Here is a 144,179-nt window from a genome sequence, read left to right as displayed (position 1 = left end):
GTCCAAAACATGATCGAGCATTTTATTGTCAGTCGGTGTTCAGAGGAAATTTTCGATGTTGCTAGTGGATTAGATATTTTCAATCTACACGTTATTCTTTCCTGCCACCTTGAGGAAATTTTTAGTGAATTCTCGCTCGGAGAGAAATCAAAACCTTCCTCAGAGGATGTCATCAGGATGTTTGCAGATGTCGATTATTGCCAAGAATCAAAAGAGATCAAAACCCTGCAAGGTGACATATTCTATAACTTGACAAATTATGCACAAGAGGCTGAGGACAAGCCGTTTATTTTAACAGTTTTACAGATCGACGGAGAAGTAGAAACCACCAAGCAACGAAAAGTAACTCTCTCTGACTTTGTGAAATTTATTTCTGGCTCTCGATTCGTTTTGCCTTCTATGATTGGTAAATGTAGGATCAAATTCAAGATGCCCAAGGATTGTGATAGTGGCGAGCACATCTCTGTAAGCACCTGCCAACTTTTAATTGAAATACCATTGAATAAAAGGTATTGTGTCAACACAGAACAATTCAACAAAGCTATGTCTGAGGACATTTGTGAATCACCTGGTTTTGGTAAGCAATAATTTCTGGTGATTGAATTTTTTAGGTCTAGATTATGCAGGATTATGATGTTAATTTCTGTTATTCAGTTGTTATTTTGTTAAATAGTTAAATGTTCACTTTGCTATTTGGCTGAAAAATTTTGATCATTACTTCTCTTAGGAATACGCTAAAGAAGGTCAAATTAATAGAAAACTGATGTAGAATGTTTTTATATTTTGTAGACTTCTGGTTGACAACTCTGACAATCCTTTTTGTTGCTTCATTCTTCTTGTTATTTGGAGATTTTAGTTTATCAAGGACAAATTGTTTTTGCATTTTTTGGGTGCTGATTCCGAAAATCATATCCCTATGCACCAAGTTGGCTGGAATCAGCAACCACGAAATGTCCAAAAACAACTTGTTATTAAGCTACTGTATATATACATATATATTTTATTAATTATACCCCCTCCTATAATGGAACTAAGTTGATATTTTTTTCCCTTAATATTGCTAGAGTATGTTTTCTTTCGTTATTTTATGGTTGGGATTATTTGTCATCTCTGTCAGGGTTGGTATTTTGAAGTTTTTAAACATCACAAGTTTACTTTATAGTCTAACTTGTTTTTTTTAGTCTTTTGAGGGCTGTTGAGGGGCTTTTTAAGTGAACATTTTCATTATAAAATATAAACTGTTTGAAGCGGAATACATAGTTAAGCATTTTTAAGATGTCTTTTTATTGAGATTAGAAATATATCACTTTTTTCAAAGCATTTATAAAGTACTGGTATGAACTGTTAACACCTGTTAAAACTTTATTTTAGATATATCATTGAGATCACTTAGATTTTATCCGATTTTATCCAAGGATCAATTTGTAGCTTTTTTCTTCTATGACATAGATTTAACCACTGCTGATATTTTACGATGCATGTACATCCTCTCATACGTTAAAATCACGTTATAAATATACACTATAAATACATACTTTAACTGTATACTTTCACATTTTCCACTCCTAACAAAATCTCAAAAAATTTAGGCCCATAATCACTGACCTTTATATACCCTGGACCAAGCTTCTCAATCCAGGCCAAGCAAAATCATTGATCGGAGTTTTTTGAAAAGTGGTACCCTAATGGCGGCACTACTCAGTAGCGGTGTAAATGCATCGAGATCGCTAGATTTACTTTTCCCCGCAAACTTTTGATGATGTAGCACCGTTAGACGTTAATTTTTAACACTGCAATGGCTTCTTTACGGGTACCAATCACAGATATCTTATATAATATAGAGCGTATTTCCCAAGCAATGGGAGTTGAAGCAAAATATGCGCTATCTTTACTTAGCGGTAGATCACTTTACGGTGCTGGCAATTTGTTCAATCAACCAGACAACTCACAAAGCGCGGGAAACAATAAGGCGAGAAGATGGATTGATTGAAAAAATTGCCGGTACCGAAAAGTGGTCTTATGCATTGAGTTTAAAGCCCGAAGGGCTAGAGAAGAATCTCTAACCTTTCCCAGGCAAGAAAAAGTGAAGCCACTTATTTCCCATCCAGAACGCGCCTGGAACGCGCCGTAATCATGACGACGGAATGTATCTAGTGTTTCTTTTGTTTTTAAGGACTACAATTTTTGAAATCTAGCGGTAGATTTAACTTTTAATCGGGCGTTTGTGTAAAAACCACGCGCGGGCGTTCTGGATGGGAAATAAGTAGCTTCATTTCCCATCCAGAAGTTTCTCCTCTAGCCCCTTTCGGGGCTTTAAACTCAATGGTCTCATGTGGTCTTTTTCTTCAAAGATGGCGCATAATCTTGCTTTAGTTCCAGTTCAACCGAAGAGAGCTTTAAAAGTATCCTTAGTTCGACAAAAGCCTTTTTTCCAATGATTCCTTATTTTCCGCTAGGGATAAAATTTTTAGCGAATGCACAGTGTGCATTTTCGACGTCACCTAGGATGAAAATTTGTAATTGCGTTTTCAACCGTTTCGGTAGAATGGACCAAATGCGTTTCTTGGAAAGAGGCGATCGCATACAGCGCGCGCAAAGGGTGGAGTCTACCTCTACTTTTGTGTGTTCGATACCGTGACTGAAAGGAAATGTCCTAGTAATCTCTTTACCAGTCCCCTCGCATGCATAAAGTGTCGCTAAGAGGATTGATAGGTGTATTATGTGATTAATTTAAGGGCAGAACTTTCGCGAATTCTTTCGCGATTCTTGCCCTTTTCGCAAAATGTTCTGCCAAGTACACGAAAAGTTTGCCCAAGTTTTTTTTTCGGGAAAAGTGAACCTTTTTGGTATTTTATAGTTATACTCAGTTTTTAGTTTTAGTGCATTTTTATCGCTTTTTTGCCTGCGAAATGAAATACATTCTAAAATTCGCAAAAGTTATATCCGATAAATTCGTCCCAAAGCAAAAGTAAGATTCGCGAAATTTAGCGATTTTGCAACCTCGTGAAAGTATCTGTGCGAAAGTATCTGTTCTTAAAGTCATAGCAATAATCTAAGATGAGTTTCAAACTGGATGGGGAGCAAACGCGAAGACGGGAGTTTCGGGGGTTTCGAATTTCACTAGCTGTTCATGTAACTCAGTTCGAAAATTTATGATATATTTAAACTTAATAAAGAAATAATAAATCTTGTGTATCATGGATAAAACTTATTTTAAAGGTCATCAGACACATCTGTTGATAATTTGCAAAAATAACTCTCTTGCCGCTGCCCAGTTGATTGGTGGAAATATAAGATTTTCTGATTCTATAACATATTGAAAAAAGTCATTTAACTCTTCATCTGTGTTAGCCTCAACCGCAAAGGTCGCTTCTTGGGGAATGTTTCTTTCGTTTAAAAGGTTAGCTATCAAATTATCGTCTAGGTTTACTTTTCGGTCTTCGAAATCGACTGACTCTGGAGCGTAAAATAGTACATCCGGAATGCCTCCTATGGTATCATGTCGTGACTTTCTTATATAATGAGAGTTCCATTCATGTTTTACATCATCAAGTTGATTTTGTAAAAATCTCGAAAAGACGAACCACACACATTTTAAATGAACGTGATGTCCTGGGATGAGACTTCCGTCACTAACAAGTTCTTTAAAGAAATCAATTATCCATCCAGTAAAGGATCTCTTTAAAAAAGACCACCAGTTCTCGATCCTTTGATTCGCAACTGAAGTGCCATAAAAATGTGCATCCTCATTTTGGACAAAAAAACAATGAACATCAGCCATGATTCCATTTTCAGTTCCAAGATCTGTTCTCATTATAGTTGGGCAAAATTTAAACTCCCTCACAACCTCTAAGTACTTAGATGCAATTATTATAGGATTGTTATTTGATTCAACTACCTTAAGCCAGAGGATCTTCCGCGAAAATCCATCTATGCAACCATGAATTGCTAAACCATAAGGTTTTAGCTTATCATACCCATCTACATGCCAGCAATGGTTTGCACCAGGGGAGGAATAAGCTCGTCTATCTAATCGTCGATTTCGTCTGATCAAAACACCATGAGGATCAAGCTCCCTCATCAACTGCATCACCAAATCCCGCTTTACGCGAATACCAAAAGAATGTCTAAGATGATTACACATAGCTCGATATCCCATACTGAGTCCAGGTCCTTCCATTTCACGTAAAATTAAAGCAGATAAAGCAGGTATTGTGATATCTGTAAAACTTCGTGATAGATGATAAGTCTTTAAACGACGTTTCAATGTCCTTTCACTCATATCAATACCATGGTAAATCCTCAACATGAGGACGATTTGCTTATATTTCAACAAGCCCTCTTTAAAATAATGCTCGATTATTTCACGTTCATCAGTTACATCTTGCGTTAATCTCCTCTGACGACAATAGGTTTTGGTTCCACAATGAGAACAAAATACTGCCCCATCGTCATTTAACACCCGTCCACATTCAGTACAATAAACCATTTTGTATGTTTAAAACCTTCCTACTTTATGCTGCACTCAAAACCTAAATAATGAAAGCAAAAAAACATGGGAAAGAAAAACGCGCTGACATAAAAAAAACGCGCTGTTGAAAAAAAAACGCGCTATTGAAAAAAAAACGCGCTGTTGATATGAAAAAAAAAACGCGCTGTTGAAAAAAAAACGCGCTGTCCTCTCTCGGCCACCGTAGGATTTGCTAAGTATTAATCTGTTAATAACTACAGGCAATGTATAAGTATATTTTCTCTTTTGACACATTGAAAGGCGTTTCAGCACTATTTTTTCATCTTTGTGTTTAGGTTATTGTAAATATACTGTACTAGCCGGTACCCGGCGTCGCACGCCGGTCAAGCTGTAGCTGAACGCACTAAAAGTTCTTTGGATGTTGAAGCTGGCTCAAAAAAGTGATCAAACAAAAAAAAAGAAATCTCTACAACTTTTAACTCTAACCTTCACGGGTGTCTTATGTTTTAACCATATTTGGATCGTGTACTGTCCCCCGTGACATAATTTTTTGTTTAAGTCAAAAGTTATCAGAAAGAGCATCGTTTGAAACGACTCTGCGCAGGTAGTTAATTTTTTTGCTTCGCTCGCGTTAAATACACCGTCCAGTTTAAATGACAATTTTTCAGGAAAAAGTTGGAAGGTCACAAAAAATAGTGTAACTCTTTGTTTTTTATCAGATCGAAAAAAAATAAGACAATTCTAAGTTGCTTCCCCGGGGGGGGGGGTACTAGGGCAAGATGGGTTACGGGGATGCTCCGCTGGTCAGGGTACCTTTTTGACCTCCACGAGTCCCAGGTAGGGTCGCAAAAACACCATAATACAAAAATCAGTCCCTCGTAGGGTGCCTATTTTTGGAATTTTTTGGGGGAAAGTAGAAAATTTGAGAAAATTTTGGAATTTCAGTCCCATTCAGGGTCACTTTTTTTGCAAATTTCGAGTCCCACGTAGGGTCCATTTTTCGAACCTCAGCGGAGCACCCCCGTCGGCCGACAAGAGTAGTACCCCCCCCGGGGTTGCTTCTTTACCCTTGGCATAACTTTTCGAATTTAAACATAAAAAATGACGTACACACTTTTTAACATAACGACGACTTGAATATTTTTATAAGGAGAAAGAAGTGAACTCATTTTTTCTTATGCTTTATATGGTCCTTTGAATGCTGTTGTTGTCCACAAACTTTTTGATTTTTATGTTGATTTACTTTTGAAATATTCTTTTCTATGAGCCTGAACCTTTTATGTCTTTAAAAACACATTGCTTACAATCAGGGTCATAATATATTGGCACTTTTGGCTAATTTACAATTTTTCGAAAATTGAAGTTCGAGCGAGAATGTCAATTTTTAGGCCTTCAACTTGATTTCATCAAGTATTTCGATCTGGGAGGGATTTATGGGTTTCTAGGCTATATTTCAAGCCCTACTAGACCATTTTTGAACTTTTGGATCCTCAGATCCTAAGGTCCTAAGTCTTAAGTCTAGCGTTAAAACTCAGAGTTAAAACTCTACCCTTCGAACCTACTTTAGAGCACTTACAAATCGATTGTGGTTTCAAAACACCCCGGTGAATTTCCCTTTTGTGCCAAATATTTTGTCCCTGATTGTCTTTGAAAATTAAAAATGCCGATTTCTGCTCTGCTGGGGGTCTAAATTTAGGAGAAAACCAAAAAATGTGAAAAATAACCCTTTTCCGACCATTTTGAGGCATTTTCATTAGGTCAAAATCAATTTTTTGTGAAATATTTAACTTTTTGAAAAGGTCCAATTTACGAAAAGTCAAAAACGTGAAAATTTCAGAAAATTTTGACTTTTTTTCAAGTTTTAGCCCCTAAAATTGACAAAAGGCGGATTTTGAGCCCGAAAAATTGCTTGAAACTTGAAATTAGACCCCCCGCTGAGCAGAATTTGGCATTTTCAGTTTCTTAGACAATCAGGGTCATAATATATTGGCACTTTTGGCTAATTTACAATTTTTCGAAAATTGAAGTTCGAGCGAGAATGTCAATTTTTAGGCCTTCAACTTGATTTCATCAAGTATTTCGATCTGGGAGGGATTTATGGGTTTCTAGGCTATATTTCAAGCCCTACTAGACCATTTTTGAACTTTTGGATCCTCAGATCCTAAGGTCCTAAGTCTTAAGTCTAGCGTTAAAACTCAGAGTTAAAACTCTACCCTTCGAACCTACTTTAGAGCACTTACAAATCGATTGTGGTTTCAAAACACCCCGGTGAATTTCCCTTTTGTGCCAAATATTTTGTCCCTGATTGTCTTTGAAAATTAAAAATGCCGATTTCTGCTCTGCTGGGGGTCTAAATTTAGGAGAAAACCCAAAAAATGTGAAAAATAACCCTTTTCCGACCATTTTGAGGCATTTTCATTAGGTCAAAATCAATTTTTTGTGAAATATTTAACTTTTTGAAAAGGTCCAATTTACGAAAAGTCAAAAACGTGAAAATTTCAGAAAATTTTGACTTTTTTTTCAAGTTTTAGCCCCTAAAATTGACAAAAGGCGGATTTTGAGCCCGAAAAATTGCTTGAAACTTGAAATTAGACCCCCCGCTGAGCAGAATTTGGCATTTTCAGTTTCTTAGACAATCAGGGTCATAATATATTGGCACTTTTGGCTAATTTACAATTTTTCGAAAATTGAAGTTCGAGCGAGAATGTCAATTTTTAGGCCTTCAACTTGATTTCATCAAGTATTTCGATCTGGGAGGGATTTATGGGTTTCTAGGCTATATTTCAAGCCCTACTAGACCATTTTTGAACTTTTGGATCCTCAGATCCTAAGGTCCTAAGTCTTAAGTCTAGCGTTAAAACTCAGAGTTAAAACTCTACCCTTCGAACCTACTTTAGAGCACTTACAAATCGATTGTGGTTTCAAAACACCCCGGTGAATTTCCCTTTTGTGCCAAATATTTTGTCCCTGATTGTCTTTGAAAATTAAAAATGCCGATTTCTGCTCTGCTGGGGGTCTAAATTTAGGAGAAAACCCAAAAAATGTGAAAAATAACCCTTTTCCGACCATTTTGAGGCATTTTCATTAGGTCAAAATCAATTTTTTGTGAAATATTTAACTTTTTGAAAAGGTCCAATTTACGAAAAGTCAAAAACGTGAAAATTTCAGAAAATTTTGACTTTTTTTCAAGTTTTAGCCCCTAAAATTGACAAAAGGCGGATTTTGAGCCCGAAAAATTGCTTGAAACTTGAAATTAGACCCCCCGCTGAGCAGAATTTGGCATTTTCAGTTTCTTAGACAATCAGGGTCATAATATATTGGCACTTTTGGCTAATTTACAATTTTTCGAAAATTGAAGTTCGAGCGAGAATGTCAATTTTTAGGCCTTCAACTTGATTTCATCAAGTATTTCGATCTGGGAGGGATTTATGGGTTTCTAGGCTATATTTCAAGCCCTACTAGACCATTTTTGAACTTTTGGATCCTCAGATCCTAAGGTCCTAAGTCTTAAGTCTAGCGTTAAAACTCAGAGTTAAAACTCTACCCTTCGAACCTACTTTAGAGCACTTACAAATCGATTGTGGTTTCAAAACACCCCGGTGAATTTCCCTTTTGTGCCAAATATTTTGTCCCTGATTGTCTTTGAAAATTAAAAATGCCGATTTCTGCTCTGCTGGGGGTCTAAAATTAGGAGAAAACCCAAAAAATGTGAAAAATAACCCTTTTCCGACCATTTTGAGGCATTTTCATTAGGTCAAAATCAATTTTTTGTGAAATATTTAACTTTTTGAAAAGGTCCAATTTACGAAAAGTCAAAAACGTGAAAATTTCAGAAAATTTTGACTTTTTTCAAGTTTTAGCCCCTAAAATTGACAAAAGGCGGATTTTGAGCCCGAAAAATTGCTTGAAACTTGAAATTAGACCCCCCGCTGAGCAGAATTTGGCATTTTCAGTTTCTTAGACAATCAGGGTCATAATATATTGGCACTTTTGGCTAATTTACAATTTTTCGAAAATTGAAGTTCGAGCGAGAATGTCAATTTTTAGGCCTTCAACTTGATTTCATCAAGTATTTCGATCTGGGAGGGATTTATGGGTTTCTAGGCTATATTTCAAGCCCTACTAGACCATTTTTGAACTTTTGGATCCTCAGATCCTAAGGTCCTAAGTCTTAAGTCTAGCGTTAAAACTCAGAGTTAAAACTCTACCCTTCGAACCTACTTTAGAGCACTTACAAATCGATTGTGGTTTCAAAACACCCCGGTGAATTTCCCTTTTGTGCCAATATTTTGTCCCTGATTGTCTTTGAAAATTAAAAATGCCGATTTCTGCTCTGCTGGGGGGTCTAAATTAGGAGAAAACCCAAAAAATGTGAAAAATAACCCTTTTCCGACCATTTTGAGGCATTTTCATTAGGTCAAAATCAATTTTTTGTGAAATATTTAACTTTTTGAAAAGGTCCAATTTACGAAAAGTCAAAAACGTGAAAATTTCAGAAAATTTTGACTTTTTTTCAAGTTTTAGCCCCTAAAATTGACAAAAGGCGGATTTTGAGCCCGAAAAATTGCTTGAAACTTGAAATTAGACCCCCCGCTGAGCAGAATTTGGCATTTTTCAGTTTCTTAGACAATCAGGGTCATAATATATTGGCACTTTTGGCTAATTTACAATTTTTCGAAAATTGAAGTTCGAGCGAGAATGTCAATTTTTAGGCCTTCAACTTGATTTCATCAAGTATTTCGATCTGGGAGGGATTTATGGGTTTCTAGGCTATATTTCAAGCCCTACTAGACCATTTTTGAACTTTTGGATCCTCAGATCCTAAGGTCCTAAGTCTTAAGTCTAGCGTTAAAACTCAGAGTTAAAACTCTACCCTTCGAACCTACTTTAGAGCACTTACAAATCGATTGTGGTTTCAAAACACCCCGGTGAATTTCCTTTTGTGCCAAATATTTTGTCCCTGATTGTCTTTGAAAATTAAAAATGCCGATTTCTGCTCTGCTGGGGGTCTAAATTTAGGAGAAAACCCAAAAAATGTGAAAAATAACCCTTTTCCGACCATTTTGAGGCATTTTCATTAGGTCAAAATCAATTTTTTGTGAAATATTTAACTTTTTGAAAAGGTCCAATTTACGAAAAGTCAAAAACGTGAAAATTTCAGAAAATTTTGACTTTTTTTCAAGTTTTAGCCCCTAAAATTGACAAAAGGCGGATTTTGAGCCCGAAAAATTGCTTGAAACTTGAAATTAGACCCCCCGCTGAGCAGAATTTGGCATTTTTCAGTTTCTTAGACAATCAGGGTCATAATATATTGGCACTTTTGGCTAATTTACAATTTTTCGAAAATTGAAGTTCGAGCGAGAATGTCAATTTTTAGGCCTTCAACTTGATTTCATCAAGTATTTCGATCTGGAGGGATTTATGGGTTTCTAGGCTATATTTCAAGCCCTACTAGACCATTTTTGAACTTTTGGATCCTCAGATCCTAAGGTCCTAAGTCTTAAGTCTAGCGTTAAAACTCAGAGTTAAAACTCTACCCTTCGAACCTACTTTAGAGCACTTACAAATCGATTGTGGTTTCAAACACCCCGGTGAATTTCCCTTTTGTGCCAAATATTTTGTCCCTGATTGTCTTTGAAAATTAAAAATGCCGATTTCTGCTCTGCTGGGGGGTCTAAAATTAGGAGAAAACCCAAAAAATGTGAAAAATAACCTTTTCCGACCATTTTGAGGCATTTTCATTAGGTCAAAATCAATTTTTTGTGAAATATTTAACTTTTTGAAAAGGTCCAATTTACGAAAAGTCAAAAACGTGAAAATTTCAGAAAATTTTGACTTTTTTTCAAGTTTTAGCCCCTAAAATTGACAAAAGGCGGATTTTGAGCCCGAGAAATTGCTTGAAACTTGAAATTAGACCCCCCGCTGAGCAGAATTTGGCATTTTTCAGTTTCTTAGACAATCAGGGTCATAATATATTGGCACTTTTGGCTAATTTACAATTTTTCGAAAATTGAAGTTCGAGCGAGAATGTCACCTTCAACTTGATTTCATCAAGTATTTCGATCTGGGAGGGATTTATGGGTTTCTAGGCTATATTTCAAGCCCTACTAGACCATTTTTGAACTTTTGGATCCTCAGATCCTAAGGTCCTAAGTCTTAAGTCTAGCGTTAAAACTCAGAGTTAAAACTCTACCCTTCGAACCTACTTTAGAGCACTTACAAATCGATTGTGGTTTCAAAACACCCCGGTGAATTTCCCTTTTGTGCCAAATATTTTGTCCCTGATTGTCTTTGAAAATTAAAAATGCCGATTTCTGCTCTGCGGGGGGTCTAAAATTAGGAGAAAACCCAAAAAATGTGAAAAATAACCCTTTTCCGACCATTTTGAGGCATTTTCATTAGGTCAAAATCAATTTTTTGTGAAATATTTAGCTTTTTGAAAAGGTCCAATTTACGAAAAGTCAAAAACGTGAAAATTTCAGAAGATTTTGACTTTTTTTCAAGTTTTAGCCCCTAAAATTGACAAAAGGCGGATTTTGAGCCCGAGAAATTGCTTGAAACTTGAAATTAGACCCCCCGCTGAGCAGAATTTGGCATTTTTCAGTTTCTTAGACAATCAGGGTCATAATATATTGGCACTTTTGGCTAATTTACAATTTTTCGAAAATTGAAGTTCGAGCGAGAATGTCAATTTTTAGGCCTTCAACTTGATTTCATCAAGTATTTCGATCTGGGAGGGATTTATGGGTTTCTAGGCTATATTTCAAGCCCTACTAGACCATTTTTGAACTTTTGGATCCTCAGATCCTAAGGTCCTAAGTCTTAAGTCTAGCGTTAAAACTCAGAGTTAAAACTCTACCCTTCGAACCTACTTTAGAGCACTTACAAATCGATTGTGGTTTCAAAACACCCCGGTGAATTTCCCTTTTGTGCCAAATATTTTGTCCCTGATTGTCTTTGAAAATAAAAATGCCGATTTCTGCTCTGCTGGGGGTCTAAAATTAGGAGAAACCCAAAAAATGTGAAAAATAACCCTTTTCCGACCATTTGAGGCATTTTCATTAGGTCAAAATCAATTTTTGTGAAATATTTAACTTTTTGAAAAGGTCCAATTTACGAAAGTCAAAAACGGTGAAAATTTCAGAAAATTTTGACTTTTTTTCAAGTTTTAGCCCCTAAAATTGACAAAAGGCGGATTTTGAGCCCGAAAAATTGCTTGAAACTTGAAATTAGACCCCCCGCTGAGCAGAATTTGGCATTTTTCAGTTTCTTAGACAATCAGGGTCATAATATATTGGCACTTTTGGCTAATTTACAATTTTTCGAAAATTGAAGTTCGAGCGAGAATGTCAATTTTTAGGCCTTCAACTTGATTTCATCAAGTATTTCGATCTGGGAGGGATTTATGGGTTTCTAGGCTATATTTCAAGCCCTACTGGACCATTTTTGAACTTTTGGATCCTCAGATCCTAAGGTCCTAAGTCTTAAGTCTAGCGTTAAAACTCAGAGTTAAAACTCTACCCTTCGAACCTACTTTAGAGCACTTACAAATCGATTGTGGTTTCAAAACACCCCGGTGAATTTCCCTTTTGTGCCAAATATTTTGTCCCTGATTGTCTTTGAAATTAAAAATGACGATTTCTGCTCTGCGGGGGGTCTAAAATTAGGAGAAAACCCCAAAAATGTGAAAAATAACCCTTTTCCGACCATTTTGAGGCATTTTCATTAGGTCAAAATCAATTTTTTGTGAAATATTTAACTTTTTGAAAGGTCCAATTTACGAAAAGTCAAAAACGTGAAAATTTCAGAAAATTTTGACTTTTTTTCAAGTTTTAGCCCCTAAAATTGACAAAAGGCGGATTTTGAGCCCGAAAAATTGCTTGAAACTTGAAATTAGACCCCCCGCTGAGCAGAATTTGGCATTTTCAGTTTCTTAGACAATCAGGGTCATAATATATTGGCACTTTTGGCTAATTTACAATTTTTCGAAAATTGAAGTTCGAGCGAGAATGTCAATTTTTAGGCCTTCAACTTGATTTCATCAAGTATTTCGATCTGGGAGGGATTTATGGGTTTCTAGGCTATATTTCAAGCCCTACTAGACCATTTTTGAACTTTTGGATCCTCAGATCCTAAGGTCCTAAGTCTTAAGTCTAGCGTTAAAACTCAGAGTTAAAACTCTACCCTTCGAACCTACTTTAGAGCACTTACAAATCGATTGTGGTTTCAAAACACCCCGGTGAATTTCCCTTTTGTGCCAAATATTTTGTCCCTGATTGTCTTTGAAAATAAAAATGCCGATTTCTGCTCTGCGGGGGTCTAAAATTAGGAGAAAACCCCAAAATGTGAAAATACCCTTTTCCGACCATTTTGAGGCATTTTCATTAGGTCAAAATCAATTTTTTGTGAAATATTTAACTTTTTGAAAAGGTCCAATTTACGAAAAGTCAAAAACGTGAAAATTTCAGAAAATTTTGACTTTTTTTTTCAAGTTTTAGCCCCTAAATTAGACCCTAAAATGGCAAAGGCGGATTTTGAGCCCGAAAAATTGCTTGAAACTTGAAATTAGACCCCCCGCTGAGCAGAATTTGGCATTTTTCAGTTTCTTAGACAATCAGGGTCATAATATATTGGCACTTTTGGCTAATTTACAATTTTTCGAAAATTGAAGTTCGAGCGAGAATGTCAATTTTTAGGCCTTCAACTTGATTTCATCAGTATTTCGATCTGGGAGGGATTTATGGGTTTCTAGGCTATATTTCAAGCCCTACTAGACCATTTTTGAACTTTTGGATCCTCAGATCCTAAGGTCCTAAGTCTTAAGTCTAGCGTTAAAACTCAGAGTTAAAACTCTACCCTTCGAACCTACTTTAGAGCACTTACAAATCGATTGTGGTTTCAAAACACCCCGGTGAATTTCCCTTTTGTGCCAAATATTTTGTCCCTGATTGTCTTTGAAAATTAAAAATGTGCCGATTTCTGCTCTGCGGGGGGTCTAAAATTAGGAGAAAACCCAAAAATGTGAAAAATAACCCTTTTCCGACCATTTTGAGGCATTTTCATTAGGTCAAAATCAATTTTTTGTGAAATATTTAACTTTTTGAAAAGGTCCAAATTACGAAAAGTCAAAACGTGAAAATTTCAGAAAATTTTGACTTTTTTTCAAGTTTTAGCCCCTAAAATTGACAAAAGGCGGATTTTGAGCCCAAAAAATTGCTTGAAACTTGAAATTAGACCCCCCGCTGAGCAGAATTTGGCATTTTTCAGTTTCTTAGACAATCAGGGTCATAATATATTGGCACTTTTGGCTAATTTACAATTTTTCGAAAATTGAAGTTCGAGCGAGAATGTCAATTTTTAGGCCTTCAACTTGATTTCATCAAGTATTTCGATCTGGGAGGGATTTATGGGTTTCTAGGCTATATTTCAAGCCCTACTAGACCATTTTTGAACTTTTGGATCCTCAGATCCTAAGGTCCTAAGTCTTAAGTCTAGCGTTAAAACTCAGAGTTAAAACTCTACCCTTCGAACCTACTTTAGAGCACTTACAAATCGATTGTGGTTTCAAAACACCCCGGTGAATTTCCCTTTTGTGCCAAATATTTTGTCCCTGATTGTCTTTGAAAATTAAAAATGCCGATTTCTGCTCTGCGGGGGGTCTAAAATTAGGAGAAAACCCAAAAAATGTGAAAAAACCCTTTTCCGACCATTTTGAGGCATTTTCATTAGGTCAAAATCAATTTTTTGTGAAATATTTAACTTTTTGAAAAGGTCCAATTTACGAAAAGTCAAAACGTGAAATTTCAGAAAATTTTGACTTTTTTTCAAGTTTTAGCCCCTAAAATTGACAAAAGGCGGATTTTGAGCCCGAAAAATGCTTGAAATGAAACTTGAAATTAGACCCCCCGCTGAGCAGAATTTGGCATTTTTCAGTTTCTTAGACAATCAGGGTCATAATATATTGGCACTTTTGGCTAATTTACAATTTTTCGAAAATTGAAGTTCGAGCGAGAATGTCAATTTTTAGGCCTTCAACTTGATTTCATCAAGTATTTCGATCTGGGAGGGATTTATGGGTTTCTAGGCTATATTTCAAGCCCTACTAGACCATTTTTGAACTTTTGGATCCTCAGATCCTAAGGTCCTAAGTCTTAAGTCTAGCGTTAAAACTCAGAGTTAAAACTCTACCCTTCGAACCTACTTTAGAGCACTTACAAATCGATTGTGGTTTCAAAACACCCCGGTGAATTTCCCTTTTGTGCCAAATATTTTGTCCCTGATTGTCTTTGAAAATTAAAAATGCCGATTTCTGCTCTGCTGGGGGTCTAAAATTAGGAGAAAACCCAAAAAATGTGAAAAATAACCCTTTTCCGACCATTTTGAGGCATTTTCATTAGGTCAAAATCAATTTTTTGTGAAATATTTAACTTTTGAAAAGGTCCAATTTACGAAAAGTCAAAAACGTGAAAATTTCAGAAAATTTTGACTTTTTTTCAAGTTTTAGCCCCTAAAATTGACAAAAGGGGATTTTGAGCCCGAAAAATGCTTGAAACTTGAAATTAGACCCCCCGCTGAGCAGATTTGGCATTTTTCAGTTTCTTAGACAATCAGGGTCATAATATATTGGCACTTTTGGCTAATTTACAATTTTTCGAAAATTGAAGTTCGAGCGAGAATGTCAATTTTTAGGCCTCAACTTGATTTCATCAAGTATTTCGATCTGGGAGGGATTTATGGGTTTCTAGGCTATATTTCAAGCCCTACTAGACCATTTTTGAACTTTTGGATCCTCAGATCCTAAGGTCCTAAGTCTTAAGTCTAGCGTTAAAACTCAGAGTTAAAACTCTACCCTTCGAACCTACTTTAGAGCACTTACAAATCGATTGTGGTTTCAAAACACCCCGGTGAATTTCCCTTTTGTGCCAAATATTTTGTCCCTGATTGTCTTTGAAAATTAAAAATGCCGATTTCTGCTCTGCGGGGGGTCTAAAATTAGGAGAAAACCCAAAAAATGTGAAAAATAACCCTTTTCCGACCATTTTGAGGCATTTTCATTAGGTCAAAATCAATTTTTTGTGAAATATTTAACTTTTTGAAAAGGTCCAATTTACGAAAAGTCAAAAACGTGAAAATTTCAGAAAATTTTGACTTTTTTTTCAAGTTTTAGCCCCTAAAATTGACAAAGGCGGATTTTGAGCCCGAAAAATGCTTGAAACTTGAAATTAGACCCCCCGCTGAGCAGAATTTGGCATTTTTCAGTTTCTTAGACAATCAGGGTCATAATATATTGGCACTTTTGGCTAATTTACAATTTTTCGAAAATTGAAGTTCGAGCGAGAATGTCAATTTTAGGCCTTCAACTTGATTTCATCAAGTATTTCGATCTGGGAGGGATTTATGGGTTTCTAGGCTATATTTCAAGCCCTACTAGACCATTTTTGAACTTTTGGATCCTCAGATCCTAAGGTCCTAAGTCTTAAGTCTAGCGTTAAAACTCAGAGTTAAAACTCTACCCTTCGAACCTACTTTAGAGCACTTACAAATCGATTGTGGTTTCAAAACACCCCGGTGAATTTCCTTTTTGTGCCAAATATTTTGTCCCTGATTGTCTTTGAAAATAAAAAATGCCGATTTCTGCTCTGCTGGGGGTCTAAAATTAGGAGAAAACCCCAAAAATGTGAAAAATAGCCCTTTTCCGACCATTTTGAGGCATTTTCATCATTAGGTCAAAATCAATTTTTTGTGAAATATTTAACTTTTTGAAAAGGTCCAATTTACGAAAAGTCAAAAACGTGAAAATTTCAGAAAATTTTGACTTTTTTTCAAGTTTTAGCCCCTAAAATTGACAAAAGGCGGATTTTGAGCCCGAAAAATTGCTTGAAACTTGAAATTAGACCCCCCGCTGAGCAGAATTTGGCATTTTTCAGTTTCTTAGACAATCAGGGTCATAATATATTGGCACTTTTGGCTAATTTACAATTTTTCGAAAATTGAAGTTCGAGCGAGAATGTCAATTTTTAGGCCTTCAACTTGATTTCATCAAGTATTTCGATCTGGGAGGGATTTATGGGTTTCTAGGCTATATTTCAAGCCCTACTAGACCATTTTTGAACTTTTGGATCCTCAGATCCTAAGGTCCTAAGTCTTAAGTCTAGCGTTAAAACTCAGAGTTAAAACTCTACCCTTCGAACCTACTTTAGAGCACTTACAAATCGATTGTGGTTTGAAAACACCCCGGTGAATTTCCCTTTTGTGTCAAGTATTCTGTCCCTGATTGTCTTTGAAAATTAAAAATACCGATTTCTGCTCTGCGGGGGGTCTAAAATTAGGAGAAAACTCCAAAAATGTGAAAAATAACCTTTTTCCGACCATTTTGAGGCATTTTCATAAGGTCAAAATCAATTTTTTGTGAAATATTTAACTTTTTGAAAAGGTCCAATTTACGAAAAGTCAAAAACGTGAAAATTTCAGAAAATTTTGACTTTTTTTCAAGTTTTAGCCCCTAAAATTGACAAAAGGCGGATTTTGAGCCCGAAAAATTGCTTGAAACTTGAAATTAGACCCCCCGCTGAGCAGAATTTGGCATTTTTCAGTTTCTTAGACAATCAGGGTCATAATATATTGGCACTTTTGGCTAATTTACAATTTTTCGAAAATTGAAGTTCGAGCGAGAATGTCAATTTTTAGGCCTTCAACTTGATTTCATCAAGTATTTCGATCTGGGAGGGATTTATGGGTTTCTAGGCTATATTTCAAGCCCTACTAGACCATTTTTGAACTTTTGGATCCTCAGATCCTAAGGTCCTAAGTCTTAAGTCTAGCGTTAAAACTCAGAGTTAAAACTCTACCCTTCGAACCTACTTTAGAGCACTTACAAATCGATTGTGGTTTCAAAACACCCCGGTGAATTTCCTTTTTGTGCCAAATATTTTGTCCCTGATTGTCTTTGAAAATTAAAAAATGCCGATTTCTGCTCTGCGGGGGGTCTAAAATTAGGAGAAAACCCAAAAATGTGAAAAATAACCCTTTTCCGACCATTTTGAGGCATTTTCATTAGGTCAAAATCAATTTTTTGTGAAATATTTAACTTTTGAAAAGGTCCAATTTACGAAAAGTCAAAACGTGAAAATTTCAGAAATTTTGACTTTTTTTCAAGTTTTAGCCCCTAAAATTGACAAAAGGCGGATTTTGAGCCCGAAAAATTGCTTGAAACTTGAAATTAGACCCCCCGGGAGAGAATTTTTGGCATTTTTCAGTTTCTTAGACAATCAGGGTCATAATATATTGGCACTTTTGGCTAATTTACAATTTTTCGAAAATTGAAGTTCGAGCGAGAATGTCAATTTTTTAGGCCTTCAACTTGATTTCATCAAGTATTTCGATCTGGGAGGGATTTATGGGTTTCTAGGCTATATTTCAAGCCCTACTAGACCATTTTTGAACTTTTGGATCCTCAGATCCTAAGGTCCTAAGTCTTAAGTCTAGCGTTAAAACTCAGAGTTAAAACTCTACCCTTCGAACCTACTTTAGAGCACTTACAAATCGATTGTGGTTTCAAAACACCCCGGTGAATTTCCCTTTTGTGCCAAATATTTTGTCCCTGATTGTCTTTGAAAATTAAAAATGCCGATTTCTGCTCTGCGGGGGTCTAAAATTAGGAGAAAACCCCAAAAATGTGAAAAATAACCCTTTTCCGACCATTTTGAGGCATTTTCATTAGGTCAAAATCAATTTTTTGTGAAATATTTAACTTTTTGAAAAGGTCCAATTTACGAAAAGTCAAAAACGTGAAAATTTCAGAAAATTTTGACTTTTTTTCAAGTTTTAGCCCCTAAAATTGACAAAAAGGCGGATTTTGAGCCCGAAAAATTGCTTGAAACTTGAAATTAGACCCCCCGCTGAGCAGAATTTGGCATTTTTCAGTTTCTCAGACAATCAGTGTCATAATATATTGGCACTTTTGGCTAATTTACAATTTTTCGAAAATTGAAGTTCGAGCGAGAATGTCAATTTTTAGGCCTTCAACTTGATTTCATCAAGTATTTCGATCTGGGAGGGATTTATGGGTTTCTAGGCTATATTTCAAGCCCTACTAGACCATTTTTGAACTTTTGGATCCTCAGATCCTAAGGTCCTAAGTCTTAAGTCTAGCGTTAAAACTCAGAGTTAAAACTCTACCCTTCGAACCTACTTTAGAGCACTTACAAATCGATTGTGGTTTCAAAACACCCCGGTGAATTTCCCTTTTGTGCCAAGTATTTTGTCCCTGATTGTCTTTGAAAATTAAAAATGCCGATTTCTGCTCTGCGGGGGGTCTAAAATTAGGAGAAAACCCCAAAAATGTGAAAAATAACCCTTTTCCGACCATTTTGAGGCATTTTCATTAGGTCAAAATCAATTTTTTGTGAAATATTTAACTTTTTGAAAAGGTCCAATTTACGAAAAGTCAAAAACGTGAAATTTCAGAAAATTTTGACTTTTTTTCAAGTTTTAGCCCCTAAAATTGACAAAAGGCGGATTTTGAGCCCGAAAAATTGCTTGAAACTTGAAATTAGACCCCCCGCTGAGCAGAATTTGGCATTTTTCAGTTTCTTAGACAATCAGGTCATAATATATTGCACTTTTGGCTAATTTACATTTTTCGAAAATTGAAGTTCGAGCGAGAATGTCAATTTTTAGGCCTTCAACTTGATTTCATCAAGTATTTCGATCTGGGAGGGATTTATGGGTTTCTAGGCTATATTTCAAGCCCTACTAGACCATTTTTGAACTTTTGGATCCTCAGATCCTAAGGTCCTAAGTCTTAAGTCTAGCGTTAAAACTCAGAGTTAAAACTCTACCCTTCGAACCTACTTTAGAGCACTTACAAATCGATTGTGGTTTCAAAACACCCCGGTGAATTTCCCTTTTGTGCCAATATTTTGTCCCTGATTGTCTTTGAAATTAAAAAATGCCGATTTCTGCTCTGCGGGGGGTCTAAAATTAGGAGAAAACCCAAAAAATGTGAAAATAACCCTTTTCCGACCATTTTGAGGCATTTTCATTAGGTCAAAATCAATTTTTTGTGAAATATTTAACTTTTTGAAAAGGTCCAATTTACGAAAAGTCAAAAACGTGAAAATTTCAGAAAATTTGACTTTTTTTCAAGTTTTAGCCCCTAAAATTGACAAAAGGCGGATTTTGAGCCCGAAAAATTGCTTGAAACTTGAAATTAGACCCCCCGCTGAGCAGAATTTGGCATTTTTCAGTTTCTTAGACAATCAGGGTCATAATATATTGGCACTTTTGGCTAATTTACAATTTTTCGAAAATTGAAGTTCGAGCGAGAATGTCAATTTTTAGGCCTTCAACTTGATTTCATCAAGTATTTCGATCTGGGAGGGATTTATGGGTTTCTAGGCTATATTTCAAGCCCTACTAGACCATTTTTGAACTTTGGATCCTCAGATCCTAAGGTCCTAAGTCTTAAGTCTAGCGTTAAAACTCAGAGTTAAAACTCTACCCTTCGAACCTACTTTAGAGCACTTACAAATCGATTGTGGTTTCAAAACACCCCGGTGAATTTCCTTTTGTGCCAAATATTTTGTCCCTGATGTCTTTGAAAATTAAAAATGCCGATTTCTGCTCTGCTGGGGGTCTAAAATTAGGAGAAAACACCCCAAAAATGTGAAAAATAGCCCTTTTCCGACCATTTTGAGGCATTTTCATTAGGTCAAAATCAATTTTTTGTGAAATATTTAACTTTTTGAAAAGGTCCAATTTACGAAAAGTCAAAAACGTGAAAATTTCAGAAAATTTTGACTTTTTTTCAAGTTTTAGCCCCTAAAATTGACAAAAGGCGGATTTTGAGCCCGAAAAATTGCTTGAAACTTGAAATTAGACCCCCCGCTGAGCAGAATTTGGCATTTTTCAGTTTCTTAGACAATCAGGGTCATAATATATTGGCACTTTTGGCTAATTTACAATTTTTCGAAAATTGAAGTTCGAGCGAGAATGTCAATTTTTAGGCCTTCAACTTGATTTCATCAAGTATTTCGATCTGGGAGGGATTTATGGTTTCTAGGCTATATTCAAGCCCTACTAGACCATTTTTGAACTTTTGGATCCTCAGATCTAAGGGCCTAAGTCTTAAGTCTAGCGTAAAACTCAGAGTTAAAACTCTCCTTGAACCTACTAGAGCACTTACAAATCGATTGGTTTCAAAACCCCCCGGGAATTCCCTTTTGTGCCAATATTTTGTCCCTGATTGTCTTTGAAAATTAAAAATGCCGATTTCTGCTCTGCTGGGTCTAAATTAGGAGAAAACCAAAAAAATGTGAAAAATAACCCTTTTCCGACCATTTTGAGGCATTTCATTAGGTCAAAATCAATTTTTTGTGAAATATTTAACTTTTTGAAAGGTCCATTTACGAAAAGTCAAAACGTGAAAATTTCAGAAATTTTTGACTTTTTTTCAAGTTTAGCCCCTAAATTGACAAAAGCGGATTTGAGCCAGAAATTGCTTGAAACTTGAAATTAGACCCCCCTGAGCAAATGTTGGCATTTTTCAGTTTCTTAGACAATCAGGGTCATAAATATTGGCACTTTTGGCTAATTTACAATTTTTCGAAAATTGAAGTTCGAGCGAGAATGTCAATTTTTAGGCCTTCAACTTGATTTCATCAAGTATTTCGATCTGGGAGGGATTTATGGGTTTCTAGGCTATATTTCAAGCCCTACTAGACCATTTTTGAACTTTTGGATCCTCAGATCCTAAGGTCCTAAGTCTTAAGTCTAGCGTTAAAACTCAGAGTTAAAACTCTACCCTTCGAACCTACTTTAGAGCACTTACAAATCGATTGTGGTTTCAAAACACCCCGGTGAATTTCCCTTTTGTGCCAAATATTTTGTCCCTGATTGTACCTGGTTTGCAGAAAACTGTGAATGACTTAGAAATCCTCATATAGGATATTTTTATTCCCAGACTTGTATTTATATTTAACGTTCGTACTATCATAAAGATAAACAAATTGAATTGAAATTGAATTGAATTGAAACACTTTTGAACACGAATGGCTCAGTTTTAAAATTTTTTAGAAACACCGAATGTCCTGTTGAAGCCGACTGTTAAAAAAAGTCCCGACTGGCTAATTTTCCCGATTTTTTCCCGATTCTCTAACCCGATTTTAAACCCGATTTTTATCTGATTGGTTCCGACAGGACACTGCAAGAGCTTCAAAATCGTCTTGAAAAACACCTTGAACACCAGAGAAACACTGAATGGTTCAGAAACTTGCCGGTGTTTCAGTAGTGTTTCAGGTAATGCATTTTGGCTTGGATTTTATGGAGAAAATTGAGAGTTGATTTATGAAAATCCCAGGAACACAGGAAATGCAGAAAACACACCACCTCGAGAGGTAAGGTGTTTCTGGGAAATCATTTTTGCCAAAAACACCCCCAAAAAGCATGAAAGGTTCAGAAAAAGTGTTTCGGACAAAGTGTTTTCAGTGTTTTCGGGACTTTTTTGACATGAAAGGTTCAGGCTCTATGAAATGAGAGGCCCAGAATTCCCGAGTTATTTTTTCCGAGTTAAAAAACCGAGTTATCCCGAGTTATGACGTCATTTTTGGAATTTAGTGACGTCATTTTTCATTTTATAACTCGGTCTTTTTTGCTTCCTTTAACTTCCGAGAGTTATTTAACTCGGGAATTTTTAACTTTTGGCTTCCTTTAACTTCCGAGTAACTTTTTTTCCATTTTTTTTTTTCGGAATTTTTTCTTCCTTTAGCTTTCCGAGTTATTTTTCATAAAAAAAAACAGCTTAATCTATGATCGAAACAAGCACACCGCAAATTTACTATTTGCTTGAATAGAAGAAGAATTTTGTGAATGAGTTCTATGGGGGTACTAAGGCAAGCTCGGGTATTTTTTGGACCTTCGAAGGGTCGTAAAAATCACAAAATCTAATTCCAGTCCCCCTAAGGCTTGTAAAACAGCCGAAAGTTCCAATAAGGGTCACGAAAAATCAGTTTTTTCCTCGATTTTTGCGGCACATACCCGTCAGCTCGCAACCCTAGTGACCCCGGATAGTCTGTGAAATGATTGATTCAAGAATCGTTTGGTGATTCATTCAAAATTTTTACAGCGAAGGGGGGAGGACTCTTGTCATGTCACTTACAGTATTCTTTAATTAATGAAATAGGGAGGAAATATTAATTTTGAAATAGCTTTATCTCATCACTTACCTACTGTATTTTTTGAGATTTACTACACAGCATTTATACTGTAAGATTTTTTTATTCACTTGTTTGTTGATTATTCATTTTATTCAAAGCAGGTTAAAGTTTTTCTGTTGGTTATGTCTTTGATTTTGTTTGGTATGGGATCAATAGATTAAAGCTGGTGTTTTTTTATGAAGAAAAACAACTTGGAAAGCTAAAGGAAGCAAAAATTCTCGAATTAAAAATTCAAAAATAACTCGGAAAGCTAAAGGAAGAAAAAATTCCCGAGTTAAGAAATGAAAAATAACTCGGAAAGTTAAAGAAAGAAAAAATTCCCGAGTTAAAAAATGGAAAATAACTAGGAAAGTTAAAGGAAGCAAAAATTCCCGAGTTAAAAAATGGAAAATAACTCGCAAATTTAAAGGAAGCAAAAATTCCCGAGTTAAAAAATGGAAAATAACGTCACTAAATTCCAAAAATGACGTCATAACTCGGGATAACTTGGTTTTTTCTTAACTCGGTTTTTTTAACTCGGGAAAAATAACTCGGGAATTCCAGGCCTCATGAAATGAAATTGTTTTGTTTTGAAAAGAATTCGAATGTCATTAATAAATACGATCGCTAAATACATTCGAAAAACATTTACAACAAAAGAAAGAGAGAAAAAGGCAACTCTGGGCAGAAATTAAAATTACTAAAATGTAGATGGGCCATAAATTTCAAAACAAAGGCTGAATAAAGTCTAAGCCAAGCTCTATCCGATATTTTGCAAATGGCGCGAATCCAATAGAACAAGCTTGTGGAGCAAGAGACTAAAAGTCATAATTTTAAAACACAAACAAAGCGAAAACGAAAGTGGTGACCACAGATATCTAAGCCCGAAGGGCTAGATAGGCAACTTTAAGCTTTCTCTTAGCAAAAATTTGACTTTTTAAATTTCGTGCCGATGGATAGGATCTAGCAATTTAATTGTTTTCGGAGCGCGAGATCAAAAAAATTAGGCGGCAAACGCTATTTCACATCTCTCAAACCGGTGAAATTGCATATTTTAGTCACGTGACTTTGGTAGGAAATCCTTCCAAACCTAGGCTTCACTTTTCGATAAAAGCCGCAAATCTATCCCTTCGGGCTTTACAGATATCTGTGGTGGTGACACACAGACACACAAAGCACCGCTATTAATATTTTATTTAATGTTTTCCATCTTTTTGATATGTTGTGTGCAAGTTCAAGTTCAAGTTAACTTATACTGTTCCTTATTAACTTGTTTTTTTATACTTAGCTTAAGAAGTTCCTTAACAATTCCTTATTTTTCGGACCATTTTCAGCCCCAAGTATAAAAGAAATACGTGTAACCAGAAACCAATATTTCATATGCGCGATTTGCTCAAAATGCCAAAAATGAACTATTGGCTTTGTTAATCTACATTGACGATATCATCATATACTAATCATCTTGTCAAATCATCATACTACCATCGTATCATATTTTCAGTAAATAAATAGATAGATGAATGGGTGGACGGATGGAGGATCGAATTATTCATAGGCATTTTCTTGAAATTTGGCTGAAACAGAAAGTTTTGAATCCGATCGATCCAGTTACAGATCACTGAGTCAAAAGTTATTTAACCAGAGGTAGATTCGACCCCCCTCCCGTTCTTAGGCAAAAATAGGTGCTGGGTATGTGCGGACGGTAAGGGTCGGGTTTTTCACCTTTCAAAGTCTCTCTAAGGGTTACAAAAATCACGATTTTTAGAAAGAAATTTTGATTTATGAGAGAAAAAATTACAAAAAAGTCTCACTAAGGGTAGGAAATTTTTGAAAATCAGAGAAAATTATTCGAAAAAGTCTCTCTAAGGGTTAATTTTTGCACTAAAATTTGGTCTCTCTAAGGGTCGGTTTTCGGAGGTCCCGTCCGCACATACCCCTCATTCACCAACCCTAGTACCCCCCGGACCCCCCTCCTTCCTGTTACTACACTTAATAGAAAAGCTTGACATGAATACGGTTAAATAGTGTGGTCGTGTTACAAAAATACAGGCTGTTTGTAGGCAAAACCCTAAGGGCGAAATTTTTTGAAAATTTCAAACTCATTTTCAGACATTATTAAGTATACCATTCGAAAGCTCTCGAAAAACTATATAGAAGACTTTTACACGGTTATAGCCGATTTCCTTACCTAACTCGAGATATTTCATGCGCGCAAGATCCACTTTTAGCCACATTTTGGTCTAAATTGACCATAAATAGCATCTTCTGCGTGTATTATCTTGAGTTAGGTAATGAAATCGGCTACACCCGTTTAAAAGTCTTCTATATAGTTTTTCGAGAGCTTTCAAATGGTATACTTGATAATGTCTGAAAATGAGTTTGAAATTTTCAAAAAAATTCGCCCTTTGGGTTTTGCCTGGGAAAAAAAGAAATGTCCCAAAAAATGGATGTTCCACCAGTGGGAATTTAGGGGAATTTTTCCTGAGTTATAAGCATCCTATAGAGAAGGTCTGGAGAAAGTTTCAGCTAGATCTTATTGTTTTCCCGTAAATTATGCTAAACGACCCCACTAAAAATTCATGTTATCCCAGCCGAATAAATGAACGTGGTGACCTGGTGAATAACTCGGCACTACGCCCTTTTATAAGCAACCTCAATTTTTGGCTCAGGCTAGGCTTTAGGATTTCAGCCTTAAAGTTGCTAGCGGAATTTGAGCCGAAATTGCTCCACAATCCCTAAAACTTTGACTTCTCACCTCATTTTATATCCAAAATACCTCAAGTTGGGTACTGAATGAAATGGAATAACGTACTCTCGGGTGCCTAATAAACGTACATGTACGTTTATTTTTTTCGTGTCAAATTTCCCGCCTGTACGCACCTTATTAGGAACTGTACGTTTATTTATTCTGAAGAATTTTCGAGCCTATACGTTTATTCCCTCCTGTACGTTTATTTATTTTCACCCAATATCACTCAATTCATACTGCAAAAATTTGTTATTTTTTGTTTAAGTAAGATATGTTGAAAGGCCGTTAATTACATTTGAAAGTATTGTGGGAGATTTCGAGTGTTACATGAGTAAATTCGAACGTTTTGCTTATTTAGTACTTGTCATTGATCTATACCTGTACCTGTACTTAAGTCAGTCGTTTCGACCTGGATGTTCTACTTTTGAAAAATTGGTAGATTATTCCCTGTACGTTTATTTTAGCCTGTACGTTTATTAATTCCAATTTTATTCTCTCCCCTGTACGTTTATTTTGGTCTGTACGTTTATTAGGCACCCGAGAGTACAAAGTTTATGAAAGTAAAAAGAGTTCAATCTTCTTTTTCTTGAAAAATGTAAAAATGTAAGAACGTACAAAGTTTATGCAGAGGAATGTAAAGAGATGGAAAAACAGCTTCTTGAAAACAATGGAAAAACGGCTCGTCATATACCAGGTCTCTTGCCCTTAAGGGAGTTTATGTCGAGTAAATAGATTTCTTTTGTTGTCGCTATAAAAAATCTGCATAATTAGCGTGTTGTGACAAAATTCTTTTGTTTCAAGCCTGATTATGCGCACACTTTTAGGGCTTATATTTTGGGTACACCTCTCCTATACGTAAAGGTACCTATATCTTCTTGCTCAGAATTTCCTAGCGATTCTACTGATATAACCGCATCATGACCGCACCATAATATGGAAAGCTAGAGCTCGAGAAAATTATAACTTCATCTTGATTTTACTCGACTTCTGACAGTTTTACAAGAACGAATTTAATATCATTGCGTTAAGAATTTCTTTTGTTATACATTGATAAAAATATTGCTCCTTATTCTTAAAAATTGAACTAGTACATGTTTTTTTTTTTATAAGCATAACGCTTATAAGCATATGGAGGCTCAGATTTGCAAAATTCCTAAGCATAACATGAGCATATATGTCAGCCTAAAATATTTTCCAAGTGGTCATTTTTATCTGTTTTTGTTTCATTTTTATCTGGTTTGGTAGAGGTCAAGTAAAAAATAAGACATTCCACGGTTAGCTACATTCCACTGCTCCCAAAATCTGAACAAATCTTTTACACAATTTCTGAAACTTCATTAAAAAACTTGGCTCGGGTGAATCATAAGCATAATTCTTAAGCATATTATAAGCATAAACTATGCCTGGATGCTTTGAGAACTTAAGCATACACGAGCCTGACCAAGGGGCATACACTTGCTTATAAAAAAAAAAACATGTAATCGGCAAAAAAGGAAAAACGAATTTTTATTTTTATCGTCAAATCATGTAAAAACCGTCCGATTTGTATGGCGAGCCGTCTTTTCTGGACTTTCATTTAATGACCTAATCAACGTTTTTACAATAGAATTTTCAATAGAAGTGATCGTTGAACTTTGGTTTTTCCATCTCTTTACATTCCTCTGGTTTATGAAAGTAAAAATAGTTCAATCTTCTTTATCTTGAAAAATGTAAAAATGTAAGAATGTACAAAGTTTATGAAAGTAAAATAAAAAAAGGCTACTTACTTCTTTTTGGAATGTAAAAATATACAAAGTTTATGAAAATAAAAGATTTGGTTCGGCCACCTGTCGGGTTGGTATTTTACAGACCATAATGTAAACTTGACAAAAGTCATGTATTGACTGATTGACTCGTTCAATTTGACTGAAATTTGTTCCTGGAGTAGGATTTGTCAAATAAAAGAGACACGGAAAAAATGCGTCCAAGTTTTTGGTACTTTGCAGACCGGTCTTTAAAATACACATTGACAACCTGCCAGAACCAATGATACATATTGGCCATCTGAGACAGTGTGCAAACTTTTAATATAGCAACGAGAGCGGTTGGTATTTTATAGACTGGTCCGTAATTTACCCTTATACTTACTTTCCGCATAACCGCTTGTTCGATTTTGCTGAAATTTTGACTGTAAGCTTGTATTATTAATACCTAAAACTTGTTAAAATTTCAAGCCAATAGCATTTTCCAATCACTAGATAGAGTATCCTAGGGCTGATAATTTAGGCAAAACGGGCAATTTTAGGCTGGTCTGTAAAATACACCATAACAACAGGTTACAAAAGAATTGACCCTATGCCAAAAAAACGTGAAGTTGCCTCATAAAATTTGAGCAAATAAAATTAAAGTGAAAAAAAAGGTTAGAGGGGGTCCTTTGTTCAGTATTTTCAAACATATTACAAATTTGAATAATCGAAAGGATCAAATTTCCAATTCACTGCTTAACATTCCAAAAAGAGCGGCATAATCAAAACTAAAAACAATACTGCCAAAAATAAAGTTTTCTGGTTGGCAGGCAAGCTACCCTTCTGTGCTTAAAAAAATTGAAAAACTGTTAAAAATATGCGAAAAAATCGTAGAAAAATTTGTTCCAATTAGGAAACCTTACAAAACGAACAAAAATAAAATAATTCCGAGAGAAAGGAGGATTCTAATGAGGAGGCGTTCTAAGCTAGAAAAAAGATTCATCTTGGCAAGAAACTGTTTTCAGATCAAAAAAATCAAAACCCAACTTGTTGATATTGAAAAACAATTACAAACCTCATACAGGAAGAGTACATAACTGCAGAAAAGAAAGCTTGTGAGGCGATCAAACTAAATCCAAAATATTTCTTTTCTTATGCGAAAAGACATAGTAAGACCAAAGCTAGAATTGGTCCTTTGATAGATAAAACAACAAACAATTATGTGTCTGACAGTAAAAAAATGGCAGACATTCTTCAAAAACAGTACCAATCAGTCTTCAGTACACCACTCGAAAACGCAAAATATAATGATAAAGACAGTGATTTTGTTTTGACTGATATTGATTTTACGAAAGAGGACTTTGTTGAGGAGATTGGAACAATATCCAAAAATGCAGCACCAGGACCTGATGGTTTTTCTGCTCTCTTTCTCAAAAATTGTAGTCAAGAACTAGCAACTCCTTTTTGTTCAATCTGGAGAGAGTGTTTTGATAACGGGGAAACACCACATCTCTTCAAAGACATTCATATCATTCCTATTTACAAAGGTGGGGACCAAGGTGAAGCCCAAAATTATCGGCCAGTGTCACTAACCTCGCACATAATGAAAACCTTTGAAAAGATTGTGCGTAAAAACATTGTTAATTATCTAGAAGAGAATAACATTTTTAATGACTCCCAACATGGCTTTCGACAAGGTAGATCTTGTTTGAGTCAACTTCTTGAACATTATGATACAATACTATCATACCTTGAGAGAGGTATTAATGTCGACAAAATTTATTTGGACTTCAGTAAGGCAGTTGTTCATGCAATTTTGTTACACAAATTGTCACAGCTCGGGATCAAAGGAAAGCTATTGCGATGGATTGAATCGTTTTTGAAAGGCAGAAAACAATCTGTTGTTGTAAATGGTTTCAAATCCGAAAGTGCCCCTGTCATATCAGGAGTACCTCAAGGAACAGTACTTGGGCCAATTTTGTTTCTTCTGATGATTTCTGATATTGATGATAATATCAGGTATTCAATCCTTGCAAGCTTTGCTGACGATACTAGAATGCTTAAAGAAATCCAAGGAATAATTGACACGTTCAAGTTGCAACATGATCTCAACATAGTTTATGATTGGACTGAGAACAATAACATGAAACTAAATAGTTGTAAATTCGAACATTTGAAATACAGTAAAGATACTGAATCAAAAAGTTTATCAACCTATTTCACTAACAACAAAACTGTAATTGAAAACAAAAACTCTGTCAAAGATCTTGGAGTGTGGATGAGTAGTGACTGCTCATTCACTGATCACATCAATAAAATGATAGCAAAAGCTAAGGACATTTCTAGTTGGATTTTGAGAACATTCAACAACAGAAGCAGTGATGTTATGATAACGTTGTGGAAATCCTTAGTTCTCCCTCACCTCGACTACTGTTCTCAGCTTTGGTCACCAAACAGCATCCACCAAATTGAACAGATTGAATCAGTACAAAAGAACTTCTTCAATAAAATCAAAGGCCTTAGTGCTTTCGATTATTGGGAACAATTGAAAATGTTGAAAATGTATTCTCTACAAAGGAGGAGAGAGAGATACAGAATTATTTATATTTGGTCGATACTAGAGGGTATGGTACCAAATTTCAGCCACACCGAAGGAGATGGCACTGTAAAAGGTGGTGTCTCGTCTTCAACTACAAGCCGTCATGGTCGAAAATGCGAACTACGAACAATCGAACGAAGTAGCTTTCGCAAATTTATTTGTGAGAGCTTAGCTGTACAGGGTCCAAAACTCTTCAACAGTATTCCCTCTGACATACGAAATATCACTGGCCGTTCAAAAGATTCCTTCAAGAAACGACTCGATAAATATCTGTGCTCTATACCCGACGAACCTCACACTACGTCGCGACAAACAAGATTGGCTGAATCAAATGCTCTTTTCGATCAAATAATACGTGTTGGGCTCAACGAGCTGGACAGATGAATATCATCAAATCAAACTGAAGTATACTGAAGAAGTAAGTAATTGTTGGGGGCTGGGATAAGCAGGGGGTTGGTACTCTGGGAGGAAATCCATAAAATGGGGGGGGGTGGGTCAATGTTAAGTGATTTTGGTGATTTCACCCCCCCCCAAAAAAAAACAAACATGTAAAAATGTAAAAATGTAAGAATGCCCTGTCTGCCAACGACGAACCTGCTAGTCAAAAGCGTATGAGAAATTCTAAAAAAAAACAGTGCTGCAAATAAGGAATTTCAAGTTGGCCGGTGATTACTCAATCAGAAAGCACTAATAATGAAACCATCAAAATTTCACGGGAAAAAAAACACATATATTAGCTTAAAAATGACCGGTAATTACCGGTAACCGGCCGTTATTTGCAGCACTGAAAAAATCTAAAAATCATCCATCAGTTTGTCAGCAGGACCTAGAAAAGAAAAGATTGAATTTTGATTGAAAACGGTATCGAATTTCTTTTTTGTACAACACTATTTTGCATGGGTATTCAAGGCTCTTACAACAGAAATTCATAAGGATACTTCAAATTGGTATAGAGGTCCGAAATTTGGTGGAGTTATTCCTTAAAGAACCTTTTCAAGGGAGCCACCTCCAAAAATAAATTTTCATTTCTTTACGACGTTAGTATTTTTTCGAAAAAGTTTTGTAACGTTAGACGATTGGTGATTATTTTTCTAACGTCAATTTAGAATATTTTTTTAAGACTTTAAGCTTCAACATCACATTTCCTTTTGTATTTGGCGGGTAATAACGACTAATGGTTTATAGAACGAAAGTCTACGCATGTGCATAGTAAAATCTAAGTAGATATCAAAGTTCCGTAATTCTACAACATGAGTAGATTTTGTATTTTTACATTTGTACAGATTTAGTAGATTTTGATGTGATAATGTGTTGAACTAATCCTGCATTAAGTAATGGAAAACATGTACGTATTATATACCAACAAATGGTACAAATAGTACTACGAACCCATAAGATTTATTTGTTTCATTTTTTACGACTTTGTGAAAGGAAAAATGTTGTTCAGAATTAAAGTTCCTTTTTTGCTGTTGGTATATAATACGTACATGTTTTCCAAAAAAAAAGACTTTTTCGAAAAAATAATGTCGTAATCGAAAAATGAATTTGGGAGTTGTCTCCCTTGAATTTTTTTGCTTCAATGGGAGGATTCCACCAAGTTTCTCTATACCAGCTTTTCCAGGAAAAATTTGAATATGGAAGCTGGAGGATTTAAAAAAACTTTTAGAAATTAACCCTCCGAACATTGTGAGTCTTGACCCCCAAACAGCAGGTCTACCCCCCCCCCCCCCGGTTAAAGGTAACAATTTTTAAAAAATTACACATATTTCGCTCCATTTCAGAAAGGATGACTCTTATTATTCGATTTGAAAAAAGTTTTCTCCATTTTCCTGGAAATTTTTCATTTCAAAGTTTCGGCCCTTTTAAAAAACTTCCATTCTACAATCGTGGTCGTAATATTTGAGAGAAAAGGGAAATTCCTACGAAATCTTATAACCACAAGCGATTTGGAAGCGCTCTAAATTAGGTTGGAAGGGTAGAGTTTTAACTCTGAGTTTTAATGCTAGACTGAAGACTAAAGTTCAAGAAGGGTCCAATAAGGCTCAGAATATAGCCTGGAAGTCTATTAACCCCTCCCGAATTGAAATACTGGAATAGATTTATCAATTAGCCCAACAGTGACTTTCTCGTCCGAACTCAAAATTTAGAAAAACGAGGAAATATAAGCTAAATTCTCAATAGATCGACCATGATTGTACCCCGATCTGAGAACTTAAATTCCAACGCAAAATCAAGAAACCCCTCATCTGTAAAATCTAATCCCCACGAAATCTTAAAATTTCACGGATGAGCTCGACCACGAAATCTAATCCCCGCAGAATTTTATCCCATTCAAGTAATAGTTTTAATCTTGGCCCGAAAAAGGCTCTTCGACACAATATGCTGTCTATGAATGTAACGCATACCTTTAGGTTTTTTGACGCTAGGTGACATTTGATCTAAAACATAATATAAAAGTTTCTAGAATTCGTCTCCGAAGTGATCATAAATTTTTTTTTTTATTTTGAAAGTTTTAAGGAAAAGATTCTACTTCGAAGACAGAAAAATCGACAGGTCGAATTATAATTCTGCTTCACATGTTAGAAACAAAATAAAAGAGTAAACAAATCCTCAAGGAAAATACCGGGTGTTTCATAAAAAAGAGAACAAGTTTGACATTAAGTTATGAAAGAACTAGAAATGCTACCAGCGTAAATTCTTTTTTATTGGAAAGAGTAAAGATTAACTTAAATTTTGAGCTATCATACATTAAATTTGCTCCAAGCGTTCAAAAGATATTAAGAAACAACGAAAAATTTCATTTTAAAAAACACGTCATTTTTGGCAAAAAAGGGGTTTCAAATTATCTCCTCTCTTTCTCTCAATAATAAAAGTTTATGTTGTTTTAAAAGCATTTAAAGTTAGTTTCACCTTTTATTATTTATGCCATTAAAATCTTGTAAGATTATTGGTTGTTTTTTCACCTAATTATCAAATATTCGATTGTTTCGTGAATGTTTATCTTATGAAAACAACCTCTTCTGTACTTGCTATGCCAAGTTTTATAAGGAGAACAAATACCATAATTTACGCATCAACAGCGCCTCAGGATTTTCTTGGAGTTTGTTCGAGTATAATCATCTTGAACTAAGGCGTTTCTGGACCAACACATATTTTCTAAATAGGCCAGCTCCATCAATATCAGGCCGCAATAAAAATAAATAGGAGATTTCAATTTTTTATTATGTTTTTGTGAATTCCAATTTAATACCCCCTTTTTTGCCAAAAATACCGTTTTTTCAAAAATGAAATTTGATATTTGTTCTTTTTTCTCAATAACTTTTGAAAGCCTTGAGCAATTTCAAAGTATAATAGCTCAAATTTAAGTTAACCCTTCTGCTTTCCAATAGAATATAATTTACATTTATAGCTTTTCAACTTTGCTCAAAATTTAACTTCAAACTTGTTCACTTTTTTATGAAACACCCAGTACAATTTCTATCAAAAACAGGAGCTTGTAGAGTATAATAGAATGTCGCATAGTAGAGCGATGATGGTATGATAGGATGATGGTATGATAGAATGATGGTATGATAGGATGATGGTATGATAGAATGATAGAATGATAGTATGATGGAATGATAGAATGATAGAATGATGGTATGATAGAATGATGGTATGATAGAATGATGGTATGATAGAATGATGGTATGGGGGAATGATGGCATGATAGAATGATGATATGATGGTATGATAGAATGATGGTATGATAGAATGATAGAATTATAGAATGATGGTATGATAGTATGATGGTTTGATAGTATGATGGTTTGATAGAATGATGGCATGATAGAATGATGATATGATGGTATGATAGAATGATGGTATGATAGAATGATAGAATGATGGTATGATAGAATGATGGTATGATTGAATGATAGAATGATAGTATGATAGAATGATAGTATGATGGAATGATAGTACGATAGAATGATAGTATGATGGTATGATAGAATGATAGAATGATAGTATGATGGTATGATAGAATGATGGTATGATAGAATGATGGTATGATAGTATGATGGAATGATAGTATGATAGAATGATAGTATGATGGAATGATAGAATGAGTATTATACTACTTACAATATACATAATAAGCATCTAACCATCACATCATTTTTTAGCATCTAAAGTATCTTTGTATACTATACTTATATTAATATATTACAATACACACAAGAAGGATTTATCCATGAAGTCCTTCCCCCAGTTCGCTGCTTACCATCTGGAGATACTGTTGAACTCTCGTTTTCTGTACCATTGATGTAATTGATTATCCAGGGTGTGTCTGGTATCTTTAAAGGTGTGGATAAAAGCTTGTGCAAATCCTAAAACAATAACATATCATTATTAGTTGCATACTTTACTTCTTTCATTTGACTCCTCGGAACCAAAGACTTTCTTTTGAAATTCTAAATGTGGTGCAGATCAAAAATGGTTCTTGTTAAAATAAGAATTGCTTATTAAAAGAGCACACACTTACTGAGCTTTTGATGTATTCCTGGCTGTCAAGACATATTACTTGATCTAAAAGAAAAATTTTGTATGTTTCAGAGTTAGTAATGAAGAATTAAACCAACTTGTCAATAAAGTGCTCAATAACAACAAATAAGCAGAGCGAATTTCAATTTAATTTAAAATATCTTCATCTCATGTTTCAGAATCATCAACTTCGCATGTGCAAGGGTATTCTAAAAGAGCAAAAAGATATAGTATTCTTCAAGGAAAATAAAAAAGATTTTTAACGGTACCTGTTGGTGTGCCATAGTCTTTATTCAACTTTTTCAACCTTTTTCTTTTTCTATCTTCTTTTTCTGAAAAGATGAACAGTGAATAAAGTGAATCACGAATTTCGAGCTTTGTCGCAATAATGCATTCTTGGAAATATTAATTCAGTAGTGTTGTTCAAAGAGTCTTACATACAAAAAAACACAATTATCAAGAAACTTCCACTCCCAAATTACAACATAAACATTGTGTGATATCAAGACGCTTACTTGCACTGTTATTGACATCTTCTTCGAAAGTTTTCGGTTGCAACGACTTGACTCTTTTTACTTTCGCTGGAAGAACACCGTCGTTCTCCACATCAGGGTGACAAGCAGGATACAAAGCCTCGTCCACCTTGCATCTAATGGTCTTGCAAGCATCCACCCAAAGTACTGACACAGTGTGGATATGAGGAAACTTTTTCAATTGAGAAAGAGTCCTTTTTCGACCATCTTTGAAAACCTGATTGGAAAATATGAAAATATTGATACAAGGAGCATAAAATTATTGATGATGTCTAACGAGAATAATGAGAGTCAAGTTCATAATGACACTTTGAACACCAGAATAAAGCAAAACTTACCACATGGGTGATATTGCTGCTGATCCTTTCTGATACCTAAAAACAATTTTTGCACTTTGTTAGCCTAATCACATTCAAATGAAAGATACAAAAAAGAATAAGTTTTTAATAGCTCCCAGACAAATCATAAAATAATCTTATAATACTTGGGTAAAGGCCACATTTTTGGTACACCTGTCCCTTCCGTTACGCTTTTGACTTTTACTGCTCATATCTTGAAAACTAGCATTAAACTTGCAAAACTTCCAATTGATTATTGATCTGGGGTAGGAAGTGCCCTTACAATCAGAGTTTGGCCAGCAATAGGACAGTCTTTCCTCTTACAGACCCTGCAGAAGTCTAAATTTCACATTTTTCTACGAAAAATGCAAAAAAAATAAGATTCAAAATTGTTTTTTCTTCAATTTGATTAAATACTTTTTTCACTGTTGCTCAGGTTTTGCATTTTTCTAAAAAGCATGTTTTGCGACTTTGATCTTGTCCCTTCCGTTACGCAAATTCATTTTCAAGAAAATCTTTGTCAAATAGCTATAGTTTATGTTAAATTCTCACAAGTTACCATTGGGATTACTCCAAATTCAGTTTGCAAACCATTATCCTCTATTTTTGACATGTTTTTTCATTGACAGTCCTTCCCATTGGAAATGTGCCTTGGTTTTGTCCCTTCCGTTACGCAAACATTAAATTGAACAGCATCTCAAGTCTTCGACTTAAAAACTTTTCCATTTGGTTGACTACTACCCTCATTAGACTTCTTACTTTTTTTTTTTTTTTGTTATTTATTTATAATTTATTCTTTAATATATACTGTAGGATATACTGTTAAATTTCACGGACAGAGGTGAATTTATAGGACCTTCACCCCACCGGGGTAGGTCCAAAAACTGAAATGCAAGTCACATTTTCGGTTTCAGGGGTCACCTACAGTGGGTCACCTAAATTTTAGGGATCATCTAAAACTTGGGATGAGGCTTGGATGGCCCAAAACAGCTTCCGTTACGCTTATTCTATACCTAATATTTACAGTTTTTAGGAGTATTTGTAAGTTTATATAGTTAGTTCTGGTTAGTTCTATCATTTTAGGTTAAAAGATCATATTTGACTATTAAAATTCAAACTATCTTTTGAAACAAGTTTTTTCCTAGTAAAGATGTTAATTAAAAATTTGAAAGTTCTCCCTTCCGTTACGCAAATTAGGCTACCCCTCCAACCCGAAAATGTAAATTCATGAAAAACAATTAGGAATTGGTTAAAACACTTTGTAGAAACATTTTAAGAGTAAGTTTAGTCTTATAAGTGTCTCTTTTTTGTAGAAATAACAAGTTTTTAGTTATTGGTTGAAAATGAGAAAAAAATCAACCACAACAACTTCTAGAGTCCTACAGTTCTGCAAAAAGGTAATATAGAGGAGCACATACTTGATTATTATCATAGAGGTATATTCACATCCAAATAAATAGGTTTTAAGCAATTTTGAGGATGAAATTTTTTTAGCGTAACGGGAGGGACAGGTGTACCAAAAATGTGGCCTTTACCCACTTACTGTGGCACCTAGCCTTTCTAGCTCTCTGGAAATAGCTTTGGATCTGTTTTCATTTTCTGCTCTTACATCCACGAAAACAGTTACTCCTAAATATAAAAGGAAATTTATTCATATTAGGTTGATTTAGATTCGACGACGCGAACTTGTAAACAACGCCATTATATCAGGGGAAACCCCAAAAGGACTGGGACGAGACAAATCTCAATGCGTCGAAAAATTCATCTCGCGTACACAACACAAAAAAGGCCTTTTTCACGTTGTCTTCGATCTGACGAGGCGTAAAGAAAATTTGTGAAATTTTTTCAAGAAAAATGAACAAGCAAGCAAAAAAAAGTAAGAATCTTATTTTTAAATTAACTGTAATGTAATATCTTTGTACTTTATAAACAGAATTTCTTACTTCTGTACTATTAAAGCAATATTTTCAAAAAAAATTGGTTTATTTATTAAAAGTTCTTCGAAAGTACAAGTTCAAAAGAATTGAAATCTTGTGTTTTTGTTTATAATTTACTAGCAATTCTGCTTGAAATTAACAAACTTTCCTTCCATATTTTATAGGACTATGCAATGGACAGAGGGAAAGGAAGTCATGTTGATGCGAGAGGTGATTGGTAAAAGCGTACTTGTACACAAGTCTGGAACCCAGGAGAGAAGTAATGGATGGCAGAAAGTTGCTGATACTTTAAACAAATTTGATGGTTTTAATCTTACCGATCGTGCAGTCAGAGATAAAATTACTGGACTAATCAAAAGGTTTAGACCTATAATAAACAGAAACATTCAAGATACTGGTTTGGGTGGTGATGAACCAACTGAACATGAAGTTTTAGTTGAAGAAGTCATAAACATTTCTGATGATACTGCCCAAAAAGCCAAGGAAGCTGTCGCTGAAGCTGGTGAAAAAGAACGAAATGACAGAGATGCAGCCATGGAGGTGAGACGTTTAGCCATGGAACATAGAGCTGAAACTGCTGAAAGAAAGAAGACAGACCAAATGAAAGATAAACCACCAAAACGTTCGAGCTCAGATACTGTAGAATTTTTGAGAGAAAAATTGAAATATGATCAAGAAAATCGTCAAAAGGACAGAGAACTTCAAGATAATCAAACAACCATGCAAAATCAACTTTTGGCAAATTTATTGCAATCAAATCAACAGATGATGGCTCAACAAGCCTTACTTATGCAAGAACTTTTGAAACGACAACAAAAAGACTAAAAATTGGACACTCAGATATTTTTTTTGCTCACATCCATTATGAAGCAGGGTATAGAGATTTTATCTTGTGTTTGTATATAGAAAAAAGAAAAAGTTTTTATTTTTTGTAGATTTTTTATCCTTTTATGTAACTTTCTTCAAACTTTTTTGCACACTGGTTGTTTAAAATATTTTATAAAAAGTAAATTTTACAATGTCAATTACTTTCTGTATGAAAAATTCGACCAAATTGTTTATTGAAAATAGTCTCTGATGCCAGGTGGATCTATTCCAAATGCTTCTGAAATTTGGTTTCCATACAAACAAGTGTGTGCATTTTGAAGGATTGAGCAAACTATATAAACTTTTCCAAATGGACTCATGCCGATTCTTTGCATTTTTTTGAAGTCAATAAATTTGAAATAGTTCGAAACCAATCCAAACAACCACTCCACAGTCACTCTAACTGCACTCATATCTTTGTTGTAAGCTTTTTGATCTACAGTCAAAGCAGCACCTCTATAAGGAGCTTGCAAATGCACACTCAGTGGATATGCAGGGTCACCATATATACAAAGAGGGGTGTTATTGTACCAGGCATGCTGCTGTAGTTGGTTTAGCAATCCCGAATCTGCCAACATGAAGCTATCGTGCCTTCTTCCTTCGTATGGCCCTGCTAAATTAGTACCAATCATTCCGTTTGGCAAAGTTACATTTTGAAATTTCAGGGCATGAACCCTTTTGTGACCATTGTAGACTTGCCTCTGGTGTTGTTTAGGCCTAGCAATCCTTCTTGCAGTTCCATCGACAAAGCCAAAACAGGTTTGCAAAGGAGCTCCTTTCTCGTGAATTGCGTCTGCATACAATTGTAGTTGAGCTGGTGCTAACATGGGTTGGTTCCAATCGTTCAGTCTATGAGCATGCTGGGCATAGATGTGGTCTATCATTGTGTTATAAATTAGACAAGTCTCAGTCATATTTCTACCAAACATAGCAGCCATATCCGAGTAGCAAGTAGGAAAGGCCAATCTTTTTAACATGATACACAAGGCCTCGATATCTTTGCATACAGTCCCTTGAATGCAGGTAACTTTCTATGGTATGTTGAAAACATCCAAGAGGGTATAAAGATCATTTTTCCCAAAACGAAAATCAATAAAACTCTGCTCATCATCAATCATGCCTATGTCAAATCTTTCATATTTCCAATAAGGATAAATGGCTTTTGATTTATTTGCATCATAAAGCAAAACAAACTCTTCTGCGTCAATTACGTCTTCAGCATAGGCTGCAAGAATTTGCTCACGAACAGCTCTCAAACTGCGATTTGTTGCCATTTTGTTTGTTTATATTTTGGCGCGCTTTCGTATTTTTTCTAAATCAAATTTTTCAAAAAGACAACGCAAACTTGCTATGACGTCACGCGTGTTGTATAGCCGTCCGTGTTGTGTAGCCGTCCGCGTTGTCGCATCTAAATCAACCTATTCTAAAATTATTGACAACTTTATTGCAAAGATAACACAACTTTATTGTTTCTCATTCACCTTGAAGAACTTTGTTTTTATCTTAAAGCAAATTCTGAAGATAAACAATATACCTGCCAATGGTTTTTCTGGAGACTTTGGTGATGTTGTTTGGTTGACAATAGCATTCAGGTCTAGATCTTCATCACTCTCGCTATCACTTGTATCAAATGTAATGTTTAAAGCTGGCTCAAAAGTCACTTTATTTGCTGTCTTTGGCTGTGTGGTGCCTGTTTTTAAAATCTTTTTCTGTTCTTGAGTCTTCAAGCATAGTTCGTTAAGGTTTTCAGTGAACGTATTAAATGAATCATTATTTCGACCAACATCCATCCTCAAAACGACAACATACAAAAATATGCCTCGTCTGTGCAACATTAAATTTGTTTCTGAGCTGTAAGAGAGAACAAAATCTATTTTTTCAATATACAATATATATTTACACATATAGAAGAAGTTGTCTTGGAAGTTGTTGGAAACACTCAAATTGGGTATTTTCAGCAAGTCAATATATACCCAAAACATAAAATGTTTAAAAAATGCTTGAGAGACTTGGGTTGGCAACTTGCAGACAAATGGTAGACAGTTGAAACATGAAAGTTTGCAGAAAGATATATCTAATGAAAAAAGAAAAAAATTATTAAACACTTCACCTGAGATACTGTAACTTTGTGTAATGGCGACATACCTTGTCCAATTCGTCATAGCAACTATCTGGTCTTTAAAATGTTTATATAAAAAAAATCACTCTAACTACTTGTAACTACCATGCAGACCAGAGATGCTATGGCGGATTTAGATAAGGTATAATGGCATTCACAAATTTACAGTATGCGAAAAATGATTTCGGACAGCAGAACAACAGATTTAGCGCAAATCACCTGTACGACCATCCAAATCTGATCAAGCTGTCCAAAAGGGCGCAGTAAGCTTTCTGAAAAAATTGTAAAACACAGGAACACTAAACATAAACAGTGCATCACAAAGTGCGATCTTTCAATTGCAAGGAAGCGCACCAAAACACCAGCTTTTTTTTAGGTTTGTCTTGTTTACCCAAACACTGCAGTCTTGCGTAGGCTTAGGGCTCAAGACTAAGACCCCCAATACGAGACATTTGACTGACCGAAAAAAATTTATCATCATCAATTTTGTCAATTGTCAGAATTGTTTACTCCCTGGAAATACGCAACTTTCTGAAGTTTCCCTTTTTTTCGGTTGTGCTTCATTGTAAAAATAACGAAGATGAAAAATTACCATTGATTGCGCGAGTAAAAAGAAGTATTCCGACTACTACAAAAATATGCTTGCGCGCAGCGAATAGAGTATCTCGCAAATTAATATAAGCATAAAACAGATAAATTCCTTTCTTTTTTATTCTTAGGGTGACGTCACCATCGATCATGACTTGACAGTAAGAACAATGGAGAACCAAATTTGGCAATGCATAATTATTACGAACGACCGAGAAAATTTGTGTGACGCAAAAATTGTGCGATAAACGAAGCACTAGAAAAACGCCCACTGAAATTTGAAACTAGGGATTCATTGAATATTGCACTAATGAAGTATCGAACGTTTTGTTTTTTGTATTTATTATAAATTCATAGTTTTTAAATACTATTTTTTGAACATCAAAGGACAATTAAGGTGAATTTAAGATAATTGGGTGGATATTGTGCAGACGGGCGTTTTGCACGTTCCGAGATTGGAAATTAGACGAGACTAAAAGACGGGCGTTTTAGTATGTAATATTAATTCATAATTTTTATTTTTTTATTTTTCGCGAATGCAAAGTGAATTTTTGTATTTTTGAATTAAGGAGATATAATGTAATTCTCAACTTCAGTTGAGCTAGAATCTCAGAATGTTTGTTTGTGAGTTTGTTTGTCCACAAACTTTGGGGCAGCATAGAGAGCGGAATAATTGGTTTTAAACATTTAGAAGCTTTACCCAGAATTTTGACGTTCGATTGAGATTCGATTGCGTTCGACAATCGAATTTCAATCGGTCGATTGCGTTCGATTGAGATCATCTGGGTAAGAGTGTGAAGTATTTGGGTGTTCACCTTGACAATCATCTAAACTGGAAGGTTCATACTTCTTTCGTTGCTGCTACATTGAGAAGGGCAAACGGGGCAATATCCAAACTTCGTCACTATGTTCCAATTCACATCTTTCTAAACATTTATCATGCAATTTTTGCCTCTCATGTTCGCTATGCTAGTCAACTCTGGGGACTGTGTGACAATACTGTCACACATAGAATTCTTACTCTTCAAAACACTGCACTAAGACTCATGACCTTTAGTGAGCCAAGAACTTCTGCCACTCCCCTGTTTGCTGAGCTTAAATTACTCAAATTCTTTGATCAGGTGAAAGTAATGAATATCTTATTTATTCAAAAATACCTCCAGGGTAATCTTCCATCACACCAAAATTATTGGGAAAGTCTAAAGAAGCTTAGAATATACTCACTTCAAAGAAGGAGAGAACGCTACAGGATCATATACACCTGGAAAATATTGGAAAATCTTGTGCCAAATATCAATGATTGCTTCAAATCTAAAGAACATCCAAGATTAGGACGAATGTGTTTTAGCAAATATGCCCGTCCAAACAATTCAAAATTACGCGACAGTACCCTGACTATACAAGGCAGAGGCGGTGCGACACCCCTGCATAACATGCGCCTGCATGGTAAGCTAACCATAGAGTGATTTGTCGCAAATAAAAAACGGGGGTGGAAGATGTATTCGGTGCCTTATTGAATTTTTTTACTGTAGATAGAGCCTTAAGTACTATGCTCCGTCTATGTTATTATCCGGAGTCAAACTTTACGGGATTTAATCATCATTTCTTAGGGTCTTGAGATTTATTTTACTGACTTAAAGTTTTTGCCGAAAATAATGAAACCGTAGGAGACGTCGTGTTAGCGGGTCCGTGAATTCCAGTCTTTGTTTTTAATTTTGTGGTGCTAAGAGTTTGCATACCATGCAACATGCAAACTTTTGCAAAAGTGAGCTCATCGAGGTCGATTTGCATGTTTCCCGGGATTTTTGAAGAAATTAGCCACTAAAGATCTAAAAGCAAGACTCGAAAAATAGGCTTGTTCTGTTTCACAACATTTTCAGTTTTAGTCAGTCCTGATTTTAGATTTTTATGTCATAAGAAACTTGTGGGTTCGACCGGTTGCTTTGGCCTGTTTTTTGCGAACAAGCATAAACAAGCAAAATAAAGTCACAGAGAAGATATGCTGGATTTTTTATTTGGAATTCTATCAGCTTCAAGAAAAATGCTATGGAGAAATAGAACAGTAAATAATCGAAACCCCAACAACAACAACCAGGACGTTGTTGACCATCAGGAGATTTCTTTTGATAGTTGCTCACTTGGCTTTGTTTTGGTTTTGGCTTATAAAATCAATACAACCTACTAAGGGACTGATAGCTCGATATTAACAGGATATACATGAAGGGTGCAAACACATCAAAGGTCATGCCAAAAAACAAGGATGTGGTTGCAGAAAACAATATTTATGTGCTGGCTTGAAAATTAATGCCAATGGATTCTTTGTTTTTGTAGAACTGAATTCTGAAATTCATAAAAAATTACATATACAAACAATGTGATCCTCAAGATTATCGCAGTCAATCACAGTCTGAATGTTCCACATCATCTAGCATACTGACTGCTTAGAAACTTGACTCTGTTCTGGTTGACGTAGCTAGTTTTAAATTTGGATGTGTGTATTAATTATATTCATTTGCGTAATCATAGAACTTTGCATATAATTCAGGAGGCAGCGAGATTGAGCCTTTGGACTGATCAAATTACAACATGGGATTTACAGTCAAATGACAAACTCTTGGAATTCAAGATTGCAAAATAAATTTCAAAACAGATACAATATTTTTTTGTATCAACAAGAATTTCTATTTGGTGGGAATTTGTAATATATTTGTAGGTATATATAATGTAATAAAATGTAATTCATGGAAAAGATTTTATAATTTCAAATATCAAAACAACAATAATTTGATAGAAGCTCTTCCTCACTCTATACACACACTTTTCTTGTTATACACAGTACAGCTATAGATAAAACTCTCAAAAAATTATGGCTTTGTTTTGCTCTTTTGCTGTTTGCTTTTCATTAAATATTTATATGGTTTCTGTTTTATTTTTTTATTATTATACAAAGAAAGAATGATTTTGTTTAATTACTTCATACTAGCTATAAGAATTTTGTCATGATAACGAAAGCCTTAAGTAGCAAAATAATAATGTATTTTATCTATTACTTTTTTATAAGAACATTTCGAGGTTTACAAAAATTAAAAGATTAGGAGAGGCCAAACCCCAATGAAAATTAATGGTTTTTGTGAGAAAAAAAAATCACTTTCCATACTAATTCCGACTAAAATTTTGATGTAAACCTGATAAAAGGTTGCCGTTTTAGCCAATCTAGAAGAGCCTATTTTCAAAAATTTTATAGACTCTATAGAGCAAATTTAGTTTTTGCATGGTACCCTCCAAATCCTAGATCCGCCCCTGCAAGGAGCAAAACTTTTCAATGCAATGCCAAAGAGCATTAGAAACTTGAAAAATTTAACTGTTGACAAATTCAAAAATGCACTTGACAAACACTTGCAAAAAATTCCCGATGAACCCCAAATCCGTGGTTATACAGGGTGCACGAGAGTTGACTCAAACTCAATTTTAGACATGAAATTTCTCTGCTGATCCATTTCTTCCTTCAGGAATTATGGATTGAATGAAGATTGTGGTGTGGATCAAAAGATTCTTGCCAGAGCGGTACGCTCAAACACATCCAAAAGTAAGTAGTATCCATCTGATGCCCTATCAACACTTAATTTTGATGAAATTGATCACAAAACTGGCACCAGGGGCAAAGCTATTAAACTACCAAAACTTTCAACGGTCAAAACCACAAATTTTGGACTTTGTCTTTCGTCAAAACAATGGAATGAGTTACTAATAAATCATCCTGACACTGATTTTCACAACCTTGATACTGATGAACTAAAATCTTTAGCTACAAAATTCTATTTAGACAAATACAAAGCTGAAGACGAATAATCTTTGTATTTGTGTGTGTGTGTGTGTGTGTGTGTGTGTGTGTGTGTGTCACAGGAAAAAATTTTCGATTTCCAAGGTTGGAAATTTCAAGTTTTCTTAGTTGGAAAAAAGATAAAATCCAATGGAAAATCCAACCTGAAAATGTGGGACATTCTCCAAGGTTGAAAATTTTGCATTTTCCATGGCTAGGAATTTTCGTAAATCCAGGTTGAAAAAAGCCAAAATCCAAATTTAACAAGGTTGGAATTTTTTTAAATTCACGTTGAAAAAAGCCAAAATCCAAATTTAACAAGGTTGGAATTTTCGTAAATCCAGGTTGAAAAAAGCCAAAATCCAAATTTAACAAGGTTGGAATTTTTTAAAATTCACGTTGAAAAAAGCCAAAATCCAAAAAGTGATGGCAGAGATGTGGAAAAGAGATCTTAAACAAGGTTGTTGTTTTTGTGAACAGTCACTCGCTAGCTTAGGCTCGATAGCTCCCGGTCAATCTCCCGTTATTGTTCGCACAGATACGTGGTTGATCTTAGATCACTCACACAGCTCAGCAGGGCGCTATTTGAAACTATGACACAAGTACCCTGTGCTTCACTGTGCGAACTCACTGCGATTGACCGAGGCCGCTCCGAAGAGACGCCTCACCTGACGGAAACTTACAGCTTGACTGCTCACATTATAGCCTAATATCTAGGTTAGCTATATATCAAAACAGTTTTGAGCGAAAAATCGCTTGTGGTTTTCCCAAGGACATGCGCAGAAAATGATTAGAAAAACGTAATTTCCACATGGATTTTTAACGTTTTCCAAACTGTTTGGAAAAACACAAATTTCCAACCCAAAAAGTCTAGTTTTCCAATTGAAAGAGTTTTAATTTCACAAAAATGTATTTTCCACATGGATTTTTAACGTTTTCCAAACTGTTTGGAAAAACACAAATTTCCAACCCAAAAAGTCTAGTTTTCCAATCGAAAGAGTTTCAATTTCACAAAAATGTATTTTCCACATGGATTTTTAACGTTTTCCAAACTGTTTGGAGAAACACAAATTTCCAACCCAAAAAGTCTAGTTTTCCAATCGAAAGAGTTTCAATTTCACAAAAATGTAATTTCCACCTGGATTTTTAACGTTTTCCAAACTGTTTGGAGAAACAGAAGTTTCCAACCCAAAAAGTCTAGTTTTCCAAGAAAGGGTCTCAATCTTAGAAAAATGTAATTTCCACATGGATTTTTAACGATTTCCAAACTGTTTGGGAAAACACAAATTTCCGACCCAAAAAGTCTAGTTTTTCAACTTGAGGTATCAAATTTACTAAAATATGTATTTTCACATCGATTTTTGACCTTTTTTTCAATTCCCAAACTGTTTGGAAAATTAAAACTTCCCACCCAAAAAGTCATGTTTTCCAACCAGCCTTGGAAAATTTGAAAATTTTCCTAGGCCGAAGGCCGTAATGGGAAATTTGAATTTTATGAGCTTAAAATCAGACGAATTCATTATGCCGAGCGGACGCAGTCTAGAGTGAGTGGAACGAAGGCTAAGAAAAAGCATCGTAGATGCGTCCTATAAGTGATGCAAATGGAGTATAATAAGTAAATGTCAATTTTGTAAACGCCACCTGTGGCGTAGATTGTTTTCTTTTTTCGAAATATAAACATGAAGTAAACTATGATATGAACATCAGTAAAATCCTAAGTAAATAAATGTAAATAAAATGTTATTTTCCTCTTCTTCCTCTACCTCTGTAGTAACCTCGTCTTGGTGGTCCGTTCAGGTTGCCTAAACGAGAAAGTATTTTTGAGTTTTGTCGCATTGAACTTGTTTAACACTGTAAAGTAGGGAGGTGGGATGGGAATGAATTCGTCTGATTTTAAGCTCATAAAATTCAAATTTCCCATTACGGCCTTCGGCCTAGGAAAATTTTCAAATTTTATATCGCTTAAAATCAGACGAATTCATTATGCCGAGCGGACGCAGTCTAGAGTGAGTGTTCACTTAGGCTTGCGGAACGCCGGCTAAGTCCTTGTTTAAAGCTTCATTGTCCTTTAGGAGCAAGTTTTGGTACTTTTCTGCTGTACTAAAGTTCTTGTTGTAGAATTTCTGCCATACTGACGTGTTAGACCAATTACCCATTTTTAGAATGTCTGTTATGTTTGCTCCCTTTTGGTGTGCTTTGGAGGTTGAGGCTGATCTCTTAGAATGGGCTTGGAAAATGGCAGTGTCTATGCCTGCCATCTTTAGCATTTCTTTGACCCATCTGGCTGTCGTGTCTTTCCCAATGGGCTTGTGTGGTTCAACATAACTTAAGAACAACTTCGATGTTTTATGTCTGTCTCTGAATCTTTTTGTGAGTTCGATATAACTTGTTAAAGTATTGTAAGGGCATAGTTTAATATTCCCTTCAAATTTCCTGAACTCAATGGGTTCTGCTTTCTTCCCTTGTTTGAAGTGTTTTGGAGGTTTGTTTAAGTGGAAAATAATAGTGGAGTCCGACCTTCCCATTAGCTTTATGTCCAAGTTTGTTAGCTCGGAGCCCCTGTTAGGTACTAGTATTCCTAAAAGTGTTATTGTTTTTAGTGTGAGGTCTTTCAATTGTAGTGACTCATTATCTGACCACTCCCTTATATAATTGAGCACAGTGTCGATATCCCATATTTCAGTGTATTTGGGGAGCTGGGGTCTTTGTCTTGAGACTCCTTTTAATAGAGAGGTGACCATGGGGTGTTGTCCTGCAGGCAAGCCCTCAACTAGTTGGTGATAGAACGAGATGGCTGACCTATGTACATTTATGGTGCTATACTCTTTCCCTTCTTCAAATAGGGTACCTAAGTAATTGGCCACTTTCTCTATAGGGGCTGAAATGGGATCAGTTTCCTCCCTATCACACCAGCTGCTGAAGCTTTTCCAGGCTGACAGGTAATGTCTTCTAGTTCCCTCTGCCTTGGACTGTTGGATAAGGGAAGAAGCTGCTTGTGATAGTTTGCCTGAAAGCTTTTGTTTCCCGAGATTTCCCATACCGCTAGGTGGAGGGTTTGGTTCAGTATTAGAGGGTGGGTCTCCCCTGATGGATGTGTTAGAGTGTCTTCCCTCATTACTATCTTTCTTGGGTTTGATATTAGCATTCCCAATAAGACTGGGTACCAAGTTTGAGTCGTCCAAATTGGGGCCACTAGGATCACTGTTGCTTTGGATCTCCTTACTTTTTCCAGACACCTCCCTATTAGAGAGAATGGGGGAAAAGCATACACTAGGTTTTGGTCCCAGGGTTGGTTCAGTGCATCTACTGCTAGACAGTGTGGTTTCCAACTGTAGTAAGTCTGTAGTTGGTGAGAGGTTCTTGAGGCAAAAAGATCGATTTCTGGGGGTCCCCACACATTCATTATGTGTTTGAACGTTTGCCTTGCTAGTTTCCAGTCCCCCCAGTCTTTTGCATTCCTGGACTCGAAGTCGGCCTCCTTGTTTAGGGTCGATGGAATATATTCTGCAGTGAGGCTGATGTTCTTTTGGTTCAAAAATGACCAGATCTCTTTTGACAGGCTTATTAGGGTAGAGTTTGTCGGCCGACCCATTTTCACAATATGTGCCAGGGCTACTTGGTTGTCTATCAGTAGATGTACTGACCTTAGGTGATTCCCCTTTATAAAGGTTTTCAGTGCTATCAGGGCTGCTTTCATTTCTAGGATATTTATGTGTTCCCTTTTCTCTGACTCTGTCCATAGCCCTCCTGTGGAGCTTTGACCACAATGAGCTCCCCATCCCCCCATTTTTCCCTTTGCCGCATCTGAGCTTATAATTAAATCTGGGGGACGAATGTTTATGTCCTTGCCGTTTCCTGAGGAGAAGTTTCCTATCCACCACTTTAATTCTTCCTTTGCAGGGTTGTCTAGTTTCATCATTGAGCCGTAGTGTTGTTTGTTTTTCGCTAGCTGTTTGTTCATGCATTTCTGCAAGAGTCTTATCTGAAGAGGAGCTAGAGTAAAGGCTGGAGCTATTGCCATTAGATTCCCTATTAGGCTTGCAAGTTTCCTTATAGGGAAGCTCTTCAGATTTAGCATTTGGACACAAAGTTTTTTCAATTTTAGCATTTTCTCCTGAGGGACTTTGAATATCATGCTGGAGCTGTCTATCAGTACCCCCAGGTATTCCATTTGTTGACATGGTGTCAGTACAGACTTCTCTGTGTTGATTGTGAATCCTAGGTTCTCCAATAAGAAGATCGCTGTGTCTCTGGAGAAGATGGCCTCCTCCTTTGACCTTGCTACAATCAGGATGTCGTCTATGTAGATTATCAGTTTTATCTGTAATCTTCTCAATAGAGAAATGGGCACCTTGAGAAGTTTCGTGAATATTTTGGGAGCTGGCCCTAGTCCAAACATTAGGCATTGAAACTCGTATAGGTTTCCCTCCCAGCTGAATCTCACATACTTCATCGACTGTGGGTGTATTGGGACAGAAAAATATGCATCTTTCAGATCCACTTTGACCATGAAGTCCCCCTTCTGAAGAATGTTCTTTACATCCCTTAGGGTCTCCATCTTGAATTTTTGGTATGGGATATGAGAGTTGAGTTCCCTCAAGTTTATCACAGGTCTGAATTTCCCTGGTTCTTTTTTCTCTTTCAAAAACAGAGTGGACAGGACCTGGCCTTGCTTGTAAAGAACTCTCTTTACAGCCCCTTTTTCCAGTAAAGTTCTTATCTCTGCCCGTATTAGAGCTTTCATGTTTGAGTCGAAATTTATTTGCCTTGGTGGTGTCTTTTGAATTGGTTTTCCCATTACTGGGATTGACAAGCCTGAGATGGTCTCCAGGATGCATGGGTCTTGGGTTATTTTGGCCCAATTCTTTTGAAATAATTTTGTTTTGCCAGCAATCAATGTTGACTGGGGTACTATTATCTCTTCTAGGAGATTTTCTATCCCTGGGTGTATTTTCCCAGGGTAGTGTGTTTGAAACTCTAATTGAGCATTTGCTTGACTGGAAAGGGGGGCTGTCAAGTTTGGTAGGTTTTCTCTTACCTCTCCATTTCTTGTTGGATGGATGTCTGTTGTTTGAGCCTTGTCCTTCAGCAGGGGGGTGTTGACGCTCTTCTCCACGGCTCGTCTGGGAAGAGCCCCATGAAAAGGGTTTCCTCTTTTGGTCCTGCAGTCGTCTGGAAAATAGGTATTGTTTAAGATAAGTGTAGCCTGCTGCTTTGGATTGTTTTGTTAGAGTTTTCCACATTTTCTCTCCAAATAGTTTACCATCACTGTTTTCTAGGTCATCAACTAATGTTTCTCGTAACCAGCTGCTTACTTCACTTTCTTTGATGCCTAGGGCAGTCAACGCATTCTTACGTCTGAAGAAGTTGGTAGCATTTATTGCTTGGCCAACCAATAAGATAGCTTGTTGGAATCGTTTAGCTATTTCTTCGAGGTCGATTTTTTCGCAGTCTTCGCCAGTGCGTGTTTCTTCAATATTCTGCCAGATTGAGGCAAGTGGAGCAAGAATGTCTCGTATCTTGGATGATATCCGAGAAATAGATTTGTCTACGGCTAGGGTTTTAGTTCCCATGTAGCCTTTCTCTTTCAGAAGGGTGTCAGTTAAAGTGTCCATTTTTAATGTATTCGACACATTAGAGGGAACTGGTATTTCTTCCAGCACCATTGAAGAGATATCTTTATCTGATATATACTTTGTGATGTGACCGTTCAAATATTGGGCTAGTCTTTGTTCTAGCATCCAGTCACTACCATCCTCTTTCATTTGAAATAAGAGAGGTTGTTCACGTTCTGGTGACTTTGTAGGGGATTTACTTCTCCTTCTACGTTTGTTCTTGGATTTTTTCTTCCTTTTTCGACGTCTTCTTTCTTCTGATGATGACGAACTTGTGCTGTTTGTATCCGACGAGGAACTCTCTGAAGATGAACTGGAAGGAGATCTTTGTCTCTTTTTGTGTTTACTGTAAGTTCTTCTTCCTTCCTCTTGAACTTTGGGATCGGTTTCTGCTACGATGCCCTTGATATTACTCGATTCAGTTGCATCACTATTCACTTTCGGTGCAGCGGATTTATCCGCCATTGTTCTTTGAGCAGCGAAAGTGAAAGAAGGACTTAGCCGGCGTTCCGCAAGCCTAAGTGAACACTCACTCTAGACTGCGTCCGCTCGGCATAATGAATTCGTCTGATTTTAAGCGATATAAAATTGTCATTTCTATATGGGTTTTTTTCACTTGATTTTTCAAGAGTATTGGTTTATTCTACAAAACCTATGGGTAATTTACGTTTTCCAAATCAGCTTAAGGTAATCGCTCAAATTACCAACCTTCAATTATAAAACCAAAATTTCCAACCCAAAAATATTGAATTTCCAACCTTGGAAATCGAAATTTTTTTCCTGTGTGTGTGTGTGTGTGTGTGTGTGTGCGTGAACTTAGTGTGTTTTCCCAGAGTGGGAGGGGGTGGGTGGTGTAACAGGAAGAACTTTATAAATAAAACAACTCAAAGAAATTGTCATAAAATAAAAGTAAAAATATTTCTTATATTCATTATTTTGTTGTCACTATTAATATTATGATACCTTAAGTGGATAAATTTTGGCGTGGATTTAATTTGGCGATTGGCCAAAATACGATTTTTGGCGATTGGCCAAAATACGATTTTTGGCGGGGATTTAATTTTTGGCACACAGCTTTGTAATGAGAAAACAAAGAAAACTAATGAAAAATTTTTTTGAATTTTTTTTCCAGGGGGTCTGGAACCTAAAATTTGTAAATTTTTGGATTCTGAAGGAGTGAAACATTTTTTAATGAAAATTTTTCATTAGTTTTCTGACAAATGGTGAAAGAAACCTTCCCTGAAAATTTCATGAAGCTAGCACTTTCCAATCCTGAGAAATATCTGTCAAGGCGTTAGTAAACCCCCCGAAACGCGTTTCCGGGAAAAGGGCAAAAAAGTAAAGAAAACGTAATATCTTATGACAATGCGAAATCAACCTTTCTCTGAAAAGTGCATAACGATATTACCTGAGTTGACAGTCGGGTGTTTAAGATAAAAGCTGCAATTATTGCTCTTTTTGGAAATTATTGCCGAAAACGGCAATTTTTTTAACGATGAAATGCTGAATCAGCAGAAAAATAAAAAAAGTAAATAAATGAAAATTGCTGTTTTCGGCAATTATTGCCGTTTTTGCAAATAAAAGTTGACTTTATTATTGAACACGTGGTATTTGACACCCTCGCGATAAGAAGGCCCACTGTGCCTCGTTTAGTTTTGTTTTCAACTGGTTTTTGTTGGAAATGCAGGTAGCAAAATCAAGTCATATGTAAACAAATTTACAACGGGGGTTTTGTTATCTCTTTCTGGCTGTGTTTCGGCATCGATGCAGGATCTTTTAACATATTATTTTAGAACTTTTCATGTTATTGAGCCACGAAAAATTGAAAAAATCACTTTTAAAAATCCGAAAAACCTTTTTCTCGATGGAATTTTACTATTTTCAAACACCTCTGACATCTTTGCCCTTATAAGGACAACACATTTTGCTGATTCAGCATTTCATCGTTAAAAAAATTGCCGTTTTCGGCAATAATTTCCGAAAAGAGCAATAATTGCAGTTTTCATCTTATAAAACACCCGACTGGTTGACTATATCATATCAAGGTTGTTTTGGCAGTGGTCAGAAATTAGGTGAAGATTATGAGCAACATCAATAAGTTTAGGGTTTATGGCACCAGGGGGGAAGGTTTGGATTTGAGATTAAAGGGAAGAGCCCCAAGGAGACATTTGGGGCAGTACCAGTCGTTAGGACTGGTAGATAAAAATTGAAATTCAGCAAGAGTAGTTAAGCCTGAGCATTTTTTAGGTGAGTCCAAAGTTTGCAGGAGTCACAGAATATAGTATAGAGTTGCCTTCTTCTTTGACTGTCTTAGAACATACTGAGCATGGGAATAGTGTAGGCATAAAGTAAACTTACTTTATCATGGTGAGTCACAAACAAGACAAAAGTAAAACACAAGATTTGTAAAACGATAAAAAGTGTGCAGCTAGACTGCAATTTTGAATGAGAAAGCAAAAAATCAAAATAACAAAAAAAAAAAAAAAAAAACGAAAGTGAAAGTAAAAAGAAAGTTGCGTGGTTGTCATCTAAACTAAAAAAAAAAGTTGCGTGGTTGTCATCTAAACTAAAAAATGGGTAATCACAGCACAACACAGACAGTCAGGGAAATCCCTCAATTGCGGTATACTGCAATTGCGGTAGTTTTCATTCGTGATTAGCCTACAAAGGCTTATAACAGCTACATATAGTGCTGGTCGACAAAGATAAACAAACATCGACTGTAAAAAATCGTACGAGAAGATAGCTTTTCTTTATTGAATCTGATCTACGGAAAAAATATTTTGTCTGTGCGTTCAAAAGATATGACCAATTATGTACAAAAATTGCCTGTTTTCTCCTTGAATCTTGAATTCTGTTTCTTGAATATACTGCAATTGCGGTATATGAAAAATTCAAAAGTGACGTTTATACCGCAATTGCAGTAAGAAATTACTACCGCAATTGAGGGATTTCCCTGACTGACAGAGCAAGCGAAAGGGAAAGAATAGTCTAGCAAGCTAGACGACTAATTTATATATAGTAGAAATAAAGCAAAAAGTAACGAATGGAACAATTTTAGTCGTCTAGAAACCTTTGTGCACTAACTCCAAACAAAAGAAAAGTGTCAATATTGCAATTATAATTTTTTCCTGCTCAAAATAATTCTTGAGAAAAAAATATGTGTGGATTTGTGTATTGAAAGTTTTTCATTTTAGTTGATTTCGTTTTGAGAGTTTGTTGTTACTTGATATATTGTTTTCTCGCTACGCAAGTTTCTGCGTAGCTAGCCGGGGTATCTATAAGGCTGGAACACCGGATTCTTCCAGTCGTTTATACAAACTAAATCCCGTATTATTATTATTATTACTAGTCATAGCTTTCACTAAATGCCCCCACAGAAAGGTCATGTCATGCACTTATAAAGCTTTTAATGCTTTGAAAATTAAAGCATAAAAAATAATCAGGAATAATTGATTGATTTAATTATTTATTGATTGGTTGAAAAAAAATCATATTCCATTAACAAAATACTTGAAGAATTCATGCAGCTTGACAATTTAATTAAAATTCAAGGAAAAGCTGGAAAAGCTTCTCAAAAACATATTTCGAAAATCATGGTGTCATTATCTTACTGACTTTCACATCTTTCATCACCTTTTCCGATAATGCTGCAGACATCTTAGATTGTAGGCAAAATATATAGCGGTGAATAAATCAACAAGGTAACCAATCAGAAATAGCTTGTTTATTTTTCATTGGCTGCTATATATTTCAACAATTCTCTTTGTTGCTTTGCCTAATAAACAATAGTAAGATGATAAGATGATAAAATTTATCAAAAAGTTCTGCGCCATCTGAAATAGGCCAATCCTAGTTAAGGCCCGGGCTCCACTTGCGTACGCTGTGATTGCAGTCAAAAGAAAAATAAAGGAATGTCATTGTGGTCCATTCAGAGGTACAGTCGAAAAGTTGAAATGTGCCTAATTTTTTTTCAAGTGCATAGTACTTTTTCATGATGTAATCTTTTCTCCAAGCTGAAAGGATTGAAGCCATTAAGATATGATTGCAGCGCAGACAATGAAGAGACGGGCCTTCAGGAAACTAGACTTTTTGAGTTTTTAGCTATATTCTCTCACTTTATGGTGTTCCTGTATGACTGTCTGTGTGCCTAGTCTAACCACCGTTAAATGCCTTAACTTGGAAAGCTAGAATTGGAGCTATTTCACCAAACCCCTGGAGCGTAAGTTATTTAGGCTATCACAACTGCATGAAAAAGTTGAACGTGCGCATGCAAAGTTAAACGAATGTAAACAAACTTTTTTCAGGTTTTTAAAATAGATTTACCACACTGAACAAACAGTGAAAACACTCTAAGTGAGGTAAATCTATTTTGAAGACCAAAAAAAAACATAGATTGAGATTCAACACATTCAACCACTTTTGGATTCAACTTTACTTATGTGTACGTACATTCAACTTTTTTCTTGAGCAAATTTCTTTAAAGATTCTGGAAAAAGAATTGAAATCATTGCTGAAATGAACTTCTAACTAAATTACAGTATTTATTCAGTTTTAAAGACAAGAAACAAAATTAGACATACAAAACAACACTTTTTCCGGCTAATGACCAGTGTAAGATGTCACGAATGACGTCATGTTTATGGAGTCATCATATATTACCATTGTATTACAAAGATATATATAATACATATATTACAATTCATCACATGAAGCTTGACTGCTTTACTACCTTTACTACACCATATTACCATTATATTACAAGGGACTGTAATAGTTATATTATAATTGAACATATGAAACTTTGACCGGGTCAAAACCTATAATACAACATATTATAGATTTAACTGAAACATAAGCTATACAGACTACACAGGCTATACAGGCCACATATAAAAGGTTATACAAACTAGACAAAATATTGAATTGTTACGGTACATACCATGGAATTTACACTATTATATCTGCCATAGTCCCGCCCGGCAATGCTTATAGTCTCTAACGCTATGATTCATTGTACATACTAGTGTTATTGTTACTGCTATGTATTAAGTCTTACGAACAATACGTTATATGATATCGTTATATTTTTCCGTTCTGTATACACCATATACTTTTTGACGTAGTCTTGATGTATTTATTCGGCGGTAAAGTGTTATTGTTTGAATCGTTATACATTGGATTGTTAGCTCATCAGATCTTCAGAACATTGGATCAGCAGATCGTTGGATCAGTGGATCGTTGGATCGTTGGATCAGTGGATCGTTGGATCAGTGGATCAGTGGATCAGTGGATCGTTGGGTCAGTGGATCGTTGGATCGTTGGATCAGTGGATCGTTGGATCAGTGGATCAGTGGATCGTTGGATCAGTGGATCAGTGGATCGTTGGATCAGTGGATCGTTGGATCAGTGGATCGTTGGATCAGTGGATCGTTGGAACAGTGGATCGTTGGATCAGTGGATCGTTGGATCAGTGGATCGTTGGATCAGTGGATCGTTGGAACAGTGGATCGTTGGATCAGTGGATCGTTGGATCAGTGGATCGTTGGATCAGTGGATCGTTGGATCAGTGGATCGTTGGATCAGTGGATCGTTGGATCAGTGGATCAGTGGATCGTTGGATCAGTGGATCGTTGGATCAGTGGATTAGTGGATCGTTGGATCAGTGGATCGTTGGATCAGTGGATCGTTGGATCAGTGGATCGTTGGATCAGTGGATCGTTTGATCGGTGGATCGTTGGATCAGTGGATCGTTGGATCGTTAGATCGTTAGATCGTTAGATCGTTGGATCAGTGGATCAGCACGATCAGTGGATCGCCGGTGAATCGTTGGATTTTGCCAACATTGACCTTTGAGAAACGCCAATTTTTAGACGATCCCATCGTGTAGATAAAGGACACTGTTATTGTTAATACAATAATGACCGGTTAGTGAGGGCTATACTGAGAAATATTACCGGAGGTCAAGTAGACCTCGTTTTATTTTGAAAACGGGAATATCGCTCGGACTGTAGGAAAACTCACCATCCGAGTTAAGAGTTTGTCCCAAACTCTACAGCCGCTATTTTTCCGTATACCGCCGATTACGGCTATCCATATAAACAGACAATAGCATCGTCTATCTTAAACTATTAATAAGTCCTGGACTTACCGACTAAGTCGTCGTATTTCGCTTCACGTGCCCACGCTCACTTCGTGCGCAGAATACACAACGACTGGAAGCCTCTTCCTTTTAACCCTATGAAAGTCAAGCTTTTTTGAGTGTAGTATTGTCAGTGGTGGCAATTAACCCCGCTCAATAACTTTTTATCTATGTCTTACTCTCGGGTACCTAATAAGCGTCCTCCTGCTAATTAATTTTTCGAAAATTTTCCACCAGGGACACCAGGGCTTATTCAAACCCCCCTGGTTATTAAATATTGAGAAAAATTCCTCTTTTTCGCCCAAAGTCTTAGCCCCCTTTTCAACAGTCTTCCACCCATCACAGAAGAGTATTTAGCTCTCGTACAAATTTTAATGCAAGTGAAGGTAAAAAAAGGGTCTTCTTTCTCAGGATATACTTTTTTTCTTAGAAATAAGTATTCTTTGTAAAGGAGTACAACTTTCCTAAAAGGGGAACCAATTTCCTAGGAAAAAAGTACCGGGGAGTATATAGTTCCTGGAAAATATGTACTCCGGGAGCTCTTATTTTCTGCTACACCGGCCCACTTAATCTACCTTAAAGGTACTAATTTTCGCGCATACCTTATCGGGGGAAAATATTCGTCGCTTGCTGGTAGTTGGTAAACGCATTAAGGCTGGGGAAAATTTTCGTCACTTGGCCAAGATTTCGTTACCTTAAGGGAAGAAATTTTCGCGGGAAGAAAATTTCGCGGTTTTCGCGGATTTTGCCTGAAACCGCGAAATTTTACAAAATCGTCAATCCGCGAAAATAAATTCCCGCGAAATTTAATTTATTTCACGCATTCCCCCAAATTCGTACTATTTCAAGCCTAAAACAGGTTTTTTTGCTAATTTCATAATGATTTTGGCCAAAAATATCCTGCAACCGCGAAATTAAATTCCTGCGAATTTTTCAATAATCGCTGAACCGCGAAATTAAATTCCCGCGAAAAAAAATGATTTGACCAACCGCGAAATCAAATTCCCGCGAAAATTTCTTCCCTTAAGGTACTTTTCCCAGACGAAGTTATCCCCGATAAGGTAAGCGAATTTTATTTAATTTTTGAGTATTAATTTTCGCGCATGAGGCATTTAGTTTCCAAAAAAGAACCCTTTCACGACCAATTTTTCACGGTTTTGGGTTATTTTTAATTTTCTGGATGGATTCTACAAAAATCCAGTATTCATTTTCGCGCACCAAACACTGCGCATAATTTCGGTATTAAATTTCGCGCAATTTCGGGCCCCTGCCTTAAAATTAGTACGAGCGAAAATTAGTACCTTTAAGTAACTCCCCGGGACTATTATCTTGGCCGACAGACGATAAAATTGACCTGGCTATGCGGGGCGGTTTTTTTACAAAAAACTGCCAAAATATGCGAAAAAGTGACCCTGGTCCTACCTTTAAGGTACTCCCCGGGATTATTGTCTTGGCCGACAGACGATAAAATTGACCCAGCTGTGCGGGGCGCGTTTTTTTACAAAAAACTGCCAAAATATGCGAAAAAAGTGACCCTGGTCCCCAAGATTGGTTAATGAGCGTGAAAAACAAAAAAGTCGACAAATCGCGCAAACTGTGAAAGTTTCTTCCCCTAAAATACAATTATTTTTGACCATTTTTTTAACAGTGCTGGAAAGATGGTATGTAAAGCTTGTGGACACGTCTTTATGCTGTATCAAAAAGCTATACAGCGTTGGAAACATAATTGTTGGCAGAATAATTCAATTGACCAAGTTTTTTATGAGAATTTAAAAATGAAGAAGAAGAAAATGGAGATTTTTTTCGGCTGGGCCAACTTCGCTGATTCCAAATGTATGCTCAGATCTTTCTTGGATCAAAAGTTATAACATAATTTGACATCAAAAATGTTTTAAAATGGTATGACGTAAAAAATACAGGAAATGATACAACTATGAAATTATTATAATTTAGTACTATGAAAATTGCAAAAAAGTATAAGAGATTTTCGTCACTAAAAGTGTGGAAAAATGATAAACTCAAATGTCCGAAATTTTCATCAAGTTGTTTTGATTATTTCGCAAAAATTAACTAAGGAGACATTATTTTTAGATTTCCTCGATCATTCTTTGCTTATTTGAACATAAAAACAGTATTTTTGAAACAAATCAATTGCTGATTCGTGAAATTAAATTCCATCAAAAAAAACAAAAATTTCTGACATTAATTAAACTACTGTATCAGTTTTCCATGCATCAAAAGCTTAATAAATCACTTAGGTAAAGTTAGTAAAACCCAAAATACAAAAAAGCCAAAACCTGAAGCAAAAAAATTCATTAATTTAACTAGCCCTCAGAGTTAGGGGTGAAAACGAAAAGTAAGATTTGGGAAGATTACGGTTATCTCCTTATCTATCGTGTCAACACATGATATTAAATTTACTACATAGCTTTAATGATAATTTTTCCCTGTTCTAAAATGAGTTTTCGACACAAAAGTCCATTATTTTTCATAATTTCCAATTTCTTTTTCAAGCATTTTTCCGATTTTTCTCGAAGTCCCAACAAAACACCTTCAGGGGATTTTGCAATACCATTGTAAAAATTGTGCAAAAACATTGGATCCAAGTCCTCTTTGTGTAGAATCAAATTAGTAATTTCATGTAGAACGAACTCCTCTAACCTATTGAATATCTCAGGCGCCTCGCAATGATTCATTTGAAGAAAGCTTTTACCTGAGATATTCTTGGTCGAGTTGTGCTGCCGCCTGACACGGGTGGCACTTTTCACAGGAATTTGAACATTACTTTTCACACCGTGTGGATTCTCGCAGCCAATGCAACTACACTCATCAGTGCACGGGCGAACTTTTTGGTAGCAAGGGCATCTTGATCTGAATTCTTTGCAGGACACAACCTGTTTTTGTTTCCTTTTGGCGCCTTGACCACAGCGGCATCCAACATTTTTATTAGATGTTTGAATCTTTGAGTTGGGTATTTTCCTTTCTTCATCGCTTGGTGTTGTTTTGCTCACTCTGTACAAGAACCTGTATTGGTTGGACTGAAATGATATCCAAATACGATCTTGGTCAAAAACATCCGTTCCATTCGGAACCACTGGAATCATGGCAGCATTTTGCATATCTGTTATGATAACAATCGGTGTTTTGACCAGGGAAGAAAGAACAATTGGGAGCGAGCATGACAGCTTGGACGTATGACACGCTGTCTTAAATAGTTGTAACTGTTCATCAAAATCTGAATCAGGAATGAAAGGAGAAAACTGAGCCTTGTTGTCTTGCCAGTATTCCACAATTTTGTTGCAAAGTTCATCTTTCGTCATTTCAATGAGTGGACGATAGATATCTAAATTTGAAAGTATGAATTCAAATTAATATCCTCGTGCTACATACACCCCTGTCTCATCAACCCTGTGTATTTTTAAAAAATCCACTGGGCCCAACTGATAAATTCAAATTACATTTCTTTTATAAGCATAACACTTATAAGCATATGCAGGCTCAGTTTTTGGTACCTAAACAATGGCTCTATTGTTTGAGAACAATAGAATGCTAAGCATAATGCGAGCCTGATGTAGGGGCAGACACTTGCTTATAAAAAAAACATGTACCGTCTCAAGAAAAACTATATTCAGAACTTGGTCTTGAAAGTCTTGCTGACAGGCGCTTTGCTAGAAGAATGACATTCTTCTATGGAATTATTAACAATTTAGCGCCTTCGTATTTACGTAACTACCTGCCAGTAAGACTTACAGCACCATGTGGCCTTAGAACAAGAAATCCTATTTATCCTCTTAATATACGAACTGAGCGTTTGTTCCGTAACACTTTTTTTCCGTACTGCATATCTCAGTGGAATGTTCTGGGAGGTAATATACGAGATCTACCTTCAATTAAAACTTTCAAAAAAGCAATCTATGAATTTTTGAGACCCAAGCAATCTCATGTTTTTGATGTTCCTGACATTCAAGGAGTGATCTTTCTTAATCGACTTCGGGTCGGTTTCAGCCATCTCAACGAGCATAAATTTAGACATGGCTTCCGCGACACTTTAGACCCTTTCTGTGGTTGCCGAACTAACTCTGTTGAAAACACTCAACACTTTCTTCTGCACTGCTCTATATATTCCCATGCAAGACAATCTTTGTTCGACAAACTTCAGACCCTAGGCATTATTTTTCATCCGCCACTTAACCCTCCTTTTTTCTGTCGGCTTTTATTATATGGGGATGAAAGTTTGACTTCAAATCTAAATAAATCTATTCTTTGTTCTGTTGTTGAATTTCTTAACGAAACTGGAAGGTTTAGCGGTGCTTTATTTTAGGCTTTTACCTAACAACTGTAGCTTCCTTCTCCAAGATTTTTTTTCTCTCTCTTTATTTACTTATTTATTTATTTTTACATATTCTAGTACCTCTGGCGATATAACGTTAGTTCCTAGCGGGGGTAGGGACTATATTTTATGTTTAAGTAATGTTTTGTAATATATGTTCGTAGTGTACACGTGTCTTTGTTTCAATAAATAAAATTAAAAAAAAAAAAAAAAAAAAAAGTTATGATGAATGTAATATGAAATGTTATATGAAATTTTCTCCAAAAAGGTCGAATTTCGAAATTCAAATCTTGATTGTGAGTGATTTTGACAGTTATGTTTTCTAATTTTTTGCAAGATGATAGATAGTATCTTACATTTTCGATATTTGGCTGTCCGATCACTGTATAATTTTTGTTGATAAAGTCAAAATGTTCGGTAAAAACTGATTTTTATGGTCACATACTCGCAGTCTTAAAATCAAAACCTTCTCAAAGTCAAATAGCAACCGTTTTTATCGGATTCAAGGAATATTTGTCGCCTCTAAGTCAATTTTCATTTGAAAAGTCTCATTTTTATTTAACGAAAAATTTTGCGCTTTTTCGACTTCGCGAAAATTTCTGCTCGCAAAGGTTTGTACGGCTAAAGAAGTTAAGTTGTATTTTTAGATATCATCATCACTCAAAATGAGAGACGATTAGGTTGTAGTTGCAGAAGAGTATCTCACCTTTATTAGATGTAGTTTCCAGAGATATAAGGTACTCGAGTCCACTTTTGAAACAGTCAATCATATCCATGGTCGCTTCTGCCGACGCGAATTCCAAATTGTAAGCTTTTCTTAAGCTCTCGATTTGGGTCTCATCAAGTTTAGGGCAACGATATGACAGGAGACAAAGTGCTGTGGGTAAATGGTGAATGAATATCCACTGAAATAGGTGATGCTCGCCACTCATTTCGATACCTTTTGTAAAATTCAATTTGATGATGGCTTTTTTTATAACACTTGCCATAAGTTTGTCATTTTCGTCCACACCATTTAGATTATCATTATCAACCATTTCAACTTCGCTTTCAGATTCACTGTCTGAATTTCTGCTTTCTTCACGCACTTCCATTTGACAATCCGTACCCAGCTCAGTCAACGAAACCTTTTTTCGTGCATACTTGATGACTGTTGGATAGCCGAATCTTTCTTTATCGCTTGATTTATCATTTTCATCTTCCTAAAGATAGAAGAGAAAATTTAATCCATTTTTTAATTAAAGCACGGTTGACGCACGTCGGGTGACGGCCAGTGACGGCAAACCAGTATTTTTAAAAGTTTACCTGGAGTAAAAAAAATTAATTTTAAATGGATAACCAGATAAAAAAGATTAAGCACAAACGATTGCTTTCATAATCCAAATACTTTAATGACAGAAACTTTCGTGAACAGAAAGTTTCGCGATTTTTGTCTTTTTCGCGAAAGTATTTGTCTTTGAAAATTCTTGAAAGGACAACTCGCGAAAATTTATGCTCAATTCAATTCAGCATTGCGGACGAAGTACAACTCAGAATAAAAACATACTGGTTTAAAATATTTCGCTCTCTCTCTTAGAGCATCTTCAGTTTCTTTTGAATAACAAAGACGTTTCAATTATAATTAACGACGCTAGAACGGAATTTCAATGACTTCTTCAGTTTTTGACGTCATTGTAATGCCGTTCTAGCGTCGTTAAATATAATTGAAACGTCTTTGTTATTCAAAAGAAACTGATGAAGATGCTCTAGGAGAGAGCGAAAGTTTATGCTCGCGAAAAATTCTTAAAAAAGTTAAAAAATTTTAAAGCTTCGAAATCAAAATAGAAACTACCGTGAGAGTGGGTAACTTGCATCAGTGGAGGCTAACATGCATAGCCCTCAAATGAATGACCTGGCTGGTCATTAAAATACAAAGTTAAATTAAAACAAAAATTGTAGAAAATTGAAAAAGAGGGGTCCTATTTTCAGCAATTTCAAAAGATGATGACGATCAGAGTCCTTAAAATGTGATCTAATTAATCAAACTTACTAAGTCTTTTTTCCAATGCTCGATCGGCTTAATGACTTTAAGTTTAGTACTATTCTTTAACTGGTTCCATCGATAGAAAAATTTTCCAAGTAGAGCAATCGCTGATTGCAGACCGATCCTCGATTTTCGAAATGTTTTGTTCAAGATACGGTGTAAACCTTCATTCTGGTTTGTACCAGCTGACGGTGGAATATTTGACAGGCATCCTCTCCGAACGTGAACTAGGAGGTTATCAATAGTTTCTTTTGTCTTCTGGGAGATGAGTTGAACGTCGTCACATCTAACGTCTTCCCATTGTCGAAGAAATGTGTTAATGTTACCCTCGATAATGGCAGATGAGGGTGTTGGCTTTTTACGAGAGGGTCCCATATCATCATAACTACGGAAGACCATCTTGAACGACCTTACAAGTTGTTTGCGAAGGAGCCGAAATTGAACCGTTGCTCCTTTTTTCCTTGGAATTGTTGAAGTGACTCTGAATATGGCATGGAAAAGATCAAGCAAAATAATTGCAGCAATGAAAATTGTTTGTAGACAATCTCTCCATTGGCAACAGTTATCAACAAGAATGATTTTTGGGAGAGATCCTTGGGTTTCGAACCGATTCTTCAAAGATTCCAACAAGCTTTTGACATTGGAAAACTTTGTACCATAACCAAATTGCCAGCTGACAACCATACCTAAAATGAGAAAAACGTGTTTCTTGAAGGAATTCGGCGCAATGAGTCTTATTGACTCAACCAAACGACCAATACCCACAGCCATACCTAAATAAATACCTGGTTTTAAGTAGCAATTTTTTACTTGAAACACACCCTCTGCCTGAGAAATTATTTTTTCAACTCAAAACCCATACATATCATATATCATTCGATCAGATTATATTCTGCCGATTAAAAAAAAGGTCAGGATCATGGTCTGAAAATCTTTCTATCTCGAGATCTGGAGCACTTTCGTTTTCGACCTCATTAATTACGCGTAACTCTTATTGAGCATAATTGCTGTGGACAACGCCCGATTTTCTTAAAATTTTGCAAAATCTAATTTTGTAAGATATACATTCCCACAAAGTGATTTCCATAGTTTCATAGACTGCTCAAAATACACTATGAGGCTATGAAAAACCTAGTTCTGAGGGTTTATTTTTAATGAAAACACAACAAAACATGGCTACGCCTCTGAGTTTAATATAAACGCGTTTTGACAAAATCGAAACAATAAGCAAGAGAAAATTCACGGATTAATCGTCGGAAAAATACTTGAATTTTATTTGATGCACCAAAATCTGGTACAAGCGAATTAGTTTACAACCATGCGTTCGTGCAAAAAGTGCAGTAAAAACTTGTTGGACGGAGGTTATACATATTGAATTTTAAAGCCCTAGGTTACTTATTTCCCACATAAGGTTGTGTAGGTACGAGTAATCGCACATTTTGGAGTACGATTAACAATTAATCACGAGTAACAAGGAGAAAATTGTAATTTGTCCGAGTCCGTAGTAATCTTAAATTCTCGTCTTAAGACTCAGAAAGTATTTTGGAAAAATCTCACAACTCGGAAAATATTTCTCATATTGTACTAGGTAATGTGTGATAACTAGTACATTTTTATTTTGTCACTGAAGGAAGGAGAGGAATAATATAAATTAACAAATTGTTGCTGCAAAAATAGCTAACACAATAAAGTCTTTTTAAGATGGAAAAATCCAACCTATCATTCACTTGTGGATATCATCTACCGTGCCATAAATTATGGATAAAGATATCGCAAGTGGAAAATGGATAATTCTGAAATAACTAATTTTAATTACCTTCTTCGTTAAGCACAATGAAAAGATTGTCGCAAATCTTTAACCACTGCCCATTGACCCAAATACCGACGTTAGCGGACACTTTGAAGGTGTGGTCCATCGAAATAAAACTTTTGGAGGTGTTGTTAGACATGACGAAAGCGTACAATGACTCATTTTTGTAATAATTGTCCATGATGCACGCGTGAATTATTTTTAAAGCTGTATTGTAGCCATGTTGATAATCGAACCTCTGAAGCTCGTATCTAGCTGAATAATCACATTGTGTCTGCTGCCACAGAACTTGAATTTCAGATGAGCTCATGCCAACGTTGCAGTGGGTCAAGATGAAATCGTAAAGTTCCTTTGTGATCCCACACTTGTGGAATAGCAGGAATGGCTGTTCAATATCAATTTGATCCAAAATTGCTTGGTCATGGGAAAGAATCTGATGTTTATTTTCGCATAGGAAAACCCGTGAAGCCAACAAAGCATCTTTATTTAATCCATAAAGCATTCTAGGGCCCTCGTAGTCTTTCATCCCATCTAGCCATCTTGTTCCATGCAATGGCTTCGTACATTTTGGACATATCAGGAACAGTGATGGTTTTAATATTTGGGGGTCCCAAACAATGACATCTTTAATGGAATCTTCACAGTTAACACTCTGTCGATAAATCAAATTGAAGCCAGTGTCGTTATTTGTAAATTTATTGATCGATACATTTATTAATTTTTGTTGAGAAATCATTATCTGTAAAACATTAAAAAAAATGTTGTCAGTAAGGAAAAGTAGAATATTGCCACGATTAGGACACAAATCTTGGGGTGCAGATTTTCTTGATGTAAAATCTTTTGTAAGGATTTCAGTTCGTCATACTTGCTGGGAAATTCAACAGAGGTGATCATGGCAACTACATGTGGGGTCTTCACTTAGCCCTTGGGGGCAGGCAAAACCGTTTTCGAACATCTGATAGGCCCCGCTCTTTATAACCGGTCTTCCCACCACATGGCAACGTGGACATCCCGTGTTTTTAAATCACTATATTATAAAATATAATTTTATAAATTATAGGATAGTCATATAAACCAGCTGTTTTTATTTAAATTATCAAGAGAGAGAGAGAGAGAGAGAGAGAGAGAGAGAGCCAGAACCATCTCCCGAATTTAAAAACATGCGCTCCCGAAAATAATAATTTGCTCCCTAATTTGATAAAAAAATTTTAATTTCGGGAACATGGTCCCATTTTTGAAATCTGCTCCCGAAAATTAAAATTATGCTCCTGATTCGAAAATTGCATATTTTTAATTTCGGGAGCTTGGTCCCGAAATTGAAAAAATATGCTCCCGTTTTTGAAATATGCTCCCGTTTCAGAAAAAATGCTCCCGATTATGAAAGTTTTTATCGAGGCAATTTGGATGGGCGAGACTATCATAAACAAACATTATTATGCAGACGGGAGGGGATTCAGCTTGCTGGAGACTTGACTTGTACCACAGTGTTGAACCATGTTGCTACTTACAAAATTTTGTTCCTGGTTAATGGGAAGAAACCATGTTTAGCTTGGTTGATAATCAAATAAAATGAGGTCAACAAGAAGTAAAGAACCTTCTCCTAAAGTTATTCGACCTGATGAATTTTGTGGGTCTGGACTGGATCAGCCAGGATTTGAATTATTAAAGATATCAAGTGAAATAGGTTTGTACATTTTCATGTTTTATTTCTCTGGTTCAAAAGGTCACTTCTTACCTCAGTGCAGCAGTGTTATTATACACTTTTTTACCCTCCCCGCCACCTAAAATGGGAATGACGTTCTCTTATAAACTGAAAAAAGGGGTTTGGAAATTTTGCTCAATGGGCATGAATTCTTTTAGTCTGATCAGGAAAAGTTTTTTTTGCATATTTTTGTGCTTTATAGTAAATTTATGCAATATATACACTGTTAAGGAGTCTAGTTATCTCCACCGTGTTCCACTGTAAAAACAGTAGGTAAAAATGTGCACTTTAGTATACTGTGGAAGGTTAAAGGAATATATAAACATTGTCAATTTTTTTCTTCTATTTGACGAGAATGGTTTAGATAATTAAACATTGATATCAATGATAATTTTATGGATCTCTCCTGAAAATTCAACAAAAATTCATCAAGAGGAAAAGAAGTTATGATTATAAGGAGTTCTTTACTTTATTTACCTACCATTTCTCTGCTAGGATGTAGGAGGTGTGTACAAGAACCAGAATTTTACCTACCGTTTTTTTACGGGAAAGAGTGGTTGGACGCGTGCGCAGTCGACACTACTAAATGGTGTATTCACAACCATTTCCCATTTTTTAGTTTGGTATATATACCAGGGCAGGAGTAGTTAATCGATATAATCGATAATCGGCAATAATCGATAAGTAATCAATGGATTAGATATCAATTATCCGATAGAATCGATAGGTAATCAGACTTTTAAAAAATCTTGAGTATTGACCAGCAATCGATTATTTCCAAGCTATCAATTACTTATCGATTATTTATCAATTACTCCTGATTATTGATTATATCGATTTACGCCTGGTATATGAGGGATTGAATTTTTTTAAGGGAATCTTATCCGGGTGCCTTTCACCAAACCAGACCCGATCAATCGAACTTGTCGAACCCAATCAAACAATTTGAACTAATCAAACTCAATCGAACAATTAGAGTTCAAGTAAAAAATTAAACTTAAGATTTTTTCAAAAATTGTGAGTGTTCGATCAAGTCCGATATGGGTGACAGTTGGATCAGTTTGATAACCAAATTTCTTTCAACAAGTTCATATCGTACCGCTCTGCTTTTTTCAAGACCACCTGCCACATTTGGAATGTAAATCGGGAAATTACCTCCAATAACAGATTTACACACTTTTCTGTATCTTTCATTTAACACCCAGAGACGGTTTTTGTTTAGGCGTAAGTATTCCAACACGCGTGGGCCAAATCGCAACAGAGCAGAACAGAGGGGATACAGATTTTATTCCGGATGGACGATTATCCGGGCACAATAATCCATAAGTCCGGAAACTGTCAAAATGGCAACTTGCCAGCTGCAATAAAATGTTTTTTAAGTGGGCAAAGAGGTAAGGATTGGCGGATATTGTAGAACCAATCGAACTTTTTACTGACCGAACTAATCAAACTATTTCTTCAAAGATTGTGAGTGTTCGTTTAGCTTCGATTAATTTTTTTACTCAAATTTTTTAATCGTTCAATGGAATTCGATTAGTTCGATAGTTCGATTGGTTCGACAAGTTCGATTGGTTCGACAAGTTCGATTGATTGGGTCTGGACCAAATTGTCTTGAAACTATACGTAACATGGCTTCTTAAATTCTTGGCTCATGAAATAGTTTCAAGTTCATAAAAATTTTTCTGTAGTAACTAGGCTTTGGGGCAAACTTGCATAAGTAATAATTTTTGGTGCCTGTTATTAAATACTTCTAATGAGTTTTTACCAATTGCTTGGTCTTTGCAGAATTTACCTACGATATGCCCGCGGCCAAGATTTTTGGACCGTACGAAACACCACATCTTATTTTATGCATATCCTAAAACCTAAATAGGTAAAATTAATGTTTTTACCATAGGTTTTTTGAAGAGGACAGTCTCTTGAATAATTAAGTAGTCCACCAGAAAGATCATGTAATGAAATACCTTAAAGCAGATGATCAGCCACACATGTGTACTTTCTAGCTTGCCGCACGGACACTTGTATGTAACAGCCGTAAAGGAAAAACTTAGCGTGCGGCTGATCATCTGCTTTAAGGTATTTCATTACATAATCTTTCTGCTGGACTACTTAATTATTCAACAGACCATCCTCTTTAAAAAAAGTCTATTTTTAGAATACTCAAACATTTTTTTGTTTTGTTTTTTGGAAGAGTTTTATTTCGCTTTCCTAGTCTTATTTTTTGTATGAAATTGAACTTGTCCGGCATATTTACTGTATGTAACATTGTTAACATTTCAAAAATGGTTGATAGGAAAAAGCTGAAACTTATGTCAGGCACCCTTCATTATGACCTCATTTTAGAAAAAAAAGTTAAACTCTAACTGTGCTTTATTCTATAGCTCAATCTTAGTGTTTCATACGGCTTCCTCCTGAAACTGTACGAAACACAGGTTTTTTTGCTTCTTAAATAATGAGACACAATCTCAGTTTGTTACAGTCCCCCAGGATGCTTTTACTATAATTAACAAATTATTTTTACTATTAATTTTCAATTTAAAAAGTTCAGATTACCTTAAGAAAAAAGAAAAATTAAAAACATGGGTCAAAAATGGTATATCTGCCTCAAGGACAGTCAGAGATAAACTTTTGAAAAAATCCATCAATGCTAAAGATCCAATCAATGAAGCTAACCTACATCAAAAATACAAATTTTATAGAAACTCAATCATCAATTTACTGAAAGCAAGCACAAATAATTATTTCAAAAATTATTTCAACCTAAATTCTTCAAACCCTCAAAAAACCTGGGAAGCAATATAAATGAAGTCATCTATAAAAATAAAAAAAAACAGTCTTTAATATTGTTTTACAAAACTCTTCTAAAAAAGACGAAATCATTTCTGAGTCTACTGAAGTTTCTAATGAATTTAATAAATTTTTCACTACCATAGAAACTAAAATTCAAGCTGAGATACCAAACATTGGAAATTTTAAAGAATACATAAAAAGACCAACATCAGGCAACTCATTTTTCAAATCCCTAAAAATCACAGTAAAAGCTCAGGTCATTTCAGTATTCCTGGTAAAATTTTTGACACGGTTCCAAACTCCCTTGCAACTATTTTAGAAAAAATTTTTTAGAAAGAATTTTTCCAAACTCCCTTAAAACTATTAAAGTAATCCCAGTTTTCAAAAATAAGGGATCTAATCAGGATGTTGATAACTACCGTCCAATTTCACTATCATCGAACATCATTGATAAAATAGTTTTCTCGAGATTAATGTCTTTCCTAGATTTCCATGGTATTCTCTCAGAAATACAATTTGGCTTTCGAAAAAATCATTCTACAAATCTTGCTCTAATCTCTCTTACTGAAGAGATTCGTAGGTCACTAGATGATAACAAGTTCTCCTGTGGTGTTTTCATTGATCTGAAAAAAGCTTTTGACACAGTTGACCACAAAATCATACTAAAGAAATTATAACTCTATGGTATCAGAGGTATTCCTAATAATTGGTTTCAATCAAAATTCCAATAGAATTCAACATGTTTCATAATCAGGTGCAAGTTCAAACGCAAGTAAAATCTTAATAAGTGTTCCTCAAGGTTCTGGGCCCTCTTTTATTTTTAATTTACATTAATGATCTATGTAATGCAATTGAACATTTTCCTAACCTCCCCTTTTTGCAGATGACATAATCTACTACAGATAAATCTCTTATCAACATTGAAGAAAGTATCAATGCAGATCTCCAAAATCTTTTTATTTGGCTTTGTGCAAACAAAATCTCTTTGGATGTACCTAAAAATAAATTTTACTTTTCAGGAATGTACACAAACAAATCAAACATAATCTTCAGCTTTCGATTAATAATATTCCCCTAAACTTAAGCGAATCAGTCAAATACCTTGGAGTAACTCTTGATTAATTTTTAAATTGGAGAATAAACACAAACAATCTATGCTCTAAATTAAGTAGTGCCAATGGAATAATTTCTAAACTCAGACATTTTGTTCCTTTATCTACACTACTTCAGATTTTTTATGCTCTATTTTTTTCGCATCTTAATTATGCTTGCCAAATCTGGGGTCAAAAACATAACTATAATGTTAATTATTAATGAAATTAGTTCTTTTCGGCCCTCTTTCAGAACTTTTATGTATGGTACATAATCTATCACCTATAGTACCATTGTCCAATGGAATGATTTACAACAGAATTTTCCTGCTTATCCCTTGACTGACTTATCTGCTTGTGAACCTAGGATAAACTTAAAATCAAATTTTCTGTGCGCCCTTACTTCTAGAAAGCTCCACTTTTCAACCACCAGAGGAAACAGTTGCCCCTTCTGGAATTTTAAGCCAATGTGAATAAATCATGGGGAAAAATCAGGTTCTAAATAAAGACAAAAAATTCCAGTTTTTTCTATTTTCTTTGAGACAATTTGGTGACCAGCGCCCATCCACTTCTGCACTATAACAAGTTTTTTTATAAGAGGACCAGTTTATAAAAATATTTTAGGCTAGCATTTTGAAAAAGAACGTCATTCATAAGGACCTGGCCCTCCTCAGAATTGAAAAGGTTAATGATATTTTCCTTAATAACTCTTCTTAATAACTCGCGTACAAGATAAATTATATTTTTCTCTTCACCTTTAAGTCACAGGTCAAATTTTTTAATAAACAAAAGTATTCCTAAAGGGATAAATCAGATGCTTTTTGATTTTTCGCAAAGAAATATGTTTAAGGTCCTGAGAATGTGCATGAGATATTTGATTATGAAGTTTTTCATTTTTGAAAGCGTAAAAACTGTGAAAACACATTAGAGGTTTTAAAAGCAATTGATTCTGCTTTTGAATATATTTTGGCCAAAAAACCATGAAAGGCTAATGCTCTGACCAAAAATCTAAACCTGATTAGCCCTTCAATTCTATGATTTGAAAACGACAATAAGAACGTTAGATTGAAAATTACCACACATTAGGCTTGTGTAAAACTAAAACGCCCCTTGCTTTATTTTCAGGTTATGGTGTGGTAACAAAAAGATTTTTCAAATCGGGAGACTTTCTACTAGAATATGCAGGTAATTCAATTCATTATATTGTGGGAAATAGGAAAATTCACCATATCATGCTTATTTGTGTCGACCGATTTTTAAAAAAATTCAAAAATAATGCTGCTCGATGGAAAGATAACTTAAGGGCTTGCATGAAAAATTCCGATGACGTATATATGAAAATTCCCAAAACTTTTATGGAATTTGGATAATTTTCTAAATATCCCTGATTTTTTGTCTCCTTTTGGTTTTTAAAAGAAAGAGTCTTGTCGACAAATAGCGAACGGCGGGTAATCGTGAGCATTTTGTTAAACTTTGAAATAAAAGTAAACTACTGAATATTTTCGAATTTTTTTTTACACATCGGAGAATGACTATTCACCGAAAATCAAATTAAATTGCAAAAAAGACATCAGAAAAGAGTTGATCTAGCTGGCTATAAAGTATATTCCAATCAAATAAATTGTGCACAGAGAAATTAGCAAAAATTGACTTTGGCCGCAATTCGACGACATATTTAAGGCAATTTAATGAGTTATTTTTTTAAATAATCAACGATATACATAATGAGTTGTGGATTGGCCTTCGGAAGTTCCTGTTCTGCTTTTTGAGACACATTGAATTGTTCCTTGACTATTAAGTTTACATATACAAAAATAACATTATTGATTTAAAGGTGAAAGAATATCTAAAAAAGAAGCTACCGATCGGGAAAAATCATACGCCAAAAAAGGGATTGGCTGTTATATGTTCACCGACATTCTTGGCATTAAAAAAAGGTTTTGGTAAGTAGCACATGCTGGTCCCAAACGCCATCTTAAAGTTTTTTTTATTAATAAGAAGCATCCTTTTTGCCAATAAAACCTAAAACCCCTGAGCTACTTGATTAGGACAAATGCGCCTTGCGTTTTGTCCCTCGACTTTTTTGCAATTTTGTCCTTTAATAAGGAGTAAAATTCAATGTTTTGCATATAAACCAGTTTAAGTAGTAGGCTTGATGAAAATATAATATTTAATTACGTAAATAGATTCTGATTTTTTATAAGGAAAGTATGATATAATTTGAATTCGAAGCATTGCTTTACTTTCCTCGCTCTGTGACAACGCAAGGTCGAAGAAGGCAATGATAAATAATGATGACTTTAATACCACTGGACACCGCTCAAAAAGGCTAAGCGGATTTTTCTAGCTAACTCGGGGAGAGTTATGTTAAAGACGTTTATAACAGACTTTACACATTTCTTTTAATGGCAAGTTATATAAAAAAACATTATGTTTAAGAGCTATGTGCGTAGGTCATTATATCCTTATGGAACAACAGGATTTTTCAAAAATGCTACAAATAAAGTAGTGCTTCTTTAGGTTGAATTCTTTTTTTTTAATGCTCATAATTTCTCATTGTTTCAGTATTGACGCTACTGGTGATACTCAGCTTTGTTGGTAAAAACTTATTGTTTTGATTATTTTCAAAAATTAATTAAATAAACATCAGACCAATTTTTTTTCCACCAAGGGTCCTTACGGTCAATTTTCCACACTCGAGATCAAATAATTTGTCGACGTATAGGGCTCAAAAGGGGATGAGAAAGGAAGCTCAAAAACATTCACAAAGCTTTGTTAAAGGTGGGTTTCAGGCATTCCTGGATTATTATTGTCATCGTGCTAGTTTCAAGAGTTTTAAGAGAAAATTAGATTAACTTTCCTTTTCTCCTTTCAGATATGTTAATGACTCACCAGAAGACTATGCTAATAGCGTAATGAAACGTGAAGTTTTAAGAAATCAAGTCTACCTTGCATTGTTTGCAAAGAAAGATTTACCAGCTGGAACTGAATTGAGGTATTCAGAGTTATTATATGGAAATGTTTCAGCGTTGTTTACTAGGTTATCCAATTTTTTTCTGATATGATTTACCACAAATCTGTAAGCTCAAAGGGCTAGATAGAGGCTGTGGCTTCTCATTGGTCAATCGCGTTGAACGTCTTTTGTTCTTTGGTATTCACTTTTGAGCAAACATACTTCTTATAGACTCCGAAAATCTGTTCCAATTATATATTGAGAGTTTATAGGCTGCTCGCATCCCTGAAATAAGTTTTATTATAAGAGATGCGTATCGTCTAAACTATTTTTTACCATGGGTTCCCCTTTTTTGGGCAAAACGAATGTTCACATATAGCTATTATTTCGCCCCATTAAACACACAAAAATCTACTTATATGAAATAGAAATGAATGCATAGTAAAAAAAAAATACAAAATTTGTTTTTTTCGGCCAAAGGCAAACAAGACAATACGCATCTCCTTTAAAAAAGTTAAGTCATAGTGTGCAGGCTGAGGTTTGATCAAACAGTCTACTTTCTGGGCATCCAAATCGTCCAATAATTTTTCTTCTGCAAAAATGATCATTGGAAGAGAAACTCATTTCGATAAATTGATTTTATTTTATTTCAACCCTTTTTTAGATATGATTACGGAGTATCTGAGGATGGGATGCCTTGGCGAAAATCGGTAAGACGACTAAAAACGGTATTATTTAATGTGTATTGAATTGTATACAATTTGCACTCTGTGGATAGGTTTTTTGATGATGTGTGTGTCATTAATGATAAAGACGAATTCTTATCTTGTTATGACAATATTTATCCAAATTAGTTGCAATTTAAAGTAGAACATCACGGAATTCATGTAATATTTTTAGATCTGGATATAAGCATTGAAAATAACATCCTTCGATACAAATTGTCTGATAAGAGGGACGCGTTTCCTTTTTTTCACAGTTAGAATCCGTCACAAAGATAGCAACATACCATTGATCATCTTTTACAGCACTATCTATTCTGAGGTCTTGCGCATCTCTAGATGCACTCTTCTTTTAGAAGATGCAATTCTCAGAATATGGATAATTTTATACTCTCAGGTGTCTAATAAACGTATGGGGGTGGTCTGGTAAAAATTTTCGTATCTTTAATAACCTTGGAGAACTTTTTTGCCATGGTTAGTAAGGTTTGGGGGTTAAGGGCACGTTTCTTTACTATACCAAAATGCATGTTTTTGAAGCTTCAAATAATATAATATAGAAAAAGTGGAATAATTTGAGAACAAATGATCAAAATCACCTGAAATCCTGAAATCATATGTGTTTTAGTGTAACTAATTACTTGACTCAATCATTTAGATTTTTTGATCATATTTTACTCCTAGTTTTATCTTTTATCTGGAACTCTAGACTATTAGGAAGTATGGTCTGGAGTAACCAAAATCATGCCTGGAGCTATGTAATGATCACAATAATCAAGGGAAATATCTTGAAGGTTTTTGGGTCACAAACAACAGAATACCGTACAAGTAAAGTCAAAATAATGTACTTCAAATATCGAACTTGTTTTTAGCCGTAGCCGTAGAGAATTCCAGATCTCGCTATGGTGTATAAAGAGGAGTGAATAGATCTTTCTTACTCCTTTCAGACTATCTCTAACTCTCTAGAGTATCTTCCATACAGAGTCTGTTACATCAACTTAAAAGGGGATACCTCGAATTCTCATTTTGGTACAGTAAAAAAACGTATCCTTAAGAAAAAAATCGAAAATTTTAACTTTAAGAAATCCATGACAATAAACACGTGCAATGATTTTAAGCTAGCTGAAACAAAATTCACCAAAAAATATTGCTCTCTCATTCCCTAGCACTATTACTGTATAGTGTAAACGCTTTGAATAAACGCTCCCTTCTTTTAAACGCTCCCTTCTTTTAAACGCCCCCTGAAAAGTCAAAAAATTGATAAATGCCTCGGTATAAAGATATACAAAATGGAACTAGAACTGATAGTTTAATCAATCCCATAACTTTTTAAGTACGACGTTGCTATCATTAGCTAAACACTAATTACTGAATAAATATCGAACTCTTATTAATTTATATCATCGCTTTTTTTTTTTAGGAATCCTTCTGGAAGCCAATCATCGTACCAACAGTAAGTATTTGGGATTATCACATAACACTTTGAAACCTTTCATAAACAAAATCTTTGCCAAAAAGCTCATGAAAAAACTTATCGATAAACGGTTATACCTCTACTTTTTCAATTTTTAAAATTATAAGTATTTTTAAACTATAAGTCAAAAATATAAGGGCTCATCGATATCTTTTCAATGATACCAAGTTCTTATCACGTGACATATACTTTAATTCAACTAATTTAATTTCAGTCAGTCTCATGACTCTTAAATTTTCAGAAGTCAATCTTCAGAAATTCATTCCTAAATTATTGTTATTCTTCTTTTGCTTAGTGTTTTAATGACTCGGTAATTATTAATCTCTTATAAAAAAAAAATCAAGATTGATTCTTATTGTACGCAATTTTCCAAATTCAAGTCTCGTGATGCCTATCCCGTAAATACTGTGCTGTTTAATGTTTTTGATTTGTTAATCATGGCATACTCATACGATTCTGACCTAGATTAATACCAACAAAGTTCTCCCTCCCTAACGTTTTTTGTACTATATTTTCGAAATGTTCTCTATTTTTTACGATACGATATCTTCTTTATATGTAGGAACAAAATGATTTTGGATCACAAGATGATGAACCGACAGAAAAAGCTAGTGAGGTAAAATTATAACTTTTATAATTTCGACTAGATATTATTATTATTTTTGGGTCACTTTTGAGGTAATCCCAGAGCTACAGTGTTTGTACGTGTTCACGAGCCTTTAAATTTCTATCTTTAGGTGTGTTTTTCAATCGATGCAATAACAAGAAATGGTATTACAGAAATACTAGATGATGTAACTGTAAGTCTGGTATCATATATTATATGAAAGTATTTAGGCTGCACGCATTCCCTCAGATTTGATTTGTTATAGGGATAGTTTTCTAAAACATTAAAGCCATTTGTGATTTTAAGCTTTTTGGTAGACTGGTTTACTGTGAGAGTATGTTGATTGTTAGATATTTCCTTTTTTGTCCAATTTCAAGTCTCGTGATACCTATCCCGTAAATACTCTGATGTTTAATGTTTTGGATTTGTTCCTCATATGGCAACTCATACGATTCTGGCCTAGAACAATTGTTGTAATGTTCTCTATTTTTTACGATACGATTTCTCCTTTTTATGTAGGAAAAAAAAGATGAACAAGATGAACCGACAGAGAAAGCTAGTGAGGTAAAGCTATAACTTTTATTTGCGAGTCTGAATATATTGAATCGTTCGTTCCGAAAAATCATACGATATTGGCCTAGATCAATACCAACAAAGTCCCTCACTAACGTTTTTTGTACTATTTTGTCGAGATTTTCTCTATTTTTTACGATACGATTTCTCCTTTTTATGTAGGAACAAAAAGATGAACAAGATGAACTGACAGAGAAAGCTAGTGAGGTAAAATTATAACTTTTATTTGCAAGTCTGTATATATTGATTCGTTCGTTCCGAAAAATTATACGATATTGGCCTAGATCAATACCAACAAAGTCCCTCCTTAACGTTTTTTGTACTATTTTGTCGAAATTTTCTCTATTTTTTACGATGCGATATCTCCTTTATATGTAGGAACAAAAGGACTTTGGATCACAAGATGATGAACCGACAGAAAAAGCTATTGAGGTAAAATTATTACTTTTTTGCAAGTCTGTATAAATATTGATTCGTTCGTTCCGAAAAATTATACGATACTGGCCTAGATCAATACCAACAAAGTCCCTCCTTTTTAACGTTTTTTGTACTATTTTGTCGAAATTTTCTCTATTTTTTACGATGCGATATCTCCTTTATATGTAGGAACAAAAGGACTTTGGATCACAAGATGATGAACCGACAGAAAAAGCTATGGAGGTAAAATTATAACTTTTATTTGCAAGTCTGTATAAATATTGATTCGTTCGTTCCGAAAGATTATACGATACTGGCCTAGATCAATACCAACAAAGTCCCTCCTAAACGTTTTTTGTACTATTTTGTGGAAATTTTCTCTATTTTTTACGATGCGATATCTCATTTATATGTAGGAACAAAAGGACTTTGGATCACAAGATGATGAACCGACAGAAAAAGCTATTGAGGTAAAATTATAACTTTTATTTGCAAGAGTGTATAAATATTGATTCGTTCGTTCCGAAAAATTATACGATACTGGCCTAGATCAATACCAACAAAGTCCCTCCTCAACGTTTTTTGTACTATTTTGTCGAAATTTTCTCTATATTTTACGATGCGATATCTCCTTTATATGTAGGAACAAAAGGACTTTGGATCACAAGATGATGAACCGACAGAAAAAGCTATTGAGGTAAAATTATAACCTTTATTTGCAAGTCTGTATAAATATTGATTCGTTCGGTCCGAAAAATTATATGATACTGGCCTAGATCAATACCAACAAAGTCCCTCCTCAACGTTTTTTGTACTATTTTTTCGAAATTTTCTCTATTTTTCACGAAACAGTATTGTTTTAGAAACAAAAAGACTTCACATAATCATCAACAAAATTCAACGTGAATAGTCAACACAATTCAACACAAGAAATGAAATTACAGAAAAGCCTAACTGCAGTGAGGTAAATTTATAACTTTTGTTTGCGAATCTGTCAGAATCTGTATATATTTATTCGTTCCTTGTGGAAACTTATGCGATACTTGCCTAGATTAATACCAACAAAGCCTTCCCTAACGTTTTTTGTATTAAAGTCTGTTCCAAAATGATTTGCAGCTGAGACAAAAAAGATTGATTGATTGTGTTGAATATTGTTGATGATTGTGTAAAGTCCTTTTGTTCCTAAAACAGGAGATATTGTTTCGAGAAAAAAGAAAAACCGAAAAAATAGTACAAAAAACGACGGGAAGGGACTTCGTTGGTATGGTCTAGGTAAGTATCGTATAAGTTTCCATAAGGAACGAATAAATATATACAGATTCGCATACAAAAGTTATAAATTTACCTCACTACGATTTACTTTTACTGTCAGCTCATTTTCTTGCGATGAACTTGATGTTGCCTTAAGTGGATTAAATTTTGTGTGGACTAAATTTTGTGTGGATTAATTTTCGCGATTTTCGCGATTTTTAGCTGTTTTCGCGAAATTTTGTCCAAGCGAAATATTTAACACCAAAAATTGGCCAAAATCCATAGGAAAATGAAAGAAATCGGGTGAAAAAAAGCCTGGTTCGCGAAATTTTGTCCAAAATTTTTAGATTCTTGACTTGATGAAAAGTCCACGCGAAAATTTATCCACTTAAGGTAGTTGCATTCAGTTGTGTTGTTAATTGCGTAAAGTCTTCTTGTTCCTAACACAGAAGATACCTTAAAGGAAGAAATTTTGGCGGGAATTTTATTTGGCGGGTGGCCGAAAAAGTTTTTTAGAGGGGATTTAATTTGGCCGATGGACGAAAAAACTAAATTTGGCGGGAATTGAATTTGGCGTTTGCTGAAAGATTTATCCTTAAAATGGCGTAAAAACAGCAAAAAAAATGCAGAAACACCTTAAAAGAGATCATGTTTTCAAAAAGTTTAATTTGGTGGGAATTTAATTTGGCGGATTCTGGCCAAATCTGCCAAATCTGCCAAATTTTCTTTCCGCCAAAATTTCTTCCTTTAAGGTATCCTTTCATGAAAAATATAGACGTTTCAAAAAAACAGTCCATTCTAAAATAATTTTCAGTGGAAACAAAAAAGGCTGTAATCTTTGATAAAATTTGAATTGGATACCGTCAACTGCTCCAACTTGGGACGAGTGTGCGCAACGTGGGACTTGTTCATATTTGGCCTGTATTCTCACTTACTGTTACATCTCTTTGACAACGAATTTGTTTTGATAACTCCACCAAGTTTATCAATCATACTTTCTGTCATTACATGTCACTATAACCATAGAATTATTATCAGATAGAATGAATTCGTGCTTTTTTCCTCAAAATGAAGCGTGTCTGTAAGGGGTGAGAATTCAATTGCACATGTGCAATGATATTGTCATTTCTTTGTTCTTATCGTATTTTAATTGCATATTTTCTCATGCTTGATTGGATTCTTTTGAATTCTCAAAAATTATGTACATAATTTGATTATTTTCAACTGGAAATTTCGGGCACTTCGGCCCCCTCAATGCAAATAAGAATTACATATTTGAAATCAGCTCATTTTATAGATTCACCAGTGTTGAAATCTATTTGAAAACGCACATCTAAGAAAAGAAATTCGGGTGTCAAGTTTTCACCTAAATTAGTTATTCTTTCCGTATCGACTAAAATTGATTTTTTAATTTTAGGAGTTTTTAAAATCGATGGAATCACTAAATTTCAGCTCCTAAAATTCCAGATTGTAGGCTAAAATAGATTTGTAAATATCAATCGTTTTCCAAAACTAGAAATTTCGTAACTGAGAAAAAAATACTGTGCAAACATACCCTTATAAAGAGATTTCTATCCACGCATCAGATTTTGAGAAACTGTTTTTACGACCAATAATCACTTTTATCAAAGGAAATCTGAATAGATGATGAAGTAGCTAAAGTGAGATATTATTCTATCTGATAACAATTCACTGCTATAACTTTCACTGATAACGCGCCCTTTTTAACTTTTGTTTTCATTTAAAATGACCGGACACCGAATGGAGAATTAAAGAACGCCCGCCGCCTAACCGCCTACTGCCAGATTAGATTAACAAATAGCGAGTGTGTAACTTGCCGCGCGAGTGACGTCAAACGCTCACATTCACGCGTGTTCCACTACGGATTTTTTTTCATATTTCGATTTAAAAGCCTACTCGGTGCAATAGAGAAATCGTGTATTTTTTAAGACGCGGTTCATTAAAATCAAATTAAATGACTTTGGAGGTTCGGTGAAATGGTGGTGGAATGGCCGCCCCATGTTGCGTAAGATATTCCCAAGTTGGAGCAGTTGACGGTATCTATTTTGTGCTCGTTGTAAAGATATTAATGAGTGAAAAGAAAAATTTGAAAAGTTTTATTATTGTTGCCTTTGAGAAATAAAATTCATTTTGTCTGAAGCAGTATTTAATTCAACAAATACTCCTAAAGTACGATTTAGGAGATAACTCTTCTCATACCTCTGAAACATGGAACATGACTTCTTAGCATTTTTTGAGTTGGAAATAGCTTGAGAGAAAATAATTTCTGTTTCTTATCTAGACACCCATAATCGAGCCTTTCAGTTTGTATTATAAAGATGTCTAAAAGCAGCCAGATCTTTATTCAGAAACCTGAGAAAAGATATTGTTTCGGAGAAAACATTATCCTATGGAAAGTATACCCCCTGCCACAAAATATCTTAAATTACCTAAATCTCCTGTTGATTTTCTGAAAGTCCTTTCGTTTTGCTAGAAAAAGACTTCTTTTGAATCCAGGGCTGACAAAAGTTTTCAAAAAAGTCTCACGGAAAAGTTATCTCCGGTACATGAAAGCTTGACTCTAAAGAAAGATTTTTAGGAAAAGTAATTTTTAGCGAGAATAAAATTTTTCGACTAAGGTTTTCCGAATATTTCGTAGAATTAATTAAAGTGCCTTCCCTTAAAGTATGTTTAGGGAAAATCGAGCGACAAAAGATTTTTATAGTGTTTATAAGCAAATTTTTATAAAATTAGAAGTGTACTTTTCAGATTTAAAGGATCGTTAAAGGAAGGTTTCGTAAGATAATTTCAGAGTGTATTCACTTATCATTTCTCTAGTGTTATGAAGTTCCTGGAGTCAGCAGTGAGAGAACTAATAGCAGCAAGATAGATGTTAATTTTCAATGTAGGTTTTTATTGGGCTTTCGTTTTTGTCCCATAGAGGAGAGGGTTTTTCCAATTTTTGAGGTCGTGTGATTCTTTAGTCAAACCACTTGTTATGTCTGAAAGTGCTAACTAAATTCAAACGAAAGCTACCTGAAAGCAAAACCAATCATATTAAGAAGGAACCAATGCACAGAGTATAGGTGATTTCCCTACCTAAATCAGAATAATAACCCCTAAAGAAGGCAGTGTTTTTCATCTAAGAACAGCTGTCTTGTCCATTTTTTTGGGGTGCAGAGACTAGGAAAATTACTTAAAAGGGAATCTAGAGGGCCAGTCACTCCCCCCATATTTGAGTTAATAAATTAAATCCTCAAGTCAAGCTGGACGGAATGTTTTTGAAATATCTAAGAATACTCCCATAGTATCCATAGATGGATTAAGGAATCAAACCCTGGAGAATGGATGAAGTCAAACCCTGAGAAGATGTCATTCGTTATGAGCAACTGCCGAGAGAGGCTGTCATATATTTGTCCAAAAACCACACCAAAGTGTCCGGATAAAATGACACCTATGTTACAGTGGAATCTGTTTAAAGCGGACACCATTGGTGCCAAAAAAGTGCCCGCCTTATAGAGGTGTCCGTTTTCTAGGGAAAAGGTCTCAAAAGTCTCAGTTCAATATTTTTCCAAAAATAAAGCTGGTGATGTTCCAAATATACGACGTCTTATTGTGTTCAGGTTTCGTAGTGTAGTGGTTATCACGTCTGCTTTGCACGCAGAAGGTCCTCGGTTCAAACCCGAGCGGAACCATTTATTATAGAATTAGAAATGATAATTAAAAGAATAATTAGTCCAATTAAAGTTGGAGAAAATGCAAGGGTTTGAAAATGATTGGTTTCCATTTAGTAGCCATTTTTCATGTGTTAATATTGAATTTTGGCAGGGGAATGAACTTTGAAAATATCAAGCTTGTTGGTGTTGGTAAGGGCATTGATGTGCCCACACGAGAACATTGAAAGAGCGTTAGAAACTGTACGTGAATAAGTTGAAAATTGCACAAATTAAAAATTGAAACCAGAAATGACTTCAATATCATATCTTCGCTTTACAAAGAGATTTTTGTGGGGAAAATGTCATTTGCTGATGCGGGAAAAAGTGTCCGTTTTATAAGTGTCCGTCTTGTAGATGATCTATTATGAGAGTTTGACCTAAAAACATTCCGTTCCAAAGAAAAGTGTCCGTCTTAAAGAGGTGTCTGCTTTATACCATGTCCACTTTAGACAGATTCCACAGATTGTATTTTGATTTTCTTACCGCTCAGGTTTCCCGAAATGTATAACAAGTACTTTTGACTAAAGAGTCACACAATCTTACAAACTGCCCCCCCCTAACAGTAGTAATTTTAAATTCGGGGTAAACTCAATGATGTCCTAAAGCCCGAAGGGCGAAATGTCGTGCTTGTGCTGAAAAGTGTGTAGAAGTTAGATAGGAAATCCTATCTAAGTCACGTGACATTATAATACAATTTCAGCAGTTGACCAATCAAAAGCTTTTAGGAAACAATAGATGAAATATTTTTTCCGATATTCACTTTTTTTTTTGCTTGGAAGAGCTTCAAGCACTCCATCCAGCCCTTCGGGCTTTAGGACATCATTGGGTAAACTCGTCTCATCTTCGTGTAACTGAAATCTAAAATTTATTCAGCTTTTTCCTTATTAAGTGAATGGAAATTTGCTTTGTTTTTTTCTTAAATTTGAATAAAGATACAGTCGACGCTCGTTATCTTGAATCACCAAGGGACCTAGGTAAAAGTTTGACATGATAATGTCAATTTCATGATAATTCATGAAAATTAACCTTTAAAACCAATAAAGTATAAGCCCGAAGGGCTAGAATCGAATCTCCTTGGTCGGATTTGAAGCCAACAAATCCTACCAAAGTTGCGCGGCCTTGAACGGCTCGCCTGGTTTTTACACAAATGAAAGATTGAAACTAAAATTTACCGCTAAATTTTGAAAAAAATATCAATCGTAAACAAAGGAATTGCTAGATTCGATCTGTCGTCAAAAATACGGCGCATTTTTTAAGGCTTCACTTTTTCTTGCCTGAGAAAGGTTAGAGATTCTACTCTAGCCCTTCGGGCTTTAAACTCAATGTTTAAAACTACCCAGGGGGAGTTCAAGATAATAGGTGGGTTTACATCTACAAGGGAGAATCGATTAAGGCTGCCTTTGTCAATTACAATTCAGAACATAAACGAAACAAAAGCTCAAAATAACTTTTACGAATTCTTTTATAAATATAATCGATCTTTCCCTCGTTATTGCCATTAATCCCCTTTTCTGGCACTTCAAATCAAACAAAGTACGAAACAAAGAGAAAGATGACATTTTCGATATTTTAAAGTGTGTGCACGTTTTCTATTCAGTTTTTTCAATACGTTATAAAATTTGCAAGTTTTGTCGTAGCCTTGGCCTGTAGTATTACTCAAAGGACATTCCCTATTCTGTCTATCGCTGTGGAATATAGACAATAGAAAGCACATGAAAATTGTGATTAAAATTATTCCCTTGTGAACAAATGCCAAATTACAAATGCCAGTTGGTCTAAGCGCAGCCTATAAAAATGATCTTTCTTTCTGATCTAGCTTTACTATGCAGCATGAAATGTACAGACGGTTGAATATAGAAAAGCCATATTCGCATTCTGTAATAAAATTTAAACCAATCAGAAATCTTAGGACTCAATTATGACTTACAAAGGAAACGTGATGGAATAAAAAGAAATCGTGCTATTACTATTGTATTCCTTAATCGATTCTCCCCTAGATGTAAACCCACCCAATGAAAGTTTGAGATAATGAGCATCGTAACAAGATACGTACACGTTTTTTTATAAGAGTGTAATTCATAAGAATACTCATAATTTTAAGATAAGAAATTGAGGGAAAATGTTGTATCATGGATTCATTAATTTCATTTATAATTACTCTTATTTAGCGAGTGATGGCTTGAACCCTTTGGGAAAAATAAACAGTGAGGTAAACACTTTCGTCTTCGACTTCTAGATACACCCCTATATATATATATGATCATACAACCCTGGTATAAATGACCATTTATCCCTGTATAAGTGACCATACACCCCTGTATAATGATCGTACACCCCTATATATATGATCATACATCCCTGTATAAATGACCATTTATCCCTGTATAAGTGACCATACACCCATGTATAAATGACCATACATCCCTGTATAAGTGGCCATACACCCTGTATAAGTGACCATACATCCCTGTATAATGATCATACATCCCTGTATAAGTAACCATACACCCTTGTATAAGTGAACATACACCCCTGTATAAGTGACCATACACCCATGTATAAGTGACCATACACCCCTGTTAGTTAGTTACTAATCTGGTCGAAGCGTGAATTCTTTGCTGCCACAAGAGCACAGTGAGCCGAAGAAGCCTACATAGCTTTACGCAAGAGCGTAGCTTCAAAATTTTGCTATTTTGTTACCCACAAGCATATTTCCGTTCTTAGTCTTGTCCGTCAGGTTTTCTTTTCTTGGCTGGAAAACGCTATTAAAAAAATGATGTAAAGTCTAGAAAATACAAACCCTATACATAGTTGAGAGAAGAGGTGTTTTCTTAGGTCCTTAGAAAGTCAACTCAGTTTTTTTGCAGCAGTAAGTTTAATATTTTTAGGGTGCTGGATCTGTCTACCAGTACTTGCAAAATTTTGCAGAAGACGTTATCAAGGTAAGAATAGATTTTTCTCGCAATGTTTGATATTAATGATATTATGAAAAGTGATCGTACACTGTCTGCTCTCCAAAAATTTGTTTTCTTTTTGTCACCTTTTAATAATCATTTGGAATACAAAAACGAGCCAAGTTACTGCACATCAAAATGTGGATGAGGCTCTTTCCGTATTTCTTCAAGTGGAGTTAACAAATTTTAGAGCAAAAATAATAAAATAATGGAAATTGTTCATCACTGTTATTTTGATTCAAAATTAGTAGTTTTTTTGCGATGTGTGGGAGAATTGGATTTAAGAAATATTTTTTACTCCAACTGTAGAATGCATCTAACCCAAGTTATGTTGCTGAGATGACCAACAAAGTAGGAATAAAGATAGAAGTAAGCGTTTTTGGTAGTGGTGAATATGTACCAAACTTTTAGTATGTTACCTAATATTTTGATGTGATACTTCAGTCGGATTAACTTTCGCGAGATTAAATTTCGCGATATCGCGAATTTTTGCCATTTTCGCGAAATTAAACTCGCGAAAACGCGTGAGATTCCAGACTAGCGAAATTAAATCCACCACAAAATTATTAAAATCGCATTTTAGGTATAGAAACCAGTCCAAAGTCTTCATTTGTGGCAAAAATGGCTAATTTTGAGCTGTTTTCAGACTTATTTGCAAAATTATATCCACGTGAAATTTTTCAAAACTCTGATTCGCGAAATTAAATCCAGAAAATTTCACGATTTTTTTATCTCGCAAAATTTAATTCGCGAAATTTAATCTGATTAAAGTAACTTAGTTTGAATGGAACCTTAGAAAATACGAATTTAGAGTTTCCAAACTGCTGTGTGTGATGACAACTAATACTGTCTTTTTCTCACTTAGGCTGACTTCTTGGCTGAAATAGCACGTCAATCGATCAATCAATTTCCAGATAAGACTGGTTTAGCTATAAACGATGACAAAGCTGCTTGCAATGTAGCAATGGTGAGTTCTTTCCCTTTATTAGATTCAGTGCTATAATCATGAAAATTGGTACAGATGTTCTTTTTATCAAACTTCACAAAAGAAAAGAAAAGTTAATGACGTATTTCAAAATATGATGACGTCAGCACAAAATTTCCACTTGTCGCAAAAAAGGGTGAAAACTGTGGTTTACAAAAAATGACCTCACAGTCGAACGGAAAAAGATATTTAAGTTCTGTTTTCAGATTTTGTATTGGTAATACAGTTGACGCTCTCTAATTCGATCTTCAAGGGGAATTTGATTTTCATCAAATAAGGGAGCCTATCGAATAATGGAGCGTCGTTTATGAGAGTTTCTTATTGACGGGGACTTTAAATTTCATCGAATAAGGGAGCCTATCGAATATAAGAACGTCGAATTAGAGAGCGTCAACTGTAGATAGTTCTTTAACATAATTTCCGGTTTTTTTAATTTCCGAGGAAAATTTACTGTTAGAATCTATGCTGAATATGAATAAAATTTTCGAAAATTGATAACGTCATTTCTGATGACGTCATCATTTATGAGAATTTTTTGTTTGAGTTTAAGAATAAAATTATCAATATCTATCATCTCTGGAAATTTGAAGTTGATTGGATAATTCGTTCAAAAGTTATAAGCATTTAAATTTTTTTAGAATTTTAAGGATTTTAGCTGGGTTTTTGTGGTCTATTTCACAATAAATCCATAAAACCAAAACTAAAAATCCTATGATCATGAAAATGTGCACCCCCCCCCCTCTTTATAGGATTTCATTAAAAGTCAGAAAGTTCAGGTCAATCTAAAAAAATTCGCTGAGATATGGAGAAACGAAAAGCGGCATGGTAGATTCTAAAAAAAAGATATAATCCTTTTTGGCAGGTAATTGAGGGAGGGTCTAATAACAGTGGGTGTTCAACATTTCAGGAAAAGTATGATAAACAGGAGGGTGTTGATGATGAAAATGAGTGGGCTTTTTGTAAAATTAAGTAAACGGGAGGAAGTCAGTAACAAAAGGGGAGGGGTAAGTTTGATTTGATTTGATATAGGGGATGCGTATCGTCTAAATTTGTTTCGTCCCAGCAAACCCCCTTATATGCTTTATATGTATGTGTTTTTTTTGGTATGCTTATAGGATAACAATGATAGCTTCATTTTTCTTTTTTCAATGAATGAGAAGTAGTATAAGATTGATAGAAAAACATATATTTCTTTGATTTTAATGAGGCAAAGTAAAAGTTATGTAAATTCATAAAAATTTGGTTCCCAATACGAACCCACGGACCCAAGAATTATTGAGACGATACGCATCCCTTATGACAAGACTTACAGCTCACTCTATCTGATTCTAGCTCGAAGGGTGAATCTCATTTGGTAGAATTGTAGAGAGATTGAACGACGTTTTACTAAGGCTTTTCTATGAAGGGGAATAATAATTAGCCCGGGGATGCTTAGGCAAAAATTGGTACTCTTTTTTAATCAGCATACGGGAAAATCGGGTAGAGGCTCATATGCTTAGAAAAATTTCATTTTCAGCCTTAATTTATACTTATTTATATGTTTAGGCCTTTACATAGACCATGTAAGGCGAACTTCAAGCAAAACTTCGATTTTTTAATTAAAGTATTGGCATGGTTGGGGCAAAAATAGGTGATCTGCAGTTAAAAATATTCAAAAGTGACATTCCTATAGGGTCGGTTACCAAATTTTATGTTAGTGATATTCTTAGCATATTCTTAATTTTTTTACCAATTTCATCCTGAATATTCTTAAAAAGTATAATCTTATAAAAAAGCGTGCACCCATTTAAAAGCAGGTTTTCTCTTTAACAGGAAATCTAGACATTAAGAAAGTCCAATTTAGGAAAAAATTAGGAAAATTAATATTTAGCTGATATTAATATCTCTGCTAGGTTTAAGAATTGACTTTTATCTTATCACGACTTTCATATGTTTTGTCTTTTATTGGGATGAATGACCTTTCGAAAAGATTTTCAATTGTCTTCAACTTTAATACAATAATGACCGGTTTTAGTGAGGGAATAATACTAATACAATAATTACCGGTTAGTGAGGGCTGGTACTGAGAAATATTGCACGAGGTCAAGTAACGACTGAGCTTGCGAGGTTGTTACGTTGACCGAGGGCAATATTTTCAGTACAGCCCGAAAAAACCGGTCATTATTGTATTTGTTAACCTTTTCCTTCAGCTTCAATTAATTTTTAGCGCTTTATCCAGGAAAAATAGCGAAATAAAGCGAAAAAAAAGCGAAAAGAGATAAAGAATTGTTATAATTTCTGACGTCAGAAATAATAAATGATAGAAATGATGTCAACGCATTGTTCATTTTTCTTTGAAAAAGTGACGTCACAATGAATTTTCTTAACGACGGGCAACTCTAGTCAGTGTAGGCCCGTCGTCATGCGAAAAGAACCAATTGCATTGCGCAAAAAGCCCACTTCGAAAAAGTAACCGGTTAACAATAAAGATATATTCTATTTGCGTATTAATTTATATCATTTAGAATGACAACGAGGTTGCATGTTGCAGTAAAACATTGGAGGTAAAATTTTCTTCATATTTTCACAAAGTTTTTCATGGGAATTTTAATAATTTTAGAAACCTTTAGAAACTGTTCTCAGCTTTACGATAAAAATTCCAAATGTATCTCTTTTTTGGGCTAAACATGTAAAATATTCAAAAAGGATTTGCTAATTCAGCCTAAAATGTTCTTGATGTTTTAGCCTCTAAATCTTACACTTTAAAAGGATTACATTTCGCGAGATTAAATTTCGGGTTTTCGCGACTTTTCTGTTTGAGGTATCCTTATATACTTTTCTCTTAATAAAATGATACTTGCAGCTTTTTTATGTTGGTTTCTTTTCTTCTTAAATAGTCGGGATTTCCCTGACTGTAATAGTTCACGGGGACTATTATTATTAACTTACCCTGACTACAAGAAAAAGTTAGGAAGTTTTCAAAATTAGTCTTTACCCGAAATTTTGGGCCAAAACATTCCAAAAGTTGACTAAAAGGAGCCAATCAAAAGACATCAAAATAAATGGTCGTAGATAAAAATAATAAAAGGGCCAATTAGGAGCTAGAACCTTTATTATTTATTTCTGTTGAAGGAGGCTTTTCGGCAGACTTATCCTAGATAGCATTTTCCTAGATAGCATTTTTTTTGCTTTTTCACTTATGCTATAAAATGCTCTCAAGGCCTTTTTTCTTTTAACCTGGACGTCTGATAGGTGAAAGTCTTTGATGCAATTTTGGCGGTAAACAAAACATTAAGCATTAACTCTAAATGGGATTATTTTGATGTCTTTCTAACAGAATAATGATGACACTTTCACCGTTGATACTAAGAATCGAACACAAAAACCTAAAAAATCTAAAACTGTAAGTATTTGCATTGTTTTCTTTTTTTAAATTAATGTGTCACAACCCCCTGTTTTATTTTTAGCAAGTAGTAAGGCTCTATTCACTCGCTTTCCTGTTACTCGGTACGTGAGCTCAAAATAGGTGATCAAAGCGTTTGTAGTCTCATCTCCCATGCCAAATCTCGCTTAAAATATTAGCCTAAAATACCATCAATACACAAAAGATCACCATTCATTAAACTATAAAACCTGAACTCCACCAGCGGTTTCGGCCGCTGAAAGCTGATTTTATGACAGAAGCTGGGTTTCGTCCGCTAACTAAGGTCTCGCAACTTCATGGCTAGCTGGGCTTCAGCCGCTAAACAAATATTTGCACCGACTTTATTTGCACTTCTTTTGTCGATATCTAACATCAATTTGACACATCTAACTCGTGAACATAAGTATTCTCACACCCAAAATTGTAAGGGAAAATTACACCGAAAAAAAGTCCAGAAAATTAAGAAAAAAAGATTCAAATCAGCATGATTAAAATAAACAATATCCTTTTTGGAAATTTTGAATTTTGTTTTAGAAGTTAAACTTAAAAATAATCTACGAATTTTAATTTTTCCGTATTCTTGGAACATATCTCGGCATCAGTCTTTTTAGAACCGAACGCGATAATGAGATATCATTCCATCGGTCGTTAAAGGGTTGATTTATTTTTTGTTCTTTTATAGCTAAAGTGTAAGACCGTCAAATGTCCTTTTTGTGGAATCGAGCAAACCAATCTTAAAGGCCATGCGATGAGGAAGCATGGTTTGACCGAAGAAAATGCGCTTGGTCTGAAAAGCCAGTATAATCTTCACAAGAAGCGTGCCTTGAAAAGAGACGAAGATCGAGTTACAAAACGACGTAAGATAGTGAGAAGAGTGTGTCCATTGACAGGTTGTTCAAAAGCACCTGTAAGGCTAGATAACCACCTCAGAGCAACCCACGGTATTGAAGACGACATATATTTCAACCGTCTGATGAGGAAAGCTAAGCCAGTCGAACAATATAGAGAAACAAGTGAAGAATCGTCAGCAGCGGAGAGTGAATCAGAACCTGAGTCAGAATACTTAACTTTCAAAAAAATTATATCTGGAGAGAAAAGTTACCTGGAAAAATTTGAGAATGGGGATCCAATCGATTCGGAGGACTCGGAAGATGATGATTGGCTCGTTGAATATACCCACAGATGGGCTAATAAAAAGGAAGGTAATATCAGTTTATTATCTTTTTTAAAATCTCATTAAACATTAGGAAAGAAGGTTGTGTTGTAATCCATCGAGCCAGAAATATAAACCCAGACATTCATTTTTCTGTGTCAGATGGTGACTCCACGACAGGATAAATTACTAATGGCTATGTTATTGCTTATATATTGTCAGTTGTAGAAAACTCCGCCCTTTTATGAGGATTTCACATACATTTAAGTTGTATGTTTCTCTCTTTTAGAAAGGCAAAAAAAGAGAGTGAATGACGACAAACACTTGGCTGGTCTACACGGTAATTGTCATTTTCGACCGACTTAAATTGACTGTTAAATTCCCTGCTACCATCTATTGAAGTTTCTTCAATATCTTATCCCCTCAAATCCTTTTCCATCCATTCAGAAAATTATTTTTCTACGCTGCTTTTAGGGTTACTTTAAAAGCAAATTTTATTCTTATTTAAGATCCATTGAGATCAAACGATGACACTGAAGTACGTGAATCACTCAATCAAATTGATAAAATTGGTAAGTGTTCATTACGAATTTCCTACACATTACTTATGGTTCGTACATGCAGGGCTCAAGTTTTGATAGCTTGATACAGAAAAACTCTTTAATATTTTTTGATGTAATAGACCTTATCGGAGTTTTTTATTTTTCTAAAAAAGTGATGCATTGTGGGATTGTTTCGAGTGTGTTACAATAGAATTCCCTCGAGGAATTCCTAAGAGATTTCTATTGTAATACACTCGAAACAGTCCCACAATGCATCGCTTTTTTAGAAAAATAAAAAACTCCGATAAGGTCTATTAATGGTCTCAGCCCATTAAAGGGGCCCCCGACTGTTGGTAGCTTGGAATTTCTGCATGCAAAATTCAAAAATGTTACTTCACACAGTCATATTTTATACCAGCCGGTACCCGGCGTCGCACGCCGGTTAAGCTGTAGCTGAACGGACTAAAAGCCCTTTGGATGTTGAAGCTGGCTTAAAAAAAACGATCAAATGAAAAAAAAGATATCTTCAAAGTTTGACTCTAACCCTCCCCCGGAAATCTTTTCTCGCTTCGCTCGCATTAAATACGCCGTCCAGTTTTCGATAATTTGAGAAAATGTCATGGTTAAAGAGGAGTTAAATGTAGAAATGACAATTCTTTAGGAAACAGCGGAAAAGCCACAAAGAATAGTGCAACTTTGTTTTTATCAGATTTAAAAAGATAAATAAGTCAATTCTAAATTGCTTTTTTTAAACCCTTGTCATAACTTTTCGAATTTAAACATGTAAAATGACGTACACAGTTTTTAACAGTATTTCTGTTTTAGTTTTTTCTATAAATTAAGAAACTTGTTTTGTTTTGAAAAGAATTCGAATGTCTCTTTAATAAATACGATCGTTATATAAATTTGAAAACATTTCAAACAAAAGAAAAGATAAAAACAGGATCGGGAAAAGCTGGGCAAAAATTAAAATTACTAAATGTAGATGGGCCTTAAATTTCAAAACAAAGGCTGAATAAAGTCTAAACCAGGCTCTATCCGATCTGTCAATCAAAACAATCTTATCGAGAACAAAACATTGCTTGCGAAATCTTTTAATAAAACGAATCCAATAAAACAAATTTGTGGAACAAGAGACTAAAAGTCATAATTCCAAAACACAAACAAAGCGAAAACGAAAGTGGTGACACACAGACACACAAAGCACCACTATTAATATATAGATATAGATACCACAATACTAAAGCTTCACTTAACCCAGCCGGCACACAACGTCAAAACAACGTTCATGTGACATTCATAGCGTCCAAATAACGTTATTTGAACGTTAAAACAACGTTGTGTGTCAGCTGGGAAGTCCTTACTTTTTTGGTTTGTGGAAAACGGCCTTTTCACTGCTGTACACGAGATTCTAATTTCAATCTTAAAATCGCGAGATTTTAAAGTCTTGTAATTCAGAATTTATAATGAATTGATCTCACAACTTCTGGATCTTAGTGTTCACTGTTCGACTGTCGATATTGTTCATCTTGAATTTTCATTTTTAGAACGTCAAAAAAGAATCGCAGACGCACCTTCCGATCTTGATATCACTTTGTCTGATTTTTCTGATGATGATGATGAGGAGGAGGAAAATAATGATGACAAAATTAAGAAGAGTAAGTTTCTAGAACAAAACGCTTATTTCTTCGATATTCGATATTTTGCATTCTGGTTTTTTCTGGTAATAATAAACAAAGAATGTTTCATATGCAATGAATAGTTCAAATTCATTTGTGGTGTGTGGGAATACACCGTTTAGGAGTCTCGCCTCCTCCACTGTGTTCCACCGTGAAAACGGTAGGTAAAAATGCGCACTTTAGTACTGTGGAAGGTTAGAGGAATGTTAACATTGTCAATTTGTTTGCTTTCCTTTAAAAAGAACGACTTATATATTTGAACATGATATCAATGATAATTTTATGATTCTCTCCTGAAAATTTCACAAAAATTCATCAAGAGGAAAAGAAGTTATGATTAAAAGGAATTCTTTCCCTACCGTTTTTCTGCTGAGTTTCCTTATGAAAACCAAATTTTTACCTACCGTTTTTTTACGCTCTCCCCTGTAGTTTTCCGCGATCACTAAAATCAAAACAATGGAAAATTGTTTGGACGCGTGCGCAGTCGAGACTACTTAACGGTGTATTAGCTCAAAAAAGGCCCTAACCTCCAAAAATGTACTGCGTGGTGGAAATTTGACTGTGAAGTATCCACAAAAAAATCGGAACAATTTTGAACCCTTTTTGGGCCAATTTCCCATGACTTCATTTTACAATACAAAAAAATCCAGAACATGATTTTCAAAAAGATTTCAAGAACAAATTTAAACTGGTTTATTGGAAAGAATTAAACGATTAGATGACGACTTGTAAACTTTAGTTCATTGGGGCCCCAGAAATGGCTTCAAAACCCCCAACATCAGCAATTTTTGTCGATTATGTAATTGATTGTCTCAGCCCATTAAAAATTGGAGAAGTTTTCATCACCCCATCATGTTCTGGATAATTTTTACACCCCATTTAATGTTTTCAATATTTTTAAATCTCATTCCACTGGTCTTAAAACTCACACTCGGGTGCAGAGACAGAGGTGGTGCTCCATAATTTCTGGCCCCTCATTCAAAAGCCTCTAAAAGGTGGACACCTCTTATTATTAGTGGACACCAACCAATTTCTGCTAAAAGTTCTACAATAACGTTTTTTTTCTTTGGTTGCTGCTTAAATCAGAAATGACAAAAACTCAGAAGTTTTTTTCCTTCTTCTAAAAGTCTAAAAATGACACTTTGCTTATCCCATGAGCCTACCGGACAAATTATACGGTTTTGAAGTCATTAACTATGGTACTGTAGCTTTAGAAATGATCGATCGCATATTCTAACTTCCGATCAATTTTTTATACTTGACCCGCATCAGGATTTGTTAAGAAAAGCAATTTTGAAAACAAAATTTCTGGAAAACATTTTCAGGGCGTGTTCACAGAGAAAAAAATTAGGCAATCTCGGCAATTTTTATCAATTTTAATGTAATGCTATTGAGGCCCACGTACCCACTTTAAACCTCTGCTGTACACAACACTTGCCAGTAAGGGAGTTTTTGATGAAATAGGTACACACACGAAATTCATTTTCTCTTCTTTACTGTTCTCCACTTTCTTGATCAAATTTTGAAATATGAATTACAATTGCATTTTAATATCTTTCCAACGATAACAAAGTTTTGATTATCATACGGAAAATAATCCAAAAGTTATGGTAATAATAAAAATACTTAAAAGGACACTTTTTTCAAACAGACTGTTGGTAGCTTGGAATTTTTGCATGCAAAATTCAAAAATGTTACTTCACACAGTCATATTTTTTATACCACAATACACGCTTTTTTTTTTATAAGAATACCTTTTATAAGAATATTAGGGTGAAAATTGGCCAAATCGTAATAATACCCTAAGAATACCCTCCAGGGTGAGTTTTAGTCAATTGATAAGAATAAGACTGACATTTTTCAGAAAATGGTAAAACAAAAGTGATCTCTGTTACACAACTGAACATCAAACGATTTTTATAACATCTGAAACAAACACATGCCAGAACGAGAGAGTTGAGATTTTTCACTGTGACTTTTAAAACACGAAGGACTTTGATAATAAAACCACCCGTGCGTTATATTTGTTTTGGCAGTGCTGCAAATGAGGATTCAGTTAAATATGCAGCTGATATTTTTTTTAGAATTACTCACATAAGCTGTCCAGGAAAGAAATTTTTCTCTGAAATAATAAGAATACGTTAAGAATATTTCACCCTCAATTTTGGCAATTTCTTAAGAATACTTGACCCTCAGTCAAAGTACACTATTCTTATAAAAAAAAAGTGTGTACTAAAGCTTCACCTAAGTCCTTACTTTCTTGGTTTGTGGAAAACGGCCTTATCACTGCTGTACACGAGATTCTAATTTTAATCTTAAAATCTTGAATTTTCATTTTTAGAACGTCAAAAAAGAATCGCAGACGCACCTTCTGATCTGGATATAATTTTGTCTGATTCTTCTGATGATGATAAGGAAGAAAATAATGATGACAAAATTGAGAAGAGTAAGTTTCTAGAACAAAACGGTTATTTCTTTGATATTCGATATTTTGCATTCTGCTTTTTTCTGGTAATTCTTGAGACCTTAAGAGATCTATGTACCAGATTTCAACTTCATATTATTATTAATAGGTTAAACCCTAACTCCCACAAACTATTACTTAGTTAAATAGACCAGCGGCCGAGGTAGTGAATTGTGTCACTTCGTAGGGCACCCCTTAGATCAGGGTAAATTTTGGATGTTATGCTCCTAATAGGGTGTAAAATTGACAAAAAAAAATGCCCTTCGAATCTCTTGCAGTTTTCGAGTGAATCGATTTTTAGTTAACCCTTTACTAACCGTTTTTCAAAGTCTGAAAATCAAATATTTAAGGCTACCAACGGATTCAGCGTGAAAAGTAGATAAAGAAAATGGGGTTATTTGTTAAGTTTGAGAAATGGCATTTTTAAGGTGAAAAATCGACGTTTTTGTTTTCCGATGACGTCAGCATTTTTCTTGGAGCATTTTCAGAAAAAACCATTCCCACAGCTGGATAGCCCTGAATTATTAGTATCCAAAAATTGTATGGTTTGTCATTTTTCGATATCTAGATCTCGAGATATTTTAGTTTAAATATTGAAAAGTATCGATATTTTTTGCTGAGTCAGCAGTTTTTCAGCATATTTACCCACCTTAAAAATGAAATATCTCGAGATTAGAACATCGAAAGTTAACAAACCATACCATTTTCGGATGCTACTAATTCAGGGCTATCCAGCTGTGGGAATGACTTTTTCTGAAAATGCTCCCAGAAAAATGCTGACGTCGTCGGAAAACGCCAAAAACGTCGATTTTTCGCCTTTAAAATGCCATTTCTCGGCACCAGGTGGTCGAAACTTAACAAAAAACCCCATTTTCTTTATCTACTTTTTACGCTGAAGCCGTTGGTAGCCTTAGATATTTGATTTTCAGACTTTGAAAAACGGTTAGTAAAGGGGGACCCTTGCTAAGTTATATCGATTCACTCGAAAACTGCAGGAGATTCGAAGGGTAATTTTTTTTGTCAATTCTACACCCTATTAGGAGCATAATATCAAAAATTTGCCCTGATCTAAGGGGTGCCCTACAAAAACCATTTTAAGGCTTTTTCTGAATCTCGGACGCTGGTCTAAAACAAAATATTTTATCTACCGTGTCAGTCCTTTTTACGGCGGCCCTAATTGAACGCCGGCCCTTATTACGCCACAGCTCAATGTTTTTCATTTTTAGCCCTCCCCTCATTTAATTCAGACCCCTAACGGCCCTTATTACGTCAGCAACGGAAAAGCTAATGCCCATAAGGGCCGGCGTAAAAAGGGCCGATAAGGTATTTAAAGTTTTGTACAATATTTCGACGGATACATTGTAAAAAAGTTTAAATTTATATACATGATTGTGTATTTTAGATTCTACAGAAGATGAAATTGACGATGCGTTTTTCGAGGATGACGAAGATGTTGATTATGATGCAAAGCTTGTTATGGTGCCTTGGAAAAAATCTGTTTTCGACGAATTCAAGTCCTGGCTACAAAGTCCAGATGGTGGTGGCAAGAAAAAGCGACAGGCAGAACAACACGCGAGTCAAACCATAGTCATTTTGAAGGGATCTAGTGAAGGCTCCTTTGAATATAAATTTCTGTTCGACAGAAAGGCCATTCGAGACAAATGGCTGAATAACTTTGATAACAATCGTGCCGCGGGGACTGTCAAATCCTACCTTTATTCCCTAAGATTCTTCTACAAGTATATTGAAACGGATCACCCAAAGTCGCTTGTCCAGTTTGAACATCGGTGCACGGAAATGAAGAACATAATGGATTCATGGATCAGCCATTACCGTAAAAAACAGAAAGAGCGACAATGGGTGAATGAATTGAAACAGCTGGAAGAAATGATAACTGCTGCTGACTTAAAGGCCTTTGATGCATCTTCACAAGTCCTTGAAAGTAAGGCTATCCTCAAATCGGCAATAAGGCGGGAAAACGTGTCAATGAAAGCTTTTGTTTCAGCCAGGGACTACCTTTTAACGTCCATGTGTCTCGACAATGCTTCACGCACTGGGGCTTTAGCGAACATGACGCTCCAAGAGTTTAAAAATGGTAAAATACAAGATGACACTTACATTGTGAATGTTGTTGATCACAAAACACTTGATACATCTGGACCAGCCAACATCGTGCTCGAATTGAATTTATACAAGGAGTCTAAATACTATCTAAAATACTTTAGAAATAGCCTTGAAGACATTGAGAGGAAAAAAACTTCACCCTTTTTTGTCAGCTGGAACGGAAATAAAATGAGTTCGAGTATGGTGACAGGACAAATCAAATCATACTGGGGAAAGTCTGTCGGTCACACCGAGAAAAAACCTACGTTTCACGGAACAAAGGTGCGCAAATATGCTGTCACCAAAACGTACGAAGAGAAGCCGGAAATGAAAAAAGATCTAGCAATGTTAATGTTACATACTGAAAAAACAGCTGCGAAATCATACTTTCTCCAAGAAAAAAACAAAAACGCGGCGGTTACTTCAAAGAAATTACACGATCTAATGAGATCTGTAAATGTTGATGAAAATGAAGCTGAAGAAGAAGTTATCAAAAAACACTTTTCAAATTGCTTTGAGACCGGAAAAGTAACACTGTCTATCATACGATCATCTCGTGAAAATTTGAAATGCTGCACCGATTTAACCGACATTCAGCTTCGCAACAAAGTCATTTACATGATGCAAAAAGCAACAAAAGCAACAAAAGCAGAATTTAGCAGCAGTGACAGTGGCACCGAAAGTGAATGTTCCGAGAAAAGTTTGGACGACAAAGAAACATTCGACTCCCCAACTGATTCCAAAAGGCAGCGTGCTGAGTTCTCAACGAGTGAAAATGATCTCATTGAAAAATTCTTCAACAAATTGATCCAAGGAACCGGTACGATTAGAAAAGGTCATATCAAAAACAAATGCAATTCCATTCCAGAATTAAATGAACTACTAGAAAAGTTTGGAGATTACAAGTTAACAGAGAAGATCAGAAGTGAAAGGAAAAAATTTATTAAGAATAATCAATAAGGTTCTCATATATGTATCGATATTTCTCACGGCTAACGTAACGCTAAGAAAATCGTCGATTTTCTGGGTTGATTTAATTCTAATTTTTCTAACAGATGAACCAGATATTTTTTTATTTTCTTAAATTCTCTAGTTACTCATAGTTTTATCGCCTTTTTTCAATGGTCTTTACACAACTTCGATTCGCGTTAATAGCATTTCCAGTAATGTTTGTGTACAATCTATAATTGGTTTTATTATTATCATTATTTTGTCATCACTTTCCCTGTGCATTTTAGGAGTGGGTTCGGTTAGGCGAAAGTAAAAAAATGTAGTGTTTCCGGAATGCGGGTGAAAGGGAAAAAGCTCTGATGTGGCCGGTCGGAAAAGAAATTTTTGTTGCTGTTTTTGATATCTTAAGATTATTGAAATAGAACTTTAAAAGATAACTTTTGTAAATGAAAAAACACTATAAAGTACTCTTGGGTGCCAAAAAAGGGGGCGTTGTAAAACTTTCGAAATTTTGATAAACGGGGGGACCTAATTTCCGGATATTAGTAATTATAGGCTAAAATCAGGCTATTTAGAGCAAAATAAGCAGCCTTCTCTTTGACAGCTGAAAATATTTAAAAACAATTAATAAACGGGGAGGCGGGTCCGAGTAAGGTCGGGGGGGGGGGGTAGCGGAAAATTTTCGAAGAAAAATAACAAGCGGGGGTGTTTATTTGAGACCTAAGAGTAAGCTGTGAATACTAATGTATCAACTACTACGGCTGGGTCAGAAAAAAAACATTTTTCACCCACCCGGTTCCCGAAAACACTACATTTTTCATTTTTGCCTTATATGTCATATTTCTTTTTAGGTTCAGGTTTTATTGATTTAATGAAAAGTGGCATAGTTTAAGTTTTCAGCGATTTATGACTTTTTTCATACTACAATCGGGGAAAAAAATAGTTGGCCAAAACTTCATGAAATTTAACTCTAAAGCGGCACCCCCGCCCCCCCCCCCCCCAATCTCAAAGTTGAGGTTAGACTCAAGAAATACCGTCACATTTTTGGGATGAATAGACTCTCAACATTGAGTTTTGGGGGCAGGGGGGATTACCTTTGAAATTGATTTCTGGCCAACATTTATTTCCCCGATTGTAGCAAAAATATTCCCATCAGGTCATTGAGACAGGGGTGTATTTTATTTGAATAATTTCACTGGTCTTTTGATATTGGACTAATGAAGGATTTTTTCTGGTTTTGTGCGTCCTCAAATAGTGCAATTAATCGATAATAGAGTGCTAATCCACGTTTCAATTTCGCTAAGTGAAAGAATGAAAATAGTTTAATGATAACTTTTCGGTTTCGTGTGAGAGCAATTGGTAATTTTTTTCATGCCAAATACTTCGAGATTGATCTCTTACTGATTTTCATCGGGAAAACTGTAGTTTTCATAGACTTTTCGCTGTGAGGGAGAAATTTCAGTTTAATCTAAAATAAAATTTAATTGAGTTATGATTATTAAATTTTTCTAATTGACAGTCTACTTACGCTCAAATTACCCTTCTTATTTCATTAAACCAGTTTTTTGTAGAATCGTTTTTGTCGAAGTTAATATAATATATGATAAATAAAATTTGAATTAAAAAATAATTATTTGAATTAAAAAATTTATTTGAATTTAAAAATATTTATTTCATACTAAGTTCTTGTATAGGGCTCTTCCGGAACGAATCCGTTCATGGAGGGGGCGGAGGATCAATTGTCCAGCTGTTCCAGTGGTAAATTGTATTGTTCAAGGGGGGTAAATTGATGATTGTCAATAGGTGTAACCTATGTCCAGGTGGTGAAAAGTTGAAATGTCCGGGGGTAAATCATCAAAAAAAATATCATACATAGATCATCCATCCCCCCACGAACGGTTTTTTGTCTGGAAGAGCCCATGTTAATATGTTCTAGTTATTCAATTAATTTAATTTAATTAATTTGGTTTTATGATAAAATATTACTATTTTCTGATTCGGCGTCGTGTGAGAGCGTTTTATCTTTTCCATGTCAAAACTAAGGAGATTTCTCTTGTAGTGATTTTCATTGGGAAACTGTTGTTTTTATGCATATTTTGCTGTGACAGAAATTCCATTATAATTTTTTTAATTAAGTTATGATCGAAGAGGTTTTCCTAATTGACAGTCTACTTACTTTCAAATTTTTTGAAGATTCGTTTTTGTCGAATTTAATATAAAAATATAATTTGAATTTAAAAAAATTATTTAAATTAAAAAAAAATTATTTCTTAGTTCTTGTATGTTGATATGTTCCAGTTATTTATTTGTAATAAGCTCAATTCATACTTAATTCATCATTTCACTAATTTTTACTAATTTTGTAATTAATTCCTTAAGAAATTCATTCCATACAATAATTCATTTTTCGAGCTTTATTTTGTAGTTGTTATTGTTATTGGTACCATGGTCTGATTAGCCTGTGCCAAGCCCTAATATTTTGGTTTAGCAATGCATTTTATAGAGACTAATGAGAAACATATTATACATGTCCCAGCATGTCCTATTATATTAGACCTACCTTTTTTACATTTAAATATTGAAAAATCGCAACGAAAAAAATTGATGAAGATTAAAACAAAGAGTTTTTCAAAGAAGAGTGTTTCAGCTTTCAGAGTCCTAATCTCGGTGAAAAATATATTTTGATGACCATTTCCGATGTATCTTTTTTGTATCTTAAAACAACTTTGCGGAAAGTTTTTTTAAACGCCTCTTCGTCTTAAAATCTTCAAAAAAGTGTTTTTTCTTCAATTTTCTAGCTGGAATTTTGAGCAGTAATTAAAAAATAAAATATTTGAAAGAATCTCGGGCTTATTAATTTTGCGCTCGGTTCATTTAACAACATGTTTTTTAACTTCTATAACTTTTGGAATATTCATCATTCCTTTTCAATTTTTTCGATTTCATCTCGCAGAAAGCTGGAATTTTAATATGGTTATAATGATATGTGTGTGTTTCTTTGAAGGGGAGAAACCATAAAACAGGCTTTTAGAACTTTTAGACTATATCAGACAGTACAGGAGGGGGTATTAAAATTTTCCTTTCAAAACCGCTTAGGGGTGGTTACACGTAGCCGAGTGTGATTTTTTTCGTGCCTTGCGTGCCTTTGTGCCTTTGAAAAAATAGTTCATGCCTTCGAAAAAAAAGTTTGCGCCTTTCGAAAAAAAGTTCGTGCTTTTCGAAAAAAAGTTCGTGCCTTTGGTATAAACAAACAAAATAACCAGAAGACTCATTTTGAGTTATTCCTTGTAACACCCCTGTTTCAGTGACCCGGTGGAGTTTACTTGAGTTTAAAAATCCACCAGGGTGTTTCTGAACGAAATTAATTTTAACCAAAGCCAATTTGTAAAATTCAAAACATCATCATCATCATCATCATCATCATTGCTCGACCACGGTCGAGACAATGCTCGACCACGGTCGAGACAATGGTCAGTAAATAATGGTCCCTACAGAAAAGATGTTTAACTTTTCTTAGAAGTCTAGTATACCGTCAAGCTGTCTTTCCAACTGTTTGGTTTCTGAGCCATAAAGTAAGATAGGTTCAATGGCTGTTTGGAACACTTTGACCTTGATATTAGATCTTAAAAGAGAAGATGACCAGATCTTGTGGAGTTTATTCCTCATCGGAAGATGAAATGTAAGAACCGAATTATTCATTGACCTTTTTCAAAGGAAATCCTGAGACCGTTTTAACTGAATTTTGGCTTCGTGCTCGTTATAGTGAGGTGATCAGTTTTAGATTCATTCAGATAAAGGCCGATAAAATTCAAAACAGTCACCAGGGAGGAAAATTTCACCTCAATTTTCACCGAGGTGAGGACAAAATTTGGACTTTGAAGCATTTAGCGACCATTATTTCGACCTTATTTGAATGAAATCTTTCCGAAACTTTAGCGCCACAAGCGTAAATCTTTCCAAACAAACTATTTCCAAGGTTTTTTTAAAAAGCAGGAAGTTCCTTTCAAAAGGCACGCAAGGCACGAAAAAAAATTACACTCCACGTAGCCGGGGTGAGTTTCACCCCGGGTGAAATCATTTTTGAAGAAACAATATTTCACCCGGGGGTGACTTCACCCCGGTCTTTTAATAAATTTATTTTGAAACACAAATTATTTTTCATCCCGGGGTGAAAATAGTATTTTTTGTTTATTCGTTCAATTTTGCAATCACGCATGAGTAGATTTTCAAAACGCCAAAGTTAAATTTCATCCTGGCTTTCACTTCGGGGTGAAAATAACACAAATTTCCCGCCTTTTGCTACGTGTAGACGAAAAAAGTCTTCGAACAAAATTTATTAATTTTCTAATTTAACTCCAGGGTAAGATTCACTACGTTTAACCACCCCCAAATTTTTCTCTCATTACTCATAATATAAACAATTAAATTTATTTTAAGAAATCAGTTTTTTCCTAAACATGCCAAAGAAGCGAAAACAAAAGGTTTCATCTATAAATTCTGAAATTGATTTCTATTATGGTCAGAGCACTAGGTCTCATCGTCCAAGTCGTCCAGCTCCAGGAAATTTGAGTACGATTGAGTAAGTAACAAATCGCCTTAAAGGAAGAAATTTTGGCCGGAATTTAATTTGGCGGATTTCAGTCAAATCCGCCAAATCCGCCAAATTTTCTTTCCGCCAAAATTTCTTCCTTTAAGATAGAATTTTTTTTCGAAAAAGTGTGGCTGCACTTTTCATTGAACGCCTAAATAACTTCCCACTAAACATGTCTTTTGTTCCTAGTCGTACGCACAGTCTGATCGTAGGGGGTCTATAAGGAGGCGAGGGTGAGTATTCTGAGAAAAAATCAACAAAAATAGGGTCATCTCATAATAAAAGGATTTTTGTGATTTTTCCTATAACAAGTCAGGTTTTTGGCACTGAGATATTACCTCTTATAAATTTTTAAATCCTGAGATCTGAAATTAAAGCCTGAGTCGGAATTAAAAGGACCGTCTATAAAACACACGTTCATAAGACTTATAAGTTGTATAAAGCTGATTTCATGCCCAAAGATTTTATGTTACCTCAGAGGAAGGAACTTCCACAAATTGAGCTTTAAGAATTATTTTTTAATGAAAGAAAATAATACGATTCGTTAACCTTTCCATCTTATCATTTTGATCATAGTCAATAGACGTCAAACCCCCGGGGAGGGGGCACTCGATTTTGAAAACGACCGTACGTTCGGCCAAGAATCAGGTCTCTAAAATCGGACCCTTACAGTGCAGGAAAAATTAGGCTGAAAATCGACCCTTACAGTACAATTATTCGAATTTTTTTGCCCTTTTCAGGGCGAAATTTTTTGAAATTTCTCAAATTTTACCTCAAAATTTGGTATTTTCAAATTATATTATACTTATATTTATATTATATTATATTTCTCAAACTTTACACCCTTACAGTGAACTTTTTCCCACTTGCTCACAAATCAATCCTTTCAGTGCGTTTATCAAAGTCCAAAAAACCTACCCTTAAGGGCCGTACGTCCGGTAGGTCCCTTACCTAGAGTGCCCCCCCCCCGGGTCAAACCCTTTCCGGACCAGGGTTTCACGTCTATTGACTTTGCTTTGATTGAATAAGTATGACAGTGAAAAAAGCCAGAGGCATTTGAAGAATTTGAAAATCCCACATTTTTAGTAAACCATTAAGATTTCATATTGATTATTTTTTTGCTACCACAGGGAGCCAGAAGAGACTGAGGATAACATTCGTATTTTGACAAATACTTTTTGAGATATTAGAATTTTAAGATTTATGATGACGTCAAAAATAAGTTATCACAAAATTTCTCAATAAGGGCGAAATTCAAAGTGATTTCTGGGCTCTATATCCAAATACGCTTCTTTTGATACATGATCATGCCTAAGTCCCCCAGTTTGGTCTTTACTTATGGTATTTTCGGACATAACATAAGTTACACGATGCCCGTTTGAGACATTCCCGGTGGGATACGTAAAAACACGTCAAACTTAGTAATCACAGACACCTTTTTGCCGTCTTTGTCTCCCACTCCTTGGTACGGATGGCAGCTGTCCTTTAGGTTGGTAAAATAATATTCAGCCATTGCATGTAAAAAAGTGAAGTTTCACTGTAACCATTTCGTGATTCCGCTGTGGTATTGTATTCAATATGAACGTTAAACGTTATAATCAGGAGCATGAAGGGTCGACTAAAATTTAGGGAAGCTGGCGAGGCATGTTTGTAAAATTCGATCTTTTAAAAACTTAAGCGAGCAAAGCTAGCACAAAGGTTTTGTGAGTTTTCTTTTTCTTTTCGGCCAAATAAATTCTAAGGTGTAAAAAAAGTACAGAGTGCCGAAATTAGTAAGAAGAGGCATCTTTTATCTTGGCCCCTCAAAACACTTGTTCGTACAGTTGTTCGTTAGGGGAGGATTGACACTCCTGTCATCACGCTACTGGTTACAATGCACCTGTACATATTATGATACAAAAGAACCAGGAGAACTTCTTAGTAAAAGTCCTTCAGAAATATTCCTATGAAAAAAGAAAGCCCATTTTCTTTACCAAACAAGCTCCGCCTTTATCATACCATGTTTTATAATAGCTCTTTCGACAACACCCCTGTGTCACAGACCAGCTGGAAACTCAGCACCACTAGAAAATGTTATCTCCGGTGGTAGAAATATCTTTGAACTTTATTGCCACTGGGAAAATGCATTGTATTTCATCCCCTCCTGAATTTTTTAATTATAGAACAGTAAAATCTTTATCCTGTGGGAAAAATCTGCACCGGGCTGTGAGACAGGGTAATTTAAGAAATGTTTGACAACTTATCCCTTTCCCACCTTTTCACACAACGTTGCTTCAATTTTTATGCTATATGAGCGTTGGAAACATCATTTCAAAATCCGTTGAGCAACGTTATGGCTTGGTTAAATCTAAAACTTTGTGACGAACAAAACGGGAATTTGCATAAATACCGAAATCCCGAAAAATAATTGCTTGCTTACTTGTTTTACCGTTAAATTTATGGGTGGAATCCCGGTATCGGCGTAGAGTGCCAGTCCCGTTTTCCTGTTGTATTTTCAGTTAAATCCCGAAATACCGTTCAAAATTTACCTTATCCCGTGATCTCGTTATTGTGGATGCCTCCCTCAATACAGTTTTTGCCTTATTTTTCGTATTTATGTTGAGTTTTAGCCAAAATACTCATTCCAATCACTTAAAATGGCTCACTTGGCTTTTTCAGTTATCTCAATATTCTGGTGTAAAATACTTAACAAACTGGTGACAGACGCAAAACTTTTGAAAATTATTTTCTATTTTTGTTTCCTAGTCAACATTTCAGATCAATACCATTTTCCAGTCTAGAGATAAAGAATTTGAATTTTGTGTATTTTACAGACCAGCACGGAAGGCCCCGAACGACCATATTTTGGTCAGTGAAATTATATTTTTAAAGTTTTTGAATCAAAAATTCACCAAATAGGGTCGATATTTGAAAACATGAAATTTGGACCAAAGTCGCACACCATTAAAAGGATCACTTTGAAAAAAAATTTTTTTTGAAATTTTGCTGACGTCAGCACTATATTGCAAAATTTCGTATTTTGCTGATTTCTGCTGACGTCAGCAAAATTTGAAAGAAAAAATTATGCAAAGATGTTCCTATTATTGATATGCAACTTTTGTTCAAATTTCATGTTTATACCATAAGCCAAACTGGAGTTATTCAAAAAACAAGTTTTGCTGACGTCAGCATTTTTTGGTTTTTGCCTAATATATTCTTTTGGGTGAAAAAATTAATTATGGCACAGCTATTCCAGTGATCTACACTCTAATACGTTTCTTTCGATGTAACAAGTGATATACTATGACAAGTGGAAACGGTGATAAAAAAATAAGGTAAATTTGGACATGCCTTAATTTGCCTGAGGACGTCATTAGGTTGAAATGACGCATCATCGATGTCGTAATGACGTCATCATCGATGACGTCATCACCAATGATGAAATTCTTTCATGATAATGTAATTTCTTAATATAGACACACTGTCCAAATTTCATAACGATTTGATAAGTCTATGAAAAGTTATCGAACATTTTCGTTCAGGGTGGTGGGGGGCTTACTAAATGCCCGAAGGGTTAATTTGCCTTACTAAATGGACGAAGGCGTTTATTATCGAACGTCTCCAAAAAGATGTTTGATACTTATCAAATTAAGAGAAGTGATTAAAACCAGCTTTCTAAATTAACCAAAATGTCATTGGAATTTTATGCTCCCAAAATTAAAAATTCTATCTACATGCTCCCGAAAATAAAATGTTTTCCCTAAGGCCTAAATTTTGGGTCTAGGCCTCGGACACTAGACCTAAAAAATTAAAAGTGCCAAAAATTGCTTTTAATGTAGCCTTTTACTCCCTGATAGAGAAAAATGCAAAAAAAAGTCGAAAAAAAAGCTTTTATAGGCGAGAAATAACAAAAAATTATAAAAAAACTTGCGACATCGAAATCGCACGCAGGATGGGAATATGCAGTAGTAGTATATAACATCTAAGAGATCTTCAGAAGCCAAAAATTTGAGATTTTACGGATAGAAAACTTGAATATTAGGTAGAATGGGATAAAATTCTTCCTGAAAAGTCATCTTCCCAAGCATGAATCATATGCAAAAGTCTAAAATTGCGCGACCTTTTGAACTGAAGTTATAGACCATGTTCCCGAAATTGAAAATCTTTCATGAAAAACTGATTTTCGGACATTGAAACTATTCGGACACTTATGTTTGACAATCAAGTTAATAAACAGACTGAAACATACGAAATTAGAAAAAAAAATTGGATGCCAAAGTATTTTATTGGCGAAAAATAGCCTTAGTGTACCTCCAAATTTTTTTTAGTTTTGGGAACATTCCACCAAATCGATGAATCTACAGAGAGAGAGAGAGAGAGAGAGAGAGAGAGAGAGAGAGAGAGAGAGAGAGAGAGAGAGAGAGAGAGAGAGAGAGAGAGAGAGTTGAAAAGGTAATTCTGAGTAGAATAATTTAAGGCTTTAAACTTTTTTAAATAATTCGAAAATGAAGATATGGAGAATGGAGAACAAAAAAGTGAAGATAAATTTCTGAAGCTTTTGAACTTGGCTGATTTCAAATATGGTGCTATGGCGTTCTCGTTAGAAATAAATATATACAAGATAAATTGTCTTTCTGGGCCCAAACATTGACCAGTCATAGCTCAACTATACTAGTAAGACGTTTCTGAAATTCTTGTTATAACCATTGGAAGACCATAAAATTCTGATTAAAATAGGCTGGTTTTTGGTTGAACCTCTTTGAACCTTATGAATCTTTTTCCAAAAAAATGCAATTCTCTCGCGAGCATAAATCAAGATTTTACAAAGAGATTCCCCGAGAGGTCATTCATACAAAACTTCCAAGACGAGATTTAATCGATGATAATTAGAAATGAATTCCTATAACAACTTAGTAGTGTACTACTTACTGAATTGAGCGTCTCCACCATAACTCGAACCTTCAAGGGGTTATCATATAGAGACTACCTTAAGGGAGCTAATTTTCGCGGAACTTATTTTTTGCGGTACGAGGGTAAGAAATTGGCGCTTTTTGCGGAACTCTTTTTCGCGGTAGACACCCACTTTTTGCCTAAATTCTTTCATTTTCCTACGGGTTTTTAAGGATTTCTAGTAAAACTTCCATTTCCCGGAACTAATTTTCGCGGTAGACACCCAAAAACGCGAAAATTAGTTCCCGCGAAAACTAGTTCCCCGAAAATTAGTTACCGCGAAAATTAGTTCCTTTAAGGTACACTGCACTATCTTAAACTTTATGGTCTAAACGCAGCCAATCTCTTAAACCTACACGAGACTAAAAACGTAAGAATAGCTGGGAATAAAAAGCACAATTCTCGTCAAAATGTTTCAAAAGGAGAACACAGAGTCCATAGCTCAGAAATCGTTTTGTTAATTTAAGCAAAACCAATGGCGATTGTAAGTGTAAAGTGTTTTAAAAGTTACAGTAAGTTTCACATCTTTGAAAAGTGTTTAACAGTAAATCATGTCAAGATTGATAGTTCATTTTCAGTGATACGATATATATTTACGAAAGAATATCGCATTGGGCGGTAGCATCGTACTTTGTGTTTATAAATCAATACCAATATCCATCATGTAAATAAGCAATAGACCAGCAAATATCAAGTAGATAATCCAAACAAAGAATAAGAGAAAGAAATTATTAATCTGCTTCATCATCACTCTGATGAAATCCATCTTCTACTAAGAGAAGGTCCTTTTGAGGGTGTTCATCGATCATCTTTTTATAAAACTTTTTGGTAGGGATAGGGTCCTTTGATACAAAAACCATTTTGTACGCCTCTTCTGTCATTTTACTGGACGTAAAATCGATGACTTTTGATGGTAATTGCTTGTAAAAGACATGTGCTTTTCCGATCTTTTTTACAAATCCAAATTTGAGGCTTTGTAAATTCTCCATTGCCTGTTGGGTTTGATCAGGGGTGGGTCTGTTTGCCGAGGAATAGGAGTTGTAAATTCTTTTTCGACTGTGAAATGGTCCAGGCAAGGACAATATCTTCTCCTGAATATCTGTCATCAGTACTTCGAATCGCACACTCTCAGATGTATTCAATTTGACACACTAAATATAAAAAATAAAGAAATCTTTCCTAGAGTGTATTCGGATATAATTGGCAGTGTTGGAAACAAGAAAATGTCTGTAACTTTTGATAGTCAAAAAAAATTTTTTTTGCTTGTCTTAGAGAATTAAAAGCGCTACATTTGAATGTATTTTTGGTTGGAAAATTAGCGATTTTTAGAGGTTAAATTTGCGATTAAACAAATTGAGCTTGTTTTCTACTCATGCTATAACGTTCATTTTTACACTAGTGGTATTTCAACCTTAGGTTAAGAAGGTTGTCAAATTTCAAAGCAAACGGAAAAGTCCTTCAGTATATATGGGACCCGAAATACCCCTTGGTAGCACTTTTCTGTGAAAAATCAAATCTCCAAATTTTTAATAAAAAACGGGGGTTATGATATGTTATCCTTTTTGAACAGTACAAGGTGTCCGGAAAAAAAGTATCGAGTCGAACCACTTCCATAAGTAGAAATGTTCTTGTGTGTGTGTTTCACCAAGTCTGTACTGTTTAGTATCAAACTTTTCAGTATTTTTGAGTGATTTAAGGCCAAGAAATATGAAACATTTGATAAACAAGCTGGATACTGATTTGACCTATCTGATAAAGAAAGTTAGTCAATTGAAAGAAAATATAGACATTAATGGCACTGAAAACGAACGAACGATCGAACGAACGAAAAAGCGAATGAAAGAGCAATATCGACAAATTGAAGGAAGCCCGCTTTTCCAGGTTGACAATCGGTTGTTCCGGCAATTTTTTGAAAAGACTGAGCTATCAACAGTATTTTATGTGAAAAATGAGAACCAGAAAATAGCGATTTGCGGCAAATTTTCTTTTTTTCGGACGGAATCAAATTACTAGGTCATTTGAGCATTGCTAACACACACCTTTTTGAGCAAAATATCATGAAAAACTAATGATGAAGTCTTTAGAAATTGCCCAAAACCGTTTTTCCAGCATATTTTCTACCATAAAAATCACAGCTTACATATTGTATGTTGTGATGACAAATCGCAATTTCATTCATCGTACATCAACGCAAAAAATAAGATCTTAGACCAAGTCAAAGTTGATACTCTCGGGTATACCTAATAGCCGTCCCCCTTGCTAATTAATTTTTCGAAAATTTTCCACCCAGGACATTGTTATTCCAACCCCCCCCCCCCGCTCATTAATTTTTGGAAAAATGTTTTTGAAAGTTCCCTTTTTTGTCCTAATTCTGATGTATTAGCCTCCTTTTCAAAAATTTCCCACCCAGGACATTTTTATTCCAACCCCCCCCCCGCTTATTACGTTGTGAGATTTTTTCCAACCCCCCCCCCCCCCCGCTTATTCCAAACCCCGCGGCTATTAAGTACCCGAGAGTAATGCAATTACCGTCATTTCAAACACAACTCCAAAAATATCACTACTATAATTGACAGTTTAGTGATCACTAAAGTCAATTCGCTTTAAGTGTGCACTCTTTTTTGCTACTATGTAGAAGTCATGTCTGCCTAATCAGAGAAATTCCCTTGAGAGTGGTTTCCACATGGTAAGAAAAATGAGTGCACAGTTAAAGCGAATAAACTTTAATATACACTTGGGAATCATGTCATATGTTTTGGAAAAATCCGTAGGCTTTGTCACATTTTAGGTATTTCCATTTTGCGTTAGCGGGCACAAAAAATTCCATGAAAAAATATTAAGTACAGCTCGAGAAATTCAAGAAAAGGTTGGCTGTTCCAGCCATTGGTATCAACCCTTAGACGGCGGAAGCCGTAGATCTACGCTCCAAAACGGGCTGTTTACCGACGCTATATCAGTTGGTCATAGCTCAGAACCATTACATTTTCAGCCAAAATCAAAATAGGCCTACAAGGGGGAGCTTTAGCCAAAATTCTAATTTTGTCTCCCCTGTCTTGACCCACTACGCTACTGGATCCCGCCATTCATAACACTTAAATAAAATACTTACTGCAGTTGCTGCTAGCTCACTATAAGCTTGAAGGGTTGAATGGAGTGATATAGCATTGTTGAGTATATCAGGTTTAATCAGTAGTGGTGTTGGTGTATGCTGAATTTCCGGATTAAGGGCACATCGAAGGCGATGATAAAGAATATGAAGGGTCAGAGTCAACTTCATTATTTGTTTGGTTGTTTTAGATGCAGTCATCTTGGGTGCCACATTTTCCGAATTACAGAGCCGGGCCCTGTTGAAAGCGTAAAATATGGTTTTCGCCTCAGGATCTAGCTGGTAGACCCTGGGCGGTTGATCTGTGTGGTGTTCGTCATATATGTAATTGTAAACTTCCGTGAGGTCTTTCAATGGGCCAGTGTCTAGTTCATTTGCTATTTTTTCGATGTCTTCCAAGCTTTTTTCCTCCTGCTGAACGTGGAAGAGCATGATACGATCAGCAAGACCGTTGTTGGTGTCGATGATTTTTGGCCACAACTGTTCTAAAAACTTTTTCGGTGTTAACAGGCAACACATGCTTGCACGGGCACTTGCCACACCCCTTCTCTTTGCCGAAGTTCCATTTAGTTTGTACCAATAATCGCCATCATACAACTTGCATAGACGATCCATGGAAATACTCTCCTTCTTCCCGATGAAAACTTCGTTTAAAAACGTATACGCTTCATCAACACATATGATGGGAACAAAGTCTTGGCTTGAATTCGATATCAAAGAAAAGACTCCACTTGATGATGGCTCGTCGAATACAAATTGCTTTTTCTTGGTCCTCTCCAAATTGTGGACTACAGGATTTATGCAGCCGATTTTACAAGCCGGAGTCTTTCCAGTTCCTGAATGATAAAGAAAGGAATGACAGAATATAACAATCTTTTATACACAAGTTGAGAATTATTATGTGTAGTTTCTACGCCCACATTTTAGGGATCTTGGGTTTCATCGGTTTCGATGAAACCCAAGCAATCGGGTGTTTAAAGTTTGAATTTCCATTTTCAGAAATATCTCTTATACAAAAAGAATGATTTTTCCAACTTAAAATAATGGTGTAATGCAATAAACTTTGTTTCAAAAAGAGTGGCAGTCCATACATTTTGGTTAATTATTTCCCTTAAAGGAAAAAAGATATAATTTAAAGTAATACCCCATTGAAACCGAGTAAAAAAATTTAAAGCTTTAAAAATTTTTCAAAGAATTCGAAAATGAAAATGAAAATTCGGACATTCTTCATTCATTCAACATTCTTCACATTCGAGAGTTAATATTTAAGTATCTTTAAGCTATTAATATTGTGAAGCTAGTAAACTAATCATTGATGAATAATGCAAGCAGAGACTGGGACTGAGCCAACACGATATTAATGAACTGAAAGATGAATATATATCAATAGTGGGGCTCAGGCCCTCGAGCCCAGACCCCTTAATAAGGCGAGCAAACATGAGCGAGAAGAGGAAATAGAGAAACAGAATTGATGTTGATTGAAATCTATTAGCGTACCTTTACTACGTGTCCATAGACTTATCCCCAATAAGGGATACCCTGATCGAAGGAACAGATAAGTGATCTGAGAGGTCCCCTCAATAACGAAAGGGTGACCCCAATCGCCTAACTTCCCTTCGTCACAATATTAGAGGTTTTCTTCAAGGCCGTAGACAACAGTCGGGGGTATCCTGCAATTGCGGTATGAGCTCTTTCTGCGATTTTATACCGCATTTACGGTATAGAAAATGCAACGACTTCTTCATATAAGGAATTCGAAAGTAGCATAAGCTTTCATAGGAGCCCTAAATGCACTTATTCGATCATATGGCTTCAGAAAAACATCATAACATTTTAATGCAAAGTATTTTTTTCCGTAGATAGAATTTTTCAAAAATAAATTTTCTTTTAATCTGTATTTTTTGTCATGCGACTTTTCGATATGACTTCCAAATATGACTTACAACATATTTCGCATATACCGCAAATGCAGGATATCCTCGACTGGTAGAGGGTTATACAAACAAAATATTGAAAAATGTCCGTTTTCTTTCTTTGAGGCTAAAAACTACTATAATTTAAATAAATATATTTATTGACATTGAAATAACTTTTATTTCTACATAAATTACGCTTCAATTTCTTCCAGGCATTTAAATAATAAATAATGGATTAACAAGTGATACTTTTATGGACCTACCTGGTTTATTCATTTAACACATATATAATTGATATATACGTGAACGTGAGCATTAAACAATCTTTCAGAACACAAATAGTGACGAGCCAGGACGATCTATTAAGATTAGTCGTTTGTTTCTTATAAAAAAACGTTTAGAAACCAAAACTTCATGCTCTTGAAATATTCTTTCATATTCAAGAGTTTGTGAGCAAAGAAAACATCTATCTCATCAAAAAATTGAGCAATTTGGCTAAGAACATTGATGTATGCTTATTAATAGCCATTCTTATAGATAAACATGCGTTTTTCGAGCCAACAAAATGTTTTTGAAAAAATCTGCTTGAGCCATCTTTTACCTACTTTCATGCAAAAAATCAGAAAAAGGTAATGAACCAATTTTTCAAAAAGTCCAAAAAACCTGTTTTTTAGCCGTTATTGGCCCAAATTTGCCCAAAAAATCGGGCTCCGTCACATTCAAGGGCTTATAGTTACACATCTTTGTGCAAAAAATCAGGAAAAACTAATGAGCCAATCACTCAGGGGGGGGGGTCAACATTTATAATACCAACCCATAGCCCAAAAACCTGACTTTTGACCCTTTGAGCTAAGTTAACACCACCACCCCAAAATTGGTATCGATACCAACTTGAAAATCATAATTTTCAGAAAAAGGGGGGACCCACCCCCTTATTTTGGTATCGATACCAACTTGAAAATCACAATTTTCAGAAAAAGGGGGAACCCACCCCCTTAATTTGGTATCAATACCAACATGACTTTTTGAATTTGACAAAATATCATGGGACCCACCCCCTAATTTAGTACCAATACCAATCTGACAAATTTGAGTTTAAAGCTGTTTAAAGGGGACCCACCCCCTCCCACACAAACAGGGTACTAAGAGAAACTTCAAAAAAACTCTACAGTATGTGGCCCCCAAAACGGCGATCAAATTTGAAATTTCTCTCAAATCTAGAGGAAAAGAGATTTTACAAAATTTTTTGCTGCATGAAAACCTTTAACATCTCTACTTTATTTCCTGGAAGTTCTTTTTCAAAATTTTCAATTTCAACAATATTTTTCAATCGCTTGAAGATAGGGAGCTTTTTTCTAATGGCCCCCAAAACGGAGGTTTGAAATTTTAGCGATTTCTCGAGATATCTTTAAGATATGAATACAAAATTTTGACCATAGTTTTGAAATATGATTTAGAGGGTTTTGGGCATAAATTTATTTGATAAAATTTTTATAGTATACCCCTGATTGTCAAAATGCAGGTTTGGGGCCCCCAAAACGGAGGTGTAGTTAAAATCAAATTATTAAGCCCAGTGGTAATATGTGGAAAAACTATGAACATATTTGTGTTTTCCCTTAAATTTACGACCCGATGGATGTAAAATTTATGATTTTTATAAAATATTTCAAGATTTTCGATATTGCAAAGTCCAAACTGAAAATTTAGAAATTTTCAAAATGACAATTTTGATTTAACAACTTCTTAATCAAGTTTTTGAAAACAAATCTCTTTTGAAAATAGTTCCATTCATGTATGGAATAAGCTGTGAAAATTGTAGAAAAAAGGCTTAACTGAAACTGAAAATATTAAGCTTTAAAGATATTTTTCTCCTATATTTTGCAAAAAAATTACAGAATTTGCCGTTTTTGCTGATTCAGCGAAAAATTTAATATACAATGTTAATTTTTTGTTATAAATTATTAACTCAAAGTGATAGGAATAGAATTCCAAGATTTTTTGCTTTTTCTCATATTTAGAATTTTTGGTTTTGTCAATGCTGATTCTAGGGCTCCAAAATATTGGTTGACCTTCAAGATGCTATATCTTTTCTTTCAAAATAAACAAAAATCGTTTAATTCTGATAAATCTACAAGTTAGAATCTTCATTTTAATGAAAACCTTCGTTTAGGGGGCCGTCTCCGTTTTGGGGGCCATATACTGTATTATTGAAATACTCTTTCTTCAACACAACACAAAAAATGTCATGTGCTAAAATAGAAAATGACTGAAAACTGACAATATAATAAAAACAAACCCAATGAAGCTAGCAAAATCAATCTGAATCAATATTATGTGAATATAATTGATGTGAAAAAACTAGGAGAAGCTATTATTAGTACATAATTTTAGAACAGAATAGATTCACTCATTACCAAATGCTATCACAGAAAAAATGTTTTTGCTTCAGGCTTGATCAAAAATAAAACTTGAAAATATCGAAAAAGTCCAAAATAAACAAACTTCAAAGTCATTTATACTTATTACTCATTTACAGTCATTATACTCAAAAGCTAAAACAAATCCTATAGACCTTTTCATAAATTACGTCACGAACATCACTTGCCTCGTATTCAAACAATTACCATGGTGATTATGTCCCTTGAGACATTAAATAATTTTTTTATAAATAGAAAGTAGTTTTGATAAAATCCACTGGGAGTTAATCACCATGAAAATAATTTCAAAACGAGGCAAGTGATGTTCGTGACGTAATTTATGAAAAGGTCTATTGAAACCTGTTTAGACTGATATGTACCCCGGGGTATTTTCTAGCTATAAGGCGAGACCAATTTAATTTGTTGTTCTACGGGCCCGACCGACCTTATTTTGCTAAAATCAAAAAAATTATAATATTGAATTTATTTCACACACTAGTTATTTGTAAGAATTAAATTTGAATAATAATTTAGAAAATCAAGCAAGCATTCCATGCACTAAAATTTTATTATGATCTTCATCGAAGATAAAAAAGTTAACTTTTGATGCAGATATTTTTTGGAAAATATTTTCAGTACCTTACCAACCCTAATAAATGAAAAATTTATTCTTATTTTACCAACCGACCGACCCATATTTTTCTAACGATCTGCCCGTAGAACAACAAATTAAATTGGTCCTCGCCTAAGGGCAAAAATTAGGAAAGTTTTGCTGTCATTTTGATATGGATACCAACTTTCTGAATCATATTATTTAAAAAAAGGGGTACCCACCCCCTATTTTGGTATCAATACCAACTGAGGATAACTCTTTTTTTCTAAAAAAAGGGGGACCCACCCCCTTCAATACCAACTTGACTTTTCAGACTTTTAAAGGAAAAAAAGACACCACAACCCGGCTATGGGTCTGGTATCTGGATGTTGACACCCCCCCTGAATCACTAGGAAAGCTAATAACGAACGAACGAACGGACAAAGGTTAATTCATAGGACCTCCACCCCACCGGGGTAGGTCCAAAAAGAAGTATACTAGCAATAATCAATACTCAACCACTTAGCATAACTTAACTTAACCTTCTTAGCATATTAACAGTAATTATCCAAAACATCGTAAGATGATTTGCTCAAGTAAGCAATGGTAATGGCGACAATGGCGAAAACATAACCGTCGTATTTCGGTAACGATCTATTTTCTTTCATAACCAGGTATCATAGGTTCTTTAATTAATTATTGAAAACATTTTAATGGTCGTTCATCATGATTTTTCGACCTTATATAGCGAATGTCATCATCAGAGTGAAGAAAAATTAAAAATTACAAATTCTAACGTCAAAATATTTTTACGTCAGATTACAAATGCAATGAATTCTCCCTAAGATAAGAGAGCATTGGCTTCCAGAATGCCGTCGTCACGTACTGACCATCGTCTTGATTAAGACCATGTTCATTACGTGGCGAAGTTGCCCGGAACTGAATCTCCAATGCTTCTCTTACCTTTCGGTCGAATTTCCTATCCTCGATTTTTAAAGTTGAAACCCAGTCGAATTCTTCCTTGCAAGTTTTTGCGTGGAAAGAAACTCCAGAAATATCCCATTTTTCGTCTCTAATAGTTTTCTCATGTTGTTGAATTCGAGTAGACACTTTTAACTTTGTTTCACCGACATATCGTTTTTCGCATTTGCAGCTCACCATGTTCACTGTTCTTTGGTAAACGACTTTTGTTGCTAGATGTTAATAGAGTTTTCAAATCGGATGAGCTTTTGAACACAGCTTTGTATCCGTGTTTCCTGTAACTTTCTGAATTTGGGACTCAGTCCTAGAACCCACGGAAGCGTGATGATCTTGTTCGGTTCGTTATCCTCTTCAACAGTAGGTCGATTTTCTTCGACTCTTTTCTTCAAACAATCGAACAATCTCATCCAACTGGTCTTTGTCGTATCCGTTATCGGTGAAGCATGATACCAAGAACTCGATCTCGTCTTTTCGGTGCTGTCCCTTGCAGACAGTGTATGCTATTTGCAAGAAACCTGTGGTTCCTTAGGTTCTTTTCTGCTTTCTCTGTCACGAGTAACAAGTAAGCTGTTATATTTTTGGTCAGGATTTTGATGTAAGAAGCATCAAGGCTTCAACTGATATAAATTCATTCCAATAATATTGGCCGATGGCGATTGCTTTCAAAACATGAATCTTCGAGTTTTCTTGATTTTACATGGAAAACATTTGAAAGAATAAATGTACAAATAAAGAATTGATGAATTTTTGATTGATGGTATTCGATCCGACGGAACCCCATTGGTGTCATTGACAAGGATCTGAAAAAGAAAATAAAAACACAGTGGATTACTTTTGACGTCAGTTTTATCAAACTTTAAAAGACTGACAAACGTGCTAACTGTACTGGCTCGAATCATCGATTTATTCGTGGGCACAATTGTAAAATTGATAGACTAACTTTAACTAATAAAATCTGAGGTTTCTATAAATCTCATAGGCTAATATAGCCTTTCCTTATTTTAAGTTACTATAAAACTCCTCCGTAAACTCTCAAAATGAAATTACTTATTCATCAAAGATTAAGGGCTCTGACCATAGTCAAAAAATCGGTTATGTACTTTGAGTTCCTTGACACTTTTAACTGTCTTTAAAAGTTGTTTGTAAATTCATTCTATCAAGAGTAATTTTTTGGGTCACTTGATTTTTTTAGTCATAGCACGTTTGTTATACATTTTTTTTAAAGTAAAACTAGCCTTAAGTGACGCTATGAGTGCCCCCCCCCCCCGGTTTACACTTTTATCTGAAAAAAACATTAAGACCCGAAAGCCTCGCTAAATTCGCGCGCGGACGACACTACTGGGAAATACTTTTATCATTCAGGTAAGGCTGATCCGCCGTTGTTGTCTTTTTCTGAATAATTTTTTGCAGAACATTCGCCTTTCACGAAGCTAAGAGGCCCCCTCGTGCCGAGGGGGGGGGGGACTAAAAAGGAGTCAGAATTTCAGAGGTGTCAATTTTTTCGCCCACTTGCACTGGTGTATTTTACAGACCAGAACAAAAAATGTCGTAAAGTTGTCAAAATTGTGAATAAATATTTCAATAACTATTGATACCATTAACTTAAATTTAAATTTGTTTTAAATTTTACACAAAGATGCGTCTTCATAAGATGCACTTGTATGCTGAATATCAGATCTGTAACTTGGATGGGTGATATTTTACAGACCAAAAGCAATTTTTACGTTTTGGTCTGTAAAATATTCAATTTTCAGCCAGATTTTTCAAAAACTGAGGACATACTGATGATGATTGCATCTCAGCTCCTGGTTGAATGATTAATCTGAAATTGATCATTTTCCCCCATATACCCGTATAAATTTCTCAAATTTCAACCTGACACAAACGTAAAATTTAGCTGCAAAAGGAATACTAGACAAAATAAAACGAAAATTGGTTAATTTTTCAATCATGATCTAATCACATGATATCATGTGGACTGACCTTGGTTGCTGAGATAAAATTGAACTGATTTCACACTCCCATTCAAATCGGTTTTCTTTAATTTACTATCATTGGAAGCAAAAAAATCCGAAATGTAAATTTATAAGAACAGAAGTGAGAATGTTATCCTGATTGAAATAAACATTTTATGCAAAAAGTTCTTGTTCAAACGCGATACAAAAATAATTTTCTCGTAGTAAGGTTACAATAGTTCTATGATTTCATATCGATGTATTTTTGGGCAAACATATTGCTAATTTTGAGAGTTTCAGCACATTTTCCTTGAAAATTTCTTCATTAGAAATCTTTACGTCTAAAAGGGAGGGGGCTTTCAAATTCTGATAGATGATTAATTTAAAGGTTACCTAATCGTAATAGATTTTGTGCTTGTTCCGGCAAGCTTTTTCTCATTTTGATCAACAAAGCTATTATCTCACAATAGAGCTGTTAAAAATCCAACACCTTTTTATTCAGTTTTTTATGAACTTAAATATTCCCATGAGTGCACACAAAATTAATCACTTTTTCCCATTGCAACCAAGGAGCCGTTTGCTTCCGATGATTAGGTACAATGAAATAAAAGTCATTTATTCTCCATCTATTTCTTATTACCTCCATGATATAATGAAAATTACTCCTGCAAAACTTCAATTGAATTTGAAAATTTTTGTGTATTTTAAAGACCAAAATATTAAAATTTCTTGAAAAAATAACGGTTTTTTAAAAAAAATCAAGATTATTTATTTTTTCACAGACCCATTTCACAAGCCCCCAAGCAGATATTATCCACAGAAAATGAGAAAAGTGCTTAAGAGCAGATGCACCTGAGAATCAGAAAAAGTGGGATCATGGGGATCTGCAAATCTTCCTGATATTTTGACACAAGGTCATATATCTTGGGTGGATCACCCATAAAAAAATTCAGCTCTCTAGCACCAGCGGTTGGTAAGTTATGCCCAATTTACAAAAATGTAATTTACAGACCAGAATCTAATAACTAGGCCAATTTTATCCGATTAAGCTGAAATTTTGCAAACTGGTAGATTTTGGTACCATCTTTCAGTTTTTAATGATAATTATTTTTTCGTGTCAACAGGAATTCCAGGCCAGTCTCTCACCCGAATCTACACAATTTGTAGTTTTTGATAAATTGAAGAATCTACAAAATATGTAGATTCTGTACTATCAGAAACTACATAAATTGTAGACTCAAAAAATTACAGAATGTGTACTTCCTAGAAGATTCAATCAATGACGTAATGTTTCTGAAAAATCATTTTAATTGTGTGCGTGCTCGAAAAAACTAAGCTCCAACCCTGACCCTAACCAGCCCTAACTGACCCAAACTTTTCTTAGATGATATAGGATCCCCAATCTCCACTATTTAGGATGAGGGGTAAAAACCAAAATTTCAAAATACTAAGTGTATCTCAAAATAATTTGCAGCCGAGACAAAAAAAGCTGTAACTTTTGATAGCCAAATCCAAAGGTGGTTCAACCTTAGATAAAGACCTGTGCCATCTTTCAAGCTTCGGAAGTTTCAAAAAGTGAAACCTTAAATTTACCCATCATACTCCACATCCCGACCCAAAAGTGACTTAACCATCCCTTTGTCTTCATCCAATTTTCTTTATTGCGCTATAAAACGACTAATGCCGGAATCCCAGCCTCAATTACTGTATGTAAAACAGGAATACAGGACAAAAAAATCAAAAATACAGGAAAATACAGGACAAATCGTATCAAAAAACAGGATTTTCCAATTCTTTCAATCAAAATACAGGATTTTCTCAGCACTTTCATGTATAAATTAGCACTAAAAAATCGGCAAACAAAATAATACGGCAATATACTATAGTGTAATCTGCTGTAATAGTAAAACTATTGAAAGATATTAACAAGAACTTGGTTAGAGTTCATGATTTCATTGAGGAAGATCTTTTTTATAAGAATAATTTTTTTAAGATCAAGGAGGCTCCAAAAAAACAAAAACAAGCAACTAAAGAGTTACGCCTTAAATGACTGAATCTTAAGCAGTGAGAACGGGGTAAAAAGCCAAAAATATTAAGAAGTATCAAAGTACCATCATGTAAATGAGGCGAAAATAGAACAAACAAATAAAAATAAAAATGTGACAGTTCTAGAGTATATTCACGCTAGTCTTGCTTTCTCAGTTACGTAAGTCCAGCTTTCTATTTTTGAAAATAGTGATTCACCGCTCTTTTTTAAATCGCAATAATTTTTTTCAGTAACTGATTTATATATAGTTTTTTTCTTCGACTTGACCATAAAAGATTGAAATTTAATAAAATTGAAACATTTAATAATTTGTGCGAATATTACAGGGTGAAAATTGACCAAATTTGTGAAAATTACTTGATTTTTCGATATATTGCTCCCTCCGTGCATCTAATTTTTTTCCAATTGACTATCTTCATGCTCCAGACAATCAAGATCGATAGTCGAAACTACACAATCTTCTATGACACTTTATTAGTCGTTTTGAAGCAGTCAGACATCTGGGATCATGCCATCAAGCATTCATCCAATCAAATCGAAATGAATGGTGTTGGTGGTTCAAAAAATCTCACACGACGTGGCATCTACAAGATATCCATTCGACTCAGCCATGGATCAAATGCTGTGATGATTGGACCTTGCATGGATCGCATCACTGAGACCTTCCCTCAATTTCCACTCCAAGGAAAAGTTTAAGATGACATCAAAGATTGCTACATCAAGGAAGGTAACAATGTTCAATTTCTTCCCAACATTCCTATATCAATTGGAGGTGACGTAGATTTCATGGTTGGAATGAAGTATAATCGCTACTTCCCTGAACCTGTATTTCAACTACCATCTGGACTCACCATATACGGGCCCCACTTTGTCAACTCAGATGGCTCATTTGGCATCATTTGAGGACCTCATAAGGTCTTCAACAGAATCAGATCAGCTCATCTTTCAACACATTACGTCTTAAATCAACTCTATCTGTACAACAATGGTTATGACCTTGATCCTGACGTTCGGATGCTTGGATATCTTTCAAACGTTGGTGATGTTATCGACAATCAAGCTGACTATCACAAAGATCTACCCCCGTCATCAATGAAGCTGAACGTGCCGGAAGTGAGTGGTCCGTCAGATGTGTCAATTGCAGAGGCTGCAAGAAATACCACAATCTTCCAAACGAAATCATGAGCATCAAAGAAGAGATGGAACAACAAGTCATTGATGATTCCGTCAATGTGGGCGTCAGAAATAACCAATAAATCGCAATCCACTCATGAGCAACCCAAGTCGTTTGTCTCCAAATCGAATCATTGCATTGAAGGTATACAATCAACAACTTCACAAACTCAGCAAGAACGTCAGTGACAGAGAAGACATCTTAAAGCCAGAGCAGAAACTTCAAAAGTTGGGTTACGTCGACCATGTGAAGAATCTCCCAAAGGATGTTCAGGAATCATTTCAAGCTTCACAATATCAAAACTTCATTCCCTGGCGCGCAGTTTGGAAAGAAAGTTCAATCTCAACACCGTGCAGAGTTGTATTCGACGCGTCAATGCCAACAGCATCAGGCTTCTCACTCAACGATATCTTAGCCAAGGACAGGAACAATATGAACAAATTGGTTGATATCTTTGTTCGGTGTAGGTGTCACTCCGTGGTTTTTCACACCAATGTACAGCAAATGTACAATTCTGTCAAACTTCACCAAAGTCATTGGGGACTTCAACGCTATCGTATCTGTGGCATGATCAACTGGACCCTTCAAAACCACCCGAAGAAAAGTTATCAAGACCTTCATCTATGGCATCAAATCCAGTGGCAATCAGGCTGAGCGAGGGTTAAGGGAAACTGCTGGGCTCTTCAAAGGTGAGTACCCTGAAGACCATCAAATCGTTTCAAATGACGTCTTTGTAGATGATTGCTTATCTGGCGCAGAAACTACTGACAGAGTCAACACAATTGCAAACAATCGTGAGGCTGTTGTCGGTCATAGTGGATTTGGACTCAAGGGCTTCACTTTCTCCGGACGAAACCCACAAGAATCGCTTTCCAATGATGGTCAATCTGTGGCAGTTGCTGGTTTGAAGTGGTACCCACTTGCTGATGAAATTTCACTTGACGTTCAAGACCTCAACTTTGCTAAAAAGTCACGTGGCGACAAACCAACACTTCAATCAACCGTCCCGAAGGAACTCACTCGTCGACAATGTGTTGCCAAGGTTGCTCAGCTTTATAGGACTGATTACGCCAATCATCGCTACCATGAAATTGGACCTCCATGATCCCTTCACAAGAAAAATGGCCTGGGATGACGCCCTACCAGACAACATCAGAAGCATATGGATCAACCACTTTGGAATGATGGACGAAATCAAACAAATACGATTCCAACACACAGTTGTCCCAGATGATGCCCTTAATCTGGAAATCCAAACTCTCGAATTTGGTGATGCAAGCAAAAACCTCATCTGCATTGCCATTTATGTGAGATTCAAAAGAAGAAATGGCTCTTATTCGTGTCAGCTTATCTTTGGTCGTTCCAAATTGATCTCTGAAGAATACACTCAACCAAGAGCTAAACTATTTACAGCAATGATCAACACCCACTCAGGGCATCAAACAAGCGCTTAAAGAAAAGCACAAATCATCCATCAAATTTACGATTCACAAATCACTCTTTATTGGATTTGCAACAGTGAGCTCAACCTGAAAGAATGGACCAGAAACCGTGTATCAGAATTCCACAGATTCACCAACAAATCACAGTCGAAATACATAAAGTCTGAAGACATGATTGCAGACTTGGGCACCCGTCATTGCGATTCGATTGATTCAATCTGACGGACTCAAACTGGATCAAAGGCCACCCATGGATGGAAGATGACCAGTCAACCTTCCCAACTCTCGCCGTGGCACAAATTTCATTGAATGCCCAAGAAAAGCAACACTTGAAGAAGGAATCAAGGGACGAAGTCCGAAAAGAAGTAATAGATAGTTTTGTGTGCTCATCCAAACCATCCATTCCTGACAAGGTTTCACCAACTCTCACCGTGGCACAAATTTCATTGAATGCCCAAGAAAGGCAACACTTGAAGAAGGAATCAAGGGACGAAGTCCGAAAAGAAGTAATAGATAGTTTTGTGTGCTCATCCAAACCATCCATTCCTGACAAGGTTTCACCAACTCTCACCGTGGCACAAATTTCATTGAATGCCCAAGAAAGGCAACACTTGAAGAAGGAATCAAGGGACGAAGTCCGAAAAGAAGTAATAGATTGTTTTGTGTGCTCATCCAAACCATCCATGAACACTATCGATTTTCAAAGTACTTGTTGGATCCAAATCGTACAAGTTTTCATGTCGTCATCAGGATCATGGCATATGTCTTCAAGTACATCTATGCATTGCGGGATAAATCTTACACAAAAGTATCACCATCAGATCAATTACCAATTCTATCAGATGAAGACATCCACAGATCAAAACAATACCTCTTCAAGAAGGTTTCACAAGAGGTAAAACACTTCAATTCTGAATCAAAGTTCAAGAGGATTTCTGACGAAAAAAAGGTGGTATTCCCTGCTATACTTGACGTATCCTACCAACCGATCAAATCTTTACACTTGGAAAGGCAACATTAATAACAATGAAGGAACTCTCTGCTTCAACGTTTTGCGTCCCACTCGTTGACAAGAATTCTCCATTGCAATATTCAACCATCATGGAGATCCATTGGAATAACCTTACCGCCATGCATTCAGGTGTGGAAATAACATGGCGTTACGTTCTACAGCAATGTTATATCTTAGAAGGACGATCACTGGTCATGATGGCCAGATCATCCTATCCCACGATGTCGTTATCTATTGAAAAAAGTTCAATGTTATCATGGGACCGCTCTCCGAAGACAACCTCAAGATAGCTCCTGCTTTCTTCACCACACAGACAGATCTTGCCGGACCGTTCCTTTCATACTCAGAACATCATAAACGAACGACAGTCAAAATCTGGCTACTTGTATTCTGCTGTGCGACCACAACGGCTGTCAAGATCAAGGTTATGGATAGCTATAATACAACATCATTTCTTCAAGCATTCACAAGACTTACCTGTGATGTCGGATATCCCAAGCTTTTGGTAGATGAAGGAAGTCAATTGGTAAAGGGTTGTGAAACCATGCAACTCAACTTCATCGATCTTCAACAACACCTTCATTCAAAGATGGACATAGAATTTGATACCTGTCCCGTTGGGGGACATAATGTCCATGGTCGGTGTTGAAAAGAAGATACTAGAAATCCGCAAATCAATCGAAAAACGCAAAGAACAACTCTCTATTCTACATTGGGAGACACTAGCAGCAACAATCTCAAATTCAACCAATAACCTCGCTCTGGGTGGAATTGGAGCTGCCAGATCATGAGAAACCGAACCGATTGCAACTCAGGCGAAACAATGATCGATGTCCCACCGAACCATTGGCTGTCTCAAACGATTATGATAAAATCCTACAATCAAATAAAAAGATTTTTGATGCATGGTTTGAATGTTGGCTCACTGCACGTGTGCCATAGCTCATGTACCAACCGAAATGGTTAAATAATGATGTTGATCTCAAACCTGGCGACATTGTCTTGTTTACAAAACAAGAATCCAGTCTGGCTTCAGTCTATCAGCATGGCATGGTTCGACAAATTGAAGAGAGTCACAATGGGAAAGTTCGAAAAGCTATCGTGGAATATCAAAATTCAAATGAGAAAACGAAACGAGAAACATGTCGATCAGTCAGGTCATTGGTATTGATTCGAGGAATAGATGAAATGGATTTATCAACTCAGTTGCATGGGCTTGAAGAATTAAATTCCTTATTATATAATAAAACAAAAAAAAATTCAAATTTTATAGCATTTCTCATTTGTCAGGGGAGTGTTAAGGCAGTTAACCTTAATTGAATGAGTCTCAAGTCCCAAACAGCACTCTCACCGTTTTGCAGTCTATCATTTTCATGTTTCTTTACCTTTTTCAGTTTGGTCTACATTTTACACCCTTTTTCTACCATTTTGGGTATATTGCATTTGTTTACTTACATTTTCACTTTGTCAGTATTTTATCAAATAAATTAATTTTCTCAAATCAATATCTAGTTTGCCTTTTTTCACTAATTTATTTCATTTTTACATAAATTATTTTTGGTCTGTATTTTATGCATCTGTTCTGCAGAAGGCATAAATAAAGGTTAGGTCAGCCACTTGCCTCACTTCAACAGAGACATTCAAGGAGTCAAGTCACAAACAGCGAATTTTTACCTGCAGGATATCTTTGTAGGAGAGAAGATCGTTCTGAGGTATTATAATTATTTATAAAAGCAACCTCATGATTAATGACATTCCCTTTAAAAATTGTGAACTTCTTGCAATCAAAGTCACTACCTTCGAGAAACCAGTCATATCATGTGTATGTTACCGTCCACCAAAATGTTCTGAAACCATTAACTCTGAACTGATATAGATAAACAACATCAAGGAACTCTGTAAGAAAAATAAAAACAACCCAATCTGGCTGGCTGGTGCTGACTTCAACTTACCAGACATTGATTGGACAACCAACAGTATCAATGGATCCCAATACTCGAAACAGCTAAATGACAATGGACTAAAAACAGTAGAGATGAGCATAACTTTAAGGAAGCTGCTAAAAAGGCTAGAGTTGTATGTAATAAAGTACGTCATTCTTACATGAAGTCAGCTATTTACATTCATAAAACACAAAGACTGATATTACAGGTGTATCCCCTCTTCTGGACGAACAAGGCACTATACAGTCGGATGATAAGAAATTAGCAGAGATATTGAGTGCACAGTTTGGTAGTGTTTTCTCTACAGATGATGATGTTTCTCCAAAAATGGAAGGTCAACAATCTCCATAAATCACTGAAATCATTTTCACATCTGAAGGAATAAAAAAACTTCTAAGAAAAATTAATCCAAAAAAGGCAAGTGGCCCAGATGAAGTCTCAGCAAGAATACTACATACCTGCTTTGAAGTTATTGCTGATGGACGTGTTTTTCTCTTCACTGCATCATTTGAACAAGGTCGTATACCTGATGACTGGAAACATGCCAATGTCACTCCTCTCTTTAGAGGGGGAAATAAAAATCGCTCCATTGCAGAGAACTATAGACCGATCAGTTTTACCTCAATAACATGCAAACTAATGGAACATATAGTGCATTGTCATATCATGAACCATTTTGATGAAAATTAAATCCTCACCGACGGTCAGCATGGTTTCCAAAAATATCGCTCTTGTGAAACAAAACTACTGAAAACTATCGACAATCTCGCCAAAGCTCTGAACAATCGAGAACAAATTGATTCTATTTTATCACACTTTAGCAAAGCCTTTGATAAGGTCTGTCATCGTAAACTCTTGATTAAACTTAACCATTATGGCATCACTGGTAACTTCCACAATTGGAGAACAGACTTTCTTCACAGCCGCACCCAACGTGTATTAGTACAAGGAACTTTCTCTAAGCCTATAGCTGTCAAATCAGGTGTCCCTCAAGGTACAGTCCTTTGTCCCTTGTTGTATGATATGCCAGATTCTGTAAAATCTAAAATAGCATTGTTTGCAGACGACACTTATCTATACAAATCAATGAAATCAGAAGATGATTAATTGCAGTCCTACAAAACGACATTGATCAACTTGTCAAATGGGAAAAACTATGGTTGATGGAATTTCATCCTAGCAAAATGTTTCCTACTTCAAATCACAAACAAACGCAAAATTTTACAAGGAGATTACAAATACTAGACTATTTCGTCAACGAAATCTTACATTTACTGATTCTGAAACCAGACTACAATGCTATAAGACTTATGTACGTCCAATAATTGAATATGCTTCAGCAGTTTGAAACCCCGTCAGCAATATCACACTAACTTCCAAACTCCAATCAGTACAACGCAAATCACTTTGATGGATTCACAATATGAAACTAGTCCAACAGTCCTTGTGAAATCATCAAACCTGACAACTAACTGTGGAATCGTCATCACGTCTCAAAATGTTATTCGACTTAATAAAAGGAAAAAAAACATGTATACCCAGAAAAACTTCGATCAAGACAGCGCTGTGCTAACATCAGATATAAGCCTATTCTTGGGTCTATCAAATCTTATGAACATTCATTTTGCCTGATGTTGTGAAAAATTGGAATGAACTTTCCTCAAAGATAGCAAATGAACAGAATGAATTAGAATTTTTTTTAAATATTAGAGCTCTTGAGAATTAAAATTTTTAATACAATTTTTAACTTCCTAGTCAAGATATACATCACCGTCTGGTGTTGAGATTGAAACAAAAGATGTTGTGAAAGACCTTGGAATCCTGATGGACAGTAATTGCACATTTCAGAAGCAAATTACTGCAGTAATCGAAAAGGCTAAAAACTTAACATCTTGGATCCCGAGAACATTTTCTTCACGATCTTTGAATTGTATGATCGTACTATATAAATCATTGGTAATACCAATATTAGAATATTGCTCCGTTCTGTGGAGCCCAAATGCAGTTGGTCTCATTCAGAGACTTGAAGATATTCAAAAATCCTTCTTACGAAAGATAAATGGCACCCCAAACAATTATTGGGAGTGTTTAAAACAGACAAAAATTTACTCACTTCAAAGGCGAAGAGAGCGCTACAGAATAATGTATGTCTGGAAGGTGATGGAAAATATTGTACCTGCTGTAAATGGTATCAAAACCACTGAAAACCCCCGGCTGGGCTGGATGTGTACACTGTCAATTCCAAAGAACCAAACATCAAAATTTAGAGACAGCACACTTGCAGTGCAAGGTGCAAAACTTTTTAATGCTATGCCAAAGAGCATCAGAAACCTCAAAAACATTTCTATCGATAAATTCAAAAGAGCCCTGGACACACACCTTAAGTCTATCCCAGATGAACCCCAGATCCATGGATATACTGGGTGCAGGAGAGGTAATTCCAATTCAATAATTGACATGAAAAATATCTGCTGAGATTCTTTTTCTCTCGACAGATTGATCACACAGAGGCGTGGTTCACCAAGAACCTTACCTGAAGCAGGATGCTCAAACAACCACACAAGTAACAAGTAAGTAGTCATTCCTATCCTATAAATTCTCAGTGTTTTTAATATAATTTTTGAAACTATACCTCTTTCCTAGTTTCTTCCTGATAACCTTAGCCCAGCTCATAACCTCTAACTACACTCTAATTCATAATTCCTGTCATGTCTTCTTTTTCTGACTAAAACTTCATAAACTAACTATAACTTCCATGTTCGAAGTCCTTTTTCTATTATACATGAATAAATTATTTTTAAATTTATAATTATAATCATAATCTTTTAATATTTTTACTGGCACCTCATTTATTTATTTTTATGTTCAATTTGCGAGAATAGCTTTGTAAAGTTTATGCAAATTAAATTATAGAAATAGAAACAAGTCAATTCATGTCTCAAATTCAATAAGCATTTGACAATTAAGCATTTCTTCACACACTTGGTGTTAGTCTATACACAGCCTGTGTACTGCTGCCTGCTTACACTACAGCTTCTTATCTCAGGCTAGCTGGTGAGTTTTTCCTTTCTTTTACTTTTGTCCTACAGTGGCTTTTAAGTTAAAAGTTTACTTAGTTCTTGTACTTTGTCAGCCATTTTGTTTTCATTTTTCATTAGACTTAGTTTTTGTTCAAATTTTATATTTCAGTTTGAACACACACTCACTCACACACACACGTATGTTCAATCAATATATCAATGCACTGAACAGTGTTCCGAACATGGCTAAATAATTTCCCTGACTCCTGTTCCTCTGACACCACAATTTTTGAGAGTGATGACAAAGTTTCATACCGTCAACGGCTCTACCTTGGGACAGTCTGATAAAACATGGGACAGCAATTTGGCCATCATTTTGCTGAACCTCAAAAGTCATTTAATTAACATAGTCCCAAATCTCATAGAAAACAAACTTGTTGTCAAGAGACATTTAACAGTAAGTGAAAATACAGACCAGAAAGTCAACCATCCCATCATGATATGACTACTCGTCCCAAGTTAGAGCCATTGACGGTAAGAAACTAACTGGATCTAGTTTTATTACAAATCTAGAAGGCTAAATGAAACAATAATCTTTGTATTTTATATGTAGCTAGTTAGATAGATAGATGAATAGATAGATAGATAGATGGAATAACAATCAGTCATTGGGCTCTTCCAGTTGAATTTTGCTACAGGGGGTGGACAACAGCGGAATTCTGAGGAAAAATGTTTTTGAAATTCCTGGATTTCCAATACAAACAGATACAAATCAATTCTTTGGTGGTATCTGAAAATTCCTGTTGTCCACCGCCTATATCAAATTTTTTCTGGAAGAGCCCATTTCACAAGTCAAGAAGGAAAATTGAGAAAAACTATACCAAAAAATTACCTTTATCTATCATTTGCTTGGTATTCATACTTGCTTTTGCCTTCATTTCTTGTTTATACTCCCATCACTCCATATTGGGAAATCAGGTGCGTTCCAATTTAAATATACAAATTTAGAGCTACGCACAACTAAAAATAAGGGCCTTTTTAGACTTGTATAATAAATAAACTTTAGCCTCTAGCCTCTAAAAAATCAATGAGTTGAAAAGCCCGAAGATTTTAAGAGACAACTTTTTCCACATGTAAGGTCGTTTTTAGGGTTTTTAGACAGGAAAACCTGTCTGCGTATTCTATAACTGATTGAATATAAAGAGAAGAAATCATAGCATAGATCTCCAGGCTAAGATTTTTTCAGATCGAGTGCCCCCCCCCTTCCCAAACCCAGGCCAAAATCTGAACTATGATCAGAATGATCTAACTTGTAAAAAACGGTCTGGAGCTTTGAAGCTTTGTGCCGGAGAAAATCTTACCTGGGGAAGCCAGCAAAATTGTGTACAGGTTCGCTGTTTCCTCAAACGTCGAAAAAATGCGTAATTTGGCGATGCCAGTCAACGCACTTGTTATTGAGATCATCATGCCCATGGTGAGCTCTTTCATGCATCCATTTCCGGTAGAAAACTTCTCCAACCAATCAACAATACATTTGGGAGCAATCTCACACCATTCGATGCTGTGTTCTCCCAGTTTCTTTTGGAGGTCCTCGACCGTCTTGATTTCTTCGGCCATATCTTCTTTTCAAAAATTTTTATGTAATGAATGGAGAAGACAGAAGATAGTCCTCGTGTTCAGTGTTTGCGCTTGAAACTCGGGTCTATTCCTCTTTTAAATGTCAAAATGGAATGTTTCGAACGTTTTTAACGTTCGAATATCAATTTCCTTTGCCAGTGTATCACAGCTTTATTGCGAACAAGGGTTTTGAACGTGAGCGAGTAGGGACTACAGCTCTACTTGTTAAGGGACTGTGCATACGATGAAAAAATTTCGGCCTAAAACAATGAGTCGGTGTCGAGGGTGTGCGAGCGAGCCATCATAAGGGTACCGCTTTTTCATACCTCAAACGTCCCTCATAGGGGTATAAATTCAAAGGTTACTCTATCTCTCAAGGCTCTCAATCAAAGGGTCGCAATTTCCAGAAATTTCGACCAAAGTTTGGTGGAGGGGAACTCAACTAAAATTTAGAAAAATGATCCAAAATTTGGGGGAAATCGACCGGAGTTTAGGAAAACGTGTCTCTAAGTCTCCCAAAAATATCGAAATTTTATTATTATTATTATTATTATTATTACAACGAATACAAAGTTCAGGCACGCCGTGGGCCTCTAGAACTGGTCTTTGTTTATTTACAATAAATAGCGTAGTTCATGGTTTGCCCATGCTTTGTTTAAATTATTCTTGAACGATTTTATCGATGATGCTTCTGCCACGTATTTTGGAAGCGCGTTCCATGTTGAGATAGTTCTATAAAAGAAGGACTTGCTTTGTGCACCACGTACTCCATCGTCCGGGAAATTCATCTGAAGCTCGTGTATATGCTTTCTACATGGTCGCGTCCTTTTGATAAACTTTTTTGGTGTTGTTTTACTATCATAGATGTGGATATGCTTATACACCTGGACCATGTCACAGAAAAGTCTTCGAAACTCAAGGGATGGTAGCGCCAAGCGTCTTAGTCTTTCTGCATATGGTAACCGTGAGATTGGTTTTACTAGTTTTGTCGCACGTCTTTGGACACTCTCGATCAGGTTGATAGATCGACGTAATCTTGGTTGCCATACTGATTGAGCATACTCTAAATGTGGTCGTACAAAGGTGGTATATAGTGTCTGGAATACGTGAGGACTAGGGTCTTGAAATCCTCTTTTGAGCAATCCCAACATAGAATTAGCTTTGTTTACTTGCTTAGCGATATGTTCTTCAAATGAAAGATCTGAGTCTATCAAAACACCGAGATCTTTTTCTGTGAAGACATGTTCAAGTTGCTCTCCATTTAGTTGATACGGGTGTGCATGCTTTATGTTCTCGAATTTACCTATCGTTAAAACGTGGCATTTGTCGGGGTGGAATTTCAAAAGCCACTCATGGGACCATCTTTCAAGTGCTTCAATGTCATGTTGTACGATTAAGGAGTCAAGAATGGAATTGATTTCCTTTATAATCTTCGTGTCGTCTGCAAACAAGAAAATGCTTGATAGAACATGTTCTGGTAGGTCATTAATATAAATAACAAAAAGCAGAGGACCGAGCACGCTTCCTTGAGGAATGCCACTTATCACTGGATCTAAAGATGATTTTGCACCATTAACACTCACTAATTGCTTGCGGTTCGATAGAAAAGATTTGATCCAGTTCAGAATACGGCTTTTCATAAATTATTGCGCAATACATGAAAACGAGGCAAGTGTTGTTCGATTTTTTAATAATGGCGGTTTCCAAACGTAAACACACGTTAAAGCTGCAATTTTCACTCATGTCGTCTGCTGTTCAGCTGTATATTTCAACTTGAATCTTCGATTAAATCACACACAACTGTTATTTTTATAACAACAACAACTTGCTGCATCATTTAACTCAACAAACTGTTATTTTTATAACAACACAACGAACAAACTTTCTATATAACTTGCAGTAAAAATGGAGGAATTTTCTACTGAACCTGAAAATGTTTTCAATGAACATGAGAAAGTTTCTACTGAACGTGAAATAGAAATTGAAGACTTTGACGATTTCTTTTGTGACCAGGTTGTTGGTAAGTGTTCATTCTCAGAGTTCAGAGAGAGAGAGGGAGAATAAAATAAGAAAAGAGAACTTTCACTTTGTTTTATATATGTATGTATATTATACTGAATAGAATCCATCCAGATATTTTTTGCCAGAGCTATTTTTCAGCTTAAAGCACAATGGAAAATTCATATGGACTCATGAGAGTCACCTATGGACTTAACTTACCTTTTCAACCTTATTTTGCCAAATTTTACCTTGTTGGTAATATTGTGAAACAATTTGAGCTAATGTTTTTTTTTTCTTTTCACTCTACAGATCCTGATTCGATCCAATTGACCGAGAAAGACATAGATGACCCACACGTTCACATAGATATTGAAAAATTGTCTACTTATAAAATTGAACATTTGAAAAAATGGCTCATCTACCGTGGTGATCGATTACATAACATTACAACCGTTAAAACTGCACAAGTTCGAATTTTGGAGTATTTTTACAACAACTCCAGTGATATTTTAACCGATCCTACTGCAGAAAAGATCTGGATACGAAAAAAAGCCCAGGCCACAGGAGTTATTTTAGCACCATTCTGGAAAGATGGCACCCTACCATCAGTCCCTTCTGTTCTCAAAGGACAATTGAAAGATGGATCAACAGACATGGCAGGTTGGTCGAAATCGTTGAGTGGGATGCCTAACTTCACGGTAAATAACATCAAAGCATACCATGAACTGATAACAAAATTATTTAAAAGAAAGGCAACAGCCATTAAGAAACATTTCATTAGGGGTCAACAAATGATTGAAGAAAGATTCATTGACTTATCATCAACCTATGCTAAATATGACGATACCCTTTTCTGTGTGAAGACTCTGTTAGGTGCAAGCCTAAAACAGGAAAACCGCTGGGCATTTATCGCTTTATGTAAAGAAACTGGTGAAATAAAGTATTCTTTTTGCAAATGCAAGGCGGGTATCGCAGGAACATGCTCCCATTCATACGCCTTGATGAAAACAATTATGAAGTGGGTTGTTGACCGTCGGACAGTAATACCAGAGGAGAAGGCATGTACTGCAAAACCACAAGCATGGGGTGTTGTCCAAACGAGAAAGCGACAAGAAAACATTGACCGAGCACCAATCAGTGAGATAACTTTTAAGTCACCTGATGCCAAGAAGAGATCAATGTCTTCAAGTGAAGACAACAGTGAACCTGGCCCTTCCAAGGATTCCAAAGGAATATCCTCCACTTTATACGAGGCTCGTAAGCAGTGTGATAGTAATGAGCCAAATTTGAGTTTGATTTGGAACCTTAAATCAGAAGTGATTGATTTATGTGCACCGAAACTGATTAATTATTTTCCAGAATACTACAGAGATACCACATTTGGTAGAGTACCAGTAGGTTCACTCCTCAGTTATCAATGCCCTTTAATGCCACCCGACTTCAATGTCTATTGTAGTATTGAACGTATACCGTGTGACTTTGACGTTAACTTTCTTTACCCAAAGTTTCCATTTCACGAGATTCCAAACAAAATGTCAGAATGGGAACATACCTATGTACATTCTATTGAAATGAAAAAGATAGAACTTTTGGAGAAGTTGAAATCGAGTGCCAAGGATACAAGGAAAATTGAGGAGAGTACTAGAGAACAGGCAAGTGACCCGAATTGGTTCAAATATCGTCAACACCGGTTTACAGCATCCTTATGCAACAAGTTAACTGGGAGTAGTGCTCCTAAGACTGACAGAGGGCTTACTACTCTTGCGCGAAACATTGTCAAACCAAAAGAAATAAACAATTTTGTTAAAGCAAAGATGGACCATGGCAAATACTATGAACCAGTTGCTATAAAACATTATGAACAGTTCATGAAGCTTTCTGGTTTTAAGATATCTGTCGAATCGTCTGGTCTAGTCCTGGATGAGGAGAATTATGTTTTGGGTGCAACTCCAGATGGGAAAGTCATCTGTGATGCAGAATTGGGAATCCTGGAAGTGAAATGTCCGGAACAGTTCAAAGAAATAGACCCTAAAATGATTTGTAATATATCACCTAATCCATTGGTGGTGAAAGAAAGTGAAACTTTTTGTATCAACAGAAACCATTCATATTTTGATCAGGTGCAAATGCAATTAGCCCTTACCTGTCAAACTTGGTGTGACTTTGTAGTATACACAACAAAGGGGTTGATAATTGATAGAGTTAAATTTGATGTTCAGCATTGGGAAACATTGCAAAGAAGAATTTTAGATTTTTATTTCAAATTTATACTTCCTGAGATTATAGATTCAGAAGATATATAGGATTTAGGATTTTTTACTTGTTATTCACTTTTTTCATGGCTTTGATATTGATTTTTTTGGTGATGTCTTTTTAATAGATGAGTTTTCTTTTGATTTAATAGCAGAAAACCGTTTCGAAATCTTAATTGTTTAAACCGAATGAGAAACAGGACTTTTTATTCTACAGTATTCAATGATCTAACTTTTGTCATGCTTTGAGTGCCATTTATATTTTTTAAAAGAATATTTGATTGACATTATCTTGTGTTTTTGTCTATTTTTTTATTTTTATGATTATGATATTTTTGTACATTTCTTTTTTATTATTAGATTGCCTTTTTGTAAATTTAATGCTGAGCACTTACAAAAAAATTACTTTATGATAGTATAATCAATTCAATGTTGTCCAGTACTTAATTCATATCTGAAAATCAACTTGTTATGAAATAAATCACTTAACCTTTGAAAAAGTTTAGTACAAACTTATTAATTTCGAACAAAGAAATTTTTGTGAGCAACTATAGATAGTAGTTGAATTTTAGAAGTCCAAAAAAGTACAATATTTTGTTTCCATATAATACATTCTCTAATTTGTATGAAAATTATGTTCTCATCGAGTCGAGGCACGACTTGTCTTATTGTTATCTTCAATGTCCCTTCAATGATCCTTATTGTTTTTGTTATAGAGCTTAGGTCCTTAATTTGCCTAAAATCCTGATTAATGCTCCTTCAAAACTTTTTTGAAGCTAACTTGAGAGAGGAAAGGTGCTTAAATGCATAATCCTTTTTGGCAGTGGGAGATCAAAGACATTATTAGTTGGGGGTAAGGTATAAGATTTCTTATTTTTATTATTTAAAAAATTATATTTTCTCTTTATTCCCTCCAGCCACATAAAACACACATTGTATGAAGACATACCTTTTTCTCAGAATCGTTGGGGGTAATTCTTTCTTGGACCACCCACTCCAGAGAAAAGATCCAAAATTGGGGGGAGGTGTTTTAAAATGATATTGAGGATGGAAACTCCAGTTCAACCCACAAATGAACAGTCCCCTGGTCCCCCTTATACTATAATAATTAAGATAACAGAATATTTTTTATTATTACTTTTATTACCAGGACCACAGTTGACTGGTATAATGAATCTAAAGCTATATTTACACCTCAAAAAAATATAACAATTATGAAAATACCTTAAGGGAATAATTTTTTTGCAGGAATAAATTTTTGAGGCTGGGAGAATTTCTTTCCTTTAAGGTATAAAACTAATCTGATCAATCTAAGAATAAATAACTTAGATATAACATAGTAAAAATTTTATAAAATGTGCTAAAATTCTAAAAAAAGATCTGAAATGTTATGTATAAATTAGCCTATAAAGTTCTATAAAGCAGCACTTTTGGGAGGTTTCAGGGGATTATTGGAGCAGACTAAAGTAAACGAGAGAAAACTAAAAAATTCCAGAAATACTTTTTTCAGCCAAAATGATAAAAAACCCAAAGCCTTAGCTTGAAGTTCAATAAAAGGGGGAAAATATTCAAATTCAGTAAAATATGACTAAAGCTTGGTGAAAAGTCATTTGTAATATTGAAAATTAGTTTACTTTTTGTTCTTTAAAATTGGCTCTTGAAAGTTACATAGAAAACCACATACTGATATGATCTGGTTCAAGGAGCCCAACATATTCACAGGTATAACTCTGTCAAAAATGTGGAAACATTTAAGTCTCTGTATCATTCGTTCCACATGAATCCTTTCTGCCGCAATCTGCTGACTGTTCACTACTTCACCACCTTCAAGTTGTTCACGACCCCTTAAAAAAGAAGGCATTATAAGTTCAATTCCAAGAGGTTTCAAATATTCATCTATTAGAAATCCTCTGTCTGCCATAATAGCATCACCTCTCTCCCATAATTCAGGATATAAAAATCCACTTTTCACAACAATGTTTTTATCAGTTATACTGCCAGGAAAAGCAGACGAAATAAAAGTAAATCCACCCCCTGGTGCAATACCAACAAGAACTTTCACGGTTGTATGGCTCTTATAATCAGAGTATAACAATTTGTGTGCAACTAATGATGATGGGACAGCAACTTTAAATTCAACACAATCAATAATACATCTTGTTTTTGGAAATTTTTCTTTCATTGATTTCGGCATGACTTGATCTATTTGGGCTCGTGTTGGCCATATACAAATTGAGCCAAACTGGACATACATATAGTTAATCCAAGTAAGCACTGTGTTGGAAACAGATCCCTCTGATATACCAAAGAGAAAACTTAAATGTTCAATATCATGGTTTCCTCTGAGCCTGACCATTGTCAGGAGAAAACTTTCAAACGCAGAGAGTGTCCTGGGTCTACCAGCTTCTGAAACACCCTTTACATCCTGGTTGTTATACAATACAACATTCTCTCCCATATGCCCAGAGTTCAGTGTAAAAAATACAGATTTGAAGATGTGCACAGTGGGGAATGTTGTGTGGTGCTTGCAGCTTCTGTCACTAGACATTACATGATCAATGAAACTATTCTTGACAGTCTGCATTTTCAGTTGCTGTTTCAATAGTCTGTTTTCTTCGTGGACTTCATGATATTTTGTTTGCCAGTCAATTTCAATGTTCTCTTCATCTTCTTGTTCAGGTGGGTGAACATCATCAATTTCTGGATCAACCTCTCTATACTTTTTCCGAGGAGACGGGCGAAGAGTCGGTTTCTTCCGCTTGTTAGGGTTAGAGGAACTGGCTTCGAAGGCTTCTTCTTCAGTCAAATAAGGTAATACAGTTTTCTTATCTTTCAACCTTTTACGCGTACCTCCAGGAGGTCGATGAATATCTTCAGTACGGAAGTGTTTCTCACAAAGAGTTGTTGCTTTAGTCACCTTGAAATTGTCTTTTCCATTCACCCTTTTTATTCGACTGCACCACAAAGACAGTCTATCTTTGTCCTCAGGAAATGTAAAAAACGACAATTCAGATGGAACTCTTTCTCCTCCTTCACCTTCTTTTAACCCTTTATTATAACATCCCCATGCAGCACATTGTCTTCCAAGTGTAGGCTTGTGATATTTCTTTGCTTTCTTCTTTGTTGATGACTCTGAAGGCACATCTGCAAGCTTTTCGTCCGCCATCTTGTTTGTTATGATTTGACGGAACAACACTTGCCTCGTTTTCATGTATTGCGCAATAATTTATGAAAAGCCGTATTAATTCGTTTATCCCGTAGCGTTCTAGTTTCATCATAAGTCTTCGATGGGGTACCGTGTCAAATGCCTTGGCAAAGTCGAAGTATACGCAGTCGACCACTTCACTTTTTGCAGTTGATTCGCAACACATATCTATAAAGGAGATAAGCTGTGTGACTGTTGACCTTTTGTTGATGAAACCGTATTGCTTGTTCGATAGAAGCTCTTCGCTGATAAGGTGTTCCATGATATGTTTTCGTATCATTGTTTCCATCAACTTACAGACTACTGAAGTTAGACTTACGGGGCGATAGTTAATAGCAAGGTTGTGTGCTCCTTTGTTTTTATAGATTGGTGTCACATATGCTAGTTTCCAGTCACTAGGTAAGTTTCCTTCCTCGAAAGTTTAATTCATTATGATTGATAGTGGTTCTGCAATATGGTCACGAAGTTCAATAAGCATCGAGGCATGAATCTCATCTGGACCAATTGATTTATTCGCATTGAGCTTCCTGATTTGTTCTGTTATCATTTCCTTCGTAATGTTTAGTGGTTGAAGTATTTTATCTGTTCTGTTGTCAAAATCAGGTAGATCACCTTCCGGTTCTTTAGTAAAGACACTGCAAAATTGTTTCTGCAGGATGTTGGCCTTTTCTTGGTCCTCGTGCTTTAGGGATGTCTTGTCATCGGGCGTTTCAAGAAGAGGGGAAACTCCACTTTTTGATTTAAGTTTGCCTCTGACATGTGACCAGAACGCTTTTGGGTTTCTCTTTGAGTTTTCACCGATGGCTAGATCGTATTCTCTTTTTGCAAGTGCCATCTTTCGATTTACACGGTTCCTCGCGATTACATATCGGATTCTTGCTTGACGTCTGTTTGTGGGTGATGATTTTGATTTTAACCAGATCCTGTGAAGTCGCCTCTTTTCTTTGATGTCATTACGTAGTTCAGCATTAATTGGAATTTTCCCTTTCTTTTTCCAGTGAGGCGCTCCTAACTCTTTTCTTGGGACAAATTGATCTCTGAGTTGAAGAAGTTTTGTTTTGAATTTTGACCAGAGCTCCTCGATCGACCCATGTGAGGTATCTATGAATTCTCTCGTCCAGTTGATTCTTTGCAGATGACTTTTCATCGACTTAAAGTCTGCCAAGTGGTAGGTGTATCTTTTGGTTGGTGCTTTAAGTTCCATATAACATTTAAAGCTAAAAGAGAGAACGCTATGATCACTTTTTCCTAAAGGGCTTAGGAAATTTAGATCTTGAACCTGATCTCTTTCATCTGTTAAGATGAGGTCAATCAGTGAAGGCTCGTCAGTACCTCGACATCTGGTAGGTTCATTCGTATGTTGGAAAAGGAATGAATCACGTAATGCTTCCAGGAATTGCTCTTCTTTACTTTCCTCTACATGTGGGCTTGTCCAGTTCTTCCAATTTATAGTTGGAAAATTGAAGTCGCCAATGATGCAACGATGCGTGTATCTCTTATCTTCTGATATAATTCGTAAGAGCTGGTTAAGATTGGCATTATTTTCTCCAGAGTTTGATTGATTCGTTGGACTGCGGTAGACGCATGCAAAGCAAAGCATATCTTTTCCAGCCAGACGTACTTCAATGATGCACGCCTCCTCCAGTGCTACAGGACATTCAATGTCAACTGTAAGGTGGTCTACACTGGTATGTCCTAGGATGACGATTTTGTCTCTAGGGGTCAGCAAAAAAGCGAACAAAAACGACCCCCGGGGAAAACAAACGGGGAGGGGTCAAGTCGATCTGTGTACGTTCGCTTTTGCGTGGGGGGGGGGGTACTGTCATAAGCGTGACTATATCAACTTGGTCTGTGAAATATCCATTTCTTACTCCTCATATAATCACATTTTTTCTTTGAATCGATAACCGAAAATAATTGTTAATTCCCTAATCAATTGTGTATGCTGATTTTTCAACAATTATTAGATAATTAGAGAGCAAAAACTTATAAGGTGTGATAAGGAGGGAGTAAACATTTTTACTTCAAAACGAACGCTGACGAACAAGGGGAGGGGGTCTTAAAATAGGGCAATTTGGACGAACGTACTTTTTGAATGGCCCCCTATCTTACCAAATGGTCGATTTTCGGCTCGGGCATAATATACCCCCGCCTCGAGTGTAGAGAGTAAAGATTCATTTTAAAAGGCTTTTTTTATTATCTTCGATCGGATCTTCAGAGATAACATTTTGTTGTTTTATTGTCATTAGTTGTGTTTTTAAAAGTACCTCTCCTAGGGTCTAGCGACAAAAGATTTGATTTTGAACAAGCTTTTGCCCGACAAGGCTCAACCCCTTACCATCTCTCACAACGACTGGCCGATTTTTGCACATTGCACTTTGCACACATCGATATAATTTAAAGTGACGGTTGCCAATGATCGACAAGCACGGATTATTTTCTTCGCGCTTTTTGGAAGAAAACACTTCAAAGACCACCATAGAAGACCGTCGACTGGGAAATTTTCTGAACTTGCATTTAATTCAGTTAAATTTCAAGCTTTTTTTATCAGCGCACTTGCTATCCCCTTCCCCTTAACGGACATGCCAAAAGCCGTGTTTAGTTAAAAAGAAATAAAATCTCCTGTGTCGACGCTCTCCTTAGGTAAAGTGAATTTTCCACATGTCGATCAAAGGAATGCGATTGATATTTTCTCGGCGGCCTCTGATATCAGATATCAGGAAGTAATATGTAATATGGAATCTCCGATTATTCCCTCAAAAATATGGCTTCAATTTTGAGGCGGCTAATTTTTGACCATTTTTTCTTAATTTAAAGGATTTTAGGCATGATTAAAAGATGGAAACTATCAATTTTTTACTCTATTTTATTCAAGCAGAATAGCAGAATTATATTGAAGCAGAATAGCAAGTCTTTAGCATTGTCTACAAAATTAGGCTGTGGCGAAAAAAGGGCTGGCGTATAAGGGTTGGCGTTAAAAGGGCCGATAAGATAATATGAATATCTTCCTTTCAGTCGAAAGAAAAAAGATCGCTCGAAAAACAGCATGATGATAGAGTCATCTTTTAGGAACAAAGTAATTGCCACCGCAGGGAGCCTAAGCTCCCGAGGATGGCATCCATAACCTTCATGCATAAGGAAGTTAGGCAAACATCTCATAATTTTGTGCGCGTTTTTCAGTAATTACGTTCCGCTTAACGGATAAGAATGCTATATCTTACGGTCTCTCTATTGTTTTATCATCATCAAAAAGACTTTTCCGGAGTTATTTTGATCTGATTACTCATTTTGAAATCTCAGTTTGTCATTTTTTCTTATCCCTAGAGAGTACAATTAATGAATTTAAGGAAATTCCCTTTTTATACCACAAGTAGTTATTAAGCGCTCTTCATAGGCTGCGTTTAGACCAACTGGCATTTGTAATTTGGCATTTGCTCATGAGAGATTCGATTTTAATAGCTTTTCCATTGTATTTTCTGTCATGGCATTTAAGGAATCGTCTTTTTAAAGTCATTACTGAAAAGGTGATTCCCTCAAGTTCAACTTTGACAGATCAAACAATGAAAAGCATGGAATTTCTCAAAAACCGCAGTCATTAAGACTGAAACTTTTTGCCGTAGGGCTAGGCTATGGCAAATTTTGCAAATTTTACAATCTATAGAAAGAACTGAATAAAAAACGTGCAAATACTTTAAAAAATAAAAAATGTCATTTTTAATTTCGCTTAGCGAAAGTATTACGATAGCCTTTCTGTGGTGTCCTCGGAAAAAAAATTAGAAAACGAAAGTACTCGATACGGTGGATGAACTCACTAAGTTTAATTTAAACTTGCACTCTCCGTTTAACCACGGCAATTTTCGCGGGTTTTTTTAAGATTACGTCATATCTTTCATATTAGCTCATACTAGTTCGGTATTGTGGAGGTAATGAGATGATCAGGTTGATTTTATCTATTGTATCATTAGCTCCACAGTCTGACGCGTACGGCACCATACTTCTGGAAGGCAAGGAGGAATTTCATTTTTAGAAGCGTTTGCAGGTTTGCATCCATCGATTTAAAGCAAAAATTATTAACTAAGATAGAAATAGTAAGTATAGACTTTCAACTTTGCTTTTCCAGTTCCACATAGAGTTATTTTTCTAGTGGATCTGTTTAAAGTACCTTTTTTGCCCTTTCACCTAAAAAGTGATTGAGGCATCTTTTCTTTTTTTTTTGCCACTTTTTTTCAGATTCATTCACTGAATCTGATTGTGGTTTTTTTTCCCGCCCTTCAGATTCAAGGTCGAAACTCACTTGTGAATCTGATTGCGGCAACCCAAGGCCAGGGCAGGTGTGGATCCTGTGCCTGCGACCGTACCGAGCTTGTGCGATATCGACAGCTCTCAAACAATTCAACTGCATTGTCAGTTCAAATATACAAAGCTGCATTGTCAGCTCTTACCAATATAATTTTGAAAACAATATATTATTTGATTCTAGATACCTTATAAACAGCACTTTTATAGAAATTATTTCAGTCAGAGTAGTTGTTCTGCGTTCTGTGTTTAAAGATGATATCTATTGCATTATATCGTGCACGGATAGGAAGTTTTGCTTTTACAGCTCAGAGAAACGTGAAATGCATTGCTAAATCTATTGTTGTTGGTTCTGACCTATCCAATAATGCCCTTTTAAAACTATTGAGACCTGTTCTTCGTTTCATAGCACTTTTTACCCTCCTATGTTTTGCAATTCCAAAATCGTTTGAGCTAACAGAGCTTTACACACCTCTAGATTTTCTCAATCTTTCAAGAAATGGAATTTTCGTTCAATATCCCAATGTAGCGGGAGATCCAAACCTTACTTTTTTCAAAGTTAATTATACACTCCTATTATCAGGCGATGTAGAACTTAACCCAGGTCCAAATGTTCAAGGTTCATTTCATCAGGGAAACGGTAAATTTGGTGAGACGGCGGGTATACAATGTTCCTCAATTGTTTTTTTGCTATTTGCTATGCTAAATTTAGAAAATTATCACTATGGAAGAGTCATGATTTGGATTATGTTTTAGACCAAGGTGATTTCAATTTTAAAAAGTTGGGTATTAAAGGGCAGTCCCCATATATTGAACAGTTTTCGAAGACAATTGACATAGGAGGTAGCACTTGTGCACTGAATTTCAACATTTTTGAAGGCTATTTTGAGACTGGTAATATTTCAGTAAATTTTGTTCAGGAGGAACTTTTAATGCAGCATTCTGGTGCAGTTTTAGTAATAGCCGGAAATTGCCTAGCTGTAATGCACTATAACAAAAATTACTTTTTTTTTGACTCGCATAGCAGAGACTCCGAAGGCCATCAAGTTGAAGGCAGTATTGGAACCTCAGTTCTTTTAAAGTTTGACAACTTACAAGAAATTAAACAGTATATAAGATCTGAGTATAAGAACATAAATCTTTTCAATATCATTTATCTCAAAACTGATTTTCATGATCAGGAAAGTATAAATAGTACTGTATCAAGGCAAGTATCACGCAGACAAAAAAATTTTTCACGAAAGAGATCAGTTGAAAAGATTAAAGGTACTGATCAATATAAAGATTTATGGAAAAACAAAACGCTGCTAAGAAAAGGTCACGTGAAAAAATCCAAGGCACGGATAAGCATGAACAGGTAAAGAAGAACAAACGTAAGCATTGGGAATTAAATAAAGGATCAGAAAACATAAACAAGAAAGGAAGCAAAGCGCAAAGCTGCAAAATCTGCTTATATTATCAAGAAAAAACTTGATTTAGGAAAAAGGGTTGACAACTTCAGGCAGAAAAAACATGAGGGCCCTTCCTACATCTGTGTAATGTGTAACCGCTGTATGTTTAAAAAATCTGTGTTTGGTTTTGATGAAAAAGTTCTCATTGGTCAACTTTGAAGAAATAGAAAATTTTAATCCTGTAACCTCGTTTGATGGTAATTTTTACGTATGCACAACCTGTCATAGAAATTAATGAAGGGAGAAATCCCATGCCAGTCTGTTTCTAACAAACTTCAAATTTTTGATCTCCCAGATAATCTAAATGATACGACAAACTGGA

General features: G+C 35.4%; 7 protein-coding genes and 1 non-coding gene across 9 annotated transcripts; 4 read left to right on the top strand and 4 right to left on the bottom strand.

The window, feature by feature from the left end:
- Positions 1-25,963: 25,963 nt before the first annotated feature.
- On the bottom strand, positions 25,964-52,481 carry LOC136812647 (uncharacterized). The gene is made up of 10 exons (XM_067069174.1): positions 52,437-52,481; positions 39,471-39,787; positions 36,676-36,761; positions 35,133-35,168; positions 34,777-35,011; positions 34,531-34,593; positions 34,263-34,306; positions 34,002-34,107; positions 32,143-32,175; positions 25,964-30,563 (listed from the first exon to the last, which is right to left on the bottom strand). The coding sequence occupies exons 1-10, from the start codon at positions 52,442-52,444 to the stop codon at positions 30,532-30,534; spliced, it is 960 nt and encodes a 319-aa protein (XP_066925275.1). The 5' UTR covers positions 52,445-52,481; the 3' UTR covers positions 25,964-30,531.
- On the bottom strand, positions 38,122-38,874 carry LOC136812639 (uncharacterized). The gene has a single exon (XM_067069167.1). The coding sequence runs from the start codon at positions 38,872-38,874 to the stop codon at positions 38,128-38,130; it is 747 nt and encodes a 248-aa protein (XP_066925268.1). The 3' UTR covers positions 38,122-38,127.
- On the bottom strand, positions 45,912-50,661 carry LOC136812646 (uncharacterized). The gene is made up of 2 exons (XM_067069173.1): positions 49,502-50,661; positions 45,912-46,265 (listed from the first exon to the last, which is right to left on the bottom strand). The coding sequence occupies exons 1-2, from the start codon at positions 50,541-50,543 to the stop codon at positions 46,204-46,206; spliced, it is 1,104 nt and encodes a 367-aa protein (XP_066925274.1). The 5' UTR covers positions 50,544-50,661; the 3' UTR covers positions 45,912-46,203.
- A 13,388-nt stretch (positions 52,482-65,869) lies between the features above and the next one.
- Positions 65,870-80,979, top strand: LOC136812635 (17S U2 SnRNP complex component HTATSF1-like). The gene is made up of 16 exons (XM_067069164.1): positions 65,870-66,067; positions 71,092-71,151; positions 71,801-71,909; positions 72,532-72,564; positions 72,842-72,961; positions 73,584-73,629; positions 75,059-75,091; positions 75,675-75,728; positions 75,850-75,912; positions 76,239-76,283; positions 76,455-76,499; positions 76,671-76,724; positions 76,899-76,952; positions 77,126-77,179; positions 77,353-77,406; positions 80,902-80,979. The coding sequence occupies exons 5-16, from the start codon at positions 72,882-72,884 to the stop codon at positions 80,977-80,979; spliced, it is 660 nt and encodes a 219-aa protein (XP_066925265.1). The 5' UTR covers positions 65,870-66,067; positions 71,092-71,151; positions 71,801-71,909; positions 72,532-72,564; positions 72,842-72,881.
- LOC136812644 (uncharacterized) lies at positions 77,119-98,279 on the top strand. Of its 2 annotated transcripts, XM_067069172.1 has the most exons (15): positions 77,119-77,179; positions 77,353-77,406; positions 80,799-80,865; positions 83,845-83,885; positions 84,565-84,618; positions 84,940-84,999; positions 85,496-85,597; positions 88,120-88,158; positions 88,932-88,997; positions 89,701-90,220; positions 90,461-90,511; positions 90,681-90,743; positions 92,261-92,371; positions 94,734-94,838; positions 96,259-98,279. In XM_067069172.1, exons 6-15 carry the CDS (start codon positions 84,970-84,972, stop codon positions 97,917-97,919), a joined length of 2,748 nt encoding a protein of 915 aa, XP_066925273.1. In that variant the 5' UTR covers positions 77,119-77,179; positions 77,353-77,406; positions 80,799-80,865; positions 83,845-83,885; positions 84,565-84,618; positions 84,940-84,969; the 3' UTR covers positions 97,920-98,279. The 2 variants fall into 2 exon arrangements, with proteins under 2 accessions (XP_066925273.1, XP_066925272.1); XM_067069171.1 differs by lacking the exon at positions 80,799-80,865.
- Positions 81,583-81,655, top strand: Trnaa-ugc (transfer RNA alanine (anticodon UGC)). The gene has a single exon. It is a non-coding gene; the product is annotated as a tRNA-Ala (tRNA).
- Positions 98,280-108,006: 9,727 nt separating the features above from the next.
- LOC136812638 (uncharacterized) lies at positions 108,007-130,581 on the bottom strand. The gene is made up of 3 exons (XM_067069166.1): positions 130,397-130,581; positions 110,540-111,372; positions 108,007-108,581 (listed from the first exon to the last, which is right to left on the bottom strand). Exons 1-3 carry the CDS (start codon positions 130,521-130,523, stop codon positions 108,162-108,164), a joined length of 1,380 nt encoding a protein of 459 aa, XP_066925267.1. The 5' UTR covers positions 130,524-130,581; the 3' UTR covers positions 108,007-108,161.
- A 1,976-nt stretch (positions 130,582-132,557) lies between these two features.
- On the top strand, positions 132,558-134,984 carry LOC136812640 (uncharacterized). The gene is made up of 2 exons (XM_067069168.1): positions 132,558-132,672; positions 132,963-134,984. Exons 1-2 carry the CDS (start codon positions 132,558-132,560, stop codon positions 134,954-134,956), a joined length of 2,109 nt encoding a protein of 702 aa, XP_066925269.1. The 3' UTR covers positions 134,957-134,984.
- Positions 134,985-144,179: the final 9,195 nt, after the last annotated feature.

This window comes from Clytia hemisphaerica, unplaced genomic scaffold, assembly GCF_902728285.1.
Source record: "Clytia hemisphaerica strain Z4C2 unplaced genomic scaffold, Clytia hemisphaerica genome assembly, whole genome shotgun sequence".
NCBI classification, from domain to species: Eukaryota; Metazoa; Cnidaria; class Hydrozoa; order Leptothecata; family Clytiidae; genus Clytia; species Clytia hemisphaerica.
This window is presented reverse-complemented; position numbering and strand designations above follow the sequence as displayed.

Coding starts and splice junctions, on each gene's coding strand:
- LOC136812647 (XM_067069174.1), bottom strand. Junction 35,169..36,675: donor TAGAAAGGCTAGGTGCCACA/GTAAGTGGGTAA, acceptor AATTGTTTTTAG/GTATCAGAAAGGATCAGCAG. Junction 34,108..34,262: donor AGGAATACATCAAAAGCTCA/GTAAGTGTGTGC, acceptor TTATTGTTTTAG/GATTTGCACAAGCTTTTATC.
- LOC136812646 (XM_067069173.1), bottom strand. CDS start 50,543: ATGGCGGATAAATCCGCTGCACCGAAAGTGAATAGTGATGCAACTGAA. Junction 46,266..49,501: donor ATCCAACAAGAAATGGAGAG/GTAAGAGAAAAC, acceptor TTTCTCGTTTAG/GCAACCTGAACGGACCACCA.
- LOC136812644 (XM_067069171.1), top strand. CDS start 84,970: ATGACCAACAAAGTAGGAATAAAGATAGAA. Junction 85,598..88,119: donor CTGCTTGCAATGTAGCAATG/GTGAGTTCTTTC, acceptor TATATCATTTAG/AATGACAACGAGGTTGCATG. Junction 90,221..90,460: donor ATGGGCTAATAAAAAGGAAG/GTAATATCAGTT, acceptor TCTCTCTTTTAG/AAAGGCAAAAAAAGAGAGTG.
- LOC136812638 (XM_067069166.1), bottom strand. CDS start 130,523: ATGAAAGAGCTCACCATGGGCATGATGATCTCAATAACAAGTGCGTTG. Junction 111,373..130,396: donor AATTTTGCTGGCTTCCCCAG/GTAAGATTTTCT, acceptor TTTATCATTCAG/GAACTGGAAAGACTCCGGCT. Junction 108,582..110,539: donor GTGAGCTAGCAGCAACTGCA/GTAAGTATTTTA, acceptor TTTTATATTTAG/TGTGTCAAATTGAATACATC.
- LOC136812640 (XM_067069168.1), top strand. CDS start 132,558: ATGGAGGAATTTTCTACTGAACCTGAAAATGTTTTCAATGAACATGAG. Junction 132,673..132,962: donor CTTTTGTGACCAGGTTGTTG/GTAAGTGTTCAT, acceptor TTCACTCTACAG/ATCCTGATTCGATCCAATTG.
- LOC136812639 (XM_067069167.1), bottom strand. CDS start 38,874: ATGGCTGCTATGTTTGGTAGAAATATGACTGAGACTTGTCTAATTTAT.
- LOC136812635 (XM_067069164.1), top strand. CDS start 72,882: ATGAAACGTGAAGTTTTAAGAAATCAAGTCTACCTTGCATTGTTTGCA. Junction 75,092..75,674: donor AGCCAATCATCGTACCAACA/GTAAGTATTTGG, acceptor CTTTATATGTAG/GAACAAAATGATTTTGGATC. Junction 76,725..76,898: donor CGACAGAAAAAGCTATTGAG/GTAAAATTATTA, acceptor CTTTATATGTAG/GAACAAAAGGACTTTGGATC.